The 135,277-nt window shown below is 42.0% G+C and overlaps 2 protein-coding genes across 3 annotated transcripts; one reads left to right on the top strand and one right to left on the bottom strand.

The window, feature by feature from the left end:
- The first annotated feature begins 13,971 nt into the window (after positions 1-13,971).
- C8A (complement C8 alpha chain) lies at positions 13,972-78,661 on the top strand. Its single transcript, XM_024346072.3, has 11 exons — positions 13,972-14,172; positions 26,832-26,925; positions 35,432-35,576; positions 36,545-36,692; positions 41,931-42,120; positions 43,975-44,175; positions 46,273-46,513; positions 67,011-67,136; positions 68,300-68,457; positions 72,771-72,993; positions 78,120-78,661. The coding sequence occupies exons 1-11, from the start codon at positions 14,096-14,098 to the stop codon at positions 78,269-78,271; spliced, it is 1,755 nt and encodes a 584-aa protein (XP_024201840.2). The 5' UTR covers positions 13,972-14,095; the 3' UTR covers positions 78,272-78,661.
- Positions 78,662-89,988: 11,327 nt separating this feature from the next.
- C8B (complement C8 beta chain) lies at positions 89,989-126,868 on the bottom strand. Of its 2 annotated transcripts, XM_009458732.5 has the most exons (12): positions 126,658-126,868; positions 120,798-120,954; positions 117,545-117,686; positions 115,461-115,602; positions 112,824-112,956; positions 110,310-110,507; positions 106,572-106,812; positions 104,440-104,568; positions 101,604-101,767; positions 94,116-94,269; positions 92,590-92,658; positions 89,989-90,337 (listed from the first exon to the last, which is right to left on the bottom strand). In XM_009458732.5, exons 1-12 carry the CDS (start codon positions 126,747-126,749, stop codon positions 90,183-90,185), a joined length of 1,776 nt encoding a protein of 591 aa, XP_009457007.3. In that variant the 5' UTR covers positions 126,750-126,868; the 3' UTR covers positions 89,989-90,182. The 2 variants fall into 2 exon arrangements, with proteins under 2 accessions (XP_009457007.3, XP_024201843.2); XM_024346075.3 differs by lacking the exon at positions 120,798-120,954 and having other exon boundaries at positions 126,658-126,865.
- Positions 126,869-135,277: the final 8,409 nt, after the last annotated feature.

Raw genomic sequence — 135,277 nt, 5'->3', positions numbered from 1 at the left:
GGGAGCTGCTAGCTGCACATGAACCAAAAGTCATGAGACTCTATCCCTTTCCTTTTATGGTTGCTTTGCTCTGAAGCCACCAGATTTCACCCACATGGGATTACACCAAAATGTATCAATCCAGCCTTTGGTGCTAGAGAAAATTTCTGGAGGGGATAATTAGATGAATCTACATTGTAGCCAAAAGGTCAGAGCAGCAGTGAGTGGGTGGGTGGCCATATGGTTTCTGTTTCTAAGAGTCAAAGATGAAGTAGAAGTAATACCAGCTTAGAAGTAGGCAAACCAGGCCAGGCGCAGTGGCTCACGCCTGTAATCCCAGAACTTTGGGAGGCTGAGGCAGGTGGATCATAAGTTCGAGAGATCAAGACCATCCTGGCCAACATGGTGAAACCCCATCTCTACTAAAAATATAAAAATTAGCTGGTTGTGGGGGCGCGTGCCTATAGTCCCAGCTACTTGGGAGGCTGAGGCAGGAGAATGGCTGCAACCCGGGAGGCAGAGGTTGCAGTGAACCGAGATCATGCCACTGCACTTCAGCCTGGTGACAGAGCAAGACTCTGTCAAAAAAAAGTAGGCAGATCAGGGTTCAAATCCAGATACTGTCTCTTTTGACTATGTGGTGTGGGAAAGTCCTCTCACCCACAGGATCCTCAGCTTTCTCACCTGATATGTAGGAAAATAATCATCCCAGCTGATGTAGTTGTAGAAAGCACTGAGGCAATGCATGTCAAGAGCTCAGAGCTTGCTTCATTGCCTGATGCAGAGGCAGTGCCAAGCAGATGCTACTTTATTATTATTGGGAGAGCATGGGATAATAGTATTCCCCTCATGGGCAGGTATAAGGATTGGATAAATTGCATTCAGAGCATTTCCCAAGAACTAGACATGTAGAAAGTGCTCAGGAAATAGTGGCTGCTGCCATTAATAATTTTAATTTTAGCAACAACAGTGTTAATCACACTCAACTAACAATCTTTCGAAGTTTCTATAAGCTTGGAGATGAGTAGGTTTGAATTATGTATACAGATGCCATGTGAAAGATTTCTTCTGCAAGACACTGGTGTATAAACAATTTACTTGCACAAAACAAGGAAATAAAAAATATTAACAGAAAAGGAGCCATACTGAGACCAGCACCCACAATTTTGTTGATGTTTCACATGAAAAAGTGCACAATAAAATCTCCATTTTGAAGATGTTGCTCAATTTTTTAGACAGAGAGAAATACTAAGTGGAACAGGCTCACTGAACAGTTCAAACTGGGGCCACAAACCAGATATGGTTTTATTTATTTTCCAGTCACTGCCTTCAGCTAAGCTCTGTCTAAATCCACTTTCCCATATCTTATTGGTAAATCCATAGCTTTTTGGTCACTTTCAGCAACATGGATAAAATCACTCTAGTATTTTAGCCTCCTTGTCCTAAACATGGTACTCCGTGGTCCCTACCTAACCCTCCTTGTGTGGGCTACTCCATCAAGTCTCCTGCCTTCAGAAACCAAAAGAGAAGTAGGCACCAGTTTCTATGCTTCTATACGTTCCCAAACTCCGAGAGACCTCTTTTAAGAACTTTCTTACACTCTTCCCCTCCATGTCAAGGTGGTCCTGGGCTGAGACCTCACATTCTGCAGCTCAGTGGACAGCAGACTGGGGAATATAATGCTTCATGGGTGAGCTATTGATACAATAAGGCTGTCTAACACTTAATCCAACACCTAGTAGTTTAGACCACACTCTTTCTCAGATCTGTGGCTAGCTGAGCAGCCTGGCTTCAGGCTATGGCGGGTGGAGGTCAGCTGATTGAGTCTGGATTTGACTGAGCAACTCTAATTCCACCTGAAAGTATGCAGGTTTGCTGGGCCCTTCTGTTCCATGTGCCTCTTTTCCTCCAGGATAGAGGGATACCTGAGGCATGTTCTTTTTATGATGATAACAGAGACGTAAAAGGGCACCTCTAAGTATCGTGACCTCACATGACTATATTCAAGAACATGAAGGGAAATGAGGATTCTCCCTGCACATCTCTTTGTTTCCATGCATTCAGAAACCAGAAGAGAAGTAGGCACCAGTTTCTATAAGTTCCCAAACTTATAGGGTGGTAGTTTTCCTTAGAAGTTACCCAACAGATTTTCTTCTGTATCTTATCCACCAGGACAGAGTCTCATGTCTATCTTCAAATGAATCTCTGGAAAAGTGAAAGCAATGACCATGGTGGGCTCAGAAAAATGCTTGTTGAGTGAATTGATTTTTATGGAAACAAGCAATCTTCGTTTAGGTTGCTAAACGAAGTGTCACTTCTGAGAACAAGCAAAATGCATGCCCAGGTTAGGGTAACTAAGTAAAAGGAAATGAGGAGGGAAGAGTAGGAAGAAGGATCCTGCTTTATGTTTGTTGCCAGCTCATCTACTGAAACACAATTGTAGTTTCAGTAACACAGAGTGATAATATGCTCAGAGTTTGAGGGCTACGCGAGAGCTTCCCAAGCCTGGGGGTCCTTATTTCATATTCAAGAAAATAAAAGCAGTGGCAGTAAGGAAGTTAATTATAACTGTAATAACAATGTGTTATAATTAGCTATTAATAATAATTAGCTATTTTTAATACTTAGGTAGTACCAATTAAGTGCAGGCACTTTCTTAAGAGCTTCCTAAATATGAATTCATTATTATGTATTGCTCATGAAGACTGCAGTGGCCAGTTGGCCTCAATGAACCACACTTTCTGATATTCACACCCTTGGATGGTCCCCTCCCACATTGATCCTAGGGTTGGCTTGCAATTTGCTTTCACCAGTGGGACATTGACAAGTGTAATATAAGCACAATAATTATCTTTTGGGAGTCAGCTGCTATGCTGTAAAGAAGCTTGAGCTAGACTCCTGAATGATGAGAGGCCACGTGCAGAGAAACCCTATGCAATGAAAGGATATCTTTCATGTCCCAGCCCCATTTTAGCTCTCAGCTGAACAACCTTCCACAGAGTCCTGAGAAATAATAAGCCAATGTTGTTTCCAGCCACTGAGTTTTTAGGCAGTCTGTTATACCGCAGTAGAAATTTAAATAATTGGTACAACGAATGTGTGCAAATTCCTTGGACAATTTATGTGAATGACTTTCTTTTCCTTTCTTACTATTTGTGATCAGCCAGAAAAAGCTAAGGGGAAGATTATGAGGCTCACAGGGCTCATTTATTCATTCATTCAACACATATTGATTGCATGCCTGCTCTGTGCCAGGCAGTGTGCTTGGTGCTGGGGTACCACTGTGAGTAAACAGCCCCTGCCTTCGTGATGCATATAATTTATGACACAAATCCCTCCTCCCTGATGCCGCTCTGAAAAAATAAGTAGTGACCCCCTCAAATATATCATTTGTTTTCTTAATAACCTATTATGCATCTGTCACTCATCTAAATTTGGCATTAATCTGCTTGTTATGTCAAAGACAGGGGCCTAGTCAGACTCTGAGTTCAGGTTAACTTGGCCTCAAATCCTCTCTCCCTCCTGCCTCCTTTTGGCCTCAGTTTCCTCCTTTTCGGATTGGGTATAAGAATTCCCACTTAAAGCTATTGTAAGGAAGGCAGGAAAAGCACAAGTGCTCAATAAATGTTCATTCTTTTCTCTCTTCTTTCATGGATTGAATAACTACATTCAATTTCAGGGCAGTTTTCATCAGAGGGCAGTTCATGGGCATCTTGTCTGGACCTCTCCTGTTTTCTAGGATGCTGATGCTGACAAGAATTTTGCACCAAGCTCTCCTAATGCTCTCTACCCCCCTGACTCCCTGATCCTATGCAGTGGGCGGCTGAGCCTGTGATCCTGGATGCAGGGCCCCTCGTCGACAGAGCATTACAAAAGACTCTCATGTACATTATCTCAATTACTCTTTCCAGCAGGCCCACGAGGCAGGTGTGCTTAGCCTCATTTTATAGTCGAGATACCCAAGGCTCAGAGAGCTAAAGTGACTTTTGCAAGGTTACAAAGACAATTAGTGGCTGAGCTTGCCTTGAAACCCAGGTGCCCTACCTCCTGCCTTAAGGTTTTTCTAGTCTCTTTGCACTGCTTCCCTGCCATGCCACCCCCCACTGCCTACTGCTACATCACAAAGACCTTTGAAAAGTGAAACCCAGAGCGTTCTCAAGAAATGGAGGCACAAATGCACAGTTATTGTTTTTCTTGCAACTGTGTACGTGGGGGGCATTAACATTCACCCAGGAGCTGCTGAAATCCGCTCAACCAGAACGAGGCTGGTGAGGAGAGAACTGACCAAATTTGTTTACAGGGGGCTAATCTGGCTCTGTCTCTCACTCCACACAGCCTGGGAGAAAGTCTAATTACAGCCTGACAGCCCAGAGTGTCTCATGGGAAGACGAATCTTGAATAAAAGTATGAAAATAGACTTGAATGGTGTGTGTGTGTGTGTGTGTGTGTGTGTGTGTGTGTGTGTATTTGTTTCCTGGTCCTGCAGTTCTAAGAGGGATTTCTGAGATAAGGATTATATAAGCCTAAGGTTGCCTACTGGAGGAGGCAGTGGAGATAAGCTAACCCTTAGGTGTGGACCCTGAAGTCCGGAGAAGTCACATGACTGTCCCAAGTTCATGCAGTGGGGTCTTGATACAGGTTAGCATAAGAATCCAGGTGCCTGACTCTGGAGATTCTGAGTTCCCTCCAGGGAGCCCCCAAGGGCTTCCCCTTGTGTGGCAGGTGCATGGTGTTCCAGGTCCTGGGAGTTGGTCTCTAACCTGGTTTCTTGGCTTCCGATCCTAACTCCCCGATCCCTGCCCCTCACTGCATCCTCCAAGAGGATCCCAGAGTGCAAAGTACAAATCTGATCAGGAGGCTCCACAGCCTCAATTCATTCAATTGTACCTCCATGTCCTTAGGGATGAAATACATATCTGAGTCTTAGCAAAAACCAACAACAAAAAGCCAAAACCACAAAACCCAAAGTTGTTGGATGTGGCTTTGCCTGTCCTGCCAATCTTTCTCAAGGTATACTTAGTTCTAGCCCTCCAGATAGCTGGTTGAGCCCCAAGATGGCCATGCTCTTTGGTGCCTTACTGGATTTGCTTATTCTATTCTCAATGTCTGGGATGTTTGCTCTTTCTTCCTCTCTCTGTTTAAAGCAACTTCTGCATCAACCAAGCTCCTATCCCCTTCCTTCTGCTTCCTTCAAAGCATAAGTCTCACATCAGCAGCTGTTTGTGGCTGCTTCCAGTTTGGCCATCTGCAGCTCTCCATGGCACACTCACCCCTAGGCATGGCATGGTGATGGGCAGGGGCTGTGTTCTCTTTATCTCTGAGTGTTCAATGCCCACCACAGTGTCTAACCCTAAGCCTTGATGGAATGAATGCAATAACTGATTGCCATGTGCATTATATCACTGACTATAACATAATAGTGAAAAACTTGTCAGCACTCCCACAGCTCAGGTTCTGACTGATCAATCCATTGGGTCACTATTGCTCTGAGACTTTAAGGCTATAATTTCTTTAAGGGTCTCATTTAAAATGTAAATACTCATGGGCTGACAATATAAAGATGCCTCAAATACATAGAAAAATGGCACACACACACACAGTGGTCTACATCAGTTTCTCAGTGCCATTACTTGTGCCATTACTGATTGTGCCATTACTGATTCTTCAGATGGCATCTCGGGCACCGCTAAGAGTAAGCCCAACCCAAATAGCCATAGGTTGGTATTTCTGGAATAGAGAATCATGACAGAAAGGATGGTGTATTCGTCCATTTTGTGCAGTTGATAAATATACCCAAGACTGGGAGGAAAAAGAGGTTTAATTGGACTTATAGTTCCACATGGCTGGGGAGACTTCAGAATCATGGCAGGAGGCAAAAGGCACTTCTTACACGGCAGTGGCAAGAGAAAATGAGGAAGATGCAAAAGCAGAAACCCCTGATAAAACCATCAGATCTTGTGAGACTTATTCACTACCATAAAAACAGTATGGGGGGAACCGCCCTCATGATTCAAATTATCTCCTACCGGGTCCTTCCCACAACACGTGGGAATTATGGGAGTACAATTCAAGATCCGATCTGAGTAGGGACATGGAGCCAAACCATATCATTCCACCTCTGGCCCCTTGAAATCTCATGTTCTCACATTTCAAAATCAATCACGCCTTCCCAACAGCCCCCAAAGTCTTAACTCATTTCAGCATTAACCCAAAAGTCCACAGTCCAAAGTCTCATCTGAGACAAGTCAAGTCCCTTCCGCCTATGAGTCTGTAAAATCAAAAGCTAGTTACTTCCTAGATACAATGGGGGTACAGGTATTGGGTAAATACAGCCATTCCAAATGGGAGAAATTGGCCAAAACAAAGTGGTTACAGGGCCCATGCAAGTCCAAAATCCAGCAGGTCAGTCAAATTTTAAAGCTCCAAAATTATCTCCTTTGACTGCACGTCTCACATCCAGGTCACGCTGATGCAAGAGGTGGGTTCCCATGGTCTTGGGCAGCTCTGCCCATGTGACTTTGCAGGGTACAGCCTCCCTCCCAGCTGCTTTCACAGGCTGGCATTGAGTGTCTGTGGCTTTTCCTGGCAAGTGGTGCAAGCTGTCAGTGGATCAACCATTCTAGGGTCTGGAGGATGGTGGTCCTCTTCTCACAGCTTCATGAGGTGGTGCCCCAGTAGGGACTCTGACCCCACATTTCCCTTCGGCACTGCCCTAGCGGAGGTTCTCCATGAGCACCCTGCCTCTGCAGCAAACTTCTGCCTGTCATCCAGGTGTTTCCATACATCTTCTGAAATCTAGATGGAGGCCCCCAAATCCCAATTCTTGACTACTGTGCCCTCTCAGTCTCAATACCATGTGGAAGCTGCCAAGGTTTGGGGCTTACACCCTCTGAAGTCATGGCGTGAGCTGTACATTGGCCCCTTTCAACCATGGCTGGAGAGGCTGGGATGCAGGGCACCAAGTGTACACCACATGTACACAGCATGGTGACCCTGCGCCCAGACCACAAAACCATTTTCTCCTAGGCCTTCAGGACTGTGTTGGGAGGGGCTGCCATGAAGACCTCCAACATGCCCTGGAGACATTTTCCCCATTGTCTTAGGGATTAACATTCAGGTCCTCGTTACTTATGCAAATTTCTGCAGCCATCTTGAATTTCTCCCTAGAAAATGGGTTTTTCTTTTTTATCACATCATCGGGCTGCAAATTTTCTGAACTTTTATGCTCTGCTTCCCTTACAAAGCCGAATGCCTTTAACTGCACCCAAGTCACATCTTCAATGCTTTGCTGCTTAGACATTTCTTCCACCAGATACCCTAAATCATCTTTCTCAAGTTCAAAGTTCCACAAATTCCTAGGGCAGGGGCCAACGCTGCAGGTCTCTTTGCTAAAACATGACAAGAGTCACCTTTGCTCCAGTTTTCAACAAGTTCCTCATCTCCATCTTAGACCACCTCAGCCTGGACCTTATTGTCCACGTCACTATCAGGCTTTTTGTCAAAGCCATTCAACAAATCTCTAGGAAATTCCAAACTTTCCCACATTTTCCTGTCTTCTTCTGAGCCCTCCAAACTGTTCCAGCCTCTGCCTGTTACCCAGTTCCAAAGTCATTTCCACATTTTTGGGTATCTTTTCAGCAACGCCCCACTCTGCTGGTACCAATTTACGGCATTAGTCTGTTTTCACTCTGCTAATAAAGACATACCTGAGACTGGGAAGGAAAAGAGGTTTAATTGGACTTACAGTTCCACATAGCTGGGGAGGCCTCCGAATCATGGTGGGAGGTGAAAGGCATTTCTTACATGGTGGCAGCAAGAGAAAATGAGGAAGATGCAAAAGTGAAAACTCCTGATAAAACCATCAGATCTCGTGAGACTTATTCACTACCATGAGAACAGTATGGGGGAGACTGCCCCTATGATTCAAATTATCTTCCACCACGTCCCTCCCACCACATGTGGGAATTATGGGAGTACAATTCAAAATGAGATTTGGGTGGGGACACAGAGTCAAACCACATCAGGTGAGAAGTGAAAAGATTACAAAGAAAAACAGCATGCATTATGATTTTGCCTGGAAATGCTTGCTCATTCAGGTAAATTCAGTAAATATCAATTAGGTACTGTGTGTGTATATATGATATATATCTGTATGCATATACACACTTATATATATTTATAAACCCAATAATCATCAGACCCACTATATAGGAGGGATGATGAAGGCATAGTGGTGAAACAACTTGCCCAAAGTTGCAAGACTGGTTCATGGCTGCGCTGGGATTTCAATCCAGTTATGTTTAGACCTAAAAACTGAAATCTTCCTGTAACTGCATAAAACATGCACCTGTTATCTGTCAGCAGTGGAAATACAGAGATGATTTAAATCATGGTCTTTGCTCTCAAAAAGCTCGCAGGGTATCGGGAGAACAGAAAGTAACAGACATCTCAGTGTGGTGCTGGGAGGGAGTGGAAGGTTGGAAACTGTGGGAGAAGGCAATGTGACCAGGGACATTGTTTAGAATAGCCTGCTCATGGGGACCACACGAAACCAACTGACTTCTAGTGAGCTTTAGGATTGTTTTTAACATCTCCACACACAGCGTGCTCCCTTATTGCTTGCACCAGGGGCAGATGAAGCCAGCCTGGCTATGGAGAGCTAGTTTCACTCACTGACTCTCAAATATCTGGTTCACAAAGACTTTGGGCCAGGCATAGTCTTGCCTTCCAGAAGTTCACAGAAATCACAAGCAGGATGAAGGACGATCCATCAAGTCAGTTGTCTTTTAAAGCGAGTGGTATGGCCTGGCACTGTGGGAACAGAGAGGGCTATGCTGCACCAAGCTGTGAGTGAAGGCACCACAGAGAAGGAGACAATTGACCAGTGGATGAGGCCCGGAGAATTTGCTCAGGTTCAAAATTAACTCTGTTTTTATTGCAGCCAAATTCCAACACAGATTTTTTGAAGGACCACCCAGATTTGGCCAGAGCTGCTAACAATGCTGAATGCCTCTTTGAGAAAAGGTCTTTAATTTCTATTTTAATGAGGCAGACAGTGACTCCCTCTCATCCACCCCCTGAAATGCAAATACAAAGCTTCAGTATGAAGTAGGGAGCAGCAGGCACGCATTAGCCCATTCGTTGTTAAGCCTCTGATTGAGACCAATTACTAAACCAGCCCCGCTTCATTTCCAGTCGAAAACCCACTGTTAATGTCTGTTGGCTGCTACCAGGGACTGATGAGGTAATCAGGAGGAAAAACAGATATAATAGATGTGTAATCTTACAAAGGGTGAAGAAGGGACGATGGGGAAGGCAGTGGGCAGGAGATGCTCATTTGCTAATTGCAGACTTTGTACCAGGTACTGTGCTGAATATTTTTGCAGGCTTCTCCAGTGAGGGTGCAGGATATCATCTCCCAGTATACCCACACACCCACCCACACATATACACATACATACACAGCCCCCAGAGAGATACCTTAAGCAAACCCACAAAACTGTGTGTTCAGCCATCCATGTTGACCAACCAGTTAGCTGCACAGAGAAACTTTATGTCTTCTATGACCACGGTTAGATTGGCCACGTCCATGTTGAAGTTGCTACTTTGAGTTGCTCTCAAAGTTTTCAACCCTTTAGATGCCATCACGGTACTGGAACTTGTGTAGAAGCAGCCCCTCTACCATGTTGCCACCTGGGATCTACAGCTGGAGTCATTCTATCAGCTTCTGCTGGTTGCATCGTTCTGCCAGAGGGGTTCACAATCAGTCCAAGGAACCAGCACACAGATTTCTCACATCCTCCCTCCAATAGTCTCTTTGCCAGATCCCTCCTTTCTTCCACTTTCTCTTTTCTTGGTACTTAAATGAAAGCTCTCATGCATATGAATGGGGAAAAATAGATTGTGAGAAGGGGGAGCATTGTTTGAATAAAACAGCAACAGCTGCTCAAAATGCCCAGTTGTGAATAGATTTCTTCATTTAGTGTTTAAATATCTTCATTTTAGATATTTAAATATCTTTAGATTAAATATCCTCATTTGGTGCTTGATCCTATCCTGTTAGATAGGTATTATTTTATCCATTTTACAGATGAAGAAACTAAGGCTAGGAGAAAACAACTGGCTAGTGGCACTTTCTGATCTAAAGCTGTGTTTTTTCCACTCCAGCACATTGCCTCCATTTGCACTACAGAATTTAGATCTCCTATTTGGACTGGGCCAGCACGAGGGGGAATGTGGCGCAGAGCTTCTAAAAGCTTTGCAGAGAGCACAGATCTGGATGTCACCCCGTGGGAGCAGTCTGAGCCAACATAGGACGTGTTCCTTTCTGAGGTCATAACTCACAGGCTGACTTAGTGAAAAGTGTTTCCCTAAGACAGGCAATGTGTTTTCAAAATGAATTACCATCTCCCTGTCTGTTCTGCGTGGTATTTTATAACTATCTATCTTTGATAACAAAATGCTACAATTAAGGTGGAATCCACATATGCAAACCTAACAATTTTTTGGCATTTCCCATTCATCTTAGAACAGTTGGGCTGAAAGCAGATAGATGCCCCTCCCCCATCCCAGTGCAGGCATGCACATATGCACACATGCACACACACACACACACACACACACTCACTCATAGAGGCACTGAACACTCACTCCACTCACTCCCATTTCTTATTAGCTTTTCTCCTTTGATTTCATCCTGTGATGATTTTGCTTTCTTTGTCCCCTAGAAATTATATTCGTTCTCTGCTAAAGCATAATAGATCATTAGACTTGGAGCTAGAAGACCGAGGCCTTAGTCCTGATATACCACTTAGCAGTTGCACCAGACCAAAAAGATCTGAAGTTTTGCAGTTGGACGGATTATAAATCCATGACTCCAAGACTCGCCTGCTGTGTGATTGCAGGCAAATTACTTAACCACCCTGAATTTCAATATCCTCATTTTCAAAACTGCATTAGTATTACTGGCCTTGCATGGTTGCTGTGAAGATTAAGTAGACATATAAGGTGGCAGGCACTGGGCCTGGGATTCCAAACATCTTAGTTTCATTTTCCTCCTCAATCGCTATCTGTCTGACTCTCAAGATTCTCTTCAGGATAATGATTTTTTTTTTTTTTTTTGAGCTAGGGTCTGGCTCTGTCACCCAGGCAGGAGTGCAGTGGCGTGATCTTGGTTCACAAGATCTGATGATCCTCCCACCTCTGCCTCCGAGCTCAGGTGATCCTCCCACCTCAGCCTCCCAAGTATCTGGGACTACAAGTGTACACCACCATGCTTGGCTAACTTTTGTATTTTTTGTGGAGACGGGGTTTCACCATGTTGCCCAGGATAGGATAATGATTTTTAATCTCATGAGATTATTTTGAGAATTAAATGAGTAAATATGTCTAATCATATTCTGAAATAGTAATCTATTTTTAATTGCTTATTTGCTTATTCACTCAATCAACAACAATTTCCTATTAAAGATTTTATTGTTAAGTGATATGGATGATTATAAAGAAGAATCAAACACAGAACTTACACTAAAGACATGTTCATTCTCCAGTTACGCCCTGCTCCCCTAGAAGAATATGAAACAAAAATTATAAGTGCTGCTAGCACATTTATGAGGTTGAGCTTCCAAGCAGACACCTTTTAAATGGAGCCACCAGCAAAAGATCCATGATGGATCTGACATTTGAGAAGATGCTTGGCAAAAAGGGAGGAGATGATGGATGAAGATAGTTCAGGTGGAAGGCCCAGTGTGAGCAAAGCCACAGCAGCAGCAAAGCATGAGGAAGGTGAAGGGAACCTAGACTATGCTGTGGGGGATCATTGCAGAGTTGTGGTTGATAAGGCTGCAAAAATGGGCTGGGACTCATTTATGGAGGAATTTGGACTTTTACTCTTAGAGATAATGGGGGAGCCACTGCAGCTTTCCGAGTAGGACAGTGATGTTGTCAGAGACTGTTTCCTTGATGATGAATCCAGGAGTGCTAGAGAGGGAGGGTTGAAGTGAGAAGTGGAGGCCCACTAGGAGTGGGTTATGAGAGTTACAGAGAGATGAGGCCCTGATATGGATCAAAGACAGTGAGGATGAAGGAGAGAAGCTTGGCGGGAAAATATTACAGAGGAATATGGTGGGGTGTAAGGGACCGTGTTGGGGGTGGGGTGGGAGAGGTGATAAAGGTTAAGGAGGAGTCCTAAAGCCATTGAGGGCTTGGGTAAGGAGAAAAGGCATCAGAGACATTTAGAGAAGGAGCTGCTTTAAGAAGGAAGACCCGATTGCTTTTATTTCAGGGATCAGGGGAAGGCAGACCAGCTTTTCTGTGGGGCAGTGTTTCCCAGCCTAGGTACTCTTGATATTTTGGGCCGGACAATTTTTTGTCCTGGGCACTGTAGGATGTGTGGCAGCATCCCTGGCCTTTACGCACTAGGTGCCAGTAGCACAACTCCCCAAGTTGTGATAACATAAATATCTCTGAACATTGCCAAATATCCCCTGAGGGCAACATCACCCCCAGTGGAGGACACTGTTGTAGCGGAGGTTGTCTCCTCATGAGAAAAGCTGTGGGAGGAGTGGGGGAACCTGAGCTACACTTCCCAGGGGGCTCTGTGGATCTGTGTCAGGAACTTTGACTACGGATGAGAAAGGATGCAAGTTGGTAGAAAGAGGCGGCCTCCAGATGTGCCATCCTGAACTGGCCCCAGGGTGTCCAGATAGAATACCCTCCATTGTCCTCCATATCTTCAGTGAAAGCATAATGAAATGCCAGTCACGCTGGAATATTGTGGAGCAAACAGAAAGTGTGGTTTTCAAAGTAGGGTAGAACTGAGGCCAAGAGGACCAAGGAGTCAAAATGAAAAGAGGTAGGAGAAAGAGAGACACAGAAATCACAGGCTCCGGGGACTTCCCAGGACCCAGAATCCACATTTACTTCTGTCAAGTTTACCAAAATCTCTGAGAAAAGGGAGATGATAACAATTTGGTGCCTTTAAAAAAATCTCCGCATTTAAATCAGAAACACATTTTCTTAAGCATACAAGTCATTCATTAAAATTTCTCCTAACTTTGAGATCAGTAATGGTACTACTGGACAGTCCTGCTAATGAGAGAATCTAAATATTCCCAAGGATATTGAGACAGCTATACAACCTTGGGCAAGTTAGTTACTTTCTCTGGGCCTCCATTTATTCATCTTCATTAATTCCATCTAAATGGAATTAATAATTTCCATCTCATATCCCTGCTATGAAAATTAAATAAGACATATGAAATGCCTGCCACATAGTAGCCATTAAATTATTGTCTGTGTATCTATCCATCATCTATGTATTTACCTACCTACCTATCCATCCATCTCTATTAATTTAATTTAATTTATGTCTTGAAGAGTAAGAGATTTTATGCAGGTATGGCACCATTAGTCCTGATGTGTGGTTTTATTGACATTATAATTCTAGAGAGTGCTTCTGGAGATGTCTATTTAAGACATCTGTCCCCCTCAATAAACAGATACGCTGGATCTCAATGATGCCCAATGTCTGTATGAAAAGTGGAAAGTCCATTGAATTACACATATATTTCAGGATTTAGATGTTTGGCAACGTACAGTAGAACCTTCATGTAATGGTTAGCATTTCCTACATTTTTCTGAGTGCTTTATGTCTGAGTTGATATACCAATATTAGCCTTGTTTCAGTCTTGCAAAATAGATTGATCTGACCTCAGAAGTTCCAAGAGACACTGAAAAAGACCAGGAATTCTAGAACTGCATCTTGGTTTGCTTTTTGCCTCCTTTTGAAAATAAGACCTCTTTGCTAAGCTGGTATTAGTTAAATATCTTCCTTTCCTTAACCACACGGATATTGTTTTTCAAAAGGTCTAAAGGGCAGTGGCCTTTGGTTTCTGGAACACTTTTAGAGTATTTAGGTAATCAATACCCTGGTTACTATTTAACCATATTTGAAAGAGAATCAAGTGAGTTCTGTGCAAATCTATGTGTATCTGGGTGAGTTTCCAACATCAGATAGATCTTACAGGTCCCAGCCTGTAGACATCTTTTACTCCAATTTCCTGAATAGATAGCTTTATTCCTTCAAGGTAATATAGCGCGGTGGCTTCTGGCTGAGATGTTTGCTGTTGTTTTCTTCATCTTGTCTTTGATGACTTGTCAGCCTGGGGTAACTGCACAGGAGAAGGTGAACCAGTAAGTGGGCCATATGTCTCTGCAAAACTTGCACATAGGAATCACCTGCTGGGGAACTAAGACACTTTTACGTTTGCAGCAGAGGCTGTGTTAGAATGGAAAATAACCTCTTTTCATGTTATTACTACTCCTGTGGAGGAGGATGGGACAGTGAAAAGACCGTGCACTTGGAGTCAAATTGGTCTATGTGTAAATCACAGCTCTAATGCTTAGAAGCTGAATAATTCAGGGTAAATCATCTCATCGGTTTGATCCTTAGTTTCCCTAGCTGTAAAATGAGAATAATAATACCTCTTCTATAAGAGTTAATGTAGATAAAATAAGATCCTGAATATAAAATGTACTCAGCTTATAGTAGACACTTAATAAATGACAGTTCTGAGTGGTGCTGAACAGTTAACTTAACCCCTACTTTCTTATCTGTAAAAGAGCATCATAAGAGTGCTGTCTCATAGTTTTGGGGGAGGATAAAATTAGATAATGTGTTCAAAATCACTGTGGGGAAGGCAAAGGACTATAGAGATGCTGGGTCATTTGATTCTAAAAATGACTTTATCTTTTGCTATGGGATAATAGAGGGAGGTGATATAGTTTCATATGTACATTGCGTTTTACCCATTCTATTTTCTTGAGATTTCCAAGCTTGCTTCATGGGTTTTTTTCTTTTTTTTGGTATCTTAATATTAAGTATTTTGTGGAGCCTAAGCAGTCCTTTATTTCACCTTCGGGATAGCTTTAAAGCAATCCCTGTCTCCCAAACATTAAAGATTTTAAATAGAATTATTTAATTCTAATTCTTGATAGATGATGCAATTTTGAATCATTAGTGCTTTTAAATGCTAGAGCAAGTGAGAATTCCTTTAAGTAACAGTTCAGAAGGGAGGAAAGCATTTTTAAAAGCAGTTAATTTGTAACTTGTATTTAAAGGAAATACAATTTTGAAATCAGAAAATTCATCTCTAATAATTAGAAGATAAAGGCAAGAGAACTGTGGTAAAGGAAATCTCTGCCGAGATATTCTTAATTATAAAAGCTTATCATTGTAATCCTTTTTGAAAATGAACAAAGAGTCTTGATGTTTGATGAACTTATCAAACAAGACAGACCAGTGAAGGGGCAAATTTCAAGTCAAGGCAAAATGGAACCAATTAAATACTTTACAAAGTGCTGAAGAAGGAAATCATGAGGTCTTTGTATCTAATGCCAGTGTGTCTGACACTGACTTTGAAAGTGAAAAACTACATGGTGAAATGATTTTATTAGGTTCAAATTCTGGCACTGACATTCACTAGCTGTCTGATCTCAGGCAAGTTATTTAATTTTTCCGAGCTTCATTTTCCTTACCTGTACAATTGGAGGAAAGTAAGAACAAAAATTAAATGCATGAAAGTACTTAGATCAATACCTGTTACCTATTACCTAGTAATCATTCAGTGAAAGCTGTCACCAGTGCTGCTGTGTGATTGTTATTGTTATTTTTTGGTATTTCCATTCCCTTGATGGTTGACAATAATCAGACAAAACAAATTTATAATATGCCAATTGGCATGGATCTTTCTGATCAGTCAGAGATTTTAAACTTTATTTTTAAGTAATAGCACTCTTTTTCCCTGCAAAATAAAATTTCACATGAACCCTAACATTGAAAACATATTATATAGTTTTACATTTTAATGGTACACATTTATTTTATAAGTTCATGTTTAACATTTGCTTATTATAAAATCTTAAAAATTTGTTGAGGAAAACATTTTAAAACAATGGTGATGGAAGGAAGTTATAATCTTCAGCCTAAAAATCAGTGGATCTCTATTACATATTTTATACAAATTTATTTTATAAGTTCATGTTTAACAGTTGCTTATTATAAAATCTTAAAAATGTGTTATTTGAGAAAAACATTTTAAAACAATGGTGATGGAAGGAAGTTATAATCTTCAGCCTCAAAACCTGTGGGTTTCTATTACATATTTTATACAAATAACACCTTTCATTATGTGTGTTGCTTAGAAGTTTTTAATTTCAAGTTTCTAATTTGCTTAGAAGTTTTAATTGCAGTTCTTTTAATGTATTGGGATTTGTCTTTTACTAAGAGTGTGATCAACCTTAGTGAATATTCCATATGCTCAAAAAAGTGCATTATTCTGTTGTTCAGTGTAGTTCCAAGTCAATTAAGTCAAGTTGGTTGTTAATGTCACTCAAGTTTTCATCTTGTTCTATTGATTACTGAGAAAAGAATGCTGCAATCTCCAACTGTATTTGTGGATTTGCCTACTTACAGTTCTATCAGTTTTTGCTCCATGTATTTTAAGGCTCTGTTATTAAATACACACACACACACACACACACACACACACACACATCTAGAGTTATTCTGACTGCTTGATAATTTACCCCCTTATTATCATGAAAGGCTTCCATTATCCCTGGCAATGGTCCTTGTTCTGCAACCTATTATGTTTATTATTAATACATATAGTTATGCTTGCTTTCTTATGATCTGTGTGTGCATGGCAAATCTTTTTCTATTATTTTATTTTAACTTATATGACTATATTTAAAAATATAATTCATGTGAACATACATAGATGAGGCTTGCTTTAGCTAGTCTAACAATCTCTGTCTTTTGATTATAGTAATTAGACCACTTACATCAAATATAATTATTGATATGCTTGGGTTTGAGTTCACCATTTTACAATTTGTTTTCTATGTGTCCCATGTCTTCCTTGTTTCTATTTTTTTCTTTTTTTGGGCCATCTTTTAGATTTATATTTTTCTAATTCCAAGGTGGTATGGTTCTGTGGGTTATAGTTTTCATCAAATTTGAAAATTTTTGCCATGATTCATTCATATATGTTTTCTGCCCCATACACTCTCATCTGTCTTTCTTGTAGTCCAATTACAGAGATGCTAGCCTGCTTGATAAAGTCCCACAGGTCAGTGATGCTCTTTCTTATTTTGTTGTTGGCAGTTTATTTTCTGTTTCATTTTGGTTTCTATAACTCTATATTTATTAATTTTTTGTTCTGCAATGTTTAATCTGCTGTTAAGCCTGTCCAGTGAATTTTAAATTTCGGTTAATACAATTTTCAGCTTTAAATGTCTCATTTGGTACCTTTTACTATCTTCTACTACCCTTCTCATTATCCTCTTAATTCTCCTCAAATATTGGAGCATATTTACAGTTAACACTTTTAATGTTCTTGTATGCTAATTCCATTATTTCTGTTTCATTGGTCTTTAGAATTAGGAAGGATTTAGTATCTAGCTTAATCCACTCATGTTGCAGAGCAAGAAACTGAACCTTAGAGAGAGAAGGGGAGTATTCAATAACAAGATAACTCAGATAGGCATTTATGAATACTGGCCAATTTAACCCTTATTACATTCTTCTAAGAGTGTTGATTTTACTATCCATCAATTGAAGGCCAAAATTTTCAACCCAACATTTCCATTGATGAAAAGCAGAATTCCTTAGGGGAATTTAAAAAATGTGAATGAAGACCCCAAACATAGAGGACAACTATCTAAGCATCTAAAGTTTTTCTTTTTGCTGAAGCATCTAAAGTTTTTCTTTTTGCTAAGTAGGCCTATAGGCAGTTGATCCTAAAGAAGTTTCAATCATGATGTCCCTTTTTATTTTATTGCTTTTATGGACATCAGAGTATGTTTACCAAAGCATCTTGGGCCAAGGCCATGTGAATATTTTTAATAGTAGTCCAGAAGACTGAAAATTGATATGTATTCAGGAAACATGAATTTTTAATTAATGAAAACAATTGGAGTAGTGGATGTGACTCAAAAGTGAATCATGTAATATGGAAACTTTTATTCAGGGTAACTAATCTTTAGCAATACTTCAGGTGGCATTGGGTCTGGGCTATGAAGTATAATTGATCTGGGATTAAGTCCTGGCATCACCACATAGTGGCTATGGAAGTTGGGCCAGTTGCTTAAACTTCCTGAGCTTCATTTTTTGTTTCATCTATGAAATGGAGATAATACATATTTCTTAGAGTTCTTGTCAGGACTTTAGTAAGTTTATATAAAGTACTTATAACAGAACCTGGTACATGGTAAGCCTTTAGAAAATTATTTTTATTACCCTATTTCTCTTTTGTCAGAAATCCTTCAGAATACATCTCAGAATGCTTAAAAAATGCATAGGCTTTGGAGTCTTTGTTGGTTTGAATTCTGGCCTTGCCACTTTCTACCTACATAACCTTAAGCAAGTTATTTCAACTTCTTATGAATCTGTTTTACTCATCTATAAAATGGGAATAGTACTTCCTACCCCCACAGGGTTCTTGTGAAATTTTAATGAAATAAGATTATATGAGATAATATATTCAAGGTACTGTGCTAAGCACTAGGGTACAATGGTGAGCAATAGAGTCATAATCTCTGTCTTCCAGAGCTTGCAGTCTAGGAGTAGGAATAAAGTGTTAGAAGATCCATGTATATGGCACTATGTTAGCATAGGACAGGCAGGCTAAAGAAAGTTATCTGGAGAGAATGAACTGAAGTGGAAAGGTTTGGCCAGATGAATGAGATATGATTAGCATTCTGTGGAGGAAATAGCATTATGCAAATACTGCAGGAGAGCCCAATACATGCTTGGAACTTAAAGTTCTGTATGGAATTCTATGTGCATCTAGCACACAGTGGATACTTTTTTGGATTTATTTATTCATTCATTCAATAAATAAATATTACATGTATGCTAGGTGTTAGGTAATAAACTGAACAGATAACGTTTCAACACTCATAGGATTTACAGTGTAGCGATGGAGATAGTCAATAAATATATAAACAAAAAATTATCTTAAAAACTGTGGGTGCGGTGGCTCACACCTGTAATCCTAGCACTTTGGGAGGACGAGGCAGGTGGATCACTTGAGCTCAGGGGTTCGAGACCATCCTGACCAACATGGTGAAACTCTGTCTCTACTAAAAATACAAAAAATTAGCTGGGCATGGTGGCACATGCCTGTAGTCCCAGCTACTTCAGAGACTGAGGCACGAGAATTGCTTGAACCTGGGAGCCAGAGGCTGCAGGGAGCCGAGATTGTGCCACTGCACTCCAGTCTGAGCAGCAGAGCAAGACTCTATCTCAAAAGAAAAAAAAATTTTTTTTTACATTGTGATAAATACTGTGAAGGAAATAAATGGGGCCCTTTGTTAGAGGATATCAGAGCAATCTAAAGACAGGCTGATTGAGGGAATTTTCTGTAAAGGTGGCATTTAAACTGAGATGTGAAGGGCGGTAGTGAGAAGCCGGGTGAAGAGCAGGGTAAAGCGGAGGGATCACCTGTGCTAAGACTCTGTGGTTGGAAGTGGCTTGTCATGTTTGAGAACTGAAGGATGGGAGCAACATGAAAGCAGAGAAATGTGCCTTAAGAAGATGTCACAAAAATGGACAGAGGCCAGATCCCAAAGAACCTTAGGCACCACAATGAGAAATTTGGAATTGAGTCTATGGGTAGTAAAACACACACAAACACAAAAACAAAAATCACTGAGAGTCTTATAAAGGAAGGATGTTATCTGATTTCTCATTTGAAAAAATTTTCTTGATTGCTGTGCAGAGAATGGATTGGAGAAAGGTAAAGTAGAAGAAGGTCTTGGCCCACAGGAAGGCATAACAAGGAGCTGCTTAAAAGAGAAAATGAAGAGTTTACATGTGGAACCATTAAGTTTGCCATGTCTAAGAGGCATTTGATAGACATACCAAATGGAGAAGGCGGATAAACAAAACAGAACTACAGAGGACTAGTCTAGGTTGAAGGTCTAAATGTAGGAACATTTGCACAGATGGTGTATGAAGCCAAGGACGTGGATCTTACCTTCTTAAGGGTGAAAAGAGCAGAAAGAGAAAAAGAAGAAAGACCGGACTGCACTTTGAGGAATTCCAGTTTTTGGAGAACTGGCCAGAGGTAGGAAGAGAGTGAGGAGGAATTGTGCTGAAGAAGTCCAAGAGATGAAAGTTCTCATGAAGAAAAAAGTGGTTCACAGACTGCGTCTTAGTCAGTTTTGTGTTGTTATAAAGGAATACCTGAAGCTGTGTAGTTTATAAAGGAAAGGAGTCTATTTGGCTCATGGTTGTGCAAGCTGTACAAGAAGCATGATGCCAGCATCTGCTTGGCTTCTGGTGAGAGCTTTTTTATTAAATTGACATATACATGCTTATTGTGTTTTATTGAGCACCTATTATATGCCAGGTACTGTTCTGGGCCCTGGGGATATAAATGAGAAAGACAAAGTCCCTGCTCTCAGATCTCATGAAGCTTCTATTCTAGAAAATGTATGCAAATATTTTATATACTTTAAGTTCTATAAAGAAAATAAATTAGGAACATCCTGGTGAGTACTTTTGTGCTGCTTCAAAACATGGCAGAGAAGGTAAAAAAGGAAGTGGGCACATTTGAAGAGGGACCAAACAGGAAGAGGAACCTTGCTTTACAACAACTCATTTCCATGGGCCCAGTGAGAATGAGTCTGTCTAGCCAGGAGAACCCACTCACTACCACAAGAGCAGCACTAAGCCTTTCCTGAGGGATCTGCCCCATGACCCAAACACCTCCCACCACACCCAACACTGCCGCATCGGGAATCAAGTTTCAACATGAGTTTGTTTTTCTCCCCCTACTTATTACACTCATGCAATCAACATGAGTGGGGACAAATAAACCATAGCAGAGGGCAAGTAAAACAAAACTAGACAACTTTCCACTGGACTTAGCAACATGGAGGTTGCTGAAGACTGAGCACTTTCAAAGTTAAATCTAAAATACCTCTATTGTGTGATGGAATCTCCATGTAACTGGATGGGACTGGCTTAAGATTATATAACTAGTGATAATCAGATTTTAATACAAGCTGAGCCAATTTATTGGGATAAACCCCTGGTAATCATCAGGGTTAGAATTTCTGATCTTCTAGCCTAAGATTGGTAGCTAATTAATTATTTTCTTTTCTAAATTGCTGAAGAGGCCACATTCTGGGTCAAGTATTTGACTTTCACATTGCTTATTCAACTCTAGGTTTTAGACTCTTTGCCCAATATGCTGCCCTATTTTAAAAGGCAGATGGGAAGCATCTCACTTGTCCACAGCCCTATCCGAGTACATTCAATATATTTTTGATGAAGATGGGGTGGTTTGATGAGCATGTGTGACGTTGACAAGGTTAGAGTGATGCTAACATGTATGCCAGGCTTGTTCTCGAGATTTTACATACATGATCTCACCCCATATTCAAAATAGTCTTGCAAACGATTTTCCCTGTTTTATAGCTATAAGAAAATTGAAGTTCAATAAGTAGCAGAAATCAGATTCAAATGCATATTTGCTGGACTCTAAACCTCTTTCTTTTACATCGGTGTTTCAACTGTGTTACATAGTCTTACAGATGATGCATACAAAAAGAAATGGCCTGTGTTTCCTCACAAAATTTGGGAAATGCCAGGTTATGCAAATTAAAATGCAGAAACTCTCTGAACCTTTAATATGTTATTGAGCATTTTGAATCTCCAAGAACAATATGGTGTATGCAGTTCATCCAAATGTATTTGACCATGGAACTTTTCTCCTCTTCCTCCCCGACCCCAGTGCATATCTCAGGAACTGGTACTCTGCAGGGTACATTTTGAGAAACTCTGCAATAGCACCATATAGACTTGTGCTCATTCTGCAGACTAAAAAACTAAAAGTCAGTTAAAGCAGCTTGCTCATAGTAGCCCAGCAGATGAGAGGCAAACTGAAGATTTGAAGCAAAGACTCCTGAGTCCCTATGCTCCGTATTAAATGTTTTACTGATTGAGTAGATTTTTGCCAGCTGAGAGATGCCTTAAAAATATTTTCCAAGATTTATTAGGCCATGGAATTATGAATGGCTCCTTAAGTAATTAAAAAATTTATACAATTCTTTTGGAAAGCCATTTGGCAATATGTGCCATAAGCTCTAAAATCCCTTCAATGCAGTCATCCCACTCTACAGGATATATCTTCAATAAATAACTTGAATACAGAAAAACTGGGGACTCGATAATCTAATTGTTTAATATAAGGGGAGTGGAACAATGTGTATTACCATAAATAGTTTATATTTCTGCTCTATTATTAAGTGGAAGAATCAGGATATAAAATGTAATACTCAGTATGACCTCAATATGTTATGAAAATAAACAGAAGAAAATATAACTAAATATTAATGATAGTAAAATTTGGGGCAATTCTTTTCATTTATAATCTTTCCTATGTTCTCTGTAATGAGGCTGTATTACTTTTATAATCATCAAAAAATGAACCACATTGAAAAATTTATTGGAATAATAAAATGTTGGTCACATTGGTATTGGCTAAAAGGTTGGAGCCCTGTAATGACTTTAATGAATGGTCCTGGTGTACTTTCTGTACTCTGGCTCCGTGATAGCATTAGCATGTATGCCTCTGTCTAGACTTCATGTCACAAGGCTTTTAAAACTACAGCAATACACCAACTGCTCTCTGTCTAGGCTTTTGCTTCCATCCATTAGTACTGTTTCCCTCTGGTTTGACACATAATGCAGTCTCTATGGGCTTACAATGACATTATCTTGACAATTGTGTAGTGAGATGCAGAAATAGTGCTGGAGTCCTTTTCTGTTCTCAAACCTTCTCCCTATACCTTCTGTCTCTCCTTCCAATTCGCCGTGTTCCCCCACTTCAAACTTTTATTATTAGAACAGTCTATTAGAAAAATACGTGTGTAACAAACCCTGAGCCGTTTGAATGTCGAGATACCAGGATCTAATTTAATTTAGATTATAAGAATCAAGTTCAAATAAATATCTCAACAATGTCACTGTCTATATCCCAGAAATTGGTTTTATTATTTCCCTTCCCTCCCTCTCTCACTCCCTTCCCTCCCGCCCTCTCTCCCTCCCTCCCTCCTTCTCTCCCTTCCTTCCTTCCTTTCTTCCTTCCTTTTTTCCCTCCCTCTTTCCCTTCCTTTTTTCCTTTTGTAAATATTTACTGAGCACTTTCCGTGGGTCTGGCCCATGATAGGTGCTGGGAACTCTGTAGCAAATATAGGCAGTATCTGCATTCATAGAGCCTAGAATCTGGTAGAGAAGAAATAAATTATACAAATATTACAAGTTTGATAATTAAGTATTGAGAAAATGTGCAGAGATTGACCAAATCATATGAAGGAGGTTTTCAACCAGTCTGGATATCAGGAAATATTTCCATAAGGAATTGATGTTTATGATGAGAATGAAAGATACATAGGAATTAACCAAAGTAAAGAGGTAGATAATTGGATTCATTCAGGGTTGGGATTTACAGTTAGGTGTGATTGAGGGAACAGTGGGGTCTAGGTGTTTAGAATATAGGTAAGATTGTAAAGTGATGAATCATGGAATCAAAACTGGTTATAAAGGTAAATAAAGAGAAGAGGGGGTCTTATTGAAAGGGAGGAAGCTTCGATGTCGAGATAATGGAGATCCCAATGAGGTTCAAGAAAAAGTGCAGTGGGAATCCCCTTAAGCATATAAGATAGAAGAACAAGAGGCTGTGGAGGCCCCAAGTAACTATTCACAGGTGATTCATGAATGAATGACTTGGAGGAGGAGTTGTTTTAGAGAGTGAGAAGGTTCAGAAGAGAAGACAATTACAGATAAGGAAAAGGAGCAACCGAGCAACCAGAGAGTTGGATGACTCATTTATAAGGATGATAAGTCTCCCAGCATGATGACAGGAATTGATGTAGGGGGAAGATTGTGAGCTGGGCAATGAAGTTTTCTTTGAAGGGATGGGAGGGCTTGTGCCTGCTAGCACCAAGTTACAAATTAGAGTTTCTCAAAGTGTGTTCTTTAGACCCCAGAAAGTCCCCACAATCTTCTCAGGGGACCTGTAATTTCGAAACAGTTCTCATAATAATGGTAAGACAGTATTTTCCCCTTTTACTGTGTTTACAGTCGCACTGATGGTACAGAGGCACCAGTGGATAAAACTGCTAGGGCCTTGGTCAAAATCAAGGCAGTGGCACTAATCTCACAGGAAAAAACAAACAAACAAAACTCCTAAGTTTTAAGTTTTACTTAAGAAAGTCCTTCTAGAAACAGTAAGAATTGTTAATTTAATTAAACCTCAATCCTTGAATAGATGGGACTTAAATATTCTATGTAACAAAATGGGAAGAACGCATAAAGAAATCATTGAGTATACACTGAGTATGATGGTTGTCTTGAGGAAAAGCAATTATTTGAACTGTAAGTTAAGGTAGCCACTTGTCTTACTACTTGGACTACTATAACAAATTACCATAGACTGGATGGTTTAAGCAGCAAGCATTTATTCTTCACAGTTCTGGAGACTGGGAAGTCCAAGATCAAGGCACTGGCAGATTCAGTGTCTGGTGAGGGCCTACTTCTTCGGTTAACAGGTGATCGTCTTCTAGCTGTGTCCTCACGTGGTGGAAGGGATGTGGGAGGTCCCTGTGATCTCTTTAATGAGGGCACTAATTCCATTCATGAGGGCTTCACCCTCGTGACTTAGTCACCTCCCAAAAGCCCCACTTCCTAATACCATCAGATTGGGGATTAGGTTTCAACATATAAATATTGGGGGGACATAAACATCAGTCAGTAAGACCACTTTTTTCCTGGAACACCATTTTTTCTTGATGAAAAAACTACCAAACTATGGTTATTTGGGCTTAGATATTTGGCATGCATTGTATAAAAAAATGCAGAGACCCTATCATTTCAAGGAAAACAAATAACATTACTTGTTACTAATGACAAGATTTGAGCTTCTATGAGAAAATTAAAATTTGGGGAAACATATCCACTACCATGAACTTGACAAGATCACTGGTGATATTAACAGGTTTGATGTTTAGATATTATACAGTGAAATGCATTAATATTTGTAAGGCACATACTCAGTGAACCATTATTTTCCAAATTTCAAATGCCTGATGTCATAAAAATTGTATATGGGCACAAGATCCATTCAAACTATAAAGACCAATGGATTTTAATGTGACAGAGAACAAAAAATTCACTTATATGCTTTCAGGTTCCACATGCCACTAACATGTAAGAAATTGCCACTTGTCAAGTTTTCATGTAATAACAAAGGAGAACATCCACAGTTATTGGAAAAGGCTGTTAAAACACTCCTCCCCTTTTCAACTACATAACCATGTGAGGCTGAGTTTTCTTCACAGATTTCAACCAAATCAGTATATAGCAACAGATTGGATGAAGAAGCAGAAATAAGCTTCTAGCTATTTTCTACTAAACCAGACGTTAAAGGGATTTGCAAAAATGTACATTTATGGTAACATGTAATAGGTTTGTTATTGTAATTTTAAATAAGTTAATAAATATTTTTTAAATTTCTCAGTTTTAATTTTGAATTCTGTGAATATTGGTAGATCTAGCCCACTTACCAGCTCTTTGGAGTCTTTAGTAATTTGCTGAAATGTAAGGGTATACTGAGACCAAAAGTTTGAGAACCAGAGTTAAAGATAGACAAAATTTTCTAAACTATTCCATGGCTCCTTGTGCCAAGTTTCAACTTAGGTGTCATTATTCATCAAATTCATTACATCATTAGCATGAGATTCGAAACACTTTCTGTTCCTACACTAGGGTTATAATCATGCCATTCATCACAGCAGTGGCTGCCTGGCTCTCAGAGGCTGTGGTAATTCCAGTGTTAACAGTGTTCCCACTTTCCCAGTGGGCCAATCTGGCTTTGAAGTTGTAGCAGTGGTGCTATGGGAAGAGGCTAATGTGGAAGCCAGGCAAACTTGCGGCTTGTCTCTCTTTCCCTGAGTAGGCTTTTTAATTGGTGAGGGGGAAGTATAGGGTAAGAGAATGATCGTGGGCTTGGAGATATGCTCTCTCATGTCTGTTGGCTGATTCATAAAATGAGGCAGTAGCATGATGAGGAGCAGGAAATGGGTTTTGCCATCAAACCAACTAGTTCCAATTTTGCCTCTGTCATTCCTGGGTTATGACTTCAGGGCTACTTAGCTTTTAGGAATCCCAGCTTTCTTACACTGTACATAAAATAGATCTAATAATATTTATCTCCAAGGATTGTTATAGGGATTAAATGAGATAATCCACATAATGTCCCAGCATGTAATAATGAAAATCATCTTGTAGTAAACCTTTCATAAGCATTTCAATACACTTTCAATAATCCTTTTAGGTAATGTTTTTTAATGTAGTTTTATAGATGGGAAAGCTGTAGTTCAGAGATATTAAGTAATTTACTCAAGTTTTCAAAGTCAGCAAGTGGTTAAGATTCAAACCCAATCCTCTTACCCCAGACTCCACATTCTTAACCACTGAGCTTTCCGCTACTTTGGCTCTTCAAAAGTTGTTAGCCCTCTTTAATATTCTTCTCTCTAAAATTATAATAATTTGATGCATGGGGGACTGATACAGTATTAAAGGGATAATTTATATAAACCCTCTAGCACCATACACTCTCTCATTTCTGTTGGCATTTCTACATAAAGTAGGAGTACAATAAATGTTCATTCCTCATTTCCTCCAAACCATGTTTTACTGGGAGGAAAATGTGCACAGCTTTCTCATTTGCTTAAATTTTGCATCTCAAAATTGATGCATGGATCTTCCCTTTCTTTAGGAGAGTAAGACGGGCAGCTACACCCGCAGCAGTTACCTGCCAGCTGAGCAACTGGTCAGAGTGGACAGATTGCTTTCCGTGCCAGGACAAAAAGGTGAGACACTTACAACCGGTTTGGGGGCATTTCATATTTGATATGTGTATTAGGCATTCAAATGGAGATTAAGCAGTCCACTATGTCTAGGGGTCTGGGGAGAAATTGGGTCTAGAAATTGTTGTTTGAAATCCATTATACATGGATGGTGAAACTTGTTTCTGTGTCTCCTGATTTTGTTTGTAAGGTAGTGTTGAGTGAGGCTGCAAAAGATGTATGTTATGGCTCATAGGCAGAAAAGTCACTATCTGTACATGGGCACGTTTGTTTCTCTCTGAGTCATGGCAAATCTATTGCCCACTCATGAGGGTCTTCTGGAGGAAGTAATAGCTTAGAAATAAAATACAAAGCTGCCCATGAGGAGATGAGATAATCCAAGGGATGTCCCAGAGTGTGTTCTTGAGAATTCCACTTTCATATATTGAAAAGACCAACACACCCAATGAAGAGAGGTGTGTCTACTTTGCCTATCTAAATGGTTTTGAATAGTTCAAAATGATCCCTAGTACCATTGACATATGAAGGGAAGAGGGATGTTGGGAGCCCTCCACTCAGGCAGAGGCGAGTATTAAAATTCTGACTTTGTTCAGAATCCCTGGCTCACAGTAATAATAAAACATAGTCAGCCAGGTGTGAGGGCTCACACCTGTAATCCAAGCACTTTGGGAGGCTGAGGCAGGAGGATTACTTGAGCCCAGGAGTTCAAGACCAGCCTGGGCAACATAGCAAGACTTAGTCTCTACAAAAACACACACACACAGAAAATTAGCTGGGCATGGCAGTGCACACCCATAGTCCCAGCTACTCAGGAGGCTGAGGCAGGAGGATCACTTGCGCCCAGGGGTTTGAGGCTGCTGTGAGCTTAGATTGTGCCACTGCACTCCAGCTTAGTTTACAGAGCCAGACCCTGTCTCATAAACAAATAAATACATAATAAAACACGGTGTTACTTCTAGTCTGTTTTATTATTGTTTTAAAATTTCCTTCAGACTCACATGTCTGTATCAGATGCTCCCTTCCCCACTCGGCATACCACTCACTGCCTGAACCTTGTCTATTAGCACATTACCTCCGAGTTTAAGTGTTAAGATTCAGTTCTGCACTTTAGATCCAGCTTTGCCTCTTATCTGCGTTGTTACTTTGGGAATATTTTTAATCATCTCTGTGCCTCAGTTTCATTATGTATAAATTGGAGTATAAGAGTACCTACTTTCTAGAATTATTGTGAGCAATACATGAGTAATGCACACAAAACCCTTCTCATGCATCTGGCTCAGAATACATGTTTAAGGAATTCCAGATGTTTTCCTTCTTTTATTTTTTCATTTTTATTTCAATAGCTTTTGGGAAACGTAGGTTTTGGTTACATGGTTAAGTTCTTTCATGGTGATCTCTGAGATTTTGGTGCACCCATCACCTGAGCAGTGTACACTGTACCCAATGTGTAGTCTTTTATTCCCTCACCCTCCCCACCCTTCCACCCGAGTCCCCAAAGTCCATTATATTATTCCTATGCCTTTGCATCCTCATAGCTTAGCTCTCACTTATAAGTGAGAAGATATGATACTTGGTTTTCAATTCCTGAGTTACTTCACTTACAATAATGGCCTCCATGTCCATCCAAGTTGCTGCAAAGGCCATTAATTTCATTCCATTTTATGGTTGAGTAGTATTCCATGGTGTATATGTACCACATTTTCTTTATCCACTCGTTGGCTGATGGGCATTTGGGTTGTTTCCATAGTTTTGCAATTGTGAATTGTGCTGCTATAAACATGTATTACAGTCTCTTTTGTATATAATTACCTTTTTTTTCCTTTAGGTAGATACCCAGTAGTGAGATTGCTAGATTGAATGGTAGTTCTACTTCTAGTTATTTAGGAAATCTCCACACTGTTTTCCATAATGGTTGTACTAGTTTATATTGCCACCAGCAGTGTAAAAGTGTTCCCTTTTCACCACATCCATGTCAACATCTATTATGTTTTGATTTTTTAATTATGGCCATTCTTTCAGGAGTAAGGTGGTATCTCATTACAGTTTTAATTTGTGGAATGCCAGCTGTTTTTTAATAATTATCTGTGCTTTCCTCTTCATTCTCAGTCCGATTGCCTTGAATTAATCCCTGCTTTTCTCTCACCTGAGTTCTTGCAGGGTTTGCGAATGGTCATCCTGCCTCCAGACCCACCACTCAGTTAGTGAGGTGCTCTGTGAATGTTCCTGATGAGTTATTCAAAATTGCATAGCTAGTAAGTGGCAGAAACACACACAATTTTGACCTAGTTCATTCAACATCAAAGCCTGAAATTTGTTATTCTGCCTCTCTCATCTCTGAGAAGTGCTGAAGAATCTTAGACTGTTCCTGTTTAAATGTGTCTGATCCCTACGTGCTCATTTTGCTCTGACATCCTGTATTAGTTTCTTGAGTCCACTGGAACAAATTCCCACAAACTTGGTGGCTTAAAACAACAGAAATGTATTCTCTTACAGTTCTGGAGGCCAGAAGTCTGAAATCAAGGTATCAGCAGAGCCATGCTCCCTCTTAGAGGCGCTAGAAGGGACTCTGTTACTAGGTTGGTGCAAAAGTAATTGCAGTTTTGGCATATCAAGTAACAGCAAAAACTGCAATTACTTTTGCAGCAACCTAATATTTGCCTCTTCCAGCTTTTGGTGGCATTGACAATCCTTACCTTGTGGCTGGATCACTGCAGTCTCTGCCTCCCTGGTCACGTTGCTGCCTCATCTGTGCATCTTCTCCTCTGTGTATCTGCCTGTAATCTCTCTCTGCCTTCTTCTTACAAAGACACTGTGATGACACTTAGTGCTATCCAGACAATCCAGGGTAATATCCTCATCTCAGAAACTTTAATAATGTCTGCAATGGCCGGCTTTCCAAATAAGGTAACGTTTACAGGTTCCATAAATTAGGACTTGTTATCTTTGTGTGGCCATTATTCAACCTGTTATATATCCTAAATTAAATTTTTCTTATTTATTTCAGTTTAGACAGCAGATAGCACAAGACAATGACTTGCAGTTTAAATCAGAATAGAATTATTTCCTTACTGACTCAAAAACACGTGTGTTTTTAAAGTAACCCTTAAAATAATTAACTCTGTTAATTAGGTGAAAGACCACCCTAGTTTTTTTATTAATATGTTTCTTCTTCTCAAAATCATCCAGACAAAGATGTACATTTATGGAAGGAAACATTATCTACCAGTTAGAAAAGAAAATTATGTCTTAATGATCCCAACCACAGGCAATAGCATGGAGAAGTCCCTAAGGGAATATTGGCACCAACCTTCCTGCCACACAAATATCTTCATTATTTGATAGCAACCTAGAAAATAGGGAATCAATGGGAATGAACCTTATGGCTTGCACCATAATTCCCAGTATAGATACTATAGGAAGGATGACAATGGCAATAGTCACCATTTATTAAATAATTTCTATGTACCAGACAATTGTGCAAATGCCTTAAAAAATTATCTTGTTTGACTTTCACAGCCAACTTTAAATGACAGACATCATCATCCACTTTGTTTAGGTCACCCATTAAGAACATGACAGAGCCTTGATTTAAAACTTGGTCAGTTGACTCTAAAAAGCTTCCGCGGCTGACTGCTCCACACTACTGCCTCCCGCTGAACCATCCAGGAGAGTAATGAGTGACATAAGTGGTCACTTCAATTCCTTTTGAAGTAGTCCAACAGCTAGATACAAGAATGATGATGACATTGATAACTACTATTATTGAGTGTATATCAGAAACCAGGCAAATTGATGATTTCTTTACATGTGTTATGATGAATCTTTGCAATGTTCTCAGACATATTTCATTTTAAAATGAGAAAACAGGATCAGAGATGTTAAGTAGTTGACCCAGTGATGCATATACAGTAGGTGGCAGAGCTGGAATTCTAACTCAGCTCAAAATGGGATTCCCATAGTATATTTAAGTTCATAAACTTGCGAAGATTAAATAAGATAAGGAATGTAAAGTGTTTGGCCAAGAGTAGGCACTCAATACATGGTAGCCACCATAAACATTATCAAGTTGGTAGGTACAGGTGTTAAAAATCGAATATAATTTTTAGAGTAAGAAAGAAAATTGGCTGCTAATTCAAAGAAGGAGTACTCAGAGGCAAGTACCTACTGTGTCTGATTTCGAATAACATTATGTGTTATTTGTTTGGAGAAGCTCAAGCCGTTACTAAACTATATTGAATCTGTTCCTATAAGTCACTGTGAAAGCACTGCAGAACAGTGGCATGTACCAGATCCCTGTTGCTCATTTAACTGTGAACTCCTCACCCCATAACATGTACAACAGATATGCTAAGGTATCCTGGCACCAATTTTCAGGCTCAAATTTGCCCTTTTGTCAAAGAAGCAAAAATGTAGTTTAGAATGACCTAACTGCAATATTCCAAGCAGCAATATTGTCTTTCTTTGGACCTTGGATAAATACCTTTACAATTCACTCCCAACCTCATTCTCAATGAAGTGGAATTATAAGCACAACATATTCATCATAAAAAGCTGTAATCAAAATAGATGTCATGTAATGGCAAGCAGTCGTCTGAGTTGGAGAGCACTATACCATGCATATTGTCCTTGTTAGATATTCCATTCTCATTATGACATTGACTGGATATCTACTCAGTGCTGGCCATGTTAAAAAGTCTGAGATGCTTTCCTTCAAATAACATGTAACATTAGTTGATGATAAAGGAAAAATATAGAAAAAAATATTTAAGATAATATATCTTAATTCAAGTAGAAAATGAAGACAATAAGATCTATATGAGTTTACAAGAAAGTCAAACCTTTGGGGTATGAATTGTGGGAAAAAGGGTGAACAGTCTTAAAAGACTTCATGGTGGAAAACAGGCTCTAAGCTATATTTTAAAGGAAGGAAAAATTTGAAAGTGAGATGAGAAGTCATTCTAAGAAGAAAAACCATGAACAAGAGTCTACAGCCAGGAATAAACATAGTATGTTTAGGAACAATGAGCAAGATATATTTGGCTGAAGTCATAGTTTCATGTAAGGAAATTATAGAAACGTATTTAATGTGGATAGCAGTTACACTTCAAAGAGTGGGAATGACTAAACATTTCGGAACAGAGGAAGTAACAGATAAACCAGTGTTCTTGGAAGGCACATCCAGAAATAAACTGACATAAAGAGAGGAAAAAAAAAAGAAAGAAAGAAAATTGACTCTACATTTCTATGCTGATCACGCCTTTATTTGCTGTGCTGAGGGGCAAGAGTGTGGGTGGGATATTAAAATATACTGATGTTCTCCAACTGGTCATTGATTACAATCTCTTCCCACAGAGTTTACAAATCTCTTACTGCTGTTATTAACTGAAAGGCAGGACAGACCTATGGACAGGTTTGATCTTCACCTCTCCTTGCTACCTTTGCCACTTTGTTAATGAGCAGCTAAGGAGACAGAGGTGGGTAAGAAGAGAAGTGAGCTGCACTGCTCCACAACTCACCCATGGAATCACCTGGAAATACTGCACGGATAACAGTAACAATGTGAAAACCACCTCTGCTTATTGAACACCAATAATATACCAGAAACAGGGCTGGGGGCTTCTTTACACATTCTCTTACTCAGAGCTCACACAGTCCTTTCAAGGGAAAGTGCCATTACACCCATTTCACACACTGGAAGACAGAAGCTCAGAAAAGGGAAGTGGCTTGCTCATGGGCAGTTGGTAAGAAAATCTGGGCCCTGAACCCAAGTCTGTCTAATCCTCATGTCCATGCTCTGTCAACTGCAGGACACAGGTGAAAGGATATTAGTCACTATAATTAGGTAAGTCATTTAGCTCACCCACCTCATTGCACAGATTTAGAAACTGAGCCACAAAGTACCAGACACTGATACTTCACACAGCAAGTAAGAAATTGATTGAGGTAGGAAAGCCACTTCTCTTGCTGCTCAAATCATTGCTTTCTTACCTACATACTAACGTTCTTTTTTTTTTTTTTTTTTTTATACTTTAAGTTTTAGGGTACATGTGCACATTGTGCAGGTTAGTTACATATGTATACATGTGCCATGCTGGTGCGCTGCACCCACTAACTCGTCATCTAGCATTAGGTATATCTCCCAATGCTATCCCTCCCCCCTCCCCCCTCCCCACCACAGTCCCCAGAGTGTGATATTCCCCTTCCTGTGTCCATGTGATCTCATTGTTCAATTCCCACCTATGAGTGAGAATATGCGGTGTTTGGTTTTTTGTTCTTGCGATAGTTTACTGAGAATGATGGTTTCCAGTTTCATCCATGTCCCTACAAAGGACATGAACTCATCATTTTTTATGGCTGCATAGTATTCCATGGTGTATATGTGCCACATTTTCTTAATCCAGTCTATCATTGTTGGACATTTGGGTTGGTTCCAAGTCTTTGCTATTGTGAATAATGCCGCAATAAACATATGTGTGCATGTGTCTTTATAGCAGCATGATTTATAGTCATTTGGGTATATACCCAGTAATGGGATGGCTGGGTCAAATGGTATTTCTAGTTCTAGATCCCTGAGGAATCGCCACACTGACTTCCACAATGGTTGAACTAGTTTACAGTCCCACCAACAGTGTAAAAGTGTTCCTATTTCTCCACATCCTCTCCAGCACCTGTTGTTTCCTGACTTTTTAATGATTGCCATTCTAACTGGTGTGAGATGATATCTCATAGTGGTTTTGATTTGCATTTCTCTGATGGCCAGTGATGATGAGCATTTTTTCATGTGTTTTTTGGCTGCATAAATGTCTTCTTTTGAGAAGTGTCTGTTCATGTCCCTCGCCCACTTTTTGATGGGGTTGTTTGTTTTTTTCTTGTAAAATAAATGGTGCTGGGAAAACTGGCTAGCCATATGTAGAAAGCTGAAACTGGATCCCTTCCTTACACCTTATACAAAAATCAATTCAAGATGGATTAAAGATTTAAACGTTAGACCTAAAACCATAAAAACCCTAGAAGAAAACCTAGGCATTACCATTCAGGACATAGGCGTGGGCAAGGACTTCATGTCCAAAACACCAAAAGCAATGGCAACAAAAGCCAAAATTGACAAATGGGATCTAATTAAACTAAAGAGCTTCTGCACAGCAAAACTACCATCAGAGTGAACAGGCCACCTACAGCATGGGAGAAAATTTTCGCAACCTACTCATCTGACAAAGGGCTAATATCCAGAATCTACAATGAACTCATACTAACGTTCTTAAAGGAAGGGCCCGTGGACTGAGCCAGGGAGAGAGGCACCAGGAAATACAGGGCTGCACGTTTCCTTGTCGGCCACTGTGTGTTTGCTATCTGCACTGCATGTTTTTTATTATTACACATTTTATGTCCTCAACTAGGGTCTACGCTTCTTGAAGGCAGGGATAGAACCTCATGTTTCTCTGGATATCCTAGTTTTCAGCTTCCTTCTCCTACGCTAGCGCCTGACACTGTACACTATATAGAAAGCATGATTATGAAACTCTAAAGTCCCAAGATTGGCGTGCATTTTAATTCCTTCCTTCTGTCAAGTGTCTATTTATCTGCAGTCAAAGGTGGACCCAGGGACTCAGATGATGTCTTCAGAGCTCTCTTTCTCTCTCTATCTCTTGGATGGGTGCTTTCTGCATAATAGGCAAGGCATCTACAACTTGATGTCCACAGTTTCCAACAATTCCAGGAGAAAGAATCTGTCTCTTTGTAAAAGAAAATCCCCAGAGAGAACTTGATTGGATGGGGTTGAGTCATGTGCCAATCCATGAAGCAATGATTACAACAACTAGGCAGATGTGATGCTTTGGTGAACCAGGCCTGGTTCATACCCACACATCCCTGTGACTGAGGAAGTGAGTCCATTCCCACCTTAACTATAGGAGATATATCCCCAAAGAAAGAGGGGAATTCCAGGACCAGAAGAAATGTTGCAAAGAAAAAGCAACAGATGTCTTCTAAACGTGCCTCTTGAGTACCTGACCTTAGATCAAGTGCCAAGTGTATGAAGCCAAATAAGACATGGTCCTCTCTTCTCTACCCTCAATATGAAAATTGCTCACAGTCTGGTGGGAGAGATGGAGAACTACATGGATGCTCAATTGCAACTTCATATGCCAAGTGCTAGTAGACAGGGAAGCGAGCAACTTGCAGAATGTTACTGAAAGATTAATAGGAATTTAACTTCTTCAAGAAGAGGGAACAGAGGTTATTCCTAGCAAGTAGGAAGACCCTAGAAATATCTTGTCCAGGCCTTTCATTTGATGCTTGGAGGCCTTATTCAACATTCCAATCAGTGATTGTGCCACTTCTGGTGATACACCACTGTTTATGCATATTCATCCCTCAAAAGACAGCTTCACAGGCAGGTCTCAATCATTAGATAATTATTTCTTATGTTGAGCCGAGACCAGGCTGCACAAGTCTTGGTTGATTGATTGATTGGTTGACAAGAATGTGTCTTGTTCAAAATCTGGTTTAGTACCGACACCGGAGCCTCTTGCAGCCAAACAAGTTTGGGGGAACCATCTGCAGTGGTGACATCTGGGATCAAGCCAGCTGCTCCAGTTCTACAACTTGTGTAAGGCAAGCACAGTGTGGACAGGATTTCCAGTGTAAGGAGACAGGTGAGTAGCATTTCAGCAGAATAACAGCTGTGCCTGTCAAAAGTGACATGTGAAACACTTCCCCAGGGAGCTTATTAAAATGCATACTCCTGAGCCCTTCCTCTCGAGGTCGCCATTCTCTAGGTTTGGGATGGGTCCTAGGAATCTGCATTTTAAGCCAAGCCAGCAGCCCAAGTAATTTTGATTCAACTTTGTAGGAACATCTGTTGATTCATTTAGAAAAAGACAATTCATTCATTCACCCACTCATTGAACAAATATTATTGGCCATATATTATGTGCCAGGAAGTATGCTATCTGCTGTTAATATAGACATGAAAAAAATAACTCACCTTACCTTGATGTACTCCTAGTCTAGAGACCTAGAAAGAGTTAATTACAATACTGTGTGATAGCCATGGGCACATGCATGGCCTAGTGGGTCTTTCTAGCAGGAGGTTCCCAAATCTGCTTTGGGCAGTCTGGGTGGGCTTTGAAATGGTAGTTGAGTAGAGACTTGGGAAACAAAATGGAACTTTCTAGGAGAAAGAACATGCAAAAGCATGGGGATCAGAGACTCCCAATCAGCCCAGAATGTTTGCAGCATCAGGGCTTTTGGAAGAGAGGTAGGTGATGGGTAGGTAGGTGATGGGCAGGTAGGGTCCAGACTGTGGCATTTGGAAGAAGAGGAATGGAGAACCACTGGAGGATACTGAGCAAGGGGATTACATGGGCAGACTGGCATTTTAGAAAGATTACTGGGGGCTGCAATGTGGAGAATTAGAGAGAGAGAAACTCAGGCAATGCCCAAGCTGGGAGGCTGCAGACAGGAGCTCATTAGGCTGGAAGGAAGGCAGAGGCAGTGAGAACAGAAAGAGAATGGGACAGATGGGAGGTTTATTTCTGAGGAAGAAAGGACTTACTGATTGTGGGTGTGAGTCTGGAGGGAGAGGGGAACCCGAGGAGCAGCCACAGTCTCTTCTCTCCAGGTCGCTGCCTGAAACGCCACCTTGTGTGTAATGGAGACCAGGACTGCCTTGATGGCTCTGATGAGGACGACTGTGAAGATGTCAGGGCCATTGACGAAGACTGCAGCCAGTATGAACCAATTCCAGGATCACAGAAGGCAGCCTTGGGGTGAGGCCCTGCCTACTAGCTATTTAGGATCAGGGAGTGATTTGTCTTCAATCGTGAGCATTAGTTTTGAGGACAGAAGGGGGCCATTTTGGAGGGTTCCTCTGGAGTGCATGCTGTGAGCTGCTCTCAATGTCCCCAGAGATGGATTGTCCAGTCCTGCCTATGTGACACTGCCCATGCTTTCCCCTCATGTCTCTGCTTGAGAGTTCTCCTCTCTTTTAGTACACCTACCCTACTGCTCATCTCCCTTCACCCCAGTGCCATTTCTAAGGCCCATTTAAGAAGCCACAGCTTCCATGAAGCCTTCCTGATGTCTCAGAAAGATAGCTCTTCTCTGATCTAAGCCGTTGCCTTTCCAATAGCCCTGTTCCCAATCTGCTTTGCACTGTAGATGCTTGCAATAACCAGGGCTAATGGTGTGACACAGTGTAAAGAAAATGGGCTCAGGGTGAGACAGAGAGGGGCTTTAACCCCCACTTTCCCATTGCTTACTTAAACCTCTCAGGGCACAGTTTCTTTATCTGTTAAGATGAAATCAGCCTTGATTCTAACTTCTCTTCATTCACCTTATGTTCAGGGTCAGTTCCTTGAATGCATCACACTCTTTCCTTCTGAGCCTTAATCAATATTCCTGGAATATTCTTTCCCAAATTCCTACCTGGGTAACTCCTTATCTAATGTTCTGCACTGGATTGTGTCTCCCCTTACCCCCACATTTATGTGTTGAAGCTCTAATTCCCAATGTGACTGAATTAGGAAATAGGGATTTTAGAGAGGTAATTAAGGTTAAATGAGGTCATAGGGTAGGACCCTAATTCAAGAGGACTGGTGGCTTTATAAGAAGACAAAGATATACCAGCGATCTCTCTCTTTCCACACATGCATAGCCAATGAGCCATGTGAGGACACAGCGAAAAGGCGGCTGTCTTTGAGACAGGAAGAGAGCCTCCAGCAGAAAACAACCTTGATAACACCTTGATCTTGGACTCCTAGCCTCCAGAACCATGAGAAAATAAACTTCTGTTGTGTAGAGCACCTAGTCTATGGTATTTTGTTGTGGCAGCCCCTGCAGACTAGTACACTGAGGTACCATCTCCCCTAGGTAGTCTTGGTAACAGCCCCCTCCCCTGCTCTTGACTTTGCCTAGGTTGACTTAGTCCCCTCCCATTGCTCCCAGAGACTCCTGCAAGTCTTATTCTCACAGCTCTTACCCAATAGGCTGGGGATGTCTGTCGGGGTGTCTATCTGCCCAGGCTAGGGGCTCCTTGTCATCTCTGCTTCTCCAGTACCGGAACAGGGCTTAGCTCAGAATGACATTCCAGTATTGTTAGTCCTCTGCCACTCTGTCTTTGCCTAGGGTCTTGTCTCCTAACTTGAATAAACTCTTTGAGGGCAGAGGTTGCTTCTGACTCAGCTTTTTCATCTCCTCAGCCCCTGTGTGAGAGCTTGTCCTATAGCCTCTCGCTGAGTGTTGGTTGAATTGAAACAAATCAATATGATCAGCTGGATCTTTACAAATAAGGAAATGAGGAGATGTAGTAACTGTCACAGAGTGACCCAGCCCTGTTGCAGCCCACCCAAGGACAAGTGGGGGTTCCATGAAATGCAGCCCTCATTCATTATGGTTAATTGCTCTGAGATCAGAACCCACCTACTCGATGTAATTGAACTCTGTAAGTGCATGTAGATATACACATATAAAAAGATGAGAAAATTCTGTTTTCTTTCATACCAGCAGTATTAGTTTGCTGGGATTGCCATAACAAAACACCACATCCTGAGTGGCTTAAACAGCAGAAATTTACTTTCTCACAATTCTGGAGACTAGAAGTCTGAAGTCAGGGTGTCAGCAGAGTGGTTTCTTCTGAGGCCTCTCTCCCTGGCTTGCTGATGGCTGCCTTCTTCCTGTGTCTGCACATGTTCTTCCCTCGTACATATCTGTGTCCTAATTTCCCCTTCCTATAAGAACACCACTCACATTGGATAACAGCCCACCATAATGACCTCAATGCAGCTTAATTACCCCATTAAGGACTCCGTCTCCAAATATACTCACACTCTGAGGCTTTGGGAGTTACAATTTCAACACATGAATGTTGGGGAGATGTAATCCAGCCCGTAACATCAGTAAAAGGGGATTCTTGTTGATTTCAAAAGTGACTATAGAGTAAACAATAGAAGTGTGAAATATTGACATGTTGAAATGAAAAATAATCCCTTCCTTATTGGCAGACCATGGATCTTCTCCCACGTGATTTAACTAGAAACATTTCAAATACACTTTCTGAACAGTGTGCTTCACCCACACTGAACACTGAAACTGGTAAAATGGTCCTGCTCCACTCCAACCACTGATGTTTGATGGTTCTTCTATTTATCTCAGATCTCAAAGGCCTTCCTTTCTTGCTGTTATTTTTTTCTAATTTAAGCATTTCCCAGATTAAAATTTTTATTTATTGTTAGAGAAGTAATACATGTTTGAAATAAAAATTGACAGTTTTCTTCCATCTTCTCTTACCTGCACTCCATCCAACAGCCCTCTCTCCTTTCCCTCCCTAGAGCTGACCCCTGTTAACAGTTTGGTGGAGATACTTCCAGATTATGTAAAAACTGCATTGACAATATGCATTATATAGAAAATATACCTATGTGTACTGGGCATTATAGACACAGGTATATTTTACATAAATGTGATCATGCTATACATATTGTCTGCAACTTTCACTTTTATACTTAATAGTAGAGTTTTAAGTTTTCCCCCAAATTTTCTATCTCTTTTTAATAAGCAGCATATTCTTCTATAACATAGTTAGCAAACTATGGCCTGAAGGCCAAATTCAGCCGGCTATTCTTACAAATAAAGTTTTATTGAAATACAGCTTTTACCCTGCGATGACAGAGTTGAGTAGTTGCAACACAGCCCTGTGACCTGCAAAGCCTAAAGCATTTACTATCTGGCCCTTTATTTAAAAAAAATTTCCAACTCCTCATCTATAGTATAATTATATAATTATTTGACTACTTCCTATTGAAAGAGAATTAGATTATTTCCCATATTTTCCTCTTACAAACAATGCTGCAATGAACATTCTTGTACACATAGTTTTGTACACATGTGTGGATATTTCTGCATAGTAGATTTCCAAAAAGTAGAACTTCTTTGACTACACCTTTCCCTTTTAACTGGGGCTTTCACAACCAGCTTTTCCAAATATATATAGGCTTTATGCTTAGAGGTTATATTATATTCTTAGAGATTACCGTTTCTTTGAGTTTTGTTCAGTCTATTAAGAGGCTGTATTTATAAGCTACAGGCAGAAACATGTTCAATGGTCAGGAAGATAGAAATTTCAGGGGAAGTAAAGGGAAGGAACCCAGATTTTACTATCAACAAAATCTAGGAAAAAATCCAGCTATGACTAGAGACAAGTTATTTAATTTTTCTGAACTTCAATTTCTGCATTTGCAAAGTTGTCGTGAGGTTGAAATCTAAATGTCTAGTAGAGTATGTATTCAATTTACTGTAGTTATTATTACATCACTTCCACTAATATGAAGAAAGAGAAGGAGAAAGAAAGAGAAAAAGGAAGTTAACATACATTGAATTTCTACAATCTGCCAGGTGCTCTATAATTATCTACTTATTCCTTTGAGGTGGGTTTTATTCGCAGTTTATCCCCTGCTCCTTTCCTGCCTTGTGCCTTTTCACAGAGGCCATAAACAATCATGACGATCGCTATGCTACAGGTAGTCACTGCATCCCTTGGGAACACAGAGGAGGAAACAGCAGTCTTTCCAGAGCATTCAAAGAAGGCTGTCGACAGAAGGCAACATTTGAGTTGGCTCCTTAAGGTTAAATAGGAGTTTGAGAGACAAAAAACGAGCAATAACTACATTATCTGCAACATAAGAGGCTTTGATTGTCAGGTCTTAGAACTCTTAGCCAACTCTACGGTTTTTGTTCTGTTAACTTTCCCTTTTTAGAAAATTAAAGCTGTATTTCACCTGCTTGACATTATTTTACCTGAATATGGTAAAACCATCCATATCCTAAAACATGGAACCCGGGTTGATGATTTTTAAATACTCTAGAAAGGGAAGTATAGAGAAATATTTCTGGAAGAGTGTTGGGCTAGGGAAAAGTAAGTATAATTTGTTGAATGCCTAATATGTACTTTACTGCTGTTTTAGTTTCATACTCTCAGCATCACAAAAACCATGAGAGGTAGGTATTATTATGTCTATTCTTTAAATGAGGAAAATGAAATGCAGAGAGCTTCTAGACTGTGTTCAAAGTCATACAGCTAGTAAGTGGCAAAGCTGGAAATTAAACAGGAGTCTCCCTGACTTTTGAACTGTGCACCCTCCAGTGTCCCATGCTGCCTCAAAGATAATGGCCTTTCTGAGGATTAGAGTCTCAACCTTAGCACTATGAATTGCATCCAATATTTCAAAGTTTTTTTTTGTAGCAGCAGAGCCCTTATACTATACTAAGAATTATACTTAATACTAACAATTGCTACAACAGCAACCTTTATTCAGTCCTTAATGTATGCTGAGCACAATTATGATTTCTTTACATGTTTCAACTCATTTAACTCTATGAGGGCAGTAGTATTTAAGAACTGCTTTTTACAAATGACTAAACCGAGGCACAGAGAGGTTAAATGATATGCCTGAGGTCACACAGCTAGATGTGGCAGAGATGGGAAATGGGCCCAGACTGTCTGGCTGCTGCCCTTGGATTCATGATAATTGCACATATTCTTCTCTAACTTATTCAACAAATATTTAGGGCTGCTTCCCATGTGGGAATATGATTCTAGATGCTAAATAGGACTGTCTAGATGATCTGGGTAAAGGAAATCTGAAGGCTCAGGCCAGCCCATTTAGTCTCCAAGTGTTACTACCTACAGTGGCCCATAAGCTTCTTGGAGGAACCCCAGGGCTCCACAGAACATAGATTGAGAAACTGTTACTTGTACCAGCTACAACATCTTTCAGAAGATGACATTATGTGCTACCTTGCTTTTCTAATTCTCTCTCCTAAAAGCTGCTTTTGCTTTTGCTTTTTAATTTCCAACTTTTATTTTAAGTTCAGGGGTACATGAGCAGGATGTGCAGGTTTGTCACATAGGTAAACGTGTGCCATGGTGGTTTAATATACAGATCATCCCATCACCCAGGTATAAAACCCAGCATCCACTAGCTATTTAGAAGCTGCTTTGTTCCATGTAGGTACAATATCCTGACCCAGGAAGATGCTCAGAGTGTGTACGATGCCAGTTATTATGGGGGCCAGTGTGAGACGGTATACAATGGGGAATGGAGGGAGCTTCGATATGACTCCACCTGTGAACGTCTCTACTATGGAGATGATGAGAAATACTTTCGGAAACCCTACAACTTTCTGAAGTACCACTTTGAAGTAAGTCTGAACAGAGGGGCTCTGAGGCCACTGTGGTGTAGGTGGCAGAGAGGCAGAGGCCTATTTGTGGAGATGACTTGCTCTGGAAGCTTTTGTTATCTATAAAGTTTGCTGGTGTCTGAAGTCTCCTTCATACCCATCCCCACACATGCTTCGTGTCGAAGGGTGCTGAGAGGCAGATCATAAATGTGGCTACCCACCTGTTAAATCTTGGCTCCATTCCAAAATCAGTAAAATAGATCTGAGGCTCTATTATCTGGGCTGCCAATCAGACAACCTATTTCCAAGTTGTGGCTCTGTTAGACTATATACAAGACTGTTAGCAGCTAACTCACTGCCCTCCTTGGGCCCAGTTTTCTAATCTGTAGAGTGTAGGGGAGGACAGGGCATAGATGAGCAGGATTCTGAGACCTGTGCTTTTGTTTCACCAAGGGCAGCTCACACTGATCATTTTCATGTCTTGGCTCTTTGTATGTGATTTTGTGTGAAGCAAGGGTTCTTCTGTACAAAAATGCTTGCAAATTGCTGACGATCACTAAGACTCTCTCCATCTCTACAATTTGGTGGTCTCTTGGTCACTTGGAGCTCATGATCAGTCAAGAGACTACTCATGGCCATTAATTTTCTTACCCCTCATCCTTTGGGTGAAACATCCACACAGCGAACATCATTGAATGCTTAACATGTGTCAGATCTTCTACTTTCACACGAATTCTCCCATTTAATCCTCACAACACAATGGGATAGATATTATCATTGCCTCATTTTAGATATTAAGAAAAAGAAACACAAAGGGTTAAAGTGTCAGGATCAAACTCTACTGCAGTTGGTGGCAAAGACAAGACCCAAACCTAGATCTGTCTGAACTAAGTCCAGGCTGCACAACATTTAGAAGAAGAGATAGATTATACACTTTCTAGAGAGAGATAGTAGGATCCTAGGATTCTGAACAAAATACTGACAGAAAATAAGGCCAAGCTTATAGGGCCTGTTTTTAAGAAGTTTGCTCCCCCAACCCCACTCCAACCTCTACTCTCTATCAGGCCAATGGTAAATCAAGGTGGAAGACATAAACAACACCATGTTCCTAATCTCAAGGAAGGTCTTGGGGCTATGTATCAGGCAAGGCGGACTAAGTGCTTTGGGAACAAAGAATTCTCAAATCTCAGCAGCTGAAGCAACAACACCTTGCTTATGCTACTTGTCCACCCTAAGGTAGAAAGGAAACTGACCATCACAGACACTCAGGGACTCAAGGTAATGGAGGCTCCATTTCAACACATGCTCTCATGATTGCAGAGCAAACTACTCACAGGCTCATAAGGCTTACTTCTTTGGCTCAAACAAGGCCAAGACCATGCCTCAGTTCAAGACAGCAGAGAAATGAAATCCTGTATACCACTGCCTAAGACAATCAAAATCTGCAGGTTTCCTTTGCTTCTTTCCTCCCAGGCTCCTGCCCAGATGTGGCTTTCTGTATCTCACTATTGCAAAGACAAGCAGCCAGGCTTCTCTCCTGGAAGGATAAGCCAGCAAGAAAGAAATCCACGCTCAGAGCAATATAGCATTTGATCAGAATCATCTGCATCTGTGTGTGTGTGTGCGTGCACGTGTGTGTGTGCAAGCACATGTGGTGTGTAAATAAGTATTTTATCAGTACCACTACACACTAACAATGCTGTGTTTTCTATATTTTAATAAACATCAGTCTAATGACTGGATTGCCTTATAAAAGAATTACCTACCATAATCTAAAATTGTAGATATTTTACAAAGCAAAGATTTAAGTATTAAATATGAATTGAGAAATGGCTCTATGTGCACAAAGCTAATATCTATCCTTTTTTTTTTCAGGCCCTGGCAGATACTGGAATCTCCTCAGAGTTTTATGATAATGCAAATGACCTTCTTTCCAAAGTTAAAAAAGACAAGTCTGACTCATTTGGAGTGACCATCGGCATAGGCCCAGCCGGCAGCCCTTTATTGGTGGGTGTAGGTGTATCCCACTCACAAGACACTTCATTCTTGAAAGAATTAAACAAGTATAATGAGAAGGTATTCAAACATAATGTCTGTGTCTCACAGTATTCCATAATATACACTGAACACGTATTACCTTAATTGCATTAAAAAGTACAGTAGTAATTGAACCTTAATTTGCTTGTGTAATTGGAAATGTCTGATCAGTGGTAATCAGGTTTGTTTTTCTTATTACGCTTTTGCACACAGAATCATCACAAAGGAAATAAAACTGAATGATAAGACTAGGACTCTTATCACTTTGCCCCCCCCACCATCATTTTTTATGGTTACCTGGAGCATATAGGGAAATGTGTAGAATGGTAATGTTTTAAGAGAAACAGCCGGACCCTCTAAATTTCACTTGGAAGAATTGTAAAGCAAGTCTTACTTTTCCAAAAAGATAGAAGGACTGGTATGCTAAAAAAAAAAAAAAAAAGATTTCATTTTTCCAGTAAACCTTCACCATTAAGTGCCTATTATCCTGGGGGGTCAATATATGCTTCCTTGAGGAAAGAACATTGATCTAAGCTTAGATCTAAAGATTAGTGCAAATTGTCCAGACAAAGGGAGACAAAAGTTGGCAGAAGGGTGCTCTAGGCATGGAAATCAGCATGTGCGAGGGCCTGGAGATGAGGAAGCCACACAAAAACTTGGGATTGAAAGTACTTCAGCCAGCTGAAGCACAGGGTGGGAAAGGAAAACAGAGAGTGATGAGGTTGGAGAGGTAATCAGGTGGCCAGGGGAATATTTATTGAATTAATTAGAAGCTTACTAAAAATTCTCAATTGCATTAATACCAAGACTATGGATCAAGGTGGGGTTCAAAAATTATCTTGAATGATGAAAATATAGTTATAAAAATCAACTTACTCAACACACATAAATTGAGTCCTAGAGCTTTGCCAAAGAATTAGCTATTGAGCTGAAGGTAAAGTCCTATATTGTTCAAGGGTTATCCGTAGTGTGTTAATATGGACTTTTTTAAAAGCATGTGTACTCCTCTAACTTCCATCATCACTTTGAATCAAGGCTTCTATTGCCTGAAAGTAAAGCCCATAGATGGCCATCTTCCTGTAAAACCAATCCAAAATTCTTCCAGTGCTATCTCTTATTTTTTTATATAAGGATGCTGCTTTTCTTTATTACTTAGTTCAAGATTACTATTGGAATGTAAACTCCATGGGGGCAGGAGCCTATCTCATTCAAGATTATGTCTTCTGCACCTAGTGTAATGCATTCTACTATAGGCATTGTAGATCTTTGCTCAATAACTTCAATTGAATGACATTTCAGCATGTCACTAAAGATATCTTAAACACAATTTTTAATGGATATGTAATATTAGCATAGGAGGTTTCACAATGCAGTGCTTTGATTAGCACTAGGAGAAGTGTGGGGGTGGGAATAGATTGGGAGAAGAACAGAAGGATGAAGCACAATGAAGAAACCACTGTAGTAGCTCACCCAGGTGAGAGCTGATGAGAACTTGACCTAGGCAGGGGCAGTGGGAACAGAGATGGAGGTGTGGGGGAAGTCTGGCACACATTGGTGCCTAGTATGTGCTTGTGAAATATAGTAGTACTCCAATTACATGTATTTATGTTCATATATGTGTTTATAGATAAATATATATTTACATAAATATATATTTATATATTTATATATATTTATTTAAATATATATTTATGTAAATATATATTTATATATCTATATATTTCTTGCAGCTACTAAAAGCTGACCTTTTGCATTCTTTCTTTTTTGTTTTTTTTTTTGGTCTTTTTTTTGAGACGGAGTCTTGCTCTATTGCCAGGCTGGAGCGATCTCGGCTCACCGCAACCTCTGACTCCCTGGTTCAAGCGATTCTCCTGCCTCAGCTTCCTGAGTAGCTGGGATTACAGGCATGCACCACCATGCCCAGCTAATTTTTGTATTTTTAGTAGAGACGGGGTTTCACTATGTTAGCCAGGATGGTCTCGATCTCCTGACCTTGTGATCCTCCAGCTTCTGCCTCCCAAAGTGCTGGGATTACAGGCATAAGCCACTGCACCCAGAGACCTTTTGCATTATTTCTAATGGTAAAATATATGCTCTCTTTGTTCTTTTGCTTTATTCAATGGCGGTTGCTGGCAGAAATTCATTTTCACGAGAATCTTCACAAAGGTGCAGACTGCACATTTTAAGATGAGGAAGGATGACATTATGCTGGATGAAGGAATGCTGCAGTCATTAATGGAGCTTCCAGATCAGTACAATTACGGCATGTATGCCAAGTTCATCAATGACTATGGCACCCATTACATCACATCTGGATCCATGGGTGGCATTTATGAATATATCCTGGTGATTGACAAAGCAAAAATGGAGTCCCTTGGTAAGTAAAGCAGAAGCTCTATGTACACAGTAGTCAACACAGACACCAGGTCATGGTTTGAAGTTTACTAAGCACTGACTATGAGCCATGGGTGATCTCATTTAGTTTTTAGGACAACTCTATAGGATAGCATAAGTATTATTACTCCCAGGGAACTGAGATCCAGAAGAGTGAGACTTGCTAATAAGTACCACAAACAGGATTTGAGCTCAGACTTGTCTAGCCCCCTAAAACTATATGCTTCTTATTGCATCATAGTTACTTTTATTTAAAAAAATAATTGGGGGGATTTTGTTATTTAAAATGTGAAAACCTGTTTTAAATGTAGTATTATTGGTATGGAACTACCACACAGTCAGTGAAGCTAGAAACTTACATTCATCTCAGACTCCTCCTCCTTCACTCCAGTAGATCTCTAAGGTGCTTCAGTTCTCTCTCATTCTTCCACTCTCTTCCATCTCCACTCCTACTGAGGTATGCTGGGGTCTCATCTTTCCCTTGTTACTGCATCAGCTCCTAAATGGTCTCTGGGAGTGGGCTCACCTCTTCCAACCTATTCTCGTTAATTGGATGGATCTTTCTACTTCACAGATCTGATTATATCACTTCCTTGCTTAATATCTTGAATGGCTAAGAATAAAGACTATTAGCATCGACCACATTAAAGATGTTACTCCAACCTAGGAGAACAGTGGTTCTCAAAGTGTGGGCCCCAACTGTCAGCATAGCATCACCTGGGAAGTTGCTGGAAATGTAAATTCTCAGGTCTCCATCCCAAATCTAACTAAATCAAAAACTGGGAATGGGTCCAGCTGTCTGTGTTTTAACAAGTTCACCAGGTGATTCTGATGCTACTACAGTTTGAGAACCACTGACCTGTTCAATGAGTGAGAGGAAGGATAAGAGATCTATCCATATTGCAAAGCCAAGTTCAAATTCCCAGCTTTAAGAAGTTTCCTTGACTGCATCATCCCAGGCTGGCTACTCCTTTTCTTCAACACATACATAAAATTCCACACTAGGTAGTCTTTAAAAAACAATTTTCCAGTAATGGGATTGCTGGGTCAAGTGGTACTTCTGGTTCTAGATCCTTGAGGAATTGCCACACTATTTTCCACAATGGCTAAACTAATGTACACTCCCACCAACAGGGTAAAAGCATTCCTGTTTCTCCACATCCTCTCTAGCATTTGTTGTTTCCTGACTTTTTAATGATTACCATTGTAACTGGCATGAGATGGTATCTCATTGTGGTTTTGATTTGCATTTCTCTAATGACCAGTGATGATGAGCTTTTTTTCATATGCTTGTTGGCCGCATAAATGTCTTCTTTTGAGAAGTGTCTGTTCATATCCTTTGCTCACTTTTTGATGCAATTGCTTTATTCTTGTAAATTTGTTTAATTTCCTTGCAGATTCTGGATATTAGCCCTTTGTCAGATGGATAGATTGCAAAATTTTTCTCCCATCCAAAGGATTATAAATTATTCTACCTATAAAGACAGATGCACATGTATGTTTACTGCAGCAGTATTCACAATAACAAAGCCTTGTAACCAAATCAAATGTCCCTCAATAATAGACTGGTTAAAGAAAATGTGGCACATATACACCACGGAATACTATGCAGCCACAAAAAAGGATGAGTTCATGTCCTTTGCAGGGACATGGGTGAAACTGGAAACCATCATTCTCAGCAAACTAACACAGGAACAGAAAACCAAACACCACAGGTTCTCACTCATAAGTGGGAGTTGAACAATGAGAACACATGAATACAGGAAGGGGAATATCACACACCAGGGCCTGTCGGGGATGGGGGGCTAGGGGAGGGATAGCATTAGGAGAAATACCTAATGTAGATGACGGGTTGATGGGTGCAGCAAACCACCATGGCATGGGTATACCTATGTAACAAACCTGCACATTCTGCACATGTATCCCAGAACTTAAAGTATAAAAAGAAAATTTCCAAATGTTAGTATTATCTTCCTTATCCAGATAGCAAGATATTTGAAAAAAAGTATCATGCCTGCCACTTTTCTATCTCTTTAACACTCAACACAGGGGTTAATACATAGTGTTCAAAACAAGACAGGAAGTTCGAGATGAAGCATTAATTTAGATTCCTGGCTAGAGTTATTCATTAATTCATCCGTCTACATATTCATTTAAAAAAAATTCAAATGCTCTAATGAGTATACATTATGTGTTTGTGCTAGGGATATGATGGTGAACAAATCTAAATATGGTTCCTACCCTCTTGCATTACAGTATTTTTCAAATAACATGTTGTAAGCCAATTGTAGTTCTCAAAATCAATGTATATGGATCACAAGAAAAGTTTTGAACAACAACAAAGGACAGAATAGAAAATACCATAGTGGATTATAGGCACTAAAGATAAATTATTACTTCAATAAATCTTTTCCAGTTAAATAAAAACATGCATATTTGTATCGTGTCATGACGCAAAATAAGTAGCTTACAATGGATATAAAAAATGTAAAATGTAAAAAAAGCATTTAAAAAACTTTACTCAAGTGGGTCTTTTAAGAATCATTCAAAAACACGAGGAAGGAAAGAAGAGTTAACATTTGTTGAGCACCTACTAGGTTTCAGGGGCTATTGCACATATTCTCATTTAATTTTCTTGACACCATTTAGAGATCGGTGTTATCCAAGTTTTAGCTACATAAACACTGTGGCTCATCAGAGAGGCTAATTACTTAGTCCAGGCCTGCCAGAATCTGGGGTCAGAGCCCTGGACCTCTAGTCTTCCACCATGTGGTTGTGGTATAGCCTTTCATTTGGGCTCCCGTCTTTGGGGCTGGATTACTAATTAATTGCCTGGGGTATCTGGTGGCCCCTCCTCTTTAAAATCTGTGAGGCTGAAATGGGCTTCCAATGTGGTTAATATTCAAAAGGAGCCCACCGACAAATTGTCCCAGGGATAATTACCTCAGCTCTGTTTATAGAAAACCATATGTCGATAATAGCACAATTTGCTATTTGTGAAGAGCTGATTTTCTATAAATCCGGAAAGTTAGTGTTGCTTTTCTATAAATATGGAAATGTGCTAATCATCACCTCATCTGCTGGAGACCGCTAATAAATCAGAATGTCATTTACATATTAACCTACAAAGAACAAAAATATCTACCTTCTTTCCCTTTGACAGACAGAATCACACACACCTTTTCTCCATTTTGATGTTTGCTATATTGGGCTGGTTCAAAAGTAATTGAAGTTTTTGCCATTAAAAACCACAACTTTTGCATCAATCTAATAGCTTTCTCTCTGTCTTATTCTCTTCCCCTCAGTCTCATTCCGTTTCTTTCTGGGTACCTTTCTCTCTCTCTCCCTTTTCTCTTTCCTCTTTGTCACTGTCTTTTTCTCTCTCTATGTATCTTTGATCTATATGCTATTAATTTATATTCTATTAAGTGGCTGTTTCTAAGAGACATCCTGTGTGGTGAACATTCATGTCTGCAAAGGACTGAGCTTGGCATGGAATGATTTAAGTGAACATACTCACTGGTTTGCTCTGGGGGAATCTTTTGTCCTTGGGTTTGCTCAGATCCTCTCTGGGTTCGTCCCAGAGGATGCACGAGGCTGTTTTCTTCTAATGTGCCCTTTAGATCACATGCTTCTCCCCCAAAGACAGCATGAAACCATGCATCAAAAATCAAGGGAAGTCTTGGATGTTAGGGAGGTGACGTTAGACTTCAATGAGATCCTAACATTTCCTCAAGGGCTGTGACTGACAGCTTTCTACCTTCCGCAGGTATCAGTACGGTTTGGGGCTTAAATTTCTAGATTTAGACTTTTTTCCCCTCCTTCATTCCTTCTTTGGAGCTGTCATTATTTGTCTTTGTATTAAGGTATACAAAAGAGAAATAATGTATTTCGCATTCTGACTTCTCTGGTTACAAAGCTGCCAATATATGTTGGACAGGTCAAGTACTTCAATGCCATTGTTCTGTTCAGCTGGATATTCCTGGCCTCCTTTGCACATGCTGTTCTCTCGTCTCCCAATGCTCTCTTCCCTGTCTTGCCAACCTGACAAACTTCAACTCATCCCCTGAACCTTGTAGGGGCATCCCCACCTCTGTGAAACCCGCTCTGATATTGCTCCACCCCTTCTCCCATAGTTTCATCTGTTTATACATTTATTCATTCAACCATGTCCATTGAGTTTGTATCACGTGTGAAAAGAACAAAATCAGTATGGTCCCTGTTCTTGCAAAGCTCACGATCCAGTGGAGGAAACAAAATAAACAGCCAAAGTCCAAATATCATACTTGGTCCTCTTTTACTTCCTGGCCCCATCAGCGAGATATATTGACTTTACTTCTAAAGCATATGCATCACCTGTTCTCCCTCTATTACTGTCTCACTTGTCCAAGCCACCATTGTCTCTCACCTAGATACTGCAAGAGTATGGTGGTCTCTTATTCTCTTTCTTTGTTGTTGTTGTTGCAGGTGTTGTCATCACTGTTGTTCCTGTAACTCTCTGGCACTCCAAGCTTACTATAGTCTAGAGTCTTTGAATTAGCCGTCTTCTTTGCCGGAACCACCCTTTCCTCTGATGTGTGTACAGCAGTATTCTTATCATTTGGGCCTCCTTAAGCGTCACCTTTTCAGAGAGACCTTTCCTGACCATGTAGTCAAGTTTCTGTTTGTTATATCACCCTATTTTAATTCTCAGCAAATCAGTAGCCCCCATACTCATAGACTTATTTGTTTATTGTCAATCTCCTCTTTCTAGAATGTTCATTCCAAACATTTTTGTTTATTACTGCATATTCATTTCCTAGAATATAGTAGGGACTTAATAACTTGTGAATTAATTGATCAATATATAATTGCGAATTGTGATAAAAGCCATTTAGAAAATGAACAAGTTGTAAAAACAGAGAGTAACTTCAGGGGGTGAGGGAAGATATTCACTTAGTTTGGGATGATCTGGGAATGTCTGTTTGAGGAAGTGAAATCCAAACTGAGATGAGATCCAAAGGATAAGGAGATGCCAAATACAAGGGTGAAGGTGCTCTGGGTGAGTGGACAGCTTGTACAAAGGCCCTGTCTGAGGAAAGAACATGGTGTGTTTGTGAAGGGGAAGAAGGCATGTGTGGCAGAAGCCTCGGAATAGGGGAATAATAGCAGAAACTGAGGTTGGAAGAAGCCAAGAGGTGTCAGAGGGTCTTACTGGCTGTAGTAAGAAGTATGGACTGTATCTGTGGTGGCAGAGAAACCACTGCAGGGTCATCAACAGGGCAGTGCTTGGTCTAATCAACGGGTCAGCAGACCATTCTATTGCCATGTAGAACACAGATTAGAGGAGCAGGAGTGGACTCAGGAAGAACAATTAGGGGCATTGCTGATGTCCAGGTGAGGAATAAAGAATGGACATGAAAGAATATGATAGATTTGGGATGTATTTTGAAAGTAGAAATTAAGGAATTTATAGATAGACTGGGTGTGGATTGTGAGGTGTCAATTACTCCTTTCTCTAAATTGTATTTTTATCATAGACACACATAAGTGTGTGTGCATGCACACATACACACATTGAGGTGAGAAGGACAGGATGTGCTTGTCTGAAGGTGCCAGCTTCATGGTAAAGACATCCTGCAGGCATTTGGAAATATGGTAGGGATTCTGGGGGCAAATAAGGGACTCTAAATATACATACATATTTAAATGCATATTATAATAATTGCAATTATATATTTGTCTCTTCTGCAGACTATGAACTTTGATGTACAAGTCCTAGGCCTATTGTCCTTGGGGTATTTTTTGTATCTAGCACAAGGCTGGGCCCACAGTAGATGCACCACGGATACTCATTGAGCTGCATTCTCCTTGCTTCTTCTACTCCTGCAACTCTTACCATCATGTGAATGACCTCCACATTTCCATCTAGAGTCTTCTTTCTTCTCCAGAATCCCTACCCATATTTTCATATGCCTGTGAACGTCTCCACCAGGAAGCTGGCACCTCCAGGAATAACATTCATGTCCTTCTCACCCTAAACCCTTCAAGCGTTTCTTCCTGAATTCTTTCTCTATAGGGACACCACCATCCTCCCAGTTTACTTGACATAGACAGGTGGAAAAATAATTGACTATTTATTATGTGCTAAGCTCCATATCAAGACTCCTCGCCTAAGATTGACAATGATCCTGTGAGGGAGGCATGGTTTCCTCATTTTTACAGATGAAGGAAACAAGGCAAAAAAGTCATATCACTAGTAAATGAAAAATATACAAAATGAGTTAAAATCCAGGGTTCTTTCTTTTTCATTTCAGTCGCCTTTACTGGGACTCACAGCCTGGGAAAAATTCTGTCTCTCCCCTCTCTCCCCCTACATATCTCATTAGTAACCTCCTCCGTATCCACAATCCATCCCTTTCTCTCTATTCCCGATTCTACTGATGACCATTCTATGCTATTTTCTCTGCAGGTTCCCTCCAGCCAAGCAGACATGCAGAATGAGAAATTTATCAGAGGTTAGATGGATGTTTCATAAAAGCCTTTGGAACAAAGTTGGTGGTGGTCTGCTCCAGACCCCTTCTGTGGCTCATGTAGATAGGACCTGATACATTTGTTTCAGCTTTTGTGCCCTGGGTCCCTCAAAATGCAACATGAAGTAGAATGCTTCCTACCAGTTAAAGAATCTCAGGGAGTCTGATCGGACACCTCTATCAGGGATGCTGTAATAGAAATCCTGCATAGAATAGAAAGTTAAACTGCTGTGATTCTTGGCCTTATTGAAAGGGCTTTGCAAAGACCTCACAGAAAATGACTTATGTTGATTTGCTCACAAAAACAGCTGTAGCCATTCTGCCACCATATTAAAGACAGTAGGCCCCATCAAAGATGGCAGGCAGTGTGATAGTGGAAAAAATTATTTTCCCTGAGATATCTTTTTTTTTAATCTAGGCTCTAACATTCAGAAGCTGGTATGTCACATTTCTGAGTCTCAGTTTTTCCATGACTAAGGTAGAGATTGTCATAACTACTTTAAAAGTCTGTTGTGAGAATTAACCAAGATAGTCATGAAAAGCACTGTGATACCTTAAATACTGTCCAAGCAGCACTTACTATTATGGATTATAATTTCAGGTGGAGTCAGTAAGTACTAAAGCCATTTTGATCAAGCTCTGTGAAATTAAGAAACATGCCAGTGACATGGTAGCAAGGAGTCCACACTTTGAAGTCAGATACATCTGGGTGGGGCTCTTGGTTCTATTATTTAGTAGCTGTATGACTTTGATTGAGGAACAACACCTAATTTCTCTGATCCTCAGCTTCTTCAAGATCCAAATAAGAATGATAACAAGGGCTTGTTTGGTTGAAAATAATTCTAAGTGCATGTTGCATGATAAGTGTTCAATAGATATGTATTCCCTTTAGTGAAGGATATGGATATAGCACAGTGGTTGGAAACATGGACTCTGCCACTTACTAACTGTGTAATCATGGGCAGATAATTTAATCATCTTAAGTTTCAATTTCCTCACCTGCAAGCTGGAAATACTGTCATCTGCCTCATAGAGTGGTTGGTTGTGAAGAATAAGTGAACTTATTTCGTACCCACATTCCAATAAGCACTCAATAAATTTCAATTGCTGAAGTAGGTTCTGAGTCAGATTGCCTGATTCAAGTCCTATCTCCACCCTTTATCAGTCATGTGACCCACAGACAAATTAGTTTACCTCACTGTACCTCAGTTTTCTCTTATAAATGAGTCAATGAGAGTACATACTTCATAGGGTTGTTGTAACCTTGAGGTGAAACAATCTTTGTGAGCATGTGGCATAGTGCCTGACACAGAGTAAGAGTTCAAAAATGTTACCTATTATTGCTGTACAGTGTTGGTGTTATTATTACCACATTTTTATTATTCTCAAATTTACAGTTATCAACTCTGGAATGTTAACTGTTCTCTCATCTGTAAAGTGGGGATAAGAGGAAGATCCATCTCCCAGAGTTCTGCAAACACTCAGCTCTGAAACATTGCTCAACTGGGAGGGAAATCATTATCATGATGTCCAGCCTGCAGTGTCTGGTATATTTGCTGTGGACTTGGAGCCTCAGCAATCATGCCTCCTCCTCCACCTGCCCATTTCTTTGATCAAGGTCATTCATTTCTGTCTCCAGAGCTTCATCCAGTTTTGGAGGGACCACTCTTCCCATTTATCAAGGTCACTTTGAACTCTCATCACTATCTTTCAAAGTGTTAACAACTCTGCTCAAATCAGTGCGTGCTTTCCATCATCCCTGGCCCTGATGGATACCAGATAACAGTGACCCTGGGAAAGACCCTTCCAGCAAGAGTTCAGTACATCCAACCCATTATTGATCATCTTATTCCAGTCAGGGCTTGTGGACCAGCCAGTCTACCACCTAACACACAATGTCTAAAAAGCTACAGGGACAGAATTTAAAACCTCACCAAAGTTAATGCCAGTTATAGCTCTACATCCTCTTCCTCCTTCCTCCCTGCCTTCCTGTATTTCATTCAGTCCTCTAGCCTTTCCCTCGACAAACATTTATGAAGTACACATAACATGGGAAACACTGTCTAGATACCAAGACGCTTAATACATTGTCCCTCTCATCAGGGGGCTCATAGAAAGTAAGGGGGTTTCTCTTTGTCATAATCATCGGATTATGGTCAGGGATAATTTACTCTGTGGACAGCCAAATTGGTTACCACCCAAAGTGAACTAGCAATTTATTTTCTTATTCACTATTTCGTTTTAATACAATGTTTTTGCGTATAATAACATCTACTATTTGTAGAGCATAACACATCTGGCATTCAAATTGATCCTCATAATAACTTTATGAGGAATTATATTATTATTTTCCCCAGTTTTATAGAAAGAAAGTTGAAATCCAAAGAGGTTAAGTAAATGGCTCAGTGTGACTCACTTAGTATTGAACCTAGGTCTTCTGATTTAGATTTTGTATATCTTCCAAGTACTCATCCCTTTTTCCATACATTCTGTCATTCATTCTGATACTATATGCGAGAGGCTTAGACTTTAGCAGTGGTGGTAAGTCAGCCAAGATTTACTGAGTATTCACTGTGTGGTAGACATTAGGGTAAACACCTTAAATGCACCATCTCATTTAATTCTCAGGAGAGACTTGTGAAGAGGATACTATTATATAATCTCCAATTCACAAAAGAAGAACTGAGACTCAGTGATTCTCTGTTAAATAGCTTGCCCAAGGTCACATAGCTATTACTTGGTGAAGTCAAACTCAAGAACCTGTAATGTTAAGCAAGGTGCTATAATGTCTCAAGGATGTCTTAACCTAGGATTTTTCAAACTGCAGACCATAACCCATTAGTAGATTGTAAAAGAAAATCAGTGGGTCATGATCAGCATTTAAAAAATAAAATGTAATAGAACACAAAGTATCAAAGTATGTCACACAAAGTGTAGTTAAGTATTTAAACTTTTAAGCCAAGCACAGTGGCTCCTTCTTGTAATCCTAGCATTTTTGGAGGCCAAGGCTGGAGGATCATTTGAGCCCAGGAGTTTGAGACCAGCCTGGGCAACATAGGGAGACCATAGCTCTATAAAAATTAAACAAACAAACAAAAAACTAGCCAGGCATGGTACATGCGCCTGTAGTCCCGGCTACTTGGGAGGATGAGGTGGGAGGATCACTTGAGCCTGGGAGGTCGAGGTTGCAGTGAGCCAAGATCACACCATTGCGCTGCAGCCTGGATAACAGAGAGAGGCCCTGTCTCAAAAAGAAAAGAAACTTCTTTTAAATGAATGTGTGTAGACTGATCATGATGTAAAATGTATTTCTTACTTTGAGAGTGGTCAAGAAAGTATTGAAAACACAATCTTAACTCAGTGTGCTCTACTAACTACAAAAACATATTTAATTACTTTAAATAAAGGAAAAATCATCAATAACCCTAAGGGAGGCATTGGGAAGTGTATTAGTCAGGTTCTCCAGACAAACAGAACTAATAGATACCTGTATCTCTCTCTATTATTTATCTTTATATAAAATGTATACATAATATAGAGATTTATTACAATGAATTGGTTCATGTGATATGGAGTCTGACAAGTCCCAAGATCTGCAGTCGGCAAGCTGGACACCCAGGAGGGCTGATGCTTTCGTTTCAGTCCAAGTCTGAAGGCCCGAGAACCTGGGCAGCCAGTGATGTATTTCCAGTCTGAAGGCCAGCAGGCTTGAGACCCTGGAAGAGTTGACATTTCCATTCAACATTTCCTGTCCAAGGGCAGGAAATGAAAGCCAATGTTCCAGGTTGAAGAAAGGAAGACTCTTCTCTTATTCAGAGGAAGGTCAGTCTTTTTGTTCTAGTCAGTCCTTCGACTGATTGCATGAGGCCCATGCACATTAGAAAGGGCAGTTTACTTTATTAAGTCTAGCACTTTAAATGTTTATCTCACCCAGAAACACCCAGAATAATGTTTGATCAAATACCTAGGCATTCCATGGCCCAGTCAACTTGACATATGAAATTAACCATCATAGGAAGATAGACGTGGGAAAGCTGGAAGCAGATGTCAATAACAACTGTGGAGCTAGGTCTGGAAAGTCTCATGTAATCAAGTGCTTCCAAGAGTGTATCTCAGTGGAAATAGAGGAATAAGCATCACTGGGTTCTAACTCTGTGGCAGGTGGCACGCTGAGCCCTTTCATACACATCATCTTATCCAAGCCTTGTGGCAACCCTTCAAGCTCTATTTTATGGCTGTCCTCATTTCATAGATGAGGACCACCAGGCACTGAAAGGCAAGATGACATGTCCAAGGTGACACAGCTGGTCAGAGGCAGGGCGAGGTTTGAAACCAGGTTTCTAATTCCAAGTGCAATGTTTCTTGCAGTAAACCTAGGTATTTTATTTCATTTATTTTCCTTTCTAAGAACATCAAACTGTTGTGATAGCTTTGAAAGCGAGTAAATTGGGTTTTAAAAATAATTAAGGGAGTATTATTTTTATATCTATTTCTAAATGTAATGTTGGGTCAGTTTGACCCATTGATTGGGAATTTTAACTGGGAGAATTGTTAATGTTTAAACTAAAAAGCATGAGATTGTTCTGAAACTTAAGTACAGGCACAGAGCCAGGAACAAGCAGAGTGTGCTGGCTGGTGACACTCAAAGAGGTGAACCTCAGAGACTTGCATGTCGGAAGAAGTGTCTAAGCCAGGGATGGCAAGTGGTCTTAATAGCAAATGCTACCTAGACTGCTGAGTTGAAGATTGGAACACAAGATGCGGGCTCAGCCAGAAAGTGCTATCATCGATTAGTGATGTCTGCCAGAGGCTGGGGACTGAGGGCAACAGGGCTCTTGGGCTGTGTATTTACTATACAGTTATTAAAATAAGACAAAGGCAGCCCAGATGATTAAGCCATGTGCGGAGAGTGATTGGGGTGGGAAAGACATTTAATCAAAGTCCCTTAAATTACCATCACATTTATATATCATGGCTGGTTGTTTGATTATAACTCCCTTTCAGGAAGATTCTGAGTAGAGCATTTACCCTTGTTGCACAAAGTTGGAAATAGGAAACAATCTCAGGGGAAAAACCGTATTCATAATCTAATCTCCATTCATCCATTCATCCACTCATTCAGTAAATGCTCACTGAGCACCCGTGATTTCTGGGAACACAGGGGTGAGACATACAGAGCCCTTCCCTGGAGAAATGTGCAGTCAGTTGGGTGCCAAGAATAACATAATGTGATAAATGTTTAAATAGAAACAAATACAGTAGAAGCACAAAGGAGGGAGCCACAACTTTTTCTGCCCCTCCCACTTGCTAGACCCTAAAGACATTCAAAACTCATCTTCCAAAATTACTAGGAGTAGAAGTTTACCTGGAAGAGAAGGGAGTTGCATGGGAATGGTTGGGGCAGCAAGTAGGTAAGGATGAGTAAAAGGAGATGAATGTCCAGATTCACTCAAAGTTTGGACTCGGTTTTGGAAGGGCTTGCTGCTGAGGCCAGGGCATAAATGAGAACAATCTTGGCTGGATTATGCCAGGAATAGTGATGATAACAGTGGCCAGAGTCAGTGTTGACCTCTCAGAAACCACAGAGAGGATGGCAAGCTGCAGGAATCATGCAAGGTGAACACTGAAAGCAAGAGAGCCTCTGCGTCTGGAAAAGAAGGCCAGCATTTCAGTGAGCATGCACAGACCTCCAGCTCATTGTTCACCATTGGGGTGCACTATACTGAGCAATGTACTGGTCCCTGGACTTACCATACTCTTTCTCCTTGATTTGCATATGCTATTTCTTCTACCTGGAATTTTGCACCTCTCCCTCTGCCCTTCCTTATTCGCCTGGTTTATGCTTATTCATCCTCAGTTCTCTGCTTAGCTCAAATAGGACTCTTCCAGGCAGTCTTTCTGTCTCCTCAGTTCTGGGTTGGAAGCCTGTTTTAGGTGCTTCAGTGTACTCAGGACTTAGCTCTGAGTATCACACTATTGCAGCTGCTTGTGTCCAGTGTGCATCCTGTTAATGTTGCATCCCAGAGTCTTGCCCATTGATTGAGCATGGCCCACAGCAGAGACTCTGCGTCTTTCTAGCTGGGGTGGTTCCAAATCTGAGCCCATGTATGCTGGGCAGCCTCCAGAGCTTTCCTAACACTGCAGAGTCAGGGGTGGTATCCTAAAGTTCTGAACTGAATTGGACAATGAGGAGGATAAGGTGGGCAGGAATCTTATTGTAAAAGGTCCTATGTTCATGGCTAAAGGCTCTGGGACAGCCCAGCAGGTCCTTTTATTTATTTATTTATTTTTGCTCCTGCTAACAAACCAGTCACCCGAACAGACAGTTACTAGATTCTAACAAGCTCCAGGCTTTATCCCCAGTTACCATGACAACCAGTCTTCACGGTGATGGATGGTATTGATTGACTGACAGACTCCTAGTTTCTTGGCTCTGTCCTTACTCCCCTTAAGTCATCTGCATATACATGGAACTGAGACTCTCAGCACCATCCTTCTGATTTTGTCTTGATTTTGAATTTCCACCTCTAATATCACTGAGAACAGCTTCATACTTAAAGGAGAAAAGCTGAGATGGTGTCAACATTCTTCCCAGAGCCATCCTTAGCTCTCTTTCCCATAGGCGGTATAATATGGCATACAGAACGTGGTCTTTGGACACAGGCCTTGGTTCAATCCCAGTTCTGTTATTTACTTAGTGTATAACCTGGGCAAGTGAAAAGCTATCTAAGTTAAGTTTAAACTATTTCAACCTACTCCTTTCTAAAATGGGACTGATCATTCCTATTGTGGCATGATGTGTGAACACTGAGTGAGCTAACACATGGAATATCTCCACCCAGTACATAATAGTGCCTATGAAGTCACCGGGTGCCCTTGTCCTCCCCACTCGCTCCTGGCCTAACCACTTATACTGCAGAAATGCCCATTAAAAAAACCTGATTTTACAAACTCCTCAGCCTCCCTCTTTTTCTAACTTTTCAGATTCCAAATCAGGAGCCAAAAGCCTCAGTGTAGGCTGCAGCATTTCTGGCAACAGCAGTAATAGCAACACTTGACTGTGATTGCTAGCTCTGAACCAGGCACTGTCCAGAGCACATTACATGGCATGGATTAACTCATTCAACACTCAAAACAACCCTGGGAGGTAGACAGTATTAAAATCCCCATCTTACAGATGGGAAAACTGAGGCAAGAGAGGTTAAACAATTTGCCCACATAGTCATTGGACAGGGGTGGAATTCCAGCTCAGGTAGTCTCTGTTTCAGAATTTGGCCTTCATCTACGCTGTCTCTTGTCATGGCTGAAATTATGGAGAAGAGTCAGAGCCTCTGAAGAACCCTTATCAAGTAGGAGGAAGACATGGGACTGTAGTCAACATTGCCTCCTTCTTCTGCCTAGCTTCCTTTCTCTGAGCTTCTTTGTAGAATGAGGTAGTCAGGGAATGAGGAGTTGGAAGGCTCCTTTCAGGACTACCATTGGCTACACACCATGCATGATGAATGTTCCTCTGCAGAATAACAGTAGCATGATGAAATGGAGCATCCATTGTGTTTGAGTATGGCATATCTTGCTTCAAGAGCTGATTCTTGGGCCTGTTAGTCCTGGGTGACTTTGGCAAGTTACCTAACAATAAAAGCTAGTATTTATTGAAGACCTAATTGTGCCAGACACATTTTAGGAATTCACTTATAGAAACAATTATCATTCCCGTTTTAAAGATTGGGAGTATGAGGCAGAAAGCCATTAAATGAGTTACTCAAGTCACTACCAGAGAAGGTGAATGGTAGGACTCTGACCCCAGAGGTTACACTCTTAACCACCACAATTCCTGCTTTTTCCAATCTTAGCCTGTAAGATGGGTAAATTCTCCTTGTCCCAGAATATTGTTCAGAGTCTCCAATGAGATAATGCAGCTGAAAGTGCTTTATAAAATACAGCATGAGATATTAATCTAGCATGAGATATTACAAAACTGTGATTTGCATCTTCAATTAAAGAAAGACCTATGACTCCTAGAACGTTTTAGAGGCATTGTCTATATAGGCTAAAGTCAGCCAATCCCCAAGCCCTCCTGGGGGGCTTGGCACATGCCAGGCTCTGTGCAGAGATTTGCAAACCTGAGAGATGACTTAGAAGCTTGTAGTCTTATAGGAAGAACAGACCAAGAAATTGACAATTACTAGAGTGAGCTAAATACTATGCTGGAGAGAAGCACAGGGATACACTGGAACATAGACATAGGGCCCTTGGGGATTAAGAAAAGGCTGTCTGGAGCTGAGTGGGAGAAGCTCAATGAAAGAGATAAAGGGACTTTCTAGCACCTGCAAAGGCACTGAGGTACTCATTTTATTCTCAGGTGTTTTGGAAGAAGTGTGAGTTTTAAAGGATAAACAGAAACACAAAGGGGACAGGTGAGTTAGCTAACACCTCCCAACTAGCCCAGCCACACACTCCAATCATCTTTTCCAATGTGATGATAGAAAATAGACTATTAGATTCTCTTTCCCATTCTGAGGCTGTCTTTGGGGGCAACCAACATAGCAAAGCAATGTAGCAGATAAATCACAGCAACATGAATGGTATTTGTTTTTTGCAAAGAGATAATGAACTACACCTGCTGTTTTCCACCTAATGCTTTTAATCTGAGGAATGACAGACTTGCAGTGTTCTGGCACCTTGGAAATCAAGCTGCCTGGTTCTGCCTGAGAGCCACAGACATGCAGAAGCTCCATGGAGGTGCAAGGGTGGCTCTCCCACCTGCGCCACAACCAAGACCATGTGGGAAACAAGTAGAAGACATGGTGGCCAGACTCATATCCTTTGGGCTCCTAGCCTGTCAAGTAGCCACAGAAACAGCTCACCTTGAGACCAGACTAGACTGGGAAGCAATCCAGCATCCCACTACCTCTGTACTTCCTTAGGGACCTCAACTGATTTGCATCTCTCTCTTTTCCACTCTGGAGTTTAAGTCACATTGGCTTTTCTGAGTAGAATCTTGCTGCTGAGGAAACAAGTCCTCTGCAGGGTCTCCCTCATCTCCCATTATACTCCTAGCTTTGTCTGGCTAATCCCTACTTGTTCTACTTGTCTCTGGCTCCTTCTTCTGACCCCCACAGATGCCTTCCCTGACCCTGCTGCCCTGTGTCAGAGTCCTCCTCGCACACTACAATAATTATCTGTTTCCTTGTCCGTTTCCCCACACTTGACTCTCAGCTCATAGAGGTCAAGCACTCTCCTGAGTCGTCTTTATTTCTCAACTAGCTCTAACACAGTAAAACGTCATTAGGTACTTATCAAAGTTGTCTCAAATGTTCTTAAAGTGTTCCGCTGTGTTCTTAAAGTCTCAGGATCATGGCATTAGAGGTCACCTTAAAAGATCGCTGGTCTTTTCTACCCTTCAAACCCTCCTGTACCCTCACAGGCAAACAGCCAGCCTCAGCTTGGTCTCCTGCAATGGTGAGAGCTCACTGCCTGCTGAAACACCTCATCTCTGCTTGACTTCTGACTGTGATAATGATGGACCTTATGCTAAGCCTAAACTTGCCTTCCTGTAGCTTTTGGCCTTTGGGTCCTAGTTCTTGCCCTTGCAACCACACAAATAAACCTTATTCTTCTTCCTCAAGACAACTCTCTGGAGGGTTTAATCCAGTTCTACTGGTGTCTCTTAAAGATAAATCTTTTTTCTTTTCTTCAAGTAAACATCCTTAGTCGCCTCTAATATTTTCAAAAGGATGTGGCTTTGAACATCTTCACTATCATGCTTGTTCTTCTCTGATCATTCCCTATTTTTAAATTTTATTATGGTAAAAATACTTTAACATGAAATCTACCCTCTTAGCCAACTTTAACAGTACAATACAGTGTCGTTAACTATAGGGACATGTTGCTCTCAGACTTTATCTTGTATAATTGAGACTTTATGGTCATTGATTAGTAATTCTACCTTTCCTCTTGCCCCCAGCCCCTGGCAACCACCATGATACCCTTTGATTCTATATATCTGACTATTCATATATCTAATATAAGTGGAATCAGGCAGTCTTTATCCTTTTGTGACTGGCTTATTTCATATAGCAGTATATCCTCAAGGTTCAATCGCATTGTCACATATGGCAGGATTTTCTTCTTTTTAAAGGCTGGATAATGTTCACTGAAGAAAATCATATTTTCTTATTTCATTTTTTAAAGCATTTTTGCACACAGCTCTGAGTTTCCCTAATCTATGGAGAGGAGAGTGAGATTACTTCCTCCTTCATTTTACTAATTATAATTTGTACCCTGGTTTCATTACCCTACTGAGTGGGGAGTAATCTAAAACTCTAAGGCCTTTTCTTTTGTTCTCCTGCTAAGCTGTCTATTTCTCACTGTGCTTATTCATTTGGTATTTTGTCTGTAGGGTAGGATGTTAAAGCTTTCCCAATTCAGTCTCATTTTGCTATGCTTGGTGATATGGTTTGGCTGTGTCCCCGCCCAAATCTCATCTTGAATTGCAGTTCCCAAAATCCCCACGTGTCATGGGAGGAATCTGGTGGGAGGTAATTTAATCATGGGGGTGGTTACCCTCATGTTGTTCTCATGATAATGGGTGGGTTCTCATGAGTTCTGCTGGTTTTATAAGGGGGTTTCCCCCTTTGCTTGGCACTTCTTCTTGGTGCCATGGGAAGAAGGATGTGTTTGCTTCCCCTTCTTCCATGATTGTGAGTTTCCTGAGGCTTCCCCAGCCATGCTGCACTGTGAGTCAATTAAACTTCTTTCTTTTATAAAATCACCCAGTCTTGGGTATGTCTTTATTAGCAGCGTGAGAATGGACTAATACACTTGGTCAGTGTATCCACCCAGCCTTTTGAGACCTTTTTGGATCCTGTTTCTTTAACTGACTTATCCTTGGCTTCTTCTAGTTCTTATTCTGAGTAGATATGATGGAACTGGCTACTAAGTCCATATCCAAGGCATTGACAAAGGTATCAACTGAGACAGGATGCCAGAGTCCTGTGGCAAGCCACCAGAGATACTCTGTAGGACCACCATACTCAACATCTGATCCAAGATCCAATGAAGAGGAATCATCTGGGATACTTGTCTGAAAAACAGATTCCTGATTTCATAGAAATATACAATTAGAATTGATAGAGGTTGGGCCTAGTTACCTATATTTTTCAAAAGCACTCCAGATGATCTCAATGTACAGCCTGGGTTGGGATTGATCAACTCCAGAGCTCACTGAGTTCAAAAGCCCCAAATAAACTGCAGTTTGACCTGGTCCAAAGTTAAGCCTAAGGAGTGCAGCCTGATGGGATGAGGTGGAGCAATGGCAGAGGATTGTCTAGTTCCATGAATATAGTCAGTCTATCCACACTACACACCTATCTGGGCAAGTTCTCTATAATGGCTCCAGACCTTTCTCTGTTCCTTTCACCCCAGACCCCCACCCCCAACTCTTTCTGTTTATCTCTCTGGTTCTGCGTCCTGGCTTCCAATGCCAGTTTCAACTCCTGGATTTTGGTACCAGGTTTGACTTCCTCTGACCCGACCCCAACTTGTTAGTGTCATTTTCCCACAGGCTCACTGTAGACAGCTCTGATTTTGGCATCTCTTACAGCCTCTGATGAAAGACTCCTTTCTAGCCCTGGTATATTGAAACAAAAAACTCTCGGGATACAGATTGGTCTTCATTTAAGATATGGCTCCCAGCCTGCTAACTTCTCAAGGGCAGGATCTTACCTTTGCAGTTTTGCATCATATTCACATTAGTTATATTCTCAAGGTGTCTACATTGCCCAATATGCGATATGCTGGGGATGGTACACAGTAGGTGCTTACTACATTTTCCTCTCAGATAGCAGAATTCTTTTGTCTGAGGCAATAACTGAGATTAGTAAAATACCACAGGCTTCTAAACATAACAGACTTGAGCGTGAATCTCAGCTTCACCATTTTTTAACTGTATGGCCTTAGGCAATATAATTAACCTTCATGAACCTCAGGCATCTCAGCTATAAATGAAAAGTATGAGCTAAGTGTCTAAGAGTGCTTGGGCTCTCAGGTTCTATGATTCTTTGTAAGTCACAGACTCCCCTTGCTGGCTGGGACCCTCTTTGGGGTCTTAGATGGCAAATCTCTGCAGTCAAGTCATGCTTCTCAAGTCAGACTGGAATTCTCTTCTCCCAGCATCACGTGGCAGGCTGTTGCCAGATCTTTCATGAGCATAATCACACCACAGGCATCCTTCAGCCCCCATTAATCAGCCTGTCCTGTCACTTTAATTCAGCAGCACTCCACCATCCACCTAAGTAATCACTCTGGCTTCTGCCCGTGAATTCTTTTCATCCACTTTTGTTTATCACTGTTGAAGCATTTTTTAATCAAAACAATTAAATATGCTAAATCTTCCCCCAATTAGTAATGCATTAAAAATTAAAAGTGTTTGAATGGAAATGGCAGAAGAAGCCCTTTGCTCAGTGCTGAGTGCCGGTGCTCAGAGCATCACTTTCCCCAAGCACTTTCAGCTCAGGAGTGACTCAGAAACTGATATCCAAAGAGGCACAGAGGGCTGCAGCTGAAAGGGGTCTTGGAGATGACAACCTCTTCTTTTCATAAATGGGAAATGGAGGCCCAGTGGGATCATGGGCCTTTCCTAGGATCATACAGGGTGTTAGTGACTGGAATTTGAATTTAGGACTTATGACTTCTAAGTTTCCTTCCATCAGAAACCCTTACCAAAAGACTCAGGGCATTCATTTATTTACTCATTTTTTTCATTCATCAATCATTTATTCTGAAAGTACTTACTGAACACGGCACACACCACATTGGTACACTAACAAGACAATGGTGAATTAGACGCAAGTCCTTGACGTCACAGAGTTTGCTGTTTAATGGGGACACAGGCAAATAAACTTTGATGCTCAATACTCCCTTGAAAATAGTGAATCTAATCTTTAGCTCAACTGAATGACAGGTCTAAATTATTTTTCCTTTATGGTTGATAGAATAACAGTATGACTGGAAATAATTATTTTTTATAGTTGTAGTTTAAAGGAATCATGTCTCAAAATACAAACTCCCATTTACAACTTCCAGAAGACTCCTTTAGCTACCGAAAAGGTTGAACTCTGTAGCATGGGCAATATTCCTCCAGTCTATTTATCTAGTTTTATCTTGCCAGGCATACCTAGGGTTGGAAACCCAGCTCTGTTTATTTACATAGCAATGTGGCTTTACTGCTTTGAGAATTATTTTCCTCATCTACAAAATGCAGGTTCCTCAGTGGGTCCTCAGATGTAGACAAATACAGAGATGGCTAACGTGGGCCTGACAGTCTTTACGGAGTGTGAAGGGCAGGTAAACTTTCCATGGTGATCCATCCATCTTCTAGCAAGACTTTGGCCTCTCTGGGGCGCAAAGAGGACCTGGACAAAAAGAATTGTGATGAAGATGATCATTCAGGCACAGAGAACATCGGTAGCTCTGAAAAAAGAGGGAATTATTCAGATCTAAAAATAGTTCATGGAGTAAATGACATTTGAATGGAAGCTTGAGTAGCCTTTGGAAAGATGATGGAAAGGGAGGAGGAGGGGCATTTAGAGTAGGGACAAATATGTGCAAAAGTTCAGGGTAATGGTGCCCATCATGGGCCAGGCACTGAGGTAGGCATGGGGGCAAATGCAGAAGGATGAGATAGAATTATTGCCTCAAGGTGGCTCAATAAAGAATGGTCAAAGGAAAGAGTGCTAGCATTTTTTACCAACTAGTATGTGCAACACATATCTCTTCTCATTTCAAGAATTATTTTGGTTGGAACCATGCAGAAGAGAAAACTGAAATTGGATTAAAGAACCGGGCTTTCAACCCAGGCCTTTTGGACTCCAAAGCTGAAGCTAGCTTTTACTACTCTGACATAGTTGTACCATGTCATGTGTCTTTTAATAACTCAGCATTTTGTGTTTCTCTGTCTCCCTGTTGCAGGTATTACCAGCAGAGATATCACGACATGTTTTGGAGGCTCCTTGGGCATTCAATATGAAGACAAAATAAATGTTGGTGGAGGTTTATCAGGAGACCATTGTAAAAAATTTGGAGGTGGCAAAACTGGCAAGTGTTTAGTAATAGATCTCCCAAAAAGAGAAGCCAGGCTTTCCTTTGGACACACACTGGGACATGGAAGCTATTTTTTTTCCCAGTTGATTGCATTTTAGTCAATGATCAGACTGCATAGATGCTAAATACCCCAAAACAATGACCTGCAGTGGCTTTATTTTGAATCTACCATGGGCTTAAAATCACCTTAGAAATACCTACCTTTATACGGGGCACCCTCCTAGATTTCAAGGGTTAGACAAAGGTCCAAGTAAGAACTAGAATGAAAGGAATCTGGAAAATGGGCTGTTTGAATGAAGACCCATCATATTACAGTTCAGAGGGAGGAAATAAGGCTGTTGAGAGAGAATATGGTACCGAGTCCAAGCTCAAAGAATAATTATTAGAGAGGGATTGTACAGGAATATTTTATGGCATTTCCTGAACAAGTCAGTTGGGGTGTTCATGTGTTCATTTACTCATCCATTCATCAAACAGGTATTGAGTTTTTTTCCCCAAGTGGGAGACACAGAGGATACAGGGATGATGAAGAAGTTTATAATGCAGTGGGTGGAATAGATATTAATCAGGTTCAAGTTATTCCTATTGCATTATGTTACCTATACCTCAGGGCCTTAAGTCAAATTGTTTCTTCTCTCTTTCTATCCTCTCTTCATTTACCTGGCAAATATTCACTAACCTTTGTAGACAACTCACCTTTCTTTCTGACAGCCTCCCACACCTCCTACTGTATAGCTAACTAGTTTCTTTCACTGTGCCCACATTGAGTCCTATAGTAACATCTGTTGTACCTATAGCACCTATAATATTTGATTGAACCTATTTGGCATATAGCAGGCACTGAGTAAATATTTGACGTAAGAATGAATGAGTGAATGAATGAATAAATGAATGACCACCCATTTCCTGTTCCCCTTATCCTCCATGTGGTCTGGGCTGTCCTCTCAGTATTTCTCCACTCCAGAGGATGGGTCTATTTCTGAGTCTTGGTCCTTCCCTTCTGCCTTGTCCTGCTAGCTAACCAAGAAGAGTAGAAGAATGGTAAACATCTAAGGAAAACATGTAAACTTTCTTCCAAATCTCATTAGTGGGGTTTGTCAACCAGTCTTTGGGCTTTTGGGGAAATGAGTTAATGCAGTTTATCCTCTTGATGGCAGAAACGGCCAGGAAGGCCATGGCTGTGGAAGACATTATTTCTCGGGTGCGAGGTGGCAGTTCTGGCTGGAGCGGTGGCTTGGCACAGAACAGGAGCACCATTACATACCGTTCCTGGGGGAGGTCATTAAAGTATAATCCTGTTGTTATCGATTTTGAGGTAAGTCTTTTCGCAGTTGAAGAAACTCTACGTCCATGAGGAATGAAAGTGAAGCAGACCAGATCATTTCATATTTTTTATTATGAGCCCATCAAAGAGCAAGATTAAATGTAATGGCACACTGAACTAGTGGCCTTGCTTGTGCCTGACTCCAGGGAGTGCATGACTTCAGACCCAGGCCACGGGACAGCTGGGATCAGAAACTGATGATCTGGTCAGTGCGTAGTTTTACACTGCTCATCCCAGAAGTTCCTCAGCATTAGGTCACATTAGGCAAATCATGATTTTTATGTATACATAAAAGACTTCAAAAATCACATGGGCTAAATTAGGGGGTGGCAAACTTTTTCTGTAAAAGGTCAGATAGTAAATATTTCAGGCTTTGTGGGACACATACAATCTATAATACACAAAGTAGTAGTATTAGTTCTTCTTTCTCTTCTTCATCAAATCCCTTTAAAAATATAAAAGTCATTCCTGGCTCAAAGGCCATACAAAAATAAGCTGTGGGTTGGACTTGGACCCAGGCTGCAATTTGCTACCATGCTCCAAAGTTATCTCATCTCTCCATTAGAGGAACCTCTGTCATAGATACTATTCCCTCCCATTAAAAAGATTAGGAAACAGGCTCTGAAAAATCAAGTGAAAATATTTGAGGTCATATAGCTCAGAAGTGGCAAGGCTTGGATTTCAGACCTTTGGACTTCGTATCCAGTTCTCACTTCTCTCTATCCTAGCACCTCCGTTAAAGCAGTGGCTCTCAGCTACTAGGGGCAGTTTTCCTCCACAGAGGAAATACGGCAATGTCTGGAGATGTTTTTGATGTTTTTGTCACCACCCACAGTGGGGCAAGGAGGTGTTACTGGCATCCAGGAGACAGAGGCCTGGGATGCTGCTAAACATCCTTCTATGCACAGAACAGACCCCACAGCAAAGAAATATCTGGCCTCAAGTGTCAATACTGCCAAAATTGAGAAACCCTGCCTTAAATGCTTAACCTCACAAAGTGTGAAAAACTCTATTTTAACCACAAAGGAAGTGATTGTTCTAGCAGTTGCCAAACTATTTCTGTCCATATGTGGTGTAGTCCATTTAAGAGACTGCATTTCAGACTTTGAAGCAAAAGATCATCATTTTCTCATCCATTTTCTCCCCACCCTTGCCTATTTTTCTACATAGATTTAAAATCCCAGATATGGATATAGTCCTCCTCTTAAAACATATGCCTACAGTTAAACCTAGAAGTCTATTCTAACACCCTGGTTTCTGTGAAGAAACAGGTCAGATGGATCAACCTTGATTTCGTTTCTTCTTCAATAAGTAAGAGACCATTTTCATGCAACTGTAATTCACATAAGGTTTGAAAATTGATATCATCAAGCTATTAGTGATTTGAGCAAAAACTGTAAAATTGATATCAGGAGTAATACATAAACTTTCATAGGCAAGAGGTGAACTTGGTGGTTGCCTTGAGAAAAACTTCCCTGGGAAGACTCAGGGTCATCATTTGGAGAAGACCACTACAGTCTTTTGGGAAAGAGCCCAGGCTTTGGCAGGATTGGGTGAGAGGGAGGAGAAAGACATAATTTAGGTCATAGCTCAGCTGCTTTTTCAATGTGTGACCTTTGACAAGTTACTTCCCTCACTGAGCCTCAGTTTCCTGCTCTATCACATAGAGATATTTCACAAGACTCAGGAGATCAGAAGTTACTTGGTAAATGTCAGTTGAAGAAACAGGTTCAGCACAATATCTCAAAATTGGCAAATGATAGAGTCCAACTTGAGTCATGTTTGACTGACACTAACATCCTCAGTCTCTTCACAACTCATGTTGCCCCCTGAGAAGTTCGGACTCAATGCATTAAGCCACGGGCAGGCTTTATAGCAGGGAAGTAACACAGCTAGCACTGTGTTTTAAAAAGAGAATGCTCACAAGGAAATAAAGGGTGATTTGAAGAAGAGAGAGATTACAGACAAGGGGACCAGGTAGGGGTTATTTGGAGCCTGATGTTCAGAGTGGAAACAGCATGTTATTCACTTGCATATCCCCCAGAGTTCAGCAGTGCTTATTTATAGCAAGTACTTAGAGTTTGTGAATGTAGGAGTCCTGTTATGTTACGTTTGTGTTATGTTATTTTGTTATGTTGTGTTGTGTGATATATTATTATGCCTTATCTTGTGTTGCTATATTGTATCATTTGACCTCTGAGTCTTTTTTCTCATCTGCAAAACGGGAACAAGATCATTGCCAATACCTTTTCAAGCTCTAACGTCCCAAGATCCCTTTTCTCCACCTCTCTCTCCTCTTTTAACTCCACCAGTCCACCCTATGGAGGGCTTCCTGTCTTCCTGTGGTTCCTGGGAGGGAGAGATCTGAGGTGGGGAACTGGGTGCAGAGCCCGACTGGAAAGTCAAAGAGAAATTGCTCAATGGTCCTGGCTTTCCCTGGAACTAAGAGTCATCTTTGAGAAGGCCAACAGGGCAGCCTATTCTACGCTGACTTCCTAACAATGGGACTGAATTCTCTGAACTTCCAGTAAGCGGTTTTCTCCCCTTGGCTGGGGACCCTACCAGTCCTGATATTACCTGCCTGCTGACCTCAAGCGCAACCCCTGACCACAGGCCGAAGTCTGTTTGCCACAGGTCTTTCTGTACACATTTCCAGGAACTCAGTCAAAGCTATTGCCAGTGCCCTCAGTTGACTTCTGTTTCCAGGGAAGTGCGACTACCGTAATGTGGCTCAGTCCTACTGCTGACTTGCTCTGGCACAGTCCTACTGCTGACTTGCTCTGGCACAGTCCTACTGCTGACTTGCTCTGTGACCTTGGCAAATCACTTCCCCTTTGGGGGCCTCAGGTTCCTCTCCTTAAAATGAGAGATCTGGAGAAGTGCCTTCCTTTTATGAATGTATTAACATGTATAACATTATAAGCATGCTGAAGATAACCACATGTGCATGCAATTTGAAAACATGGGTTTCTTTTTTTTTTTACTATTATCACATACAACTAACAAAAATGGTGCTTTATTTTTTGTCATTTTTCCCTTGTACAGTAGTATCTCACATTCAGTACTTCTTTAGATCCTCATAAGAAATCTGGGAATTAAGTATTATTCCCATTTTCTAGATAATGAGGATCAGACTTAGACAGGGGCAGTTAGGCCACATAGCTAGAAAGTGAGTCACATTTACTTAGCTTTTACCATGTGACAGTTCTTTCCCCTATATCATCTCCCTTAATCCTCACAATAATCCTGGAGTGTGCTATGACTGTTCTCCCTTTACAGATGAGGAAGGAGGCTCCGTGTGTCATGTGCCAAAGATCACACAGTTGGAAGCCGGGTAGCTGGGGTTTGAAGCCAGGTTTTCTGGCTCCAGATTCAATGCTCCTTGTGCTTCATCTACTACTTCTCAGTCTAGGCAATTGTTTCCCCCAAGGAATATTTGGCAATGTCAGGAGACAGTCTTGGTTTTCACAACTGGAAGGGGGCTGCTGGCATGTAGTGGGTAGAGGCCAGAGACTCTGCTAAACAGCCTACAATACAAGGACAGCCCACTCCTGCCAGTAAAGAATTATCCAACTTGATACGCAATAGTGCCGAAGTTGAGAAACCCTGAACTACGGTCATGCCTGGAATGGGTTGCATCAGTTGTAAATAACTCCCACCCAGCCACATGTAGCTGCCACAGTTACACCATTAGGGAAATTGCTCAGCAATGACAACAACACTACCTGTCAAGGATTTTATTAATTCCTGCATTGAAGGCTGACATTTAAAACACACACTTTTCCTGCTTCCTAAACGTGGTGGAGAGGGCAGATGAGTTGGCACAAATAACTTCTAAGCTCACTTGGGATTGGGAGTGCGCAGGTTTCAGAGTTAAGTAGGTGATTCTTGTGAGGAATGCACACATTGCTCCAGGATTATTGTGAGGATTAAGGGAGATGATATAGGGGAAAGGCCTGTCATATGGTAAAAGCTAAGTAAATGTGTCTCACGTCCTAGCTGTGTGGCCTGGGACTTTTAACTGCCCCTCTCTAAACCTGATCTTCATTATTATTTCTTAATATTTGTGTGATTCTGAGCCAGTCACTTAAACACTGAGCCTCCCTTTCTTCTGCTAGGAGCTGAGGAGTTTAATACCTATGTCACAGAATGGCTGTGAGGATCCAAGGTGGTGGGATAAATTGGGTGTCTGTGTCTGTGCCTGGCATGTATCAGGCCTTCCAGAAGCTTGGTGGCCGGTTCTTGGGCTCTGGGAAGGTAGATAGAGCCCAGGGAGGGGCCCTGTGTTCTTTCTGTGCCCACAGATGCAGCCTATCCACGAGGTGCTGCGGCACACAAGCCTGGGGCCTCTGGAGGCCAAGCGCCAGAACCTGCGCCGCGCCTTGGACCAGTATCTGATGGAATTCAATGCCTGCCGATGTGGGCCCTGCTTCAACAATGGGGTGCCCATCCTCGAGGGCACCAGCTGCAGGTGCCAGTGCCGCCTGGGTAGCTTGGGTGCTGCCTGTGAGCAAACACAGACAGAAGGTAAGGTCCGTGCATCCCCACCCAGTTCCAGCCTGGCCCAGCTCAAAGGGGCCAGTGCAGAAAGGACTTTTGGGGTTCCCAGCCCCTCCTTTTGGAGCTCTCCTAGCCACTACCCAGGAGCCACCCTTGAGAGTTCTGTTACTCACCCATCACATTTAGTGGTTCTTGTGCTTTGTCCTTGCCATCAAGACCTTTTCTCAGATGAGAACTCTTTTTCGCCAAGATGTATATGGACAACAGGATTCATTTCTGGAAGAATAAACTAGTTTTCTAGGGCTACCATAACAAATCATCACAAATTAGGTGGCTTATAACAACAGAAGTGTATTGTTTCAGACTTCTGGAAGCTAGAAGTCCAAAGTCAGGTGTGTTGGCTAGGTTGGTTCCTGCCAGAGACTGAGGGAGTATGTGGTCCATGTCCCTCTCCTATCTTTTGATGGTTGTCAGCAATCCTTGGCATTTCTCGGCTTATAGATGCATCGCTCCAGTCTCTGCCTCTGTCTTCGTGTGGCATTCTTCCCTCTATACCTCTGTTTCTCTTCTTATAAGAACCACCAGTCATTGGGTTTGAGACCACCCTAATCCAGCATGACCTCATTTTAATGTGATTTCATCTGCAAAGATCTTATTTCCAAATAAGGTCATGTTGACAGGTAACAAGGGTTTGCCTTGAACATATCTTTTGAGGAAACACAATTAAACTCACTAAAAGAGATAGGTAGTTGTCATTATAGTGTAAGAAGTTATGACTAAAAACAAGGTTTGGGCAAGGAAGGCTTAAATGCAGATAACTGCAACATGAACCAACTGGTACCAGGGAAGAAAGTTACCAAACAAGCATTAAAAGTCCATTGCTTAAAAATGAAGAAGTCTGGGGACTTGGATGTGAATCCCAGATACTTTACTAAGTCACTGTGAGACACTAATTGTTCACTTCTTTCTGGGGCTTAGCTTTCTCATCTATGTTCCCTTTTAGCCCCAAGAGTATGCATGTTCCAATTCCTGAGCTCCCACTTTTTCAGGCATATGAAACTGTTTGTATGGTACATAAAATGATGGCAAAATATATGGACTACCTAATCAATGTATACATTAACCTAAATTGGCTATTGCAATGAAGAAAACACAAAGGGAAAAACAAAGAAGTCTGGATGGGAAATCCAAGGTATTACAATTGACTCCAGAAAACAAAGAGTTGAAGCACAGGGTGGAGGGGGCTGAATCCATGTGGCTCAATGGCCATGTGAAAGAAACAGCCCAACCATTAGTCCCAGTTCACTCAGTGGGAGCCTGATACAGACAGCCCCACAGTGAAAGATGGGTTAACAAAAGTCAAGAGCCCAGGATAAGATTCTTCTCTGGCATACCAAGATCTTTGTTCTTGGTGCCACACTTCACCAGATACTGACAAAGCAAAGCTGGCAATCCAGAGAAGTGGGAAGGCTCAAACCTATGTATTAAGAAGATCTGGAAAGATTGGGAATTTTTGGCATGAAGAAGAAAGACTCAGAAAGGACAAGTCCCACATAAACCGCCATGTGGGAGGACATGGAACTTGTATTCTATGGCCACTGAGATTAGGTTGTAGGACTAAAGGAGAGAAGCTATAGCAAAGGGATTAGGGCTTAATGAGGGAGGACTTTCTTCTGCGTGTACTGCAGTAAGAGTGAGGGAGGGGGATAGATGACCACTTTTCAGGGAGTTAGAAGAGATTCATTCTTCCAAGGGATGGTTGGGCAAGACAGCCTCAAGGTCCTTCCTACCCCCAGAATCTCTGAGTCTCTGACCTAAACAAGGGATAGCAACATGGTGAGCAGTTGGTAGTTTGAAGCTTAAAATCTTTAAATGCAAAATTGAATTTAAATATTTTAAGCTTCAAACTACAAATACCAATTTCTTTAGGATTCAAGGGGATCTTCATGCAGTAGACCTGGTTTTAAAATCAGATGATGTTGAGTTATTATTTCCTCATCGGGAGAGTAGTTCTAAGTAGGAGGCAGGACAGCATAGCTCAGGTACCAAACCGATCTTTAGTTTTTTGTTTTTGTTTTTCTTTTGAGATGAAGTCTTACTCTGTCACCCAGGCTGGAGTGGAATGGCATGATCTCAGCTCATTGCAACCTCCTCCTCCCGGGTTCAAGCGATTCTCCCACCTCAGCCCGCCCTGCCCCCACCCTGAGTAGCTAGGACTACAGGCATGCACCACCATGCCTGGCTAATTTTTGTATTTTTACTGGAGATGGGTTTTCGCCATGTTGGCCAAGCTGGTCTCGAACTCCTAGTCTCAAGTGATCTGCCCGCCTCAGCCTCCCAAGGTCCTGGGATTACAGGCATGAGCCACCACATTCAGCCCAGGTCTTTAATTTCTTTTTTGTTTTGTTTTGTTTTGTTTTTTTCACGGATGAGTATGTCTTTACTTATAGAGAAGTTGGGGGATTTGGTTTTCTTTTTTTTTCTTTTCTTTTTTTTTTTTTCTTAATTTTTTATTATACTTTAAGTTTTAGGGTACATGTGCACACTGTGCAGGTTAGTTACATATATTTCTAAGCTGCCAATTTCCATCTGGGCATACCCTGTAAAATGAGATTATATTGGAACCTTCCTTAAAGGTTGTGTTGAGGATTAAGCTAGTTAACACTTGTGGTAGGCTCTATTTTAATAAGCAAAAGAGACAGCTTCATGTGGGATGTTTCATTGGTAGAGAATTGTTCTGGGTTGTTACTTGTTCAAATTCCTCCTTTGCTGGCAAAAGGGGATAGAATCTGGGTTCCATGAGCTGCCTGTGTCCTGCGGGAGGTATGCTGAAAGAGGTAAGCCAAGAGGGTGAGTGAAAGCCAAAGACCTTATGAAGGAGCATGCAGAGAATACAAACCAAGGAGACCAACTCCCGGGGCCAGTTCCATCTTCCATGGAACTGCAGATTCCAGCTTCCTTGTGTGAATCGGAAAAAAGGCATTGCTTGGTAGGTGGGTGAATTGGGAGAGAAAAAGAAAACTACTCTGGATTGATACAGCCGAGCTCAAGGGCCCAGGGCTTTCCTGACTTCCCAAGCAGGGTATGGACTGGGTTGTAGCCGCCATTTTCCCATTGGCCAGGCAGCATTCCCAAGGGGACCAAAGATCAATGAACAGAAAAAATAACTAAGCCTTATTAGTAACAGCCGTTAGAGCTGCATGTGTATGAACTCATTTATTTTCCCAAGAACCTTATGACATAAATGCTATTATGAGTCCCAATTTACAGATGAGGAAAACAGGGCAGAAGGAAGGTTGGATAATTTGCTCAAGGTCACCTAGCTGGGTAATGAAAGAGACAGGATTTGGACCCGGGACCCAATCTCTTAAACATTACACCCTACTGAGTCACATCCTAAGAGTGAGGAAATTTGGGGAATGAGAGCAGAGGGTCTGAGACAACTTCAGTAAGTATCATTTTGGGGAGTGGAAAGTGGGGTATGTACCAGTTCATGGTTATCAATCTGGCCTGGCTTAAAGGAACAGATGTGAGCCTTGCCAGAGTAATTTAATTATAGCACTCCAAGGGCCTCAGAACCAGTGACTTGCTAGGATCCCTGTCCACATAGCATAGAGACAGGAAGAAGGGGGAGTGTGGGCTACCCAGATGTGCCTCTCCATGGTCCAGTGCCAGGCTCAGTGGCAGGCAGGCTGAGACACCTGCACACATGGTGGGTATCAGAGAAGGTGTGGGCATTATGTAATGATCTGCAGGGAGAGAGGAGACAGAGGGCTGCTCCCAAGGTCCCATTCCTCCTGCATTCAGTTGCAGGCAGTGCAATTCATTGCAGGCAGTGCAATTCATTGCAGGCAGCTCATGGCGCTCCATCAACCTGGTTCCAAACAAGGTGTGGACATCAGGTGGCCTTGGGGCTGTCATTCTGAACTTTCAGCCTGATGGAGACTGGGCTGGCAAGGAAGTCTGAGGCAGGGCAGTCAAATTCCATGGAGGCCCATTACAGTCCCTGGGAATTTTCCCAGTAAACCTTTGCCTATGGAGACTGAGGCACAGAGGTGGGAGAAAGAGACAGAGAGCCTTGCTGTGGCTGCCCCATCAGGGAGTATAATTACAGAGCTGGAAGGAACTTGGAGATAATCCAATCCAATGATAGTCACACTGTGATCTGAGGAGCCCTGAGGTCTCAGAGCTGCCCCAGCAGAGGAGGGCGAGCCTGACAGACATCCAGCTTCAAATAGAGCAGCTCCACTTTCATCTGACTTAGAGGTTGGGGGTCCATGTAAGATTTCATTTAGGAAAAATGAAATTGTGATGAAAAAAATAAACATTGAAAAAAACCACTGGATTAGTCCATCCTTCTCATATGATAGCATCCAAAACTCAGGCGGAGCCCCACGCTAGGTAATTCTCTGAGCTAGATTTCCAGATAGTCCATGGTCAGTGCATGTGTTCAGATGCTCTGTGCAGAGAACCTGTCACCCTCTGCAGCTCCATTGCCAGAATCTAAGGGGGTTTGATTTGCAGATCCTCATACAAAAGCTTAGCAATCCTCTCCAGGGAGGTGTCTGGCCAAACCTTTTCTCTGACTCCCCAGCAGGGCGGTGCTCCCCTCTCTTCACACCCTCCAGTGACTCTGTGTCATTCTTCCAAGGGAGCACACCTCCTGCCTCCCTCCGCTATCCATCTTCCATGGAACTGCGGATTCCAATTTAATGAGATGGGCTCCCAGTGGCCTCTTCTCACTCCATCCAGAGTTTCAAATTAAGTGCAAGGCAGTGAGCACAGAGGTCTTGGTTGGCTACCTGAAGGCATTTCCCCAAGGGGGATTGCAGACCACTCTCAGGCAACAGGATGGCCTTCCCTCCTCAGTAGCAGCTCTGCAACTCCCTGGACAGAGCCCCCAGGGGCAATTAAAAGCCTGACTGCCATGGTCTCTGCAGTGAAACTGCCTTTGCTACATCTGGACTAACAAAGGAGCAAAGACCCTATGTACCTTATCTGTACGTACCTCCAACAAGCTGCAGTCGACCAGAGGAGGGGAGGCCAGTCCCTCTCCCAAGGGTCCCACACACCCCTCCCTGTTCGTCACCAGACAGGCCCTTCCTTCTTAGCCATATGCTAACCTCCTCCTCCCCGGGAAATTTCCTCTGCAGGAGCCAAAGCAGATGGGAGCTGGAGTTGCTGGAGCTCCTGGTCTGTGTGCAGAGCAGGCATCCAGGAAAGGAGAAGAGAGTGTGACAATCCAGCACCTCAGAATGGAGGGGCCTCGTGTCCAGGGCGGAAAGTACAGACGCAGTCTTGCTGAGGGCCTCTGGACACAGGCTGGACCAGATGCTGTGGATGTCGACCCCTGCACTGACTATTGGATAAAGACTTCTTTCAACTAAGAGAAGATGCAAATCAGCACACTTTTTTCTTTGTTCTGCCAGCTTCCAGGCCTAAGACTAGGTTTTGCTATCTACAGCCAACTATTCTATTACTTACAAAACTCAATCATTTTATTCAGCAACTGGATGTTAACTGTTAACTAGAAGCTCTGTCCTACTTACAGCACTTTGGATCATCAAAAAAATAAAGTAAAATAGAAAACTGAGAAAACTCAATCCATGACCAGGGAGAACTTACAGGATGTTAGAGACAAAACAAGCAGACACCTGAAACAATCAACGCCCAATAAAACAAAGTAGGATGAAAATTCTCTTAGTTCTTTGATAACAATTTGTTCATTCATAGAAACATTATTAATTGGTAGGGTAATCAGACACTCTGAAATAATGAGAAAAATACTAAAAATTGACTTGGGTTATTTCAATTTGCCTTCATTTGAACTCATTTATTAATTCAATTAATCTCTCTAGTTCCCTTAATTTCTTACCACAAATGTGACGTTTCTCCTGATTATTTTCTCATGAAACACTTCTTTTCCTACATTGCAATTTTCACAACTAGTAATTATATTATCTTAGTCTATTTGGGCTGCTATAACAAAAAGCCATAAACTAGGTGGCTTATCAACAACAGAAATTTATTTCTCACAGTTCTGGAGGCTGGGAAGTCCAAGATCAAGGCAGATTCAGTGTCTGGTGAGGGCCCACTTCTTAGTTTTTACAGGACTGTCTTACTGCTGTGTCCTTACATGGCAGAAGGGGCTAGGCAGTCTCTTAGGTCCCTTCTTTAAGGGCACTAATCCCATTCATTAGGGCTCCATTCTCATGACCTAGTCACTTCCCAAATTTCCCACCTCCTCATGCCATCACTTTGGGGTTAGAATTTCAACATATGAATTTTGAAGGGACACAAATGTTCAGAACGTAGCATATATATTTAATCCCACATCTCCTGTGACTATGTAAGACCTATCTCTTCCTAAGAGATAATAATCTTGAGGGCAGAAGTCAGGCTTCTTTTGTTTAGCACTGTAGCCCCGGAGGTCAGGCTTGTGCCTTAAATGTAGCAGGGACTTAGTAAGTAGCTGTGATTAAATAAGTGAATGAATTGAAGAGTCAGTTCATAGATGAGGTACACATTGGTCAGCCTCCCAGAGTGGAGAGTGGATTTGAAAAGGCCAACTAGTGACGATCAATCCGCCTTCTCTGATCCATCTCTAGGGGATGCCAATCACACCAGCCAGCCTCAGAATCCCACAGCCCTCCAGTCATGCCTCAAATAGAGAACATGTTAGGTAGCACTGAATTTTCTGTTTATCCATCAGTTTCCCCTATTAGATTTTGAGCTCCTTGAAAGCCAAATCTACAATCCTAGTGTATAGTAGGTACTCAAGAAATGTCTGGTGACTAACATATACATTGATGCTTCAAGTCATTCCAGAGTCCTCAATCTTGTTAAAGTCAGAATAAGAATTATGTACATGAAACAACTAGAGGAGGTTTTAGGGAAATTAATTGTTGAGTTAATGCTAAAATATGTAGCACACAAAGTAAGTGCTGAAGGAGGCCAGGTGGGAGAGAGATTTACCTTTCCATTAGTGTGTATATTGTGGATGGCATGGGGATTGCCCCAGGCCCTGAAGGACTTTTCAACTAGGCAAACTGGGAGGAGATCTCTCAGACAGAAATTCAGCATGAGACAAAGTCTGAAAGTGAGAAAGACATTTGGGGGTGCGTGCAGGTGCGTATGTGTCAGGAAAGGGGAGTGGGGAAAATAATGCATGTAAATAAAATAAGGCATATAAAACACTCGGCACCATGCCTGTCATACAGGACATTATTACCCTCATGCTTATCGTCATCATTATTAAGACTCTTATTAATTAAAGAATGTGATTTAGAAGTTAATTTCTGAACTCTTTAGATCTTCTACCTGAAAGAAGAAAAAAAACTCTCTTATTGCTTTTCATCCTGTCATTAATTTGCTTTTTACTTTTTAACTTACATTAATAATTAACCTACATTCATTATTTACTGAGTAGTGGCAGTTACATGCTAGAAAGTGACAAAGGGCCAAATATGCCAGGCCACGTGGGCACTTTAAAGAGAACGTTTGATCTTGACCTAAAAAAACAGTGGTTCTTAAACTTGGTTCTATGTTACAATCACCTGAGCAGTTTTCAAAACCCTGATGTCTACAGGCTGCACCCGAAACAAATTAAATCTTAATCACTGGGTGTAGGGACCAGACATCCGTAGTTTTTTGGGGTTTTTTTGTTTGTCTGTTTGTTTTGAGACAGAGTCTCCAGGCTGGAGTGCAATGGCACAATCTTGGCTCACTGCAACCTCTGCCTTTGGGGTTCAAGCGATTCTCCTGACTCAGCCTCCTCAGTAGCTTGGACTACAGGTGCACGCCACCATGCCCAGCTAATTTTTGTATTTTTAGTAGAGATGAGGTTTCGCCATATTGGTCAGGCTAGTCTCGAACTCCTGACCTCAGGTGATCCACCCGCCTCGGCCTCCCAAAGTGCTGGGATTACAGACTTGAGCCACTGCGCCCGGCCTGACATCCTTAGTTTTAAAAGTTCCTCAGGTGATTCCAAGTGCAGCCAAGGTTGAGGCTCCTGAGAGTGGAGGAATCATTATACCTGCATGGGGAATGGGGTCTGTGACAAAACAAAAAGGCAGGGACAGTAAAGTTATTTGTGCTATTTTAACTAGTCTTATGCAAGATCTCTTAAGGTTTGTTTTCTATGTCCTATTGTGCAGCCAAGAAACTGAATCTCAGCAAGGTTGAGCCTCATGGGTCACAGAGCAGGCCAGGGTTTGAATGCGTCACATCAAACACACGCTTCCATTTCCTCCACCCACCCTTTGCTCTTGTCTGCTGGTGGAGGGATTTGGAGAATAGTGTGTGGGGCACAGGGGAGGGGAAGAAACCAGAGGCAGGGAGGCTTATCAGAAGGTAAGTGTAGTAATCTGGGCAAAAGATGAGAACTTTGAGATTAAGTAATTGCCTGGATCATCTGTGAGCCAAAACCACCGGCTGAGCAATGCTGTCTTCCTGTCTTCTGAGCCAGAGAACCCAAGCCAGCATCTGTCCCACTCCTCTGAGGCTGCTACATCCCCAGAAGCTTTACAAATTAAAATACAGTGGCAGTTTCAAGCATAGCAACCCTTTATTACATCAGCAGCTTTCCCTCTTCAAGAATGACTGGCTCTCACAAAGCAAAAAGCATAAAACTCATCCAATGCATTTTCCCTTAGGTCTTTTAAGAAGGTCTATAATCTAAGGTTTTATAGGTAGTGGGTGTAAATACATGGTTTAAAGATATAATCTTCAGCTTGACAAGGTGTCTTTTGAAAAGTAAATTAATGACAGAATAAAAAGCAATAAGGAGAGGGTTTTTTCTTTTTTTTTTTTTTCTTTGTGAGAAAGGAAGATCTAAAGAGTTCAGCACTCAATGAATCTCTTCTGAACTATATGCCTTTAGGGTGAAGAAAATGGACAGAGAGAAAGGGTAGGCTTCAAAAGCCACATTGCAGAAATGAGAGATGGCAAAGTGAAGCCACTGAGTGCCATGAGAGGAAGGTGATGTGATACGGATTAGAGGAAAGGCATGAAGAAAATTTATGGTGCCACTCCTTCACATCAGAAATGGGCAAAATACTCTCTGGAGATCTCTTGTGCAGGCCCCATGCTGGGTGCTGGAGGTTCAGAAATGGATCAGACATGGTCCCATCCCTGGAAGAATGCAGCCTGGTAAAGGAGAGCTGTGAACAATGGCAATAGGTACCAGGCAGCAGGAAGCCCAGGGACCTGTGGGGGATAACCAGCTGTGGGAGCAGGGCAGGCAGCCAGGACATGGCCAGCAGAATCTCAGACACAATGAGAGTTGGAGCATCAAAGAAAGCAGAAAGAGGGGCACGATTGTGCAGGGGAAATGTGCAAAGTGACAGAGCTGGAAAACCAGGAGATAGAGTGTGGGGCAATTTTTGCTCAGCTCTTTGGGTAATGGTGCTGGAATTTGTCAGGCTGGAGATGACTGAGTTTGGAATTCCAGTTTGGTCACTGGGCCTTTCCTGAGGGGAGCCAGTTCTTGGTCCCAGGGAGATTCCCACAGACAGCCCCTTTTCTGATTACCCTGGGGTACTCTTGGGCTTTCAGCAAGCCCACAGCTGTTGTTATAAAGGCCACGGATTTGAAACTGGATTCATAAAGCACATCTCTTAGGCTGATGTACCCCTCCACCTTTATCTCTGTTCAGACTTAATGAGCCAATTGTGCGAGAAATCTATTGTCCCTGACATGAGGAACAAAGCTCTGTGTGACGAGCCCTTGGCTCCCTCTCATGTCCTTCCCTTCAGTTCTTCCCTCAATCATGCTCCTCCAGCCATGCAGGCCCTTTTGCCATTCCTCATGCACACCAGGCCCTCCCCTCCTCAGGACCTTTGCACCTGCTGTCCTCTCTGCCTGAGATGTTCACCATCTAAATGAGCTCATCCACAGCTCACTTCCTCATTTCATTCAAGTCTTTGCTCAAGCGTCACCTCTGCAAAGACATTCTCTGTGCACCCTATGTAAAGAGGCTCACAATTTTCATTGATTTTTCTCATACAGAATTACCGTTACCTGACATTATAGATTTGTTTATTTGTTCTTTTTTTCTTCTCATATGTTAAGGGCTGCATGTTTGTGTACCCCCAAATTCCTATGTTGAAATCCTAATCCCTAATGGGATGGTATTAGGAAGTGGGGCCTCTGGGAGTGCTTAGGTCATGAAGATGGAGTCCTCTTGATGGGATTAGTGCCCTTATAAGGAGAGACACCAGAGAGCTTGCTTCTCTCTGCAATCTGCCATGTGAGGATACAGGAAGATAGTGGTCTGCAAATCAGAAAGAGTGACTCATCAGACACTGAATGGGCTGGCACCTTGCTCTTGGACTTGCCAGCCTCCAGAACTGTGAGAAATAAATGTCTGTTAAGCCATCCAGTCTATTGTATTCTTCTATAGCAGTCTGAAACGACTAAGACAGTATGACTCCCCCCATTATTAAGCAAGCCTTTTCACGGTTAGATTCCCCAGTACCAAATAGTATTTAGCCTTAGTAGGGGTGCAGTAAATGTTTATTGAATTAAAGAACTATTTCTGCCACGCGCGGTGGCTCATGCCTATAATCCCAGCACTTTGGGAGGCTGAGGCGGGCGGATCACTTGAGGTCAGGAGTTCAAGACCAACCTGGCCAACATGGTGAAACCCTGTCTCTACTAAAAATATGAAAATCGGCTGCATGTGGCGGCGGGCGCTTATAATCCCAGCTACTCGGGAGGCTGAGGCAGGAGAATCGCTTGAACCCAGGAGACAGAGGTTGCAGTGAGCCTAGATCACGCCACTGCACTCCAGCCTGGGCAACAGAGGGAGACTCTCTAAAAAAAAAAGAGAACTATTTCCAATTTAGTTCCCCAAATAGGTCAGGCCTTTTATTGCCTCCAGCTTTTGCACATACTACTCCTAGAAGAACTACCCCACTGCCACTTCTCAGCTCCCATCTTCTAGCCACTCACCAGCACTTTCCTGGGCATAGGTTAGGTGTCCGTTCATCCAGAAAACCAACCTTGACCCCTTCCATTACCCCACACTTCATCAGGCCCTCCTCCCTCACATAGCTCTGTATTCTAGCATTTTTCCATGCTCCATCCCTATAGCCTAGTTGTGTGTCTACCCCACCCAGTGACTTCTTGCAGGGCAAGTGGGGAATCCTATTTACCGTTGAAGCCCTAGCACCTAGCATCATACTTGGTACATAGGAATTTTCCAGAGAAAGTTTGTTGGCTGCTGTTGTCTCTGGTTTCTCTGCGCTGGAGGTAAAGACTCTAGAATGGTTTTTGTGTCTAGCCTGCAGAAACTCATGAGGGGAAACCTAATGAAAGACACTTTCACAGGACTCCTGAGTCCTGCAACCTTCTTGGTATGTCAGAGGACAGCCGAGCCCACGTCATTCCTGAAAGCTGCACAAATTCAAGAGACAGCCCACCTTTCTCACCTTAGTGAAGGGAAGTCCATCAAATCGAGTTAAAAATTCCTCATTCATGGCCTTAGAATTTCCCCTGGGAGAGATAAAGGAAAATATGTTTTCCTTCTATATTAACAGCTTAAAATGTGAGATAAATCCTCCCGTCCTAACCTGTTTTTAATAAATGGACTCTGCTGACCAGTGGCATGATACATGTCTGACAGATCTATTTATCCATTCTATTTCTTTAGAGATAAGCAGCTAAGAAGTTTTATCTATGATTTGTCTCCCTCCCACATTCCCATTTTCCTAAGCAAGCATGTGGAGCAAGCATTTGATGGATGGGCGGTGTTTGGGATAAAAGGGGCCAGAATCAGATAATTTTCAGGATGTGAGCAAACTGGCTTATTAACAAGGAGTCATCTGGCAGGAGGTGGTGAGGGAAGGAGGAGTGGATACAAACAATGGCCAATGATGGATGAAGGAACACCTGGGGTTGCAAGGTGTAGACTTGAGATAACTGGTGGATGCAGCCAATAGCGATAATGGGAGTGCCCAGGCTCCGGCACGGCCTGCTACACAGAGGTGAATGTCAGACTAGCCACTTGACTCCCTTTGACAATCCTCCGAGAATTCCCACTGCAAATGCAATCACCATTTCTTTTCGTTTTTCTTTTTGTAAAATATATCCACATACTCAAAGAGACAGATGCTAGGCAGGGTAAAAAGAGGCAGAAGTTAGGCAAGACTGTTTTGTTCAGCATCCAAGAATGTTAATCCTCAGAGTTGTGCCCTGAAGATTAACAGCCTCATTTTCTGATGAGGACACTGAGGCCAAGAAAGGAAAAGTGACTTGATTCAAGGCACACAGCTAGGAAGTAATGGCGTTGGGTGTTACACCTGTCTGTCTATTGCAAAGCCTTCCAAACCTGCTCAGTTTCTCCACTGCAGGGCTGTCAGACCAAGGGCCTTTCTCTGCCCCTTCTATGTAAGCAGCCAGGTGGGTATTTGCTCTACGGATGAAGCTGGATCTGCCTCTGCTGTTGTGGGAGACATGAGGACAGAGGCTGCAGCTCTTGGACTAAGCTCTGCTGCTTTCAAGCTGTGTGGTCTTGGGCAAATCACTCAGGTTCTCCGAGGCTCTGTCTCATCACCTGTCAAAGGCAGATAATGAATCCTTCCTGTTGCAGGCATTGAGAGGATTAAGCTGGATTAGGTATGTGAAAGTTCTTTGTAACTGGTAATGCCCTCGGCAAATATTAGTTATTATGCTGATACATTTTTTCTTAATAACCCAGAGCTTGAGATATAAAAACCCTCCATGTCCTTTATTAAGACATTCCCTAGGAGCTAAGCTATTTTATGTCTTTTTGTTCTTGTATGATATAGTGGGTTTTACACTGAAATGTCTTTAAAGCAGTTTTAAATGACTTAAAAAATAACCAACCTGTGGTTCTTGTTGATGTTTTGAAAATCCCTGGAAATGATGATAGTAACGACATAGCTAATTGTGGAATGCTTACTAGGTTCAGGGTGCTTTCCTAAATGCAGTAATTCACATAATGTTTACAAAACCCCAGGAGGCTGACACTGCCACCATCCCCATCTTACAGATGAGGAAATGGAGACACAGACAGGTACATAACTTGTATAAGGCCACAAGGTAGTAAGTCACAGAGCCAGGCTTCAAATGTCAGCAGTCTGGCTTCTAAGCACTATGCTATTTGGCCTCTCTCTATGCTGTCCTTCCAGTTTTGCCTAAGAGGTTGTGACAACACCCCCCATTATCTCTATAAACAGATCCCTGAGTTTCTGAATACCTCACTATTGGAATCTGGCCTAACATTTAAGAATGGTAACTCAAAGAGGAAAACACAATATAGAAAGATCTGATTTCATGCCAACATTCAATAAACAGGGAATCTCAAAGACCTAACATGCACTATGCTAATGTGTTGCCATTAGGTTTTTTGTGGCCATTCTAGGTTTAAAACTAATGTAGAGATGAGAACACTGAGGGTGAAGCAGAATGTGGGAAGATGATTTTTTTAAGTTCCTCTTTCCTACCTCTGCCACGTAGTAGTAGGCCTTTTAAAATCTCTTGAGCCTTGGTTTTCTCATTAACCTGTAAATGTGCTTCTCAGGTTTACTCCACCAATAATTGCAGAGTTTTTGTTCCCTTCCTTGGCAAAGCTTCCTTGGGGATTCCTGGCTGTCCCCAGGAGGTGTCAACAATACCACCTCCAAACAGGTATTATCACTCCCTTCATGACATCAGCTGTTTTTTCTTCCCTTTTATTTCACTTTGCTCTTGCACTGCTGCCCACAAAGCCAGTTGAAGGTGCCTATTCTTCACTACTACGTGGGTTGCCCCTACCCTAGGGGTTGCTCTACCCCTGCTCTCATGATGCCACTATCATGTACCGCAAATTCACTAAAGGTTCTCACCAGCATGAGAAAGTTCTTCCCTAGGCCCTACTCATTCCTTTCACTAATTCATTAATTACCCAATTATTTATTGATGGTCTACTTGTGCCAGTCACTAAACTTAGAAGTTGGGATATATTAGCACAGCAGACACTGTCCCTCTTTCATGGATGCTATATTTGAGATAGAATAAGCAACAAGTAAATTATACAATGTCTGCAAAGTCTAGAAACATTGGTGGGTAGACACGATGTCATTAAGGACATCTTCAATCTGTAAAACAAAATATTATCTCCATTTTCAGACTTTCAGACTTACCTCTATTGTGATGGTGGAAGTACAGAGTGAAATGAAAACAGAGAGAGTAGACATCTCTCTCTTAACGTAATGGTGGCAAGGAAGGCTGTAGGAAAGAAGAGACAGCTGAGACCTGGAGGATGAGTGAGGAACTGGCTTCAACAGGAGGGTGAGTGGTGGGGCTGCTGCGTGCAAGATCCTATGGCCAGTATGTTTTTCCACCAAGGTGCAGATCATGAAGGTCCTGAGGGATGCCAGGCTGATGTCCCCAAGGGCTTTCTGTGCCAGGCCCACTTTCTCCTGAGGACTTTTTTTTATAAGTACCTGGGAGCAGGCCAGAGTCCTCTTCTTTAAGACAGAGATGACTTTTCCTTCTATCTGGATTCTCTGCCAGCAAGTGCTCTTTCTCCTGACCTCTGTATCCCATCCTGACTTCTATAGTTGACTCATTAGTCATAAGGATTGAGTTTCCATTTGAAGCTTTCTCTACCTGTCATCCAATGATTGTATTAATATCTACCCTATGAAATTCAGATGAAGATTAAATAAGATAATGTAGGTTAAAAGACTTCATAAACTGGGAAGCACTCTATAATTGGCAGCTATTATTATTATTACTATTGTTAAACTAATTATAATAATTATTATTCCCATAGAAATTATGTTATTAGTCCAAGGTCACATGGAAAGCCTCCCACCTGGACATTAAGCACATGAAGCTAAAAGCATTTCAAAGATTTATGCTCTGGGATGCAAAAATCTCCCACATCCAGGCATCTTGTGCTGTGTTCAAGCTTCCAGGACCACAGCCAAACTGCCCTGCCTGGACTCTGCCCCTCGAATACTGCAGCTCCTTCACTGGTACACCAGTGAAAGCCATAGTTGCCAAGATTTTCCAAAAGCACGGTTTGCATTTATTTTGTTTAATTCTTACATTGTGTTTCAGCCTCCTCCAAAATGCATTTGTTTGCAGAAAGAGCCACGTGGGGAAGTTTAGCCCACAAATAAGAATATAATTATTACACAGTTTAGCGATGCCTGGCCGTCACCCGGGTATTCACCAGTGCTCCAAAATTCAATTGTCTCTCCTTCAAGACCGTATTTAATAGGATAAACAATTTCTGCTAAATGCAATAAATGTGAACCTGGGCTGTCATCTCCATAATCAACTCAAATTTCCCATTAGAAACAGTGGCTGTGATTGAGATTCAGAATTTAATTTGGCAGCGCTCGCTTCAACATGCTAGTGTCAACTTCATGGGAGCCTCCCATCAACCAAAGACAGAATCGCTCTTCCCTGTCTCAGGGGAATCTTAAAAGAAGATAGATTATAACTCAAGAAAATTATACGGCTTCAGTACAATGAAAGAGATAAAACATTATTGGATTATCCTGTTGAAATAACAGCAGACGGCAAAGCAATAATAATAAACCAAACAAGGGCCCAGACCCATCAGCTGAATTGCAGGGGCCATGGGGATGCAGGAAGGCAGGCAGGATCACCATACTTGCTGGAAGAACCCCTAGAAGTACAATAGCAGCTCCTTCTGATGGCTGTTCTATGGACCCAATTCCAGATAGCTGGTTGGGTGAGATTGCTGTGTGCCAGTAAACAAAGCTTGGTGTCATGTTAAGGTCTCAGGCCCCAGCGTCAAACCCAGTGGTAAACTCCAAGCAGATGATTTGGCTGAAAATCTGTGGGTTGAATCAACAGGATGAACCAATTCACCTTTAACCAATTGCTTTTTACCCCACCAACTTTATTTCAACAAATTCACCTGAAGTACTTAAATCAGACAGGAGGGGCCCAAGACCAAAGAAAATCTTACAGGATGTTTTAATACGATTGAATGAATGAGAGAAATAAAGCTTAAATGCTCACTTGACAATCTAGAAAATTAAAATTTTATTTCTGGTAGCCCAGAGAAAAATTGTCTTCTTATTCTCTTCTTCAAGCCTTCCGCCCTCCCCCCAAAATGGTATTTGCACAAGAGCATAAATGAGCAAAGTAGAATGTACAGACAGTTTCATGGGGGAGGTAGGGAACAGTTTACCTTGCACATTACCCCACAGCCATCAACTTAAAATTCTCTTTCACGTGTTTCCTCTTCCAGCCACCATGATCTTCTCTTCTTTTTCAACTTTCTCTCCTTCAGGGATCAGTTTCCCTGGCTCTTGTCTCCAGCTCAGGATCTTCCCTGGGAACCCACCTTGCCACTCCTTTATTAAGCACAACAATTCCACTCTGCCCCAGAACTCCTGCTTCCAACATGCACAACCACACCCTTCCTATGCTCAGCATCAAAGTGAGCTGGGGAATCAGGATCCTCTCTCCTCAGAAGGGAGGGGCTGGAGATTTGTCAATCACACACACACGCACACGCACACACACACACAGTAATTTCTGCTGCATTTTATTTCATGAAAAATTCTTTGTTAATCAGATACTCATTTACTGAGAGGTAAGAGAGCATCATAGTTAAGAATTTAAAACTCTAGAGCCTGACTTTGTAGCCCAGGTCTGCTGCTTTCTAACTGTGTAACAGTGGACAAATTGCTTAAGTGCTCTAAGCCTCAGTTCCCCCCAGCTGTTCTAGCATCTACCTTATAAGGTTGTCATGAGGATGGAAGGGATTAATACACAGAATCCATGGCTGACACATAGTAGTTATCCAATAAACAGAAACTACCATTATTATTGAACAAGACCTTGTACTCATCAAGGAAAGAATGCATTAATATTTATTCATTGATTCATTATTAAGCACCTATTTATACCAGTCACGGCTAGAGAGTGGAACTGAAATGTGAACAACTTCCAACACAATTCCTGGCTGGTAGTCAATATGAGTGAAATAAAATTGTAGAGTGAGTAAGGTGAGGATTACAAAGATGCTTAAGCCTTTAACTCAGTATTTATTTAAATCAACTTGCATTTTACAAGCTAACATCTTTATTTTAAACAGCTTGCATGGCACTGCCTTTTGCCCTTGCATGAACTCCAGGTGGCAACTGGTGTAGGGCTGAGCTGGCCTGAGTTCTTGAGGGCTCAGGGCTCTCACTGTATGTAGCCCACTGCTGTATCATCTGCTAGGAGCAGTCAAGTGTTTCTGAAGCAGGGCCTGAACAGGGGCTACCCCCATTTTGAGGAGGTGGATTGTTACACTGCCTTTGTCTTGTCTTACGTCTTCCAGAGCATGAAGACCAATTTGACCAGCAATTCCACTTCCCATCAATGGGGATATCTATAAGAAAGAAGATCAACAAGCATCAATCAGCACTTCTTATATTCTGGTGCCTTACTGGGGTTGGGTGAGCTATGTAAGCCAAAAGGCTTTGGTAGTCTGAATCTCTGAGCTCCCTGCTGCCATTTTCCTGGCCATTGTACTTGTCATGCTCTTGCCTACCACAGGGCCTTTGCATATGCTTTCCCCCCTGTGCCCGGAACACTCTTCCCTCCTCTACTCACCTGGTCAATCCAATTCACCCCTCGGATCTTAGTAAAAGTGTTATTTCCTCAGGAAAATCTTCTCTGACTCCCCCAGTCCCCATCAATTCCCTGTGACTCCTAACTCTCCATCAATTCCTCATATTTTAAGTTCTCTGAGCATTTTGTAGCAGTTGTTACAATTTAAAATTTAAAGAACTTTATGGGACAATTCAAATGATATTGGCCTTCCTTTCCAAAGCAAAATCTTGATTGTGACTGGGGCTATATCTTATTTGTTCACCTAGCAGCTAGGCAGGCAAACAGGAGGCCCTTGCTAAACATGTGTTAAATGGATGAATGGATGAATAAATAAATGAATGAATGTTTTCCAGCTTAGACAGTTCCCACCTATAGGATGCTGGATAGTTATCTTCTTCTCAAACTATATAATGGGAGCTGTGTTATCTACTGTGAGCAATGGATGTTGTAGATGAGGTGACAACAGACACCAGTGCTTTCCACACCCTGACACTTGGCTTTCACTTGAGGATTTTTGATTGTTGGTGAGATTGGCAAGTCATCAATCACTTCCATCACGATTTATCATGTGTCCAGCTTTGCCACTACCTCACAGTGTAATTCTGGGTAAATTACTTAATAACTGGGCCTCTCCATTTGAAAAATAAGAGAGCTGGAGTGCATGGTTCCCAAGGCCTCCTCCAACCAATAGGAACCCTGTGGTTGTGTGACTGCAGACTCACTGGGAAGATGACTGCTAGGGGCATGGTTGAGGTGCAAGATGAGAGGGTGGACAACCTTGAGTGTTTTACTGGGAACATAAGAGTGCAGGCGGGAGTTACGATCAAAGGCTGTGGGGGCAGACCCACTGGACCTGAACCTGGGTTTCCACACTTCCTAATTGTGTGACTATTGGGTATGTTAGTTAGTGACCCATTGAACCTCAGTTTCTTCATCTATAAAATGGGAATATCAATAATATCTACTTCATGGGGTTGTTGTGAGGATTAAAGAATTTAATATATATAAGATACAAAGTAACAATGTGCTCTTTAAAAAGTAACCAATGTTTATCTTGCTTTTACAATGTGTAAGGTATCATTCCAAATGCTTTATATGCCTCCTTACAAACTCAAGACAACTCTATGAGGTTGTTAATATGATCATATTCATCTTACAGGCACAGAAACTGAGGCATAAAGAGGTCAAGTATCTTGCTCCAGGTCAGTTATTAAATGATGGAGATGGAATTTCAATCCAAGCTGAGTTTAAGCACTCAGCAAGGTGTCTATTATGTAGTAAAGTGTCCAGTAAATGTTCATTGTTTGTTTTACATGTGCCATTTCCATATTGAACAGTATCACCAAAAAGTCACCGAAAGGAATAAAAGTGAGAGAGGAGTGAAAGGTTGAGAGCTCTTATGTGTTAAACTGGCCAAAGAATTTGAGATCTGGAAGGGATCTTAATGATAGCCAAGTCTTTCATTTGTTAATTCAACTATTATCACTGAGCAACAGCTGTGCCTGGCTACTGAGACACAGAGGTAAATGGGACATGGTCCCTACTCACAGATGCAGGGGAGTTAGATAGATACATCAACCCAAAGTACAATGCACAAAGAGCTATAATAGATACATGTTCAAAGTCCTGGGGGAGCCAGCAGGAGGAATTAGCTCATTCTTTGGGGATTAGAGGAATTTTTTGTGGAGGAGGAGGCATACGTGCTGGAATTTGAGGGCTGAATAGGAGCATACTAAGCAGGAAAAGAGGGTAAGCATTCCAGAATGATCCAAAGAGATGGCTTACAAAAGCCATGCATTGATATTTCTCTAATATGAAGCACTCTGTGTTGTAAAAATAATGAAATGCATAACAATCAATCCATCAGTTATTAAATGATGGAGATGGAATTTCAATCCAAGCTGAGTTTAAGCAGGATGGATCTCAGGTTTCCTAGTATCCAGCCCCACACTCCACACCAGCTCCTTGCTCTTCTTCTGGTGAATTATTCTCTGGACCTCCCCAGAGTTCCTTTTCCAATTAACTTACTCTTCCGATAGGAGACCTCACAGGCTAGGCCTTGGGATCCAACAGGACAGATGCAGTCACAGCGTGATCCTGAGAAGACAAGGCAGAGAAAGTGTGAATCATGCCAGGTGGAGCAAAGAACTCCTGGAGCTCAGCCCTCCACATCACTGCAGTTCCATCAGGTTAAAACAGAGCACATATTTAGTTAAATGGCTTGCTATAGGCAGGTTCAGTGCCAGGAATACCTACTCCTTTCCTGAGGGCCTTTGCCATGAAGGGGTGTTTATTGTCATCTCTAGGAATACATAGAGTTGTTGAGGACAATTACTCATGAGCTGACATTTGACCCATACTTAAATGCTTTCAGTGTCAGAAGCTACATTAGCAGTCACTGAGGCCAATTGTCATTGATGTTCAGTTTCATACCAAATAATTGCCTAGCTTAGGCTTGAATACCTCGAGGATGGGGAACTCATCACTCTTAGATGTCTCATCTGACTTTGGGCCAGTTCTGACTCCTTGGAAGCGATTCCCTATGTGAAGTTGTAATCTGTCAAGCAACTTCTCATATGAATCACAAGAAATCTCCTTACAGGATGTCCATCATAGGTCAGGCCCTGCAAGCATCCCAGTCTCTGGCTCCATATTCTCCCTCACCTTCACTCTATAGCCTCAGGTGGGTCCAAGTTTCTAGGTCCAAATTTCGCACAAGGCAAGGGAGAGTTCAGCAACCCTAGATTAAAATCTTGAGTTGATGAGCTGACCCCACTTGCTGCAGAACTAACCCTCACATAGGGGCCCTTGTGCTGATAGCAGAACTTCTAGGCCATATGCTCTCACTTATGTCTTCTCTGCTCATGTCTATCCTCTCCAAGGAGCCAGAGACATATTCCTCAATCCAAGTCTGGCAACTGGACTCTTTCTGCCTGAGAATACACCTTCTTCTATATCCCTTCCGTTAAGCTAACTTCATCCACGTGGGCTCTGCCTCGACTCCTGCTGGTTCCCTGGGCTGAGACTTGCTGTAACCAGTTGCTCCTGATGCCCTGTTTTGTGTGCTGGGCTGACCTCTTTTTTAGAGTCTTGCTAGGCTATCACAACAGGAGCATAAGATCCCAGGCTCTCACCCCTCCCAGTCTGCCCTGCTCACTGCAGTGACCCCAACATGACTCTTGAGTTTAACAATCAAGTTCTAGTGGCCCATCCTTGCTGCTACCCCCAAATCTTCTTATTACGTATTAGTCAGGACATGCACAAAGGGCTTCTCCTACTCAGCCCAGGCCCCCTTTGGGTAGAGATTCTCTGAGTCTATTCCCACCCCTTGCTGTGGACCACAGGATCTCAGCCTGCTACTGTCTTCAGCTTAATGATGCTGTCACCCACGGTAAACCTTGGGGCTAGAACCCAGGTATACTGACATCCAGAGTAGTATCTCCCAGTGGACTAAATTCTGACTTCTCAGTAAACAGAAGCAGGCAAATGGCTGGCCCCCGGCCTGCTTCAGATTATGGCTTCCACCAGGGACACCAGCTGCCTGAAAGTGGTACCTTTCAGGACAGGGACTCCATTTCCTTGGCAGGGAGCACAGTGGCAGGAACTAACTTCCCTCTGGAACTCCTCCAGTGCCTGCTTCATGTTCTGCTTCACTGTGCTGGAATAGGCAAAATCTGTGGCTGTCACTAGTTCATACAGAGGCTCCACCTGGAAAGGGAAAGGGGCATTTATTTCAAGAGAAAAACATTTATGAAGTAGAAGTGTAAAACAAAACTACAAAGGAATGGACTGGGATCAGTGCATAGAGACCACATGTGGGTTCCTATGAAACTAGATGGATCTCCCATCTTCTCTCTGCTTCCCCTTACCCGATATACACAAATTAGCTCACTCAAGTTCAGGTCAACAAACACTTAGAATGCTTAACTAAGTGCTAGGTATTAAGCATAAAAAATGAGTAAGATAAAATCCCAACTCTCAAGGAACTCAGAATCGAGACAGACAGACAAACATACCAACAGATGGTTACCACATGGTGGATACAGGCACCAGCAGAAACTTGTAAAAAGAAGCAGGTGAGAGCAGAAAGGAGTGGATGCTTCATCTATCTTTGGTGGGGCAGAGAAGGTGATTTTCCAGCAGCTCTTTGGAAGGATTATAGGGGTACCGTCCCAACATCACTACGCCCTCCAAGCCTATCAAAATCATTCCCATCCTGCAAGAGTCACTATCAGGAACCTTCCAGAGCTGCAAAGCTCACAGAACACCTTCCCTCCATTAATCACTCAAGATACTGTCTGCGCTACTCATCTGAAACAAATCCCATGTTTTTTATTGCTCCTTTATAGTCAATACTGTTTTTTTTCTTTTTTTATGTGCAGAGTTCCTTTTTTTTTTCTTTTCTGATTAGATTGTAAGCTCCTGGAGATCAGGGCAATGTCTCAGCTCTGTGTTTCGAGGGTCCAGCCGCCAGCTAAGTGAATATAGTGGCTGGATGGATGTAGGGTGATGGCAGGGGGCATGGATGAGAGGGTTTGGCTGTCAGAAGCATAGAGGAAGAATCAGCAGATGCTGCTCACTCAGTGGGCATGGCCATGTTTGAGACGGAGAAGTCACAGATAGATGTGGCATTATTTGTGGGTTAGAAAAACCAGAGGCACAGACAGTCCAAATAGATAGTTAAAAATGTTCTATTCCTCTTGGCTCAAGTTGCAACTCCAGGGCCAGGTTCCTCTCCAGCTTTTGCTTGTGATTCTGCCCTAATCCTGCCCTGGAGAGTTTAGGGTACGTCTGAATGCAGGCAATCATGACTAATAGAAGCCTCCCTTGGGAAGAAAATTGCTTCCATTTCTTAATGCATCTGATGCTGACCTTCGCTCCAGTGGGCAAAGCAAGGCCCCTTGGTGGTCCCATTGTCTCACCATTTTGTGGTCAATGAATTGATCCAGAGTCTGTTTGCAGAACCATCCAACCTGCTGGCCACACAAGGGGTGGGGGTGGGAGCTTGGAGAGAGAAAGAAGGGAGCTTGCTTTACACCAATGAAGAGCTCCTCCAACAATCTGATTTTGCTCCCAAAGCACCTTGAAAGGCTGTCATTAACCACAAAGGCATTTTCCTACCAGCACTGAGGTTTGCTGCAGGAGACAGAGGAAATCAGAGAACAAACTGGAATAAACCTTCCATATATACTGTGTCCTGGGAGCTGTGTGGAGGTCTACAAATATGACCCTACTTCACCCTCACAAACTAGCAATTATCAGCCCCATTTTCAGGTCAGGCTAAGTAATTCGGTCAAGATCACGCAATTCATATATGGTATTACCAGAATTCTATTCCAAAACCTGTGTTTTTCCTCCTAGTTCACCATGATTATTGATTAAAATGGCTTGATTATTCCCATGTACAGTCTCCCTCCTAGGCTTCTCCAAATTTTGCCAGCTATGGTTTGACTTGCAGCTTAACAGCAACTCCTCAAGGCTCCAAATTTCCTTTTTAAACCTAATATAGCACATTCGTCTGTTCTTTGATTTGCTGCTCATTTTTTCCTGTCTTTTTTCTTCTCTCCTTTTGCTCCTCCCTCCTTAACTTTTGTCCTCCTTTTCTCTTTCTCTTTCTTTCCCACTTCTCCCCCAAATACACAGTTCTAACCACTGACATTGATCATTGGATCCTCAGCACACCTGCCCTTCTGAAAATTTTCTTTTATCATATTGCTGCAAAGAAATTGTGAGCACCGACTAAACTCTACACAAGTTTCCATACTAAACCTTGGTGTTCTTAGTGATAACAAATAAGTATTTCCATAGCTAGCATTTATTAGGTGCTGAATTAAACACTTTATATACATTATCTAACTTAATCTTTGCAACAATCTTATGAGTTCGTTAGTCTTTTGTTTCCTTCTTGTACAGGTGAAAAAGCTGAGGCACAGAGACATTAAGTAGATTGACGAAAGTCACATAGCTAGTGAGTGGTGGAAAAAGGGTGTGACCTGTTAACCCTGTGGTCTGTTTCCTTTCAGTGTATATTTTTGGGCAGGTAGATGGACCTATCCAAGGGATGAATAGGTAGCTATTTACACCAAATTGGTGGCATAAGTGTAATTTTATATCTCACTTTCTTCACTTAACATCAGAATATGAGCATTTTTCCACATGATTCCATCGTCTTTGATAAAATGGCTTCTTACAGCTTCAGAGTATCCTTCTATATGGATGAGCCACAAGGTATTCAACTCTTCTTCTGTTCTTGAGCCTTTAGGACATTTCCTTTCTTTCTTTTCCCTTTTGCTACTTCAAATAACAAACTAAGACATGCCTTTACACATACATCTTTACCAACTTGTCAAATTATTTCTTTAGTACATTCTTGCATTGAGTGTTGTTGGATGAAAAGCTATAAGCATTTTTAATGTTTTGAATATATCTGCTTAAATTCTGTTCCTAAATAATTGTATCAAATTATATTCCCATTCTATTTGACAAAAATATCCATCTCATCACAGTCAATGCCACTGAGTATTGTAGACTTTCAATCACTGTACCTTTAATAGGTAGAATATAATATTGCAGTTACTTTAATTTTTATTTTTTATGACTACAGAAGTTAAACATTTTGCATCTTTATAAACCAACTGAGAAGTGTTCATCTCCTTTGAGATGTTTCTTTCTTCAAAACTATCATTCCTTACATATTAAGGATCTCATTTGTGGTAAATTTTTTTTTTTTTTTTTGGTGTGTTATCAGCCATTTAGTTATATTCGTGGGTTTTCTTGTTTTTTTCTTTTCTTTTTTTCTTTTTTTTTTTTTGAGACAGAGTCTTGCTCTGTCACCCAGGCTGGAGTGCAATGGCACGATCTCAGCTCACTGCAACTTCCACCTCCTGGGTTCAAGCGATTCTCCTGCCTCAGCCTCCCGAGTAGCTGGATTACAGGCGCATGCCACCACACCCAGCCAATTTTTCTATTTTTAGTAGAGATGGTTTTCACCATGTTGGCCAGGTTGGTCTTGAACTCCTGACCTCACGTCATCCGCCCGCCTTGGCCTCTCACAGTGCTGGGATTACAGGTGTGAGCCACCGCACCTGCTGGGTTTTCCTTTTTGAAATTCAGAATTTATTTTTGCAGATGAGCTTTGTCAATCCAAATCCAACATTGTCTTTCCAGGCGTATGCTGCCACAGCATTTATATTTTAAGCACTCCCTGGACCAGAGTAATTTGCTTTGAGAAAATCTTTGATACCTTGCTTTGAGAAAGGTATGAGGGTCGTTATTACAGTTTATTAAATATTTCAGCTTCTTTTCCTTCTGAGCACATGGTAAGGCTGACATTCTTGCTCTCTTTGAAGGCAGGTTTGCAATGTGACTTGTTTTGACCAGTGACAGGTGAGAAGAGAGTGTCACTTCAAGGTTGAGGCTTTCCAAACAGAGTGAGGTGACTTGTCCCACTCTTTTATTATCACTGCTGTGGTGATCTTGGGAGCACACGACAAGACGCAGCCCCCATCAGCTGGATCTGTGAGCAACTACGTTGAGCAAATCCCCCTTGCCAACACACTTTGGACATATGTGATTGAGAAATAAGCTTTTGTGGTATCAAGCTACTGAAATGTGGAGGTTGTTTCTCTGCATCATGACCTATGCTATCCTGATCTCTGTGTGGGCACCATTCATTACTGTATTTTTTCCCTTCTGCCCTGGGCAATGCCAATAATTCATACAATGGCTTCTCTACCAGCATAGAACCCAGCCAACAACCTAGCTATCCTGACTAGCATAGAAATGTACATGGATGACAGACTTTGTGACTAGGATTACCAGTTAAAGACAGGCCATTCAGCTATATTTTAATATGAGATTAAAAAACAAATAATTTTTTTTAGTTTAAGTATATCCCATGCAATATTTCAGAGATACTTACACTAAAAAATTATTCCTTATTTACCTGAAATTCAAATTTAACTGAACTTCCTGTGTTTTCATTTGCGAAATCTAGCAACTTTTTATGTGACTTCTTTACTATCTAAAATCTCTTTGGAATTCTTCACCCATTAATGACCATTTCACTAGGTCACAAGTTTTTCCTTCAAGACTCCTCAGTTGTTGCTCCATTTTCTTCAAGCATTTCACACTGCAAAGAATTCTAGGGCCAGTTTGACTTTTATTCCTGTAGGATATATTTGTTCCTAAAAGTAAACATTTTCACCAGGATGGGTTTCAGCTTTGTTTTGTTTTCAGTACTTTGGCTTAGTTTTCAATGAGCTGTTCACTCTGCATTATCAGCTCAGGGAAGATTGTCTTCTTATATTTTTGATTAATGTGTTTTCACATTTAATCTTGTCTCTTTCTTAGGAAGAGGTCTCTGTGTTTTAAGCTTTCTACTCCTGTACTCTCTGTCTATCGTATTTCTTTTCTGCCATTGTTTTAATCTCCCTGTCTCTTGCGTCTGCATTTTAAGAACATGTTTATAACACCTTCCACATCACTGTCTCAATTTTCTGCAATGTCAATTCTGTCGTTTATAGCTTCCAATGTGGGCTTTAATTCTGTTATTGTATGTTTGGCTTCCTGTATTCAGCCACTTGCCTTTTCATCTGATTAGTGTCTAAACACCTCAGCTTTTATTTCATAAATTCTTCATTTCCTTGAATTGTATGATAATCACAGAAAATGTATTCTAAAATCTTCTTCTATTTTTCTGTTTTTTTAGACATCATTATTTCCTATAGCATGAACATAATTTCAATCTTTTGTGTTCAAGATCTCTTTATATGTTCATTGCTGTCTCTTAAGTCTTCTTTGAACAAAGAGCTACCTATGTCTAAAGTTTACCGCTTAACATTAAGAATGGGTTCCTCTGTGGTCTCCTTCCCTGCCTACCTGCTTCTATAGAAATCATGTTTTAGGACTTGATCTTGAAGACTGGTTTACATAATTAAGCTTTGGTTGAAACTATTGCATCTAGAAATTGCTTGTCTACTGGGCTCTGCTGTCTTGAAATCAACTGCCACTCCAGCTACCTGGTAAGCTGGCTTTGCGGAGAAGAATTATTCTGACATAATGTGAAGCCATCTGCAGTTCCCTCTTGCCAGAAAAAAAAAATGCATGTGAGAGTGGGATGCCCAGAGTGTATATTTCCAACTCAGGGTGGGAAGGTACAGATGTGTGTGAAAGCCGTCAACACTCTTGCCTCCTCTACTCCTGCAACACTCCCAAAACATCTCTGATTCTCTGACACATCCCACATCACATCACATGCTTGGCATTTGACATTCCCAGTGCCCAGGTAGGCACATTGAACTGATCTGAGTGACCAGGGAATTCATTTGGTTCTCAGGTTTTTAAAAAAGATTCAGGTAAGATATCTCAGGAAAAAGAGATAAAGGCTAGAGATCTATTTTCCCTTGATCTCTGTTTTCTCCCATGACCAGCTGTGATGCCAACCAATGTCACCATGGCATCGGCCAAGCCCAGATTTCTCAGGAGCCCCTGCAGCTCAGCTGATTTTATCCTTTGCATGTTTGCCAGCAACTGTACCCTAAGTGCCACTGCTGAGTAAGTGCAAAGGAGAGGGTTTGAATGGCAGCCTTCTTGTTCTGCAGAAACTGTGTATTTGACATGCAAATAAAGAAATCACCAGGCTGGGGACTGCAGAGTCTCTCATCAGAGCACCAGTCCCTCAACCCTCCACCTTGACTGCAAGGTGGGATCTCCAGCGAGTAGGTACTGGCCCATAATGACGGAACAGACATTAGCAAGAAGAGCATGGTGTTAAGACGTACTGTGCAGAAGTCCCCACAGGCAAGGACCTACCATTGCTGACGTGTATGACAGTCCTGGTCTAACAAACATCTTTTTAGTTTAACGTTGTAAAACTCCTCTAGTTTGGGTGACAGGTGGTTAGGATCATTATGTTTTATTCATCAAACCCACAGGAAAGTCTAGAGGGGAGGGAAGAAGTCAAAGTCTTTTGTTTGAACCGAATAGACTCTTGAGCAGCCAAAGATGGATACAACTTCTCTAGCCCTTGATTTTTGTCAACCACAATATGGAGATAAGAATAATTAATTTGCAGACCAGTGTGGGGATTACATAAAATAACATTTCTAGATGTTAGATGAAGAAATATTTCTAAAGAGGGTCGTGAATATATTAGGTGCTCAAGACATGTTAGTTGTTGTGATGTCTTGTCCTGTAAGATAGTTATGTGTGTGCGTGTATCTTACTGTTCCTCATAGACCATATGTTTTATCCTTGCATTTTCCTCTATTTTCCCCTAGTACTTTACTTCCTGTAGCATAGCAGGAATTTAGCAACTATTTGTTGGTTGAATGCATAACGTTTAAATGAATAAATAACTAAATGAGTGATTCTCTAATGAAATAAAAGGAATATTAATTTAATTGATTAAATTTAATTGATTAAATTTTAAATAAATTAATATTCCTTTTATTTCACTAGAGAGGCTAGAGGCCAGGCACAGTGGCTCACACCTATAATCCCAGCACTTTGGGAGGCAAAAGTGGGAGGATCACTTGAGGTCAGTTCAAGACCAACCTGGGCAACATAGCAAGACCCCATTTCTAAAAAAAAAAAAAAAAAAAAATTTAATTAGCCAGGTGTGGTATCATGCACCTATAACCCTGGCTACTTAGGAGGTTGAGGCAGGAGGATCACTTGAGCCCAGGAGTTGGAGGCTGCAATCAGCCAAGATCATGCCACTGAACCCTAGCCTGGGGAACAGAGCAAGACCCTGTCTCTAGAAAAGAAGAAGAAGAAGGAGTAAGCTAGAATTAGAAGCTGATTGTTAGTTTCCTTTAGCAACTTGGGGCCCAAGTGAGAGGGAGTCGAGGGTCTCTAGGTAGTACTGAGCAGTGTGTTATAATTTATTTATTTCAAATATATTTTCTACTATCGTATATGTGTCCCAAAATTAGGGCCTGGGTCTTAGTGATCTCTGCATTTTATACCTTGGCTCATGGTAGGTCCTCAGAAGCTATTTTCTGGGTGGAGGAAAGGATGGGTAGAGCAGCGTTGTGTACCTTAACTTTGATGATGGCTGGGTTGTACTGCACAGCGTCTCCCCACTCCTGCATCAGGTCCGCCGTCGGCAGCTCCTGGTATGCCAGGGTGGTGATGTGCTCACTTGCCCCTCCTCGTACCAGGACCACCAAGTCCTCCACCATGGTGTCCCTCTTGTTTCTGTCTGGAATGGACACAGAGCTAGCAGGTCACAGAAGATATTCCTTTGCCCCCTAGAATTTACTGCAACCCAACCAACAATTTGGGTACATCATATTCACTGAACTTGTCTGAGAGATGTGAGTGGACCAGACACTTCCTTGTCCACAGGGCCGTCATGGTGCATGGGGCAAAGGGAAACTCACCCAGCCATAGGCAACACAAATTGAGGGCAGGACAAGAAAAAGACATTTATCTTGAGCAGCTGTAAGTGCTAGTTTCTGAGTAAGTTTATGGAAGATAGATGATAGCTAGATTAGATAGATAAATAAATAGATAATAGGTAGGTAGATAGGTAGATAATAGACTGGTAAATAGGTAGGTAGATAGGAGAGTAGATAGGAAGATAGATGATAGGTAGGTAGGTAGATAGGTGATAGGAGATAGATAATAGATTGATAGAAAGATAGATAGACAGACAGATAAATAGATAGATAATAGTAGATAATAGTAGATAGATAGATACATAGATAGATAGATAGATAATAGACAGACAGACACACAGACAGGTAGATGGATAGATAGAGAGAGAGATAGACAGGCTATGATATTTTCTTTTACCAGATAGCAATTTTAGGAGCCCAGCATTATTAGCTCTACTTCACAAATTATGAAACACATACCTGGAATTGTTCAGTGACTTGCCAAGGCCCACACAGCTAGTAGCTGATAAAGATAAATTTTAAACAAGGTCTGCCTGGTTTCATAGCCACTGTTCCTTGGTCAAATAACTTTCCTCTCTCCAAACTGGCTCCTGCAGGTAAAGTGTAGTGGAGCTCACCCGGTGGAAACTGAGATCATCCTCTCCTCCACTCACCCTACACACCTTGACCAGGCATGAGTCCATCTTTGACTTTGTCTAGCCTTGTGGTTTGGGACAAATCATTTATACGATATGAGATTTCTTTTTTGTTCTCATCTATAAAGTGGATACTCTGCATCCGTGTAAAGAATAAATGGTATATTAACAACTAATAATTATTGATTATTTATGTGTCAGTCACTAATCTAAGTGCTGTACATGTATGAATGCATTTGATCTTCACTACAAAAGAGTAGATATATAATCCTCACTGTGCAGATAAGAAATCTGGGAGAGATGAAGGTACTTACCAGACGGCCCTGTCCAGGCCTTAAATTGTCTCACTTCTTTGTGTGAGATGACAATTGTGGGAAAATTTATAAAGGCTGTGCTAAGCATGCAGCTGACACTTACTAAACAGTGACCACTATAAAGCAATTATTATTTTGACTTATGGAGTTGCCCAGAAAGCCCTCAATCATATCAGTGAGTTATTTCCATTCTAATGTGTCTATGTCCCCAGTGCCAAAAGAACTGATGTAAAACAGCCCAGCATGGTGGCTCACGCCTGTAATCCCAGCACGTTGGGAGGCCGAGGTGGGTGGATCACTTGAGGTCAGGAGTTTGAGACCAGCCTGGCCAACAACATGGTGAAACCCTGTCTCTACTAAAAATACAAATATTAGCCAGGCGTGGTTGCACACGCCTGTAGTCCCAGCTTTTGGGAGGCTGAGGCAGAAGAATCCCTTGAACCCGGGAGGTGGAGGTTGCAGTGAGCTGAGATCATACCAGTGCACTCCAGCCTGCGTGACAGAGTGAGACTCCAACTCAAAAAAAAAAAGAACCAGTATAAAACAGCTCCTCAAGTCTGAGCCTGCAACACCTAAGCAGCATTAAAAAGTAGGGGGGCGTCTCCACCAGGCATGGTGGTTCATGCCTGTAATTCCAGCACTTTGGGAGTACCAAGGCTTGTAGATGGCTTGAGCCCAAGAGTTTGAGACCAGCCTGGGCAACATGGCAAAACCCTGTCTCTGTAAAAAATAAAATAAAATAAAATAAATAATAATAATAATAACTAGCCGAGCATGGTGGCATGCACCTGTAGTCCCAGCTACTCAGGAGGCTGAGGTGAGAGGATTGCCTGAGCCCCGAAGGTGGAGATTGCAGTGAGCCAAGATCACACCATTGCACTCCAGCCTGGGCGACAGAGTAAGACTCTGTCTCAAAAATAAAAATAAAAATAAAAATAAAAAGCTGGGGGAGGGGAGGAGTCCTCATCTACTGCCAACAGGAGTATAAATTGGTACAGCCATTTTAGAAAACAGCTTAGCACTATCTAGTCAAATAGAAAAAGTACACCCTCTAAAACCCAGCAATTCCAGTCCTATGTGTATTCTCTGGAAAGACACTTGTATGCGCGTACCAGATAACTATGTAAGATGTTCAGAGCAGCATCACTTATAATTGCTTGAAAGAGGAGATAATCCAAGTGTTCATCAATAGTAGAATGGACAAAGAAAGTGGTATATTCAACAAAATAGTATGCAGCGATAGAAGTGAACTAACTATAGTTATACACAAAAACATTATGTTGAATGGAAAACACAGGACTGGAAGGATTATATTCCATTCATATAAAGTTCAAAAATAAGCAACACTAAGTCATGTTAATTAGCGATATGTTAGATGGTAAAACTATAAAAAACAGAAGGACATAGTTGGCATAGAAGTTGGGATAGTATTTGTCTCAAAAAGGGAGGGAGGTGTTGTAATCACCAGAGGCGCTAGGAGGATAAACATTATAAGTGTGGAAGTCACAAGCCCCTGTCACTCACCTTTTATTTCATTCAGAATACCTCTGCATTTGCCTACGGACACACCCAGACTGACGTAGACCTCTTCAATGGCACCACCAATTTTAAAATCATTTTTGGCACAGGCGTGGACGTTGTTAAGAGTATAATCTGAAGAAAACAAGGAAAAAGGTCCATGACGTAAAAGGTAGTTCACTCTGTCCCTTTTCCTATGATCGAGTCCAGAGGCCTAGCCCTGTTGAATGTCACAAGGACTCGGGTTCAAATAAATAGGTCACCAGCCTGATAACAAGAAATGTAGGCAGCAAATGGCACCAGGGCAGAGACCTCGTAGAGCTCAGGCCCAGCTTCCCTTTCAGCCTCCCCGCAACGCTCTCTGAGGATTCTTGCTGACTTTGAAAGAGGGGAAGTGCTCAAAGTCATTTTCTAAAAATTTGATCTGCTTATTGATTCTCTAGGGATAGATCCAGCGAGTACAGAGACTGTTACAATCTGCCTGCCCTCCCTGACCCACCCTTCTCCAATCTTTGATAAAGTAGAAAAAGTGTGTTAATTAATTAGTTGAGAAAATGCATATAAAAAGTAAGGCGTAGTATCTGGCAAAGAAAAGGGGCAAATTTCCCTGATTTCTTCTTCATTTTTGGACTATTTCCTACTTCTTCCTCCCTAATTCTCCCTGAGGCATCCTCCTCCTCTTGTCTTGCTGAAATTCCAGACGTGACTTATAAGCACCTCTCTAAGCACTCTGAGGCCAGTTCAGGGAGAAAAGAGCAACTTTGACCACCAGGGCTGTCTAGCAATGTTGGTATAGATCAGTTTTTCCCAAAGTGCATTTCTTGAAACATGAATCCCATGAGATGGTAGCAGATGTTATGAGAAAAGGAACTTCTGTGGTCAAGAAAGTGTGACAAATGTTGCATCAAAATAGGTGAAGAGGTCATTTTATTGGAGTACATTCGTGAAACTTTGAGAGTGGAATCTATTATTTGTTTTCCCAACTTATTTAATGATTAAGCCCTTTTATGGGAAGCAGTTTGAGGAACAGTGGAAAGTACTTCTGAGACCATTTTTATGCAGGAAGGTACCTCTGATTTTGACAAGACTGAGGCCACACTGTAAAAATTTACATGGTGTACCACGTGTCCTCTTGCAAGTACATGGACTGGTAATCAAGCCCTGGCTCCACCACTGCAATCTGTGTGACCTACAGCCATTCACTTAACCCAACAAGTGCCATGTCATAGGAAAGGATATTGGGTTGGAAAGCAGCAGACTTGTAGTTGACTGGAATTGGAAAGAGCTGGGATATCTCTATGAAGATGAATTACAGGGGAGGGATGGGGGTGGAATATTACTTTGGAGACCACAGTAATAATCTGAGACCTTGCTATGTAAAGTATGGTCTATTGGCCAGCAGCATCAGGATCACTCCAAAGCTTGTTAGAAATGCACTCTTAGGTCTCACTCCAAACCTACTGAATCAGAATCTACCTCTTCCAAGATTCATACTTGATTCACATCCACATTAAATTTTGAATGTGAAGGTCTGGTCATGGGGTGAGCCTATGGTGGTAATAGGAAAAATAGAAAATATAATTTGGAGGTAGAGCTGATGGATTTGAAGAAAAGAAAAAACAGTAGATTTGAAGAAAAGAAAAATAATCAAGGTGGACTGCTAGTTTTATGGCTTGAGCCACTGGTTCAATGGTGGAACCGTTTCTGAGATGTAGATGGCTATAGAAGAAACATATTGGAGAAACAAAGTCAAAAGTTCTCTTTGGGCGCATGTTCAGCTGGTGAGAGTTGCTACACATTCACATGCAGACATCTAAGAAACATTTCAACATAAACTCTCGGGTGCAGGAAGAGATCCAGGATGGATCCAGGAAGAGATCCAGGAGTTATCTGCATGCTGAAGGTATTTAGAACCATGGGATTGGATACAATTGCATAGAGAGAAAAGCTGTAGAAAAGAGAATGGCCTAGGGAGCTAGGCAGAGGAGGACTGACATTGTCAATCAAAAAGAGGAGGAAGAGGAATCTGCAAATGACCCTGTGAAGGTGTAGCCAGGAAAGTAGAAAGAAAACTACAAGTTCAACTTATGACTCTTCCCCCAGCTTTTAGGAAAGCCATGGTCCCTTGGGCAGTATACCTCCTCTCTCCATGGCCTCTTTGTTCATAACGAGGGTGTATTCATAAATGCCCCCAAGCACAGCCTCTGTGATGTAGTGGGTCCCAAAATCACGGAAGAGATCTCTGTATTCCCCGTAGCTGTACTCCAGGGGCAGCCGCTTAACTCTCTGAAGGAACTCGTAATGGAGCATGAGGCTTCTGGGTTTCAGCTTGTAATGTGCTACTTCAAGGTCAGAGCGTGCATGCAGAAATACGCTTTTCTAAATGAAATACCAACATGGGAAAACCAGACCTTTAAAGTTAGGAATCTGGAACGAGAAGATGAACTTTACAAATACCATCCGATGTTCTTGGCCCGGGGTCATCACTCTTATGATTCCTTTAGGATACTTGAGGGAAGACAGCCTCTTTGACAAGCTTTCAATGCTCATAAATATTCTGACATCCTGTTCAGCTTGGAAGAGCTTGCTTTTAACTCACCTCCTTACTGTAGAGAATAAGGACTGGGAAGGGTAACAAAAGCAGGCATGGCAGGGAGCAGCTGGAGGGCATGGGACCTCTCTGATGGGACATGGGGTTTGCTAACCTGCAAAAGTGCCCGCTTTGCTGATGCCTGTAAACTCTGGAAAAAAAGCCGTGCAAGAAAGAGTAAAAGTGGTGCTTTAGGAAAACCAGCTATGACAGCGTACGGCAGGAGTCAGCAAAATACAGCCTCATACCAAAACCAGTATCTGTACCTGTAAATAAAGTTTTATTGGAACACAACTGCCTCCATTTACTTACATACGGTTTACAACTGGTGTCACACTCCAATGGCAGTGTTGAATAGTTGCAACAGAGACCTTGCAGTCTCACAAAGCCTAAAATATTTACTATCTGGACCTTTACAGAAAGTTTGGTGACTCTCCATGTATGGAATAGACTGAAAGCTGGTGATGCCAGATGAAGTATAAACATCTAGAAAGTGTTAGTACAACCCTAGGTGAGCATTCCCTATAGTGCTGTATAGGCAGAGAAAAAGAGGAAGGTGGCAAACGCCTGTGAGATATGTTCGGCCTAATCCTAAACCCTTCAGTTCTACAAAGCCATGCCAGCTGTGCTGGTGCCTATTGCCCTGGGGCCTCATTTTGTCTCCTAGCTTGCTCTCGCCCCTTTCTAGGCCTGCCTCAGTGACCTATGACCCTCTTCCTTCTCCCTTACCCTTCCTAAACAAGCAGTCACTAGGTACTCTGTTCATTATTTTTCTGAATATTTTAGGTTGCATCTCATTTTGTTTGCATTATTATAAAAGCCTCCTCCCTAATCTCCTTCCTTTCTTTTGCCTCCTTCAATGCCCCAATCAGAGTTGACATCCTAAAATTCAGATTGTATTATGACCATGCTCCTCTTGGCTTAAAGCAAAACCTTGCATGGCTTGCTGTTGTCTTCAGAATAAAATCAGCTCCCCTACTCTGAGTATAAGATCATCACAATTTGTCCTCCAGTAGCCTCTCTGGCTTCAGCTTCTACACCCCTGAAGTTTTCCTCTCCACACTTTACTACTTTCTACCAACCACGTACGTCAGCATTCATCCAACTTTTCACTGTTCCCCAAGCCTGCTATTCTCTTTCATATTATTTTGCACATGCTGTTCCTTCTCCCTGAAATGTTATTTTCTCCCTTTTCTGCCCGACATATACCTACTTACCTTTTAAATTTCTACTTTGCCATTGCCTCCAATCTGATAACAACCTGAAGGTCCCAGATGCACCCTGGCACTCCCTTTTCTAGGATTGCATTGTACTTGCTTGCATTTCCTTTATAGCATATGCCATGTTGTATTACAACTGATATAATTAAGAAAAATATGGCCGGGAGTGGTGGCTCACACCTGTAATCCCAGCACTTTGGGAGGCCAAGGCAGGCAGATCATGAGGTCAGTAGATCAAGATTATCCTGGTTAACATGGTGAAACCCCGTCTCTACTAAAAATACAAAAAATTAGCTGAGCATGGTAGCATGTGCCTGTAGTCCCAGCTGCTTGGGAGGCTGAGGCAGGAGAATCGCTTGAACCCGGGAGGTGGAGGTTGAAGTGAGCCGAGATCATGCCTCTGCACTCCAGCCTGGGCAACAGAGCAAGACTCTGTCTCAAAAACAAAACAAAACAAAACAAACAAACAAACAAAAAGAATAATATATTGGCTTTCATGTTTGCTGCTCCTACTACACTGCACTGTGAACATGAAGGCCAGAATATTATCCTAGAGGCTACAGATCCCTAGTCTATCTCTAGGATAGTGCCTGGCCCAATGCTAACATCCTATAACTGGCAATTTGAATCAGGGAGCTGGAAGGGAGAGAATGAGAGAAGGAAATGGGGAGGGAGTAAGCAATAGGAAGCAGATGATATGATCAGATTAGTATCATAGAAACATTTCTTCATGCGTTTGAAGGGGAAAGCTAGGAGACAAACTATTTAGTTGGGCACAGTAAAAGATGAAAGAACATGGATTAATTAAGAGGTAATAGGAGTTAGTGTAAACAAATATTGAATAGTAATACTGAAGGATTTGGTAATCAACAGATGTGGACATGAAGCAGAAGTGAGAGCCAGATATGATTCTGGCTCAGTTCTTAGCCTGGAAAAGTAGAGGGGAATATGCCATTAACATCCATTGAAAATTTAGGAAGAAGACATTGCCTTGGAGTGTCAGCACAATGCCCAGGTGAGATGCTCAGAAGAGTGGATAGGGAAGGTCTGAAGTTTAACCAAGAGGTTAGAAGCAGTGATGAAGGCTCATAGCTTGTCCCTGTAAAAGAGGAAGTGAGTCGAAGAGGGCAGGCACCCAGGGGAGATTGGAGAGTACATTGAGAAGAGGGCCATGAATTAAATAAAGGACAGATGGGAATATTAGACCCAGGAAGGAAGCTGATAAGGAGCAGAAAGAAAGCAGGAGAAACAGGAGAGCAATGGTTTGGTCATCTCCACTGAGCACCCTAAGAAGTCAGAGAAGAGGTCTTGGGTAACATTCCAGAGAGGAATTTCAGCTGGATGTCTGGGATAAAAGTCAAATTCCTGTGGGCTGAAAAGTCTCCAGAGAAGTTCTGGTCTTCAAAGCTACATCTTAAGCTTATTGAAACCCTAAGGGAAAAGTTTATCAGAAAATGAAAGAAAATAATTAGAGAAGGTTATCTCTGCCTGGTCTCTCTAAAGAGTAAGTTAGCTATTTTTTTTTTTTTTTGAGAAGATTTCAAGACAACAGAAAGATAATTGGTTGTTAGAACTAGTTGTAACGTGGAATATAGACACATTTGGGGCATGTCATTTCCAAAGGATCCATATGCTATATCTGGGATGTCCCCTCCAAAACTCATGTTGAAATTTAATTGCCATTGTAACAGTTTTGAAAGGAGGCACCTTTATGAGGTTATTATGTCATGAGGGTTCTGCCCTCATGAATAGATCAATGCTGTTGTTTCAGGAGAGGGTTAGTTATCGTAGGAGTGGGCTCCTGATAAAAGAATGAAGTTCAGCCCCCTTTTTTTCTGTCTCCTGCATGTACTTCCTCACCATGTGATGCCTTCTACCATGTTATGATGCAGCAAGAAGGCCCTCACCATATGTGGCACCTTGATCTTGGACTTCCCAGCCTCCAGAACTGTGAGCCAAGTAAATGTCTTTTCTTTATAAATCATCCATTCTGTGGTGTTTTGTTACAGCAGCGGAAAATGGAGTAAGACAACATATACGTTTAAAAGCAACAAAGACATACTTACAGTATGAGAGAATCGTTTGGTTCTCCTAATATAGTGTTTGCCTCGATCACTTTGACTACTGATGCCAAGTTCAAATATTCCAGGTATTTTAAAACCAAAACTGAAACCAGACTTGCTTGCCATTTTCTCTGTGACATTGCGTTCAAAATCTGAGTATGATTCATACTCTTTCAATATAAATTCGTATTTGCCTTGGGTCTAAAGAAGAAAAAAGAAAGGGTTTTTTATTTCATTTGACTCAAATCAGTTCAATACCAGTGAGCAGACAGCCACTCTACTCCTACCATGTGCTGGATACTGAACTAGATGCTCTGGATACAGAGAAATCAGGGCCGATTTGTGTCCCCACCTCAGGGCTCTTGGTTCGGTAGCAGAGACAGACCTGATCAATACCTTGGGTGAAAACTTAGAGGTTGGTTTTTGATTTGTATTTCAACTGGCAAAAATGCAGGGTAACATTCTGGGCTGTGGGCTCAGCTTAAGCAAAAGCATGGAGGTGGGAAAGGGGAGGGTGTGCCCCAGGAACTGCAAGGATAGCAGTGCAGTTCATTGAGAAGTTGAAACAGTGAGGAGAAAACGGGGATGTAGTGAGAGGATATTCTGACATCAAAATAGGCTTTTGAATTACTTGTCCTGAAATCTGGGCGTAATTCAAGTATGACCTAGCAGAGGAAGTAGATCAAGCCTCAGGAAGATGATGTGGGACAACCTGGTGGTTGGATTGGAAGGGAAAAATTTGGAGCCAGAGAGACAAACCCATGAGGAGGCTGTAAGAGCAGTGCAAGTGATGGTTGATGAGGGTCTGGTCTAAGGCAGTGGCTGGAGGATCAAGTGACAAGGGCAGGAAAGTGCCTTAGAGAGAACTTAGGAGAGCCATTTGCTCGCAAACCAGTGTTCATGGCTCTGTGTGTAGGGGAACTGCCAAGGGTACTGCCCTGGGGGCCCTGGAGTGACCAGTCCTGAGTCATCTCCCTGCCCACAGCTCCCATCAGCTTCAGCTTCTGCCCATTCAGCCTGCAATTCCCAGACGAGGGTGCAACAGCTCAGCCGCTACAAGGGGAAGGAGGAGCAGTTCGGACATGGTCTACAGCGTGGTCACTGAGATGCGCTGTGTCTCTGCTCTTGTCTAGTTGGATGACTTTGGACAATTGCCTTGACCTCTCCATGCCTCAGTTTCTTCATGTGTAAAATGGAGGAGATAATGGTCCCTTTCATCAGGCTTGTTCTGAGGATTGGGCTTATACTAGTAAATCATAGCACGGCACCTGGCACAGCACTCAAAGAATGTTGGTATGGAGAGTGGAGAGTTTACCATGTATGTCCTGCCTGAGTTAGGATCCACTTGCACCTGGATGGTAATGGTTGCTGTGAAATCCTCCCTTGAAATTAGAGGTTTTGAGGATGGCACTGGACACCCCAATGGAGAGTGTGTTTGGCGCTAAGCCAAATTTGTTTTTTCTTGGCTAAAAAGTGTGTTGGGGAGGAAGGGAAGGAGGAGTAAGGAGGAGCTAGCCTTCAAAATGGTGCTATAAATACATTTTAAAGACAGGATCTTGCTTTGTCACCAAGCTGGAGTGCAGTGGTACGACCTTGACTCACTGTAGCCTCAACCTCCTGGGCTCAAGTGATCCTCCCGCCTCAGCCTCCCGAGTGGTTGGGACTATAGACATGCACCACCACACCCGGCTAGAAAAAAGGGAGCAATTTTGGAAGTGGAAATTACCGTCAAGATCTTCTAGTCTCATTCCCCAGTTTCACAGATGAGAAACCTGAGGCCCAGAGTGGAAAAGGAACTTAACCTAAGGTAAAATTGGGACCTGTGGCAGAGCCAGTCCTGGAACCCAGTGTGTTCCCATCGGATCTCAAGTGTGTGTGTCCTACAGGCTATTCTATACCCCACTGTCTGTGAGATGTTTCTAAGTTTGTACATCAATCATAATAGGGGCTTACATTGGTAAAGCATTTCATAAAATGCTTAGAGTAATGCCTGCTTTTAATAGGCAGGGATTTGATAAGAATGCAATAACAACAGCAACAAGAGTTAACATTTTCTGTGGACTCACCATTAAGCCAGGTGCTGTGCTAAATACTTACACACATTATCCCACTAATCCCCTCCCTGCAGGGTAGGACCTCTATAACTCCCAATTTAAAGATAGGAAAACAGAGGCTCATAGCCTTTGGATTATATGGATGGTAAGTGGCAGAGCCACCAAGTCAGTGTGTCTCCAAATCCTAAGCTTTATTTCTATCTTCAAGGTAGCTTTTGATATTATGGTTTCTATTATTACTGCTCTACAACCGCCCTCCTGTTGCTATATACAGCATGTCATCTTCACCACAATGTCTGGAGGAAGGAACTGCCCATTTTCACATATGAAGAAACTGAAGCTCAAAGAGAAAAGGGGATGTGTCCAAGGTCACACAGCTAGCAGGCTGTCAGGCCGGGCCATGGACCCTGCTAACTGGGTGCTCAGCTGGGGCACCCTCCACTGCTACCTGGCTGTCTCGTACCTGTGGCGTGTAGCTTTCCACATTGTAGGGCTTCCTAAACCTCGTGTTCAGGATGTAATGCGGGGAGCATCCACCTGCATAATACCTGTGATCAAGAACTGGACCCTCAAAACTGTTTGTGAACAAATTTATCCTGTGAGGAAGAGACAGAGATGGCGAAGAGGTTAAAGTTTGGGGTTGCTTAATCTTGATTGTCAGACCCTGCTGAACGAAAACAAAAACTCCTTGGCACAGCCTTCAAGGCCCTTGATACCTGGTCCAAACCAGCTTTCCAGCTTCATTTCTGGCCGCTCTTAACCACAGCCACATGCCCTAGTCCCCAGCCATGTGAAGAGGCTTGCTCTTGCTCCAGTCTACTCAACTCCTTTTGTGGTAGGTACTGTTCCCTGTGCCCAGAATGCCCTTCCACCCAGTCACTGTTTTATCTCTGACTTGTCTGTCAAGATTGAGCTCTGTTGCCACTGTGGTGAGAGGTTCCACTGACACTTGTGGTGCTTGAAGCCAGCAGCCCAGCTGGGTTAGCGGCCCTCATAACACCCTGTGCTCTCACTGTTGTGCATTTATTGTCCTGTATTACTACAGTTGCCTTGCGAGAGTTGGGTAGCATAATAGGTAAGTGCGTGGACTTTGGAGCCAGACGTCTGAGATCCAATCTTTGTTCTGCCCCTTACTGCCCAGGTGACCTTGGGCAAGCCAATTAAACCTTGGGTGGCCACTTACTACCTGTGTGCCTCAGTCTGCTCATATGCAAATAGGGACCATGAAAATACTACCTCATGGGGATGTTGTGAGGATCACATGTATCATGTTTATGAAGTCCTTAAAACACTACTTGGTCTGCGATAAATGTGCTATTTATGTATTTGTCACCCTCACTATACTGTGTGCTGTTTGAAGTGGCAGTTTTCTTAATTTCCGTACAACCCTCATCACAACGCATTTACAATATTATTCACAATAATTACTGTTTACTGAGGGTGTAACTGGTGACAAACACAGCAGTGGGTAGCTACATGCATCATCTCATTAGTGTCCCTGCAGCTCTGTGCAATAGATGTTATCTCCATTTTAGAGAGGAAAAGAATCCAGCCCCTCCTTAGACATTATTTGTCACTGCCTCCTAAGGCAAGCTTCCATTCTTGACCATCTCTAACTACTGAAATTTCTGTTTTTATTAAGAGTCTCTGTCTCCTATCAGCTTCCACTTATTGGCCTTGGTTCTGTTCCTCACCAGAATTGTCTGGGGTCTCTTTCCCATGACATATTCCACGTATCAAAATAATGTATACATATTTATTTTCTTTAACAACTATAATGTGGTGCTGACTTTGTGGAGGCATCATCCTAATCAATTTACACACAATGGCTCATTTAATCCTTATGAGGATTAATCATTAGGAGGTTAGTATTACTATTATCCCCATTTTGCAAATGAGAACATGAGGGTAACTGACTAACCCAGAGTCTCCCTGCCGGGAACAATGGGTGGACTGGACTTTGAAATCTGACAGTGGAGCAAGAACAGAGTCTGTATTCTTCCCACCACACGAGCTGCCCAGCACCTCATATATTAGTCACATTCACTTGTTCAATCTTCACAGCACTTTGAAAGAAGCATGTTATTAACTTCCTCCTGCAGATGATAAAGCTGAAGTTCCACGTAGATAAGTGCCTTGCCCGAGGTGCCCTGGCCAGTGAGCCACTCCTTCAGTTCCCTCCTACAGGGTCCTGTCAGACCCTACTGCTGGCTTTGAATGTCTGCTATCCCACACTCTAGCTGGGTGACCCTGGAACTCACTCAACTTTCCCGGGCCTCAGTTTCCTTATCTGCAAGGTGGGAATTATAATAACTAGCTTATAAGGCAATCCTGAGAGAAGCCTCCCACGTGAAGAGTCTCTAGTGACAACTTTAAAAATTGAGATTTGATGGGTTTTTTTAGAAAGAAGGTAAATCCCATTCGGGGTCAGTGTTCCCCTCCCCAGGCTGTGTCTCATATGATGATTCCTAAAGCATATGAGGGGAAGGTCTCCCTCTTCCACCTGCAGGCTGAGAAGATGCAAAATATGGCAGGAAAGTAAGGTGCATGCCAGGCCAGTGTGGCCCCTTCTGAACTTGCTCCTCTGTCCTCGCTAGAGGACAGGACCAACTCAGAGATCCCCAAAAGCCCTGGAAATCCATCCCTTCACTGTCTAAATAGAGACCTCTCTTCTTGGAGGGACCAATGCTGGGAGATAGGGACAGACCTGGATAAAACCTGCCTGCCAAGTTGTCAATAGGATTCAAGAATGTAAGGCTTAGAAAGCACCTAACGTGGTCACACTGCAGGTGTTAAAATAAAGGCTCCCCTCCCTACCCCGGCCCTTGCATAGCAGCCTGTGTGGTTTCCACACGTGCACAGCTCTGTCCCAGTGTTCCAAACCAGCCCTCCTGATGCCTATATCTGTCCATGGGACGTGTTCCTGGAGCTGCTTGGAACTGCCCTCAGAGAGCAACCAGAAGTGTTACTTACAATACAGTCTTTTCTCAGAAAGGTGAGTGAGGACCTCTGTTTATATCAGTTCTCTCATTCTCTATCCGCCAGAATTCCATTTAATGCTGTGCCTTCCCATCTACACCACAGAAAAATGGTCACTTACCCACTGGCCAGACTGCCAATTCCCCAGTATTGGTCCATTTCATGCTGACATTTTTTATAAATCCTTCTACAGTTTGCTTCATCTGACTGGTCTCCGCAGTCATTGTCCCCATTGCAAAGAAGTCTGCGGTTTACACACCTTCCTAGAATGGAGAAAGAGTATTACCCACAGCCACATGGTTGGCAAGAAAGGAACTAACATAGTATAAGCACCTACCAAGTGCCAGACCTTTTGTCAGGCCTTGCATGCTGCCCTGTTTTAATTAGTCATCCTGTATCCAGACAGATTGGTTATGGCACTAACAGTTTATTCCTCTATTGCCACCTCCCTCAGCAGAAGAGGCCAGTGTTGTATTCCAGAAAGCAGCAGGACAGTTTGGACTCTCTCTCCCTGGGGCTGGAAAGAGGGGGTGGGATGGGTGTGTCCTGTAAATTGTGTGAGCTGGGCCACCTTTCTCTTGTTACTTAACCTCTCTGCCTCAATTTACTCACCTGTAAAATAGGAAAGTCACCATACCTATCCCATAAGGTTGTTCGAAATTTAAATGAATAAATAAAACAGTACTGACTCCTAGGAAGTGCTGTGTAAGTGTTATCAGTACTATTCATGTTTTTGAGGGCCAAGTGCACATTAACTAGTAAATATTTGCAGTGGGATTGAAACCTTTAACTGTCTAATCACAAATTCTTCCCACTAAACCACACTGCCTTCAACAACATAGTCATTTGGATTATGAAAAATTATTTGCATCCCTTTTGCTTCCTTTAAACTTTTTCCTCCTGATTGATTTCCTTTCTTATTAGTATATTATTGGGAGATAAAGCCCATAAGACAGGTAGTCCTATTTCCTCAGATATGTCTGGTCATTTTAAACCAATGTTCTTGGAGTGTTAAAAGCAGAAAAATAGCAATCTGGCCTTCAAATGTTTCTTACCAGACATTTGAACTAAAGCCTGCCCAAATAACCATCATGGCTTTCATCAGAATCATGGAACACAGGCCATAATGAGTCCATGGATACACTGTAAAAAGTCTCTCAGATTTATTGGATAGAATTTTGCATTTGCAATAACCCCTAGAAATTGCTCTAAGAATCCCTAACTCTTTCTTGAAAGATCCCCATGCACACTCCACATGGGTACAGTAAATGTAGAGAATTGCAACTTCCATCTAGAAAATGTGGGTCAAAATCTTCTCATTTTTGCTGGAGATGGAGAAATAGAGAACCATCTGTTTGCTTGGATTCTCTGAATGAATTGAAAAGTTGTGTTTATTTAGTTTTGCAGCAGGTGATTATTCATTTCTGTACTCCTTTCTTCCTACCTTCCTTCCTTCCTTCTGTCAATCTATCCATCTGTCCTTTTTTCTTTTCTTCCTTTTTATAAACAATAATTTTTACCGGGTATATCATGGATTAGGGATCATCTTGGCCTTAGTGATGCAGAAATGTAAATGACAGGAAATATCTTTCTAAAGATTTATCAGTGATAAATGATGCTAACTGCCCTATGTAACCATTCTAGATTTTGTCATATTCTACTTAACCCCAGACCTCTGAGAGAGCTAAGGGAGCCAACAGTCTACAAAGAGCTCTCATAGCTATGATGTCACTTGATGCTTATAACAGACTTGTAAGGTATTCACATCACCCCTAATTTTCAGTTGAGGGAGCCAAAATGCAGAAAGGTTAAGTGACTTCTGCTAGTCACAAAGTCAAAATAAGGCCTGACCCAACATTTCTGACTCCAGCACACATACTTTTTGTGTCTTTAATGTCAATGAATGTAATCTGAATTCTCGAATTTCCAATAGAAGCTTTTCCACTTACCTGCTATATGAAGAAGTAACCTCTTCAAGTCTCAATTTTTTAAGGTGTATAATGAGGATAATAATAACACCTACATTATAAGGTGATTTTTATAAAATAATGCATGTGAAAGGAGGTCAGAGATTTTAGGACAAGGAGGCCTCCTGAGCTGCCCCATGACCCTGATCTTGAGCACTGGACATGGCCTGTCCCTTGGTCATCAAGAACCGTTACCTCATTTCAGGCTTTCCCCTCTTACTCGTACATTGATTTATACCTGTCTGTGCACACACAAAGCCTTCACATCGCACTTGACTTCTGCATGGTCTGTTGGTAACACAGTCTTCGACTTCCTTGTCAGAGAAGTTGCACGGTTCCCCATGGAACTGAGAGGGCTGGAGCAAGTAGGCATACCTGTACTGTAGCAGAGAGGAGCCAGGTGAACCAAGGGCAAAGCCTTAGATCTCAGGAGCTGAGGGATACTCTGTGTAAATGGGTCTTGAGCCAGGATTTGGGCTCCACAAGAGCACTGAAATGTCTGATCATCATTCCCCCAGCCCCTTGTGCTCCCCCCATTATATACACTTAAGGAGCTATGTTGTGATTTGCTGTTTGCTGGATGGTTTCTTCAATTAGTCTGTGAGCTCTCTGAGGGCAGTGACCTTGGCTTTGATCTCTGCTTCTGCAGTGATCAGTCAAGATTTGCTGAATGTGGGAAAGTCAGCCCATGCTGACTCCATGGGCTCTGGAGTCAAAGGTTAGTAGATGGACTCATGTAGCCAGTTCAATAACACAAAATAAATTATCTCTCAGCTTTATGACTCCACTGGGTTGATTCAAGTATTCCCCTTTATTCCTGAAGGCATCAGTATATTATAAATGCAAAAACATGGGCTTTGGAGCTACAACTGATTCTGATACTTTATAGTTGTGTGATATTGGGCAAATTACTTAATATTTATGAATCTCAATTTACCCATCTGTAAAATAGGGATCACGAATTATCTGAATGTTCAGTTATGAATTTTAAATTATATAATCTCATTATGTTGTTGGATATATAGTAGGCATTCAATTTCTTGGACTTGTTTTTCTTTATTATTGCTTTTTAGCAGTCAATATTGCTATATCTCTACCATCTTATGCATTTATTCCAAAATGATTGATTGAGCCACCCAGTGTTGAAAAGGTAGATGTTATTGTTGCTTCCTTGTTTGGTCAGTTTTATTGGTAATTGTATCCCCTAGCCTGTTCTCAAGGAGGTCACAGATGCTGGGGTTGGGCCCCAGGCAGTTGCAGCACAGTGCAATGAGTGCCATGACAGGGGAGGCAGAGTGCTTTGTACACTCATCGGGAGTCCCTCATGCAAACTTAGGAGAAGCCCAAGTGGAAGGCTTTGGAAGAACTAAGTGACACCTCAGCTGAAACTTGATGGCTGAGTAGGAATGTCTGGCAGGTGTGAAGAACTGATGAGAGTGGGGCTCAGAAGAGTGATATGGGTGGAGGAAATTCCTGTACCAAAGCTGAGAGGACTAGAGAAGGTGTCCCGTGTTCCAGAAAACATTAAAAAGATTCATTGTGGCTGGGGAGAAGAGCACAAGTAGGAGAGTGGCCAGAGTAGGAGGGAGACATAGACAAGAGCAGATAACACAGGGGCCTCCAGGCCTTAGGAAAGTGATTACAGGATTTTATCCTGCGGCAATGAGAAACTGCTGCAGAGGAAGAAAGTGATCAGATTTGGGTGATTTCCAAAAGTTAGTTGCAGTCAAGATTTTAGTAAACAAAAGAACACAGGAGGCAAGCCAGGATAGCAGCCCCTGCTTTGCAGGATGACATTAATAAGGCATAGTTATTACCTTTATGGCATCTATACTTTGGCCTTGGAAATCCAAAAAAAGAAATGTAGATAACCATTCACCTATGCCCTTTGTACTTGCAAAGGGTCATTCTTTCTAGAAGGCAGAGCCTGTCAGGACAGGGACAAGGCTTGCAGAGAACACTGTGAAAAAAAAAAAAGACTAAAAAGCTCCAGGCTCCAAAGGCAAAGTGGGTTCCAGGAGTGTGTAAGTGGTGCAGGAAATATATCACCCAATCTGACTTGAGAGGCTTTGCTGAGCCCCCAGCCAGTGACCCTGCAGACAGGGATGATAACCAGCTGAGGGAACATCTGCGGCAGACTCTGAGAGAGGAGCTCTGGCTGCCAGGCTGACTCATGCTGAGTCTTCCTAGTTTATGGTGCAGATGAAGCAATTATCCAGATAATTGGATCAATGCTGATACCTTCAGCAATAAAACCTACTTTGGGAACTGAATGATCCACCTTGGCTCTCTCCATTGATCCAATTAACTGGATGATTGTCCTGGGCTTACTTCCACAGCCTCTTTAGAGTCTAAGCCCATGGCTGGTTTGGTTTCCCAAGGATCTGGGGAAATAGCAACCATTCTCTTTTCTCTGGCATATCTATTGTTCTCAGAAGTAGGATCCTGGGTCAGCCCTCCTATGACCAAGGAGGCTGAATGACAGATATTGCAGAAATTGAGTGTGTTCACTGGAAGAACCCTGTACAAGGAACAGTGGACAGTAGCCTGAGTTCAAGGTCTGCATTTACTACTAGGTGAACTCAAGAAGGCATTTATCTGCTCTGATTTCCTGTTTATCTGTCTGTTTAACAGAAAGTGTAACAACAACATTGCCTTCCCTATAGAGATATCAGAAAACAGAACAAGATCAAACACCACACATTTATGAAGAACCTATTCTGTGCCAGAGATTGGTCTACACATTGAAAATGCAGAATTGAATCAGCCTTCACAAGTTCACTGTGTATTGAAGGTGAAAAATAAGTGGCATGATGTGATAAATGTGAGGATACAAGAGGAATAAGGAGCTATCGAAGCTCATAAAAGATTGCTTTATCCAACTGGAGGTAGGGCTGAGGAGGAGTCAAAAAGCTTTCTCAAAAGAGGCAGCTCCTGAGTAGGAGTTTCAAATTGTGAGTAGGTGTTCACCAGTGAAGGAAGTGGGAAAGGTCACCCTACCTGAGAAAGCAGCGTGAAGAAACGCCCAGAGAGAGTGAAGGCCAGAGTCATAGAAGTGTCCATTGTGCTGGAAATGTAGGCTAGATTCAGTCATAGGGATCCTCGAAAACCATGATCCTGGACTTGATCCTAAGGGTCATGGGTAGACTGTGAATGGTTTCCAAGTGGGCAAAGACAACTCAGACATACACTGTGATTGCTTCCCCTGTTTCATGATGAAAGATTGATTGAAAGAACAGGTACAAGGCAGAGAGTCTAATTAGGAAGGTAGTAGAGTGAGAAAGGCTGGGTGTGCTTGGAAAACACTGGAGAACCAAAGGAAAGAACTTATTGCTGCTTGGAAGCACAGAAGGAAAGGATGCATTTATTAAATTAGCCGACATTTATTGAGGGCCAACTATGTGCCAGGCACTGTTAGCAATGGCTCAGCCGATCTTGCTGGGGACAAAGGCTCCTGGAAGCTTAGAGCTGTCCCAGGCCTGGTTGCTTACCCTTTTCTTCTGACAGGGGTCACATGTGGTCCAAGAGGACCAACTAGACAGCTCACAATCAATGGGCATCAGGGTAACATCCACACTCCGCATCTGTCTGCTCTTAGCAAAGCTCTTGTTGACTGCATTTGACTCAAAGGAATGTGGCCTTTCACCTCTAAAAGTCATTATGAGAGAAGAGAGTCACGTATCAGAAGGGAATTAAGTATACATCCAACCATCTATTTGTACATTCAATAAATATATATTTGCTCACTTGTGTAAGGCTATTAGTTTATCATTCCAGGATAACCTATCCTGGAATTAATTAACCTATCCTGGAGTTAATTAATTAATCCAACAAATATTTAATCCAACAATTAAATATTAATTAATTCCATTCCTTAATTAATTAATTAATTTAGGTTAATTAATCCAACAAATATTTATTGAACATGTAGTAAGCACCTAACATTATGGCTAGAGAAACATGTCTGTGAGAAACATGTCTCACGCCCTAGCTCTATGGGACTTTATCCAGAGGGCAGGGATTTCCAGCATGCAGGCCCCATGGCTGGAGCTGTGCAGGCCCAGTGGGAGTCAGGAGAGCCTGGTAGTAGGGAAACAAGGAAGAGGCTGGCAGCAGCAGTCCCACTGAGTGGTATAAGCCTGAATCATGGCAATGGCCAGGGAGAGAGGATGGGGAGAACCAGCATATGAGATGCTTCTCATGTGGAATGGATAGAAAGTGATGGTGGATGGTGGAGGTGGGGTGCTAAAGGAAGGCCTTTTAAGTGGATGCTGTTTTCCCATTTGAGTGTGTGGGCGGTGGGAAACACAGCAGAAAATAAATCTTGATGGGGAAGACTTGAGTTTCGGGTGGGGCATGCTGAGTTCCAGGTGCCATGAAACACCTACGGAGACTCATTTAGTAAATAGTTCCTATATGGGCTTGGATCTCAGGATGAGAGATTTGTGCTAGGTACAGATCTGATCATGGAAAGCTATGGAAGAGGAGGAGATGGTTCTTGAGAGGAGAAGTGAGTGAAGGATACTTATTCTTGGAAACCTCAGCACCACCAGCAGAGATAAGGCAATGTTTTTGGTTCATTTCCTGGAGCACATTGGGTTATGAGTGGATGAATGAGGATGCTATTTAATTTGCCTGGGCCTTTAGTTTCTTCCTCTGTAATATGAAGGGTGTATGATGATTCTTATCTTTTTCTTACAATTGAAAGGGTGTATTACACTGTAAGATTCTTTGTAATTTGTGTTCCTTTCCAGGGCACAAAAGGAGATGGAAAGACGAAAGGAATGGAGGTTTGCTGAGCACCTATGACAGACATGTCAAGGCTGTGCTCAGTGGCCCAGCATCACCCACGCTATCTCCTTCTATTTTCACAGCAATGCTGGAAGACAGCTGTGGAGCACTGCCGCCTGGGCAGATGAGGGAAGCAGCCCAGAGAGACAGTGACACATCCACTGTCATGCAGCTGGTATGCGGTGGTGTTACGATCTGAGCCGAGGTCTCTTAGGCTCTAGAGTATATACGGGTTTTGTCTGTTGCCCCATGCTGCCTGGAAGGAAACAGGGCCAGCACTGACTCCAATACTCTCTTCCAACGTCTATGTAAGGCCTCTTTCTTTCCATATCCCGGATTGAGTCATTAGGGAGAAGAGCATCACGTAGTTTTCACTATCTCATATACACAGGATGTCACTCCCGACAAGGTCATTAACAATATGTTCTCAATTGGCAAAAGTCCTAAAAAGAGGATAATATAAACTATGGTGAAATCCGTGTCCATGACCACCCCAGAGACCAGCAAAAATCAATTGCCTAGTAAAGCTGGATCTTTAATGAAAGGTCAAAGACTGCTGGAAACCACAGGTGGATACTTTAAAACGGTTACTTGAGGCAGGATGCTACACACCAGTGGGGGGCTTCAGAATGTGTTCTTATCTACTAATTTGCCCAGGTTTGACAAAACAATATTGTCTGTGATTTGGCTTCTCCTAAGTATGTATTTGACAACTCTGCAGGGTACCCTCTTCCTATTTCAACTACAAAACAGTTACATTATGTTTTTAGCAACCAAGACAACTCCAGGGCCATAGGTGAGACTGAGCAGGTAAGTAATGTACACACTAGCTATTAAGAGTCACAGTTATTTTCCTCTCTGAGATTTGAAAGCCTGTTAATGGGCAAGATGATCACTTACAGAAAGAACTTGGTAAAAAGTAGTTATATCCACCTCATCTCTCATTTTTGCACCCAATTTTCATTACGGAAGGTGGCAATATAATGAAGTAATCAGCTGAATAAATAGTATGTTTGTAAATTACATCGGATGAGATGTGTGTGGTTTATTAGTACTATAAAATGCAAATCTGAAAGAAAGGCTAGGATTAAACAGCATCGTTAGTTCCTGGGACTAACGAGGAGCCACATACATTCTAGGTTCCCTCAGGGCCTCTGTGTGTGGGAACAATATGAGCCTTTCACCCCTATGGATTTCTATAGAAACAAACCTGATGGACATTTTGACCAACTGACTAAACTTCTGTCATTAAAAATCCTCTGTATGCTTTTAACATTGAAAAATTAAGCATGCCTAGAGAAGTACAAGAAATAATATAATAAACACCCATGTACTCACATCCAGATTGGCAGTTGTTCACACTTTCATGCACTTGCTTCAAGGCTTTTTGTAAATTTTTAATTTTGACATCTGCATTTTACAGCAGCCTCAATTTTGCTCCCCCCACCTTACCCCCAGAGGGGCTATTGCCATGAATTTGGTGTGTTTCCTTCCAGTCTCTTTTAGATAATTTGATGTCTATACACTATAGTATTGCTTGTGTGTGCTTTATTCATACTTACACATATGATTCTGCAACTCACTTTTGTTAATCAACACTGCATTTCTGAAGCTATCCATGTTGATTCATAAAGAGATCTAGTTCATTTCTTTTGTCTGGATGTTCTATCATATGACACACATTGCATTTAATTTATTCCTTCTCTTTTTGAGGGACATTTATATTTTCCCAATGTTTTGCGATTGCAAATAGAGCTACAGTAAACGCCCTTGCTCAGCTCCTTGAACATGTGCCCCCTCTACTTAAGGACTGGCAAGGAGGTGTCTTTCCCGGGGATGCAGAAAATGCTGTAGCCAGCATTAGGACACATTTCACTGGGCCCAGGTCTCCCACTCTTTTCCTAACAGGCGTCTCTGATCAAAATAAAGATGGATCCATCCAGTACGGCAGGACTGGGTCAGCAGTAAATTGCAAGCCATCAGCTTATATAGATGGGGTGCATCAATATATTTTGGCTTTCGGTAGAAATGCCCTGACACAACAACTTTCTTGTCACACACAATTTGTTAAGCAGCTGCATCCCCTTTGCAAACAGCATCCTTTTTCTTTGCTAGAAGGGGCAGCTTCTAGGTGGCAGGTTTTCAATTTCTCTTCTCTCTGTCGTTTGCTGTGGTAGACATGAAATTTAAAGCAACATCTCAAGGCAACAAATGTGTGGCCCAGAGATGGAGAAACAGCACAGAGGCCAACAAGTCAGATACACAATGTGGGGGTTGGGGGGTGGTGGGGGGCGGGGAGGGGACAACGCATTAGTGAGAAGCAGAAGGATGCAGAGAGAGTGCAGGGGCTCTGAGACCTGAGTGAAACTGGATTTGAATCCATAGTTAGCTGTTTTTTAAGTGGATAGCCTTGGGACACTTATGTTTTCTGTTTCCCGCTCTGTGAACCTGTAAACAGTAGCACTTACCTAGAATAGCTGTGAGGATTATAGCTAATGTTTCCAAGTTGCTGGCACAGAGTGGCAATACATAATAGGTCTTACGACACAGTGATTGTGATTTCATCATCTGACTTGATTACAAGAGTAAGAACAAAAAACTCTTTTGGCCAATATGAAGGTGGTCTCAGCATTTTCTGTTCCAGAACCAAAGACTATTCTTCTTCTCGCAGATGGAATTCAAATACCTGCCATGTTCAAGACAGCCCCATGGGGATTATAGGTGGATGTCAGAACTATACCCGGATTCAGATAAGGATTTGAGAACCTCACCACACATGCGTGAATCTTTTCTTGTCACTGAGGATCAGTTTGTTCTCTTACATAGCGAGAAGGAGAGATTACACCCACCTCATGATGTTGTAGTGATGATTAAATACAATTTCTCAGACTGCACTCTAATCAACCATTTGCCCCTCCACTCCCTACCTCAGAGTGAACTTCCTAATATATAAATTTGATCGTGTCACTCCTTTGCTTCAACCCTTCAATGACTTCCCAATGCATTGTGGTGAGGATATGGTTCAAGTTCCTTAGCTGGTACTCCAGCATCCCCCAACTCTGCCCATGACATGATGCCTGTTCACTCCTACTCTATCTCATCCCTCTCAGCTTCCTGCCAGGACCTGTGTTCAAGGCCCACTGAGGTGTCTGGAAGCTTCAGGAGCAAGCCAGCTCTCTCACACTCACGCACCGTTGCCTGTGCTGCTCCCTCTACCTGGCACACCTTTCAACCCCTTAGCCATTCGGCAAACACCCACGCACCTGTAGAGATTCAGCCCTCACACTCTCTGTTCTAGAAGCCTTTCCAGGCCCTATGCCCCGTAGGGCTGATCATTCCCTCCTTGTTTCCTGGCTGCCCCTGTAGCATCTTTTGTAACGGTACACATAGCATGTGCTCACATGTTGGCATTCTTTGTGAGAACATAGGCTCATCTCTGTATCCTCAGAGCCCAACAGAAAGCTCCCCCCAGGGGCACAATGCTATAGATAGGGTTGCTATGGTTCCCTTAAGTCCTCCATTCCGGAGACATTTTCTTGGGTCCTGAATGCTTCTCTGTGTACACACAGTACACACAAGGAAGGTCTTGGCAGCTTAGTTATTCTCTGGGCTAAATGGAGTTTCTTGATCATCCTAATAGCTGTTACTTATTGAGTGGCCAATAGATAGTGAACGAATGCTCATCATCCTGTGGTTCCTAATGGCAGCTCAACAGAACTGAGACCAGAGGCTGTGTCCCATGGGTAGGAGGTACTCCTCACATCAAGTGAAAGGTTTGTTCAGATCTCATTTTTGGACTAAGTAAAAGGAATGGAATTACAGTCCCTCTTCCCACAGGAGTGTTTACATGGAGGCCGGGGACACATGCACACTTCAACATCTCATGGCAGGGGTTTCTCATGCACACGGAGCATCCCCACATTGCTACGTCACTGGCTCGTCTATCACTGGAGCCCAAGTTTGAGCTCCCACTAGGATATTTTCTTTACCTTGTTTTGCACTTTATTAATGGAGACTAACAATGATGAAATAAATCAGCCAGCATTTAACTGCTGGGAACCTTGTGGGGGGTGAGAGAGAGAGAGAGAGAGAGAGAGAGAGTGTGTGTGTGTGTGTGTGTGTGTGTGTAAGAGGGGGGTGGGAAAGAACCTGAGAATCTGAAGATTTGGGGTTGATGAGCAGGTAGAGTAGGTCAATCTCATTTATTAAAATCATTTCATGAATTTGCTCTTTTGTCCTCTGTACGTAACAAACTTTCTTTTTCGTAAAGAATCACACGGAGGCTTTGTTCAGAATACAGAAAAAATATCCTATTCTTCTCAGCATGACAAAATACATTTAAACATGTCAGTTTCTTACAGGAACTTTTGTTGAAATCAGCTACTTGGTTCCACAATAATTTGAAGAGAGTTGTTGATAGTATGTTATCAGATGCATGCAAATTGCCTTAAGAGACGTTCCTCATTCAATAGGCATGCAACAAAGAGATGGTCAGCATCATGTGGCTGCACCTTCCCTGTCATATTATTGATCAGGGAATTATTGGTAACTGTCACTTACCTGGAGCCAGGCAAACTGAGACAGCCCAGGGCAGCACAGAGAAGAAATAGCTCCACCGGCGCCCTCCAAGCCCATGTCCTGGAATTCTTCATTTTCCCAATGTGACAGGAGATGCCACAGAGGCTGCTAGACCCATAACAAGCCTGTGCTGTGAGTGCCACTGTCAGCTTCTGTCCCCAAGAGCAAATAGCTCTGCAAAGTAAACAGAAAGCCACTAGTGACTGGAAACAGACTTTGCACAGACCAAAAACTTACCTGTCACTCTGGAAACCAACCAGAATAATGAAAAATCTGTAGCAGCATGGTGTTTATTCCTCTGTAACTTTAGGGTAAGCTGCTAAGTGGACAGGCTATTAGTGAGGTGGCAAGGACTGTGGGCTCTAGGTCCAGACAGCCTGGGTTCAAGTACATTCTCTGCCACTGACTAGGTTGGTGCAAAAGTAATTGCAGTTTTTGTCATTGCTTTTAATGGCAAAAACCACAATTACTTTTGCACCAACCTAACAGCTTTGGACTATGGGCAAGTTGCTTTACTTCTGTGCCTTACTCTCCTTACTTGCGAAGTGGTGAGAATTAAACACGTTAATATAAGGAAATGCTTAGAACAGGCCTATGTTCGGCGCTCAGATATGTCAGCTATTATTACTTAGTAGAATTCAGGGTTTGGAGTCAGACAGGCCAAGGTTTGAATTCCATGTTTGCCTCTTTCCAGTTACATGATGTTGAGCAAGTCAGTAAGAGGCTGTAGGGCTCTAGAACCCATCTACCTGACTTCAAATTGCTTCTGTATGATTCACCAGCTGTGTGGCCAGAGAAAATTACTAACCCTCTCTGGGCCTAAGTTCCTTCATCAATAAAACAGGGATAATAATAGTACCAACCTCACCGGGTTGTTGTGAAGATTAAATAAATTAGATTATTATTAATTATTATTGTAATTATAATTAATTATTATTATTATTAAATAAATTAGATTTATTTAATCTTCACAACATGTTCAAAACATGTTGAACATTGCCTGGCACATTCTATGTGCACTCTCTATAAGTGAGCTGGTATTTTTATTGACTGTCTCTGATTCTGTTTCTTCATATGTAAAATTAGGAGGACTATGCCAACTTACCACTCACAGTTGGGAGAGTCAGACCAAATACTAAATGTGTAATTGTTGAACAAATAGGCATTATAGAAATAACTACATGACACTTTGGGAGGCCACGGCCGGCGAACCACCAGGTCAGGAAATCGAGACCATCCTGGCTAACATGGTGAAACCCCGTCTCTACCAAAAATACAAAAAAAATTAGCCAGGCATGGTGTTGGGCGCCTGTAGTCCCAGCTACTCAGGAGGCTGAGGCAGGAGAATGGCGTGAACCTGGGAGGCAGAGCTTGCAGTGAGCCGAGATCGCGCCACTGCACTCCAGCCTGGGTGACAGAGCGAGACTCCGTCTCAAAACAAAACAAAACAAAACAAAAAAAACCCAGGAAATAACTACATGAAAATAATTATCTAAATATATATGTGCTGTTGTTGTTATTGTTTGCATCCCAAAAGATGCAAATGACTGAGGTTCTCAAACCTACCTTTCTGAAAACCATCCCTGACTCCCCAGAATCAACATATTAAAGTCCAAACTGCACCAACCTGGCATTTACAAAACCAACCTGCAACGCATAAAGGGCTGAGTCCATGTGTTGGATGGCGTCCTGTTGCTTTTGCTATTGCAGATGTGGGTGAGGAACCTCACATGGGAGAGGCAGCTTGCAAGGTATGAGGGTGGGCTAGTAGAAAGAACACTGGATTTGCTTTCCTTAAACACAGTTACAGAGTTTCTCTAAGACTCTGTTTTCTCATCTGTGAAATAGGGATAATAATTCATTACTACCTACTTGATAAGTTTGTTTTGGGTTTGAACGTACAAAACGGGAAGCCTCCCCCTCCTGCCACCCCTGCCGAGTAGCTGGGTTGGGGTTGGAGAATCAAGTAAGGAAGTATAGTGAGGGGATGGATGGGAAAGCCACAGAAGATGGTAGTCCTCTCACATTAATTGTGTCCAAAACACAGAACACAAGTTCTGCTGCCAGACCACCCAGGATGCATTCCAGTTGTCATAAGCCTAGGTGCAAGACACCATGTCACCGTTGTCCCAAAGGATGAATTGACCTGAACTTTGACGCAATTGATTGTGGTGGTTAATCATTTGTAAACAAGCAGAAAATTGTGTTTCAAGAAAGATCCATGTCCTGTCTCCTATCTGCCTGCCTTTAAGAGAAGCCAAACCCTTAGAAGACAGGGCTCCCCTTCGACCTCCTCAACCTGATGTACTCACGGAGGAGCCTGCAGGTTTAGAGAGGACAGTTACACGAGTGAATCCTGTGCTCTCTCACCTCCAGGATTTTTGCATGCCGTTCCCTCTGTCCAGAGTATGTGCCACTTAGCTAAATACGACTCATTATTCGAGTTTTATATTAATGTCATTTGCTCAAGAAAGCCTTCCCAATAGATTCCCCTGGGGTTCTTAACGCTCCAGGACCCTCCAGGTCTCCCGGAGTTCCAACCTCATCGCGCCCCCTGGTGGTTTCCCAGTGCAGCTCACCTGAGATCCTGCCTGGAGGACGGCAGTCTCAGGCTTTAGTGATAGTAATACACATATTTTTCAGGGACAGTTCTTAGCAATTTAACAGTTTTCCCATACATCATCTTGTTTGATTTTGACAATAAGCCAAGAAACATAATATCATCTTCCAAGCCTCTAAGATGGGGCTTCACAGCTGTTTCCACAGCTGGTTAGTAGGACATCTTTGGCTTGATACACTTTTTTTTCTGACTCCTAAATGCTCCTTTTTCTAACTCTGAAGCTTCCCCTTGCCCTTAGGATGTGCCAGCACTGCTTTAGTCTTCACAGTTATCACACCACACTGCTCTTCTGGTCTAGCTGCTCTTACTCAGGGCTATAGATCTCATCTCTGACCATGCGAGAGCTTTGAAACTGATCATATGTCTCTAGGCCTTTAAACGATATGAAGGAATTTGTAACTCTAGGTCTACGGATCCACTAACAGTTTGTTGTTTTTCCAACTTTTATTGACTGATTTTCCAGGCTCCACCCAGTTCCACAGCCAATGCCACTTTTCATGTTTCTGCTATGGCAGCACTCCACTCCTGGTACCTATTTTTGTATTAGTTAGCTTTTGCTGCATAACAAATAATCCCAAAATTGTAGACTAAAACAATCATCATTTATCAGCTCACAATTCCTTGGGTCATCAAATAGGCCTAGGCTAAAATGGGTGCTGGCCTTGCCTTGGTTCAGCCAACTGGTAGGTCAGCAGGAGCCTGGTTGGTCCAGGATGGCCTTACTCACCTGCCCGATGATTCATTCTGTCTGTCAGTTAGCACTGGCTGTTGGCTGAAGTGATGAAGTAAATGGGCCACATGACTCCAAATAGACTAACTCAGGCTTGATCTCAGGGTGATCTAATGGTTTCAAAAAGCAGCAAGAAAAGACAAGCTCCAGTGCACAAGTGCTTTCCAAACTTCTGCTTGCCTGATGTTTCTTAATGTCTCCTTGGCTGAAGCAATGGCCAAGCCCACATTCAAGAGCTAGAGACAGAACTTATACCTGTTGATGGGAGGAAGAGCAGAGTCACATTGCAAAGGGGTATGCCTACAATTTTGAAAGGAATTCGTGGACATTCGGCAATTTCTTACAGACATGTGACACTTTCGGGCTGAAGCACTTAAGAGCCAGTGTGCCCTGTCCATTTCTGTCTTCTGTCCTGTGGATTTGGAAGCATGTGTTGACAGAACAATGTCTTATGGTGAAGGAAGCCTAAACCCCTGAGTCATTGGATGGAGGAGAGCCCATGTTGACCCATAAAGGACTTCATGTGAGTTAGAATTCAACTTTTGTTGTGCTATGTTATTGGGATTTGGTGGTTTATTGTTGCTGCAATAATACCTAACCCATTCTGACCAATATACTTTTAATATATTCTTACATTGCATAAAAAATTTGGTGTGTATATACATTTTTCTGGGGGAAAAATCCATAACTTTCCTGAGATTCTCAAAAGGACTTAAGATTTAAAAGAAGTGAAACAAAACAAAACATTTCCTCAAGAGATACAACTTTTTCAGCCAACATAATTATCTGTCTCCTTTTGAAGATCATGTGATATAGTGTGAAGTATTAGAGGATTCAGAAAGACTGAGACATCTCATTTCTCCTGTGACTTAGTTTATATCCTGGACCAACCCCTTAAGCCCTCTAAGTTGTAGTTTACTGAGTTTCAAATGCAGGCTTGTTGATAAAACACTTCAACAATCATTTATTGAGCACCTACTAGATGCCAAGGGCAATGCTACTTGACTGGGTATAAAGATGAGTGTGTAATGGACCTTCCCTATGAAAGCTCACAGCTTAGTGAGACGGGCAGGCATAGTAAAACATCACAGCAGTACAGTGTGACAATGAGAGAGGTTTACACAGCATAGCTCGGGCATCAGCGAAGTATGTGTGTGGCCATTGGAAAAGTATTCTCAGGAATGAGGTGACACTTAAGGGTTAAAGAGGAGTTAGCAAATGAAAGGGAGGGCATGTGGCATTACAGATAAAGGGGTCATCAAAGTTATGATCCAAAGGTGAGGAAGCTCACTGGGTCTGTGGGAAACATAAGCCATTCAGTGTTGCTGTAGCACAGAGTTCAGCATGAGCAATGGAAAGAAATGAAACAGGAGAGGCAGGCAGGAGCCATATCAGGTAGGGCCTGATGAGCATGCTAATGACATGGATTTTATCCAAACTGCAAGAGAAGCTATTGAAGGGTGTTAGGAGGAGAAGAAAAGGGACTGCTTTCTTTGAGAGATTACTCTTGCTACAGTGTAGAGAATGGATTAGAGGGAGGCAAATTGGAGCCGAGAGACCCCTTAGGAGGCTGTCCTAAGAGTCCACTGAGAAAAGATGCAGGCCTGAATTAGGGCGGTGGTAGCAGAAGAGAGAGTAGAGATGGAGAGGAAGGCATAAACATAATACCTGTCTTATGTCACTGAGGGAAGAAAATAACACACCCTCAGTGAACAGTGAAAGACTTTGTACACTACACAGCTCTGTGCAAAGGTGGAATTATGATGACTGAGGTTATAGTTCTCTACTAAGGAAGGTATATTAAGTCCCCGGGGCTGAGCCTGGCAGCTGTTCAGGGTGACACCACCCTACACAGCACGCATTTCGCCCTTCATCACACACAGCCCCATGGATTACAGCATGGTCTTGTCCACCTTCAGATGAGCTCCTTGTCTTCCAGGCTCACCTTCCCTGGATCCTGGAGGACAGAATCTATCTCCCTCCTGTTGTTCTAGAGCCTTAATCAGTGTCTGGGAAATGCCAACATCTACTGTTTCCACTGTAGATTTTTCCTTGCGGCCTGGGGAACCTGATTTTCAAAAGTCCTTAGCTGACTGCTGTGATAACTACATCACCGAAGGTGGTTATGCATATTGGTATGCCTTATCCGTTGCATGGGTATTATCACCACTGTGGTTCAAAATTTTCCCAGAAGGAAGTGTAGGTGGGCTGAGTGGGCAACAAGGTTATTGGAGGGCTATCTGGGGAAAATAAAACCCGAATGAGAAAAAGAAGTGGCTCTATTCCCAACTGGAAAAACAAGAATGAAAAAAATTAAAAGAAAGATAATGATAGCCAGCAAAATTATCCGCCTGTGGCAAAGAGAATAGCCGTGTACGGAGCCCATATCTCCTTGCTCTTAAACTACACTACATGTCCCAGCTTCCCTTGCAATTATACTTAACCCTGTGACTGCAGTCTGGTGAATGAAATATAGGGAGAAGTGGCGTGTACTGTTTTATGTCTGACCCATGATAAACCTCCAGTGTGAAATCCTACACTCTCTTTTTTCCTCATATGCCAGCTACATGTGGATACCCATGGTAATCGTGAAAGCTAGTGCTAAAGAGGGCAGAATCTCTGGCAGCCTGAGTTCCTGCATGACTGCCTGGAGCAGAATCTTCTGCACTCTCTTCTGATTAGACTATGCAAGAGTAAAAAAGAAATTTCTATTGTAGTAGGCCACTGAGATGTCAGTGTTTTTCTGTTATAGTGGCTAGCATTACCTAAACAAATACACTCTCCTTCCCCAAATCCTCATTCTCCACCTCAGAAAACTGGCAAGCATTCACTAGAAAGGAGTCACAGGTTGAAAACCGCCTTCTAAGTGGTCAATGTCTATGACATGGATGTGGTGGTGGCAGGAAGGCAGTGTCTATTTAGCAGAGGAGGCTATCTATTCTAGGGTTTTGTTTGTTCTCTGTGTTGACAGATATGGAAATTCTGTGTCCTTTATTATGTATATTTCTGTATATAAAGAATGGATATCTATTTATCTGTGGACATGCACAGGTGCCCTGTTTCTTCTATGGTGCATGGTCTTATAAATTATAGGTAATTATTTCTCTCTGGCTGTAAAAGAGGCTTAGATGTAGAATACCGTGTAAGCCATATAGTTCAGGAACAGATAGTGGTATGGTTTGCCTGTGTCCCCACCCAAATGTCATCTTGAATTCCCATGTGTTATGGGAGAGACCCGGTGGGAAGTAATTGGCTCATGGAGGCAGGTCTTTCCCATGCTGTACTCGTGATAGTAAATAAGTCTCACAAGATCTGATGGTTTTAGCTCTCTTCTCTTGTCTGCCAGCATGTAAGATATGCCTTTCACCTTTCGCCATGAGTGTGAGGCCTCCCCAGCCACACGGAACTGTAAGTTCATTAAACTTCTTTATTTTGTAAATTGCCCAATCTTGGGTATGTCTTTATCAGCAGCATGAAAATGGACTAATACAGATAGGATGTGTACTAATAACGGTTGGTCAGCACTGATGGTGACAATGAGCACTGTATAACCAGGTGGATGCAAAAGGTGCTCCAAGTGTGCTCCAAGGCGAGGGGTTCACCAGAGTGCTGAGAGGAGAGCTGACCTCGCAGATGTTGTTTCCATCATTTGGGATGTGCTCGCCAAATGCAAGAGGGCGGACTGAAGAGATAGCTCTTTAGGTACAATTTGATTTGGTACTAGTTATTTAGGGCCAGGTGTGGGCACAATATGTTTAATACTGGAGGTACAGTACATCATATGTTCTGTTAAGTCGTTTTTGTGGTTCCTAAAAATCTTGGAATATTTTACTGACCTCATGAGCCATGAGGCATTGACATCATTGGGATAGGCAATGAAACATCTCCAGTTCAACTCAGAGCAACTCATGTTCACAAATGTTTTTAATATAAGTACAGACAATTGAAAGATTACTCACTTTCTACTCCAGATAGTTCCAGAAATGCTAGAAATGTGTGGGGAGGAAAAATGGGATTCTACTTGGCAATGTGCCTTGAAACTAATTCCCTGGAGGACTTGAAACAACTGGATGGATTATGTAGTTGCATTGATTTTGTGGATTAAGTGTGGCAAATGGTGAAGTTTAGGCCACCCTGTGCATCTGTTCATTTGCTCACTACACGATCAAGTTCAAACTTTTAGCCTAGCAAATTAACAATTTCTCAATCTCTATGCTCCAGCTACTCCAAACTTCTTCTCTTTTTTTTTTGAGATGGAGTCTTACTCTGCCACCCAAGCTGGAGTGCAGTGGTGCAATCTCGGCTCACTGCAACCTTCACCTCCCAGGTGCCAGCAATTCTCCTGCCTCAGCCTCCCAAGTAGCTGGGATTACAGGTGCCTGCCACCTCGCCCAGCTAATTTATATATATATTTTAGTAGAGACGGGGTCTCACCATGTTAGTCAGCCTGGTCTTGAACTCCTGACCTAAGGTGATCCATCCTTCTCGGCCTTCCAAAGTGCTAAAATTACAGATGTGAGCCACTGCGGCCGACCCAAACTTCATACCAATTCAAACACTGCATAAGTTCATTTATTCATTCAAAAAATATATGTTCAGTGTCCACTATGTGCTGGACTCTGTGCTAAGTGGAGGATTCAGCAGTAAATATCACTCTTGGCTCCCTACCTTCATGGAGTTTCCAGTTTCATAGAGGAAATAAACCCAAGTAATTGAACACATCTATAATTATGACTTGGGTAACTTTAAGTAGAAAACCATGTACTTTCTTGACTACACTAGTCGGGTGGCTGTGGAAGGGGAGTCTGGGAAACTTCCCCTGTGCTTGTGAAGCCCCAAACCGAAGAGCGAAGTGATTGACTAGTCAGGCTTTTGAACTATGATGCAATTACTGATGTTACATAGTGTCAGGGTTTCTGTTATCTGATACAGCCATAAGAAACTACCAGAATGCTTAGTGTCTGAAAACATTAATTATGTTACCATTACTCACAATTCTGTAGCTCAAGAATTCAGGCTGGCCCAGAAGGAAGGGTCATCTCTCTTCCTTGTGATGTCTGTTGGGGCTGGAACAGTCCCAGTTGTTTCTCCACTCACAGGTCTGTTGACTTGGCTCAGAAGCTTGATGGCTGAAGGTTAGATTGGACAGCCTGGCTGGGGCTGTGGTTCTCCTCAGGCCTCCTCCTCTTCAGGTGGCCATCCAGCGGGCCTCTCCACAGGGTCTCTCCAATAGTGCAACTCAAGTTCTCACA

Source organism: Pan troglodytes, chromosome 1, assembly GCF_028858775.2.
Source record: "Pan troglodytes isolate AG18354 chromosome 1, NHGRI_mPanTro3-v2.0_pri, whole genome shotgun sequence".
In the NCBI taxonomy this organism is placed as follows: domain Eukaryota; kingdom Metazoa; phylum Chordata; class Mammalia; order Primates; family Hominidae; genus Pan; species Pan troglodytes.
The sequence above is the reverse complement of the archived record's forward strand: the minus strand, read 5'-3'. Positions and strand labels throughout refer to the sequence as shown.

Coding starts and splice junctions, on each gene's coding strand:
- C8A (XM_024346072.3), top strand. CDS start 14,096: ATGTTTGCTGTTGTTTTCTTCATCTTGTCTTTGATGACTTGTCAGCCT. Junction 14,173..26,831: donor GCACAGGAGAAGGTGAACCA/GTAAGTGGGCCA, acceptor CCCTTTCTTTAG/GAGAGTAAGACGGGCAGCTA. Junction 26,926..35,431: donor TTCCGTGCCAGGACAAAAAG/GTGAGACACTTA, acceptor AATCTGGTTTAG/TACCGACACCGGAGCCTCTT.
- C8B (XM_009458732.5), bottom strand. CDS start 126,749: ATGAAGAATTCCAGGACATGGGCTTGGAGGGCGCCGGTGGAGCTATTT. Junction 101,768..104,439: donor TATTCTGAATGAAATAAAAG/GTGAGTGACAGG, acceptor TGTCCATTCCAG/ACAGAAACAAGAGGGACACC. Junction 92,659..94,115: donor TGGAGTCCCTGTCCTGAAAG/GTACCACTTTCA, acceptor TTGTCTTCTCAG/GATCACGCTGTGACTGCATC.